This window comes from Lactuca virosa, chromosome 4 (genome assembly GCF_052849685.1).
Source record: "Lactuca virosa cultivar CGN04683 chromosome 4, Lactuca_virosa_CGN04683_v6, whole genome shotgun sequence".
In the NCBI taxonomy this organism is placed as follows: domain Eukaryota; kingdom Viridiplantae; phylum Streptophyta; class Magnoliopsida; order Asterales; family Asteraceae; genus Lactuca; species Lactuca virosa.
The window spans coordinates 224,705,791-224,849,969 of NC_136429.1; the positions used below are offsets into that span (position 1 = coordinate 224,705,791).

Consider the following 144,179-nt stretch of genomic DNA (forward strand, 5'->3'; position numbering starts at 1 on the left):
GCCATGCCACGTCGTGGGCACTGTTTCCACGTTGTGGTCTCTCACAGTTTTGGGGTTTCGCGCCCCAAACTTCAGAAATTCATAACTTTCGCATACGAACTCTGTTTTCGACGTTCTTTATATTGACGCGTAGGTGAGATTATGCTCTACAACTCTCGTTTAGACTCCATTGGCTAATTTCGATTTTATTTTTAATATATTATAAATATATTACTTTTATATTATTTTTAGTAGGCCGGGACAGGAAAACTCCATTAGAAATTCATAACTTCTTCATCCGACGTCCGTTTTCATCTGTCTTTTTACCGTTGGACTACTATCGATGAGATCTTCGATTCTCGTTTAGATTGTTTTGGCTAAAAATCACTCGATCTCATATTCGAGTATTCGGGCTGCATACCGCTAAGTCGAAACTTCGGAAAATCATAACTTCCTCATACGAAGTCAGATTTGGGCGTTCTTTTTATGCACGCTCTCGGTTTAACATAATCTACGACTTTAATTTAGAACACTAACACTAGATATCGCTCTATCGTAAATTCATATTTTACGTCACTCAGCGTCGTGCCGGTTCTGTCGCGAAACTTCGACATGTCATAACTTCTTCGTTATAACTCGGATTTCGGCATTCTTTATATCTCTGGAATCCTTGTTTCAACCACTACATCTTCAAGTAAAGATATCGGGCTTATCTCACACTTTACTTTTGCCGCTTATTTTATTCTTAATCCATTAAATTATAATAATTAAGAAAACAAACACGTAAATCACATAATTCACATAATACTCAAGTATTTCATCATTAATACTTCAAAAAGGGTTACAAGGTTAACCTAGACTATTACATCAACGATAATGTCTAGCCTGGAAACGCGGGCGTTACAGTCGTTTATGGTGTATTGAGACAAACGTAGAGTTAATTCTAGAATCATCTCCCTGATGAAAGCTATAAAGTGTTTGTTGAAAGGATGTACATCATACTTGGCATTTGTGATTGATGCAAAGAAGGAGAAGAAATAGATGCAAAGAATACCAATGGTGTGTGACTATCCGAAAGTCTTTCCCTAAGATCTTCTCGGATTGCCCCCTGATAGACAAGTAGTGTTTCGAATAGACTTTGTTGCCAGGATCGACGCTAATAGCGAAAGCACCATACCGATTAGCACCGACAGAGATGAAGGAGATAATGATGCAACTTTAGGAGTTATTGGACAACGGTTTCATTAGACCTAGTTCTTCACCCTGGGGAGCTCCGGTGTCATTCGTGAAGAAGAAGGATGGGAGCATGAGGATGTGTATAGACTATAGAGAGCTGAACAAGGCAACGGTGAAGAACAAGTATTCATTGCCAAGGATTGACGACCTATTCGATCAGCTGCAAGGTGCGAGATATTTCTTAAAGATTGATCTTAGGTCTGGATATCATCAGTTGAAGGTGAGAGAGAAAGATATCGAGAAAACCACATTCAGAACGAGATACGAACACTCTGAGTTCGTGGTTATGTCATTTGGACTAACCAATGCTCCAGCAACATTTATGGATTTGATGAACAAGGTTTGTAAACCATTCCTCGATAAATCCGTAATAGTGTTCATAGATGACATTCTGATTTACTCAAAGTGCCAGAGGAGCATGGAAAGCACTTGCGAGAAGTATTAGAAGTTTTGAAGAAGGACAAGTTGTACGCAAAGTTCTCCAAATGTGATTTTTGGATTTGAGAAGTCCAATTCTTGGGTCATGTGGTTAACCAGGAAGGAATAATGGTTGATCCAACAAAGATTGAAGCTGTGATGAAATGGGAACGACCAAAAAGTCCCATCGAGATTCGAAGCTTTCTGGGATTAGTTGGATATTACCAAAGGTTTATCCAAGTTTTTTCTTCGATAGCTGCTCCATTACCAACTTTGACCCATAAAGGAGCTACATATACATGGAGTGAGAAACATGGAGAAGCATTCGAGAAATTAGAGAAGAAGTTGTGTGAAGCACCGATTCTTTCTTTACCTGATGGAGTTGAAGACTTCACAATCTATAGCGATGCATCTAGAGTTGGTTTAGGTTGTGTTCTGACCCAAATAGATAAGGTAATCGCATATGCATCTCGGCAATTGAAAGAGCACGAGAAGAATTACCCCACTCATGATCGGGAGTTGGCAGCGGTAGTATTCGCATTAAAGATATGGAGGCATTATCTTTATGGCACAAACTGCAAACTCTTCACTGATCATGAAAGTCTCTAGTATCTCTTTGATCAATAGGAATTAAATATGAGACAACGACGCTGTCTAAAGTTACTCAAGGATCACTACTGCAAGATACTTTACCACCCTGGTAAAGCAAATGTCGTAGTTGATGCTCTAAGTCGAAAAGTAAACATGGAAAGAAAGAGGCCAAGAGCGTTAAGGATAAAAGTTGTCTCAACAATTGTGGAAAGCATAAAAAAGGCTCAGGAAGAAGCTTTGGAGAAAAATGACCGAAAGGAAGAACGTTTAGGTAAAACGTTGGTGTTCGGTACAAACAGTCAAGGATTGAAGGTATTCCAAAATAGGATTTGGGTGCCTAAGATGCGATGAATAAGGGATCTTCTGATGGAAGAAGCTCACAAGACCATGTACTCAATTTATCCTGACAGCACTAAGATGTATAGGGATCTGAAACCTTACTACTGGTGGCCGACGATGAAGCTCGATGTTGCAAAGTATGTGGCAGAATATGTAACATGTGCAAGAGTTAAAGCGCAACATCAGAAACCATATGGGAGTTTAGAACCTTTACCTGTACCCATGGGTAAATGGGAATACATCACCATGGATTTTGTGACTACACTACTCAGAACGAAGAATGGTCACGACATGATTTGCGTAGTCATGGATCGATCACAAAGAGTGCACACTTCATAAAAGCCAATGAGAGATGGTCTATGGATAAGATTGAAAATGCCTATGTGAAGGAGATAGTAAGAATTCATGGTGTTCCCTTAATGATTGTATCAGATCGTGATAGTTGTTTCACATCAAGATTTTGGAAGAGTATAAAAGAGGAAATGGGTACGAAGTTGTATTTAAGTACAACCTACCATCCACAGACTGATGGTCGGAGCGAAAGGACGATTCAAACACTAGAAGATATGTTAAGAGCATGTACTGGGGATGAGCAAAGGAACCGACCCGGCTGGAACCGGCCCGAACTGGAACCGGCCTAGGAACCGAACTTGGTGGAAAATAGGAACCGAACCGGACCGCCGGTTCTACCGGTTCCGGTTCCTACTGGTTCTTACCGTGTCTTCAATGTTGGAACCGGTCCTCGAGAAATAGCAACATACGGTTCCGGTTTTTACCGATTCTACCGGTTCCGGTTCCAAAAATCCACAAGAATATTGACCCGGTCCCAACCCGACCGGTTCCGGCCGATTCCCCGGTCCATATGCTCATCCCTAGCATGTACCCTATAATTTCAAGGTAACCGGGATGAGTATTTACCCTTGGTAGAGTTTTCCTACAACAATAGTTACCATTCAAGCATTAAGATGACACCTTATAAAGCCTTATACAGACAGAAGTTTTGTACACCATCTTGTTGTGTTGAGGCCGGAGAAAATCAGTTTATGGGTCCCGAAATAGTCCATTAGACTGCTAAAAAGCTAAAGGTGATTAGAGAAAGGATGTTAGCAGCTTAAGATCGCCAAAAGAGCTATGCTGACAAGAAGCGACGACCAATGACTTTCGAAGTTGGAGATTCGGTGTTGCTCAAAGTCTCACCGTGGAAGGGACTTATAAGATTTGGAAATAGAGGAAAGTTGAGTCCAAGATTTATTGGGTCATTCAAGGTTCTTCAGAGGATTGGGAACCAAGCTTACAAGTTGGAACTGCCAGAAGAATTGGATGGTATCCATAACACTTTCCATGTGTGTTATTTGAGGAAGTTACGAGAGAAGTTCCTGATATAATTCCACTTTCAGAGTTAAGGATGGATGAAGATAAGAGGTTAATCGCAGAGCCTGAAGCGATTGTTTACCGTAAGACGAAGAAATTACGACGCAAGATGGTCGAATTAGTGCTTGTGCGATGGAAACATTCGAATGGGTCGAACCTCACATGGGAGACAGGGAGTGACATGATGAGTCGCTATCCACATTTGTTTGCTGATGCATGATTCCGGGACGGAACCATATTAAGGAGGAGAGAATTGTAATGCTCGGGTTTCTGGCTAAGCATTATTATAATGATGTAATAGTTAGTGTCAACAATTGTAGCCTATTTTGAAGTAATGAAGAAGAATTATTTGAGTATTATGTGATCTATGTGATTTATGTGCAACATATGTGCTTATAAAGATATAATAAAATAATAATAAAAATATGCATCAAAAATAAAATGAAAATTTGACCCAATATCTTTAAAGAAAGTTGAAGTATTTGTGACAATGATTCTGGAGATATAAAGAACGCTGAAAGCCGACTTATAACGAAAAAGTTATGACCCTTCGAAGTTTCACGACTAAACCTGCATGATACCGCGTATCGTAAAAAGTCATTTTCTGATAAACTACTTTCTAGGCTTAGCAATCTAACGAAAGTCGTAGTATACGTTAAACCAAGAACGTATAGATAGAGAACGTCGAAATCTAACTTCGTTAGAGGAAGTTATGATTTTTCTAAGATTCAACGTAGCAGTACACAACCCGGAAATCGAATTTTAGATTGATCGATTATTAGCCGACAAAAACTAAACGAGAATTGAACATCTCGTTAATAGGAGGTCAACGATATAAAGACAGTAAAAAACGGACATCAGATGACAAAGTTATGAATTTTTAACGGACTTTAAATGTCTAAGCCTGTTAAAATATAACTTTAAAAATAAAATAAAAATTAGTCGGCGGAGTCTAAACGAAAGTTTTAGATCCCGTCGATACCTACGTGTGGATATAAATAACATCAAAACGGAGCTCTCATGTGAAAGTTATGGATTTTAGAAGATAATTAGTTTTAGATTAAAACCTCGAAGTGACACGTGGCAAGATCTGGGCCACTACTTCTTCCCCACGGCTTCGCACGAGATCGTGACACTTGGCACCGGTACGCCCCGCGTAGCACTATGTACGCCCAACGTAGTGTTGAGTACACCCAACGTACGCGCACTCGTCCAACCTATAAATAGAGCCCATTTCTCACTCAAAAACTCACACCTTCTCAACCATTTCTCTCTCAAACACCCCCCCCCCCCCAAACCCTCTATTCTTTCCCCTAGCACCTCCTAGGTGTTAGAAGCGAGTCCCAGAGCGCCAGAAGGCTCCGAGAAGAAGAGCTTTCTGCTCAGAAGTTCTGCCCACGCAGAGCCAACTCCTCGCTAAACCCCCTGTTAGTGAGTTGTGCTTACCATACTTTAAGTGTAACTTATGTTTAAGTTCATTAATGTTATTATGAACCTATAAACAAGATTTATCATTGATTCAAATGTTATACTGATTGATCTACTTACAGGGATGATGTCTAGGCTGTGATTTAGTGAGGTGCTTAAAGTGGGATTTCCAAACAGTATACTCCATATACCAAACGGACCCTACCTCCAATATGATCCTACCTGGTTTTTTCTTACTTGATAGATCATGAAAGTAGACTTTGAGTTAATAATGAATCTAGACTAATAATTAGTCGCAATAAATATTACACTAAAATTTGGTGATAATAATAATAGGTTTCGTCAATGGAAAAGACAATTGTTAGAAGCGAAGTGTTGCCCGAATTTCGAGTCGTCACTTTAACAAGTGAGTGCATAGTTACTTTCAACTTACACATAGATATGAAGTATTTAATATAAATTACATTTTATATGTGTCTATTATCTTTGTTCCTGATAGCTATGTTGGATGAACGATTTATACATGTTTTACTTGATTTAAAGTGTATATTTATTTTATACCTATAATTATGTTGAGTAAAGATAGGTAAATGAAAGATGATATAGATGACGAAAGATGAAAGATAAGAGAAATGATAAGAGGCCTTAAATTGAACGATGATCCAGTCGTCTAGCGGAGTATAGATGACGACCACAGACTATTCTAGACAGTCCAGTGGAATGCTAGTAGGCTCGCAGCATGTAGTGTTTTTGAACTAAGTATTCACCAGGTGTACTTCATCCCCCTTATGGTTGCCTTACTGACATATATTGCTGATGAATCCCCTAAGCATCATTGTCTATCCCGAAGATAATCCTTAGGAAATGTCCCTTAAATTAGATGCTTTAGTGACAGAAAGTGAGGATAACGAGAATGGGTAATCAGGTTGAAGTCATGATGAAAATAAATAATTTAATTATTGTGGGTTGAAAACCCTATGTGCTCACTAGGGTCCCAATCCTGACCCACTCAGTTTCTTGTATTACATGTAGTGGCACAAGAGCACATGTGTGATGATTAGATGAGAGATTTATGGATTATAGGCCAGTAATAGATGTTTGTGAGGCCTATGTTATTTTCGTTTATGCTTATGTATTGTATTAGCGATGTCATCCCAACGTTTAATAAATAAATCTTTATGCTTTAGAGGATGGAGGCTGATGATAAGGTCAACCTCAAGGGAGATAATGATGTTTTATAGGGTCCAAGACCTAAAAATTAGGGTTTTCCTTTGCCACGAGTACGCCCAGTGTAATGACCTTTTATGCAAAAATAATTAAATGCTTAAAACTTAAGGAAATTACCTAGGAACCGGGCGTTACAATTCTCCCCCACTTGAATCTGACTTCGTCCTCGAAGTCCGCCGATGTAACAACTTTAGGTAATGCTCCCTCATATCCTCATCGGGCTCCCACCTGGATATCCTCCAAATTGACCACTACGGAATCATCAACCAAACACTTCCGTAGCTTAGAGATGTGAAAGGTGCTGTGAATCTGATTGAGCTCCTTGGGTAGCTCCAAACGATAAGCAACCATGTCCACCAGGGCAATAGCTGTGACATCCCCAATTTCACGGCCAGAAAATAAATAATTTAATTATTGTGGGTTGAAAACCCTATGTGCTCACTAGGGTCCCAATCCTGACCCACTCAGTTTCTTGTATTACATGTAGTGGCACAAGAGCACATGTGTGATGATCAGATGAGAGATTTATGGATTATAGGCCAGTAATAGATGTTTGTGAGGCCTATGTTATTTTCGTTTATGCTTATGTATTGTATTAGCGATGCCATCCCAACGTTTAATATATAATTAAAAATAAATTTCTTCGGAAATGCTTTGATACTATCTTTATCATATTTTGGGAACAAATTCTGCAATATTATTCTTCAAAAGGATACTCTGATTTTAAGTTAAGCATAAACAAATCGGTCTTTTCTCGCCGTGAAATTGGGGATATCACAGCTATTGCCCTGGTGGACATGGTTGCTTATCGTTTGGAGCTACCCAAGGAGCTCAGTCAGATTCACAGCACCTTTCACGTCTCTAAGCTACGGAAGTGTTTGGTTGATGATTCCGTAGTGGTCAATTTGGAGGATATCCAGGTGGGAGCCCGATGAGGATATGAGGGAGCATTACCTAAAGTTGTTACATCGGCAGACTTCAAGGACGAAGTCAGATTCAAGTGGGGGAGAATTGTAACGCCCGGTTCCTAGGTAATTTCCTTAAGTTTTAAGCATTTAATTATTTTTGCATAAAAGGTCATTACACTGGGCGTACTCGTGGCAAAGGAAAACCCTAATTTTTAGGTCTCGGACCCTATAAAACATCATTATCTCCCTTGAGGTTGACCTTATCATCAACCTCCATCCTCTAAAGCAGTCCCCTCGAAACCCTAGCCCTCATTTGTGAGATTCTTGAGCTTTTGAGTGATTTGGTGTGTTTTTGGTGCTTATTGAAGAAGAAGAAACTCATTGGATGTGTGTTGATTGACTTGGTGCTTTTGAGTGATTTGGTGTGTTTTTGGTGCTTTCCAAGGATTGCAGATGTATCAACAGTATACATAATAGGATTGGTAGATCAAGTTGTTGATCCATGTTTAACCGAACCGTCTTGATGATGTCAAAAGCAGTTAAGATTAACTAAGAGTCCGTAGCGTAAATTGGCAAGAGTTCAATTTTAGGAGTGACTCGGTGTTAAAACTACATAAGCAGTAGTAGTTGTTGGAGATTTAGTTGTAAAGACGACTCGTTAGATATCAATGAAAGATAGACCTGCAAGGAAAAGATCTAAGGATTTCCTATGGGGTTTAGAATTGCAATGAGAAGGTAAAATATTGTCGAGTAACTATTTAAGCTTTTAGGATGCAAGGTTCAGTTGGCGATAGAGGATCGTACGCGATTAGTATAAATTCGTAGACACTTGCTTATTTAAAAGTCACGTTCTAAGAGATCGAAGTGCAACTTCATATGTGACATTGGTCCTCATGGTGAGCTACATGTTTGGTTTAATTATTCCTTTAGATAATAAGCATAAGAATTAATATAAAACTAAGATCAAGGTTCAACATTTGTAGGATAATTTAGGACGACGAATAGACCTTAGTGTTTCGAAAGAAAGATTAAAGACCTCCAATAAGTTGTAGTCTTGAAAGTTTAAATAGCAAAGATATGATATAATAACTAGATATCAAGGAAGGAAAAAGATTGAGTTCCTTTGGGACGGTCGGATAATGGTTGTGAGTTCGTGAGTCGTTGATTGTGAGTCTTTAGGCCCGAAAAGAATGATGACAAGAACGACGTGACATCGTAATTCCAGTAGTTGGATAGTATCACGACGTGTCGTGAGCAGGCATAAGAATTTTTGTATAGAAAACCATAAAGTATGTTTGGAGATACCTTAATGTTAGATTAATCCCAAGGATAAATATTGACTTCGAAGATTGGGGATTTAACACTGATGTTGTGATTGAGAGAAAATTGGGGGCTGGTGACAATACTCACTCCTGGAAGGGCATTTGGTGCGACCGAGTCATTCTCAAGAATATGTTTCCAAAGCTTTATCGTATAGAAGAGTACAAAGACTGCATGGTCAGTGATCAGATTCAAGGTAGGGGCATGGATGAAATTCAATGAAATTGGATGAGGAACCCAAGGAGGGGCAGGGAGGCTGCCTCGCTGACAAATCTATACAAGAAAATCTTGATGATTAATCTCTCTGATACACAATATGCTTGGGTTTGGAAAGGTAATTATTCGACCACTTTTTATGTTCCTTCCCTGAGGTTGCTCATGGCGAACTCAGATGCTAACGGTTCATCCAGTAGCTTTTATCGAGTGAGTTGGGTCCCTATATCAAGATAAACTGTTTTGCTTGGAGGTTGTTCTTGAACAAGATTCTGGTGGCTGATAATCTGCTGTTGAGAGTCTCGAATTTGGTGTTGAATCTGTGTCCTTTCTGCTGCTACAACATGATAGAGAGTGTTGATCATGAATTTTTTTTTTGGTTGCTTCTTTGCTGCAACTGTTTGGAATTGGCTAAAGGGGTGGTCAGGTTTATTTCCTTTCTCGCCTAATTGCAGATTAGAGCTGGTGTCCAGTAAGTATTTCGGAGGGCCTTATGTAAAATCTCACCAAAAAACATAAACAAAAGAGATCAGTTTGAGTTTGTAGTATCTCAACGATTGTCTACACGTCAACACTTTTTAAAACAAGGGACCATTTCTGAAATTGTCTTTTCAAAACGTGAAAAAAACTTGCAAAAGATATACTAAAACATGAGAGAAACATAATTTAAAAACACCAACAACAAATAGATATAAGTTTATAAAGTAGCACCAACACATTACTAACACCACCAAAAATCCAAAAGGTTATGTTTATGAAAAAACATAGTAGACGGAATCACAAAACCTAAGCACCCACTTTGGGTTTCGGTGGTTCCAATGCCATACCAATGGAGACAAACATCAGTACCAATATTACTACTAACATACGTCTTAATTTTGGACGCTGAATCTCAACTGTCTCAACATAAATTTGAGCAGAAAAACTCTCATCTTTCTCTGCAAGAAAGAACATCGAGTCTAAAGTCTCATCGTTCATAATAAGCGAAGACTTTGGTTTTCCACAATCTTCAAACTGAAGGGTGATCTTCAACTTAAATTTAAGTTTTTGAACCCCAACATGTGTGTAAATCAACTCAACAAATTCTTCAAAACTCATTTTTTGTCTTGCTGGAACCGTGAAAGTTGAAGTCGACTTTTCTCGCTTGTTTGATCTGTTCATGAATCCGATGTTACCACCAATGTGAAAACTTATAAGAAATGGACGATCCAAAGCCATACCAATAAATAACTAAATCCTTTCTGCAAAATGAATCACAAAACTTCAGTATATTGCAATAGTACAATGAACAACTCCCTCAAATCCCATTTCAAAAATCAAGAGATAGAAGGATAAACGTACATACCTTGCTTATTTTGCGTTAACGAGAAATGGAACAGAAAGGAATAGGCGGATGTTGGAGAAAAAACAGAAGGCAGTGTATTTGTAGTAAAGTAAGTAGCATCGGGAACACACGTACTCAAGTGTACTAGTAAATAACCTCGGGAATACATTTTACACAGTGGAATGCAATCATAGCAACTTTTCTCAATGGTCGCACAACATCTTAGAAATTAATTTAGTAGTATGTTTTTTTTTTAAAAGGCTGCCAAGATAAATATATGACACAATTTCACAAATGGTCATTTAGTTTTAAGTGTTTTTTATTTTTTTTAATTTTCTAGTTAAAACATTTTTTTTTTTTTTCATGAGATGGTTCTTATGGAGCAAACTTTGCATATAAATGGTCCTTCTCGTGAATATCTGTTAGATAAATCCGTTAATTTAGAAAAATTTTGTATAAGGTTTATTTCTGTCAATTTTATGAAACTTGTTTATGGACCATTAATGAAATTATATAAGGACCATTTCAAATATTACAAGTTACTATCTCACTTTTTTCATTTTAAATTTTAGGCCATTTTTTTTTTACTTTTTTTTAATTCAAATTTCTTTTAAAAATTTTTCGTAAGTTTTTTACAACTTTGTTATTATTAGTATTTTATTAAAGTTAGGATTTTAGAAATAAGTTTTTACAACATTGTTTTATATGAAATCTTATTATGAAATATATTTATTTTTACATTAAATATAATATTTATATAAATAAATATTAAAAGTTATAAATTTTGATCATTACACAAGTATATTTTATTTAATATATAAAGAATTTTTGTTGTCTAGACTTTATTTAAAATATTCAAACTACAATACATAATTAAATATTTTCGTTTTTTGTTTTTAATTTAAAAAAATTGAAGTATAAAAACATCATTTTATTGTTTTTTATTTTTTGAGTTATGTAATTTTTAATATTTATCTTATACAAACATATTTATTTTTATGAAAAAATATGATATATTATTATAAAAAAATTAAAAAAATATATTGTACAAATAATAGTATGTGTTTATTTTAATGATATAAGTATGACATTTAGAGTTAAAGATAAAAGAGTAAATTACACAAATGGTCCTTGTGGTTTGGGGTAAATTTTGTGTTTGGTCCCTAACTTTTTTTTAACTCAAAAGGTCCTCATTGTTTTTTTTATTGCGCGCTTGGTCCCTGTCCGACCTAAAAAGACTATTATGCCCTTATTAGTTTTTTTTAAATTAATTTTAATATTTGCTTTTATTTATTTATCATTTTTAATTAGAAAAAAAAAACTCCACCCACCCTCTCCTTTACGTTCTCAATTTCCCAAACCCTTACATCCTCTTTTCTCTTATGACTGGTGCGATAGAGCCAACAATAAAATAATTCCCGATTCAATTCGATTAAAGGTCGAAAGTTAGAAATTCCAACCTTTGATGGAAAAGATACCAACGGATGGATGTCAAAACTATACTTTCTGCTCAATGGATTGACCATGAAGAACAACTTGATGTAGTAGTGATTTATCAGTGGGAGAACAAAAGATGTCTGATTCTTCAATAGAAAGAGATGAAATTTAAGTTAATTCGACAAGTTCAAATTATCTTCATCTTCATTTGGTTCTCTTTGTAAACAATTCAGGAAGGTACAAGAAGGTGTCCACACTAACAAATTCTCTTAGGAATCAAGTGATTAAAAATTCAATTCAAAATAATAGAAATAAGGAAGAATACAAAGGAAACAACCTCAACTCCTCAAGGCTTATGTTATAAGTGTGATGAAAAATTCTTTTTGGGATATCAATGCAAGATGAAGGAATTAAGTGTTCTAGTCTTCTAGAATTAGAAAGAAAATGATAAAAAAAAAAGATGTTAGCCATGGAAGAAATTAGGACGAACACATAAGTTAGAGGAATCAGACTCTTGTAACAAATTTCTAGAGAGCAAAAGCTCTAGGAGTGCACCACCCTGGTCTCTTGAAAACTAGTCAATCTTCTGATTCTTTGTTTCTTTCTAATACAGTTCATCAATCAACTCTTCTTATTGCAATCGATTGAATGAGTGTACAACGCACAATGTATGTTCCACTGGTCATCAAAGAAGAGAAGGATATAAGGGTTTGGGGAATTAAGAACGTAAATGAGAAGGTGGGTAGGGATAAAAGGGGGAGTGGTGGTTTTTTTTAATTAAATATGATAAGTAAATAAAAGAAAATAATAAAATTAATTAAATTAATTAAAAATTTTAATAATGGAATAGTAGTCTTTTTAGGTCAAACAGGGACCAAACGCGACATAAAAACAAACAATAAAGAACTTCCAAGTTCAAAAGAAAAGTTAGGGACCAAATATGTAATTTACCCCAAACCACAATGACCATTTGTGTAATTTACTCAAGATAAAAATATACTTTGGTTTTGGTTTTATAATATAAGTACCGTAAATTTTAAATTGGTTCGATATAAACTTTTGATATTTAATTTTAAAAAATTATTTAGTTTTATCAAATTTTGAATATATTCTTTAATAAAGACATAAACTTTTCAAAACAAAATTTAAAAACGTTTCACATAACGGAAAAATAGTCATTATCCAAAATTCTTTCAACATAATGGATCTATCTAACGGACATCCATTGTAAGGACCATTTATGTGCAATGTTTACTCCATAGGGATGATCACAGGGAAAAAAAAAAGTTACATAGGGACCATTTCAGGGAAAAAATAGTAAACCTAAAGGAAAAAATAGTAAACCTAAAGGAACATTAGTCAAATTTTGTCTAAATATATTATTATAAAGAAGAAGCCTTGAGAGACGCTCAAGTCAAGTACAACCGAAGACAAACAAATCCGACCAATCTAAATTATAAAATTTGGACATAAGCTTTATCCAATTAAAAGTGTTCACAAATGTAAAATTCATATCAATTTATACGTGGTTTGAGCTTCTTGCTTATTTTATTATTATTATTATTATTATTATTATTTTTTGCTAATATAATTATTTTGCTGGCCCTTCAAAAAATATAAGAAAATATATTTATAGATCTTAATAATTTTATGACAAAATTTCAAAAATGGTCACTATGGTTTGCAAAAAGTAGCAACTTAAGAGTATCTTTCATTAGGGTAATACTGTTGGTCCCTAACGTTTACAAATCCGACACATATGATCCATGGGTTTAATGCCATTAGGTTATATCTGCTAGAGAGGGGGCATTTTCGTCCTTTTGTTTCTTTCAAAAGCATAGGGACCGTTTTTTTAATTTTTTCTTAATCTGAGTATTTGAATCGATCCTGAGATTCTTTAATGTTATCAGGTATTGTTTCAGATTCTTCTGCATCTAATCGTTGTCTATTCAATCTTTTATGGTGTTTCGATGTGTTGGTGTGGCCCAATTTCTCTCAAAAGTGTTGATTAGTTTATTGCAAAAAGTTAAACGTGTTTCGTGCTTAACTATTTATACATCTGTCTCTCAATTTTTTCTACATCTATTCGTTGTTGATTTGAATTCATTTCATAAAGTTTGTTTGTGGGTCTAAGATTAACTATGTCGGGACTTGGATTTTAGTAAAAATTTGTAAATGAAAGGAATAGATTTTAGCACTTTTGGGTTGTTTAACGAGAACACCCATCAACCATTGTCTACTTCTTTAGGGTTTATTTCAATCTCTATTTAAGGTTATTATTGTTTTGTTAGTTGTCTCTAATGGATCCATCTATGGAATTGGATAATGATGGTGGAACTTAGTTTTCCAGCTTCACAAGAACACCAAAACGTTCAAGATCCGTCAGTAGAGGTGGAGAACAGAGAGGATGATTCATCTGCAAACAAATCTAAGGACACAAACGGAGAAGAAAGTAACATTAAGATCGAAACAGTTGAGAAAACCAAGAGCTCAAATGGTAGTAGTTCGAGTTCTAGTGATAATTCAGATGACAGATTCAAATGAGAAGAAAGAAGTTGTTCTAGAACCTGAAGCGGAACAGACAACTGATAAAGTTGAAGAAGTGGAGATTTCCCCTATTATTGATCCAATTGATGAAACCAAGAATGAAGAGACACACAAACCAGTTTCAGTAATTGAACAAACGCCTGAAACAATACCTGATAAAGTTAAATAATATGAGGTTTCCTGTAACGTCCAAAAATTTAAGATCAAAAATTTATTTTTAGATTAATAAATTCATATTTCAAAAACATGTTCATGTAGCCATAGTAGAATCAAGATGTAATCAAAACATCAAGACACATTAGAGTCAACAAAATGCGGAACAATCATGGTGTGTGTGATGCGATCGCCTCGAGCTCTTCCCTTTCGATCCAGAAGTACCTGAAACATAAACTAAAAACCGTAAGCACGAAGCTTAGTGAGCTCCCTAAATACCACGTACCATACATATCAAACACATAGTGGGCCCCGCTCGGAACATATCTGTCAGTCATCAGGCCCCGCTTGGCATCGGGCCCCGCCCGATATACATAAAAACATATAAACACATAAACACATGCAATAACACAAAGATAAATAGCATACAATATAATCATCGAGCCTCGCCCGGCATCGGGCCCTGCCCGACATACATATCATATATAATTCATGCAATAGTCACGAATACAACTAGCATCCTAATCATTATTAACTATGGGTTGACATTGGTGCATTCGACTCTCCAAATACAGTGAGGAAACTCACCTCAAGCTGCTGAATCTCTCAGATAAAATCTCGGCCTGCTGATCCGGAAAATCCATGTGCTAAAACCATCAAATAATATCCAATTAATAATTGGGTCTCCACCTATAACCTAGAATCTAGATTGCTTGTCCAACATCTAGGGTAAAAGACAATTTTATCCTTTTCTTACTTGGCCCAAAACCAAGGCCCAACCCATTTGCTAAAAAAGCCCAAACTCCTAAATAGCATCCCAAAGCCCAATATGGCCATACTTCCTAAATGGGCCTAAAACCCATCATGGGCCTAAATCCATGAAGGCCCATAGCCTAGCAATGGCCCAAAGTCAGAAGTCTAATGACCCAACAAGGCCCAAACCATTAAAGTCCAAAATATGGCCTAAACCGAGAAAGTCAATCCGAAAGTTAAAGTTGATGAGTACGCCCGACGTACTCAGTCTTATGCCCCGCGTTCCACCTCGGTGGCCAGTACGCGCAACATACTGTATGGGTACGCCCAGTTTACAACACAATTGACCAAACTTCAACATTAAGCACATAATCCGTTAAGTCACTAAGCCAAACTCTCAGATCTGGTCCCAAATGGTGACTTAACACGTAAAAGTTGGCAACTTTACTCCCATGCATGACTTAATGGGACCCAAAACTCACAAAGAACCATATTAAGGATCCTAACACATGCATGGACCAATATAACTCATAAAGATTGCATTTTTATGGTCAAGGGACCTCAAAGGTGCTAAGATCTAACATCCATGGCTCCTGGAGTAGACCGTACCCACACATATGGCTTAAGGATCCCAAAATGCACAAATGAAGCCCTAAATTGGATCTAGCATAAGGAATCATTAAGTAGAGCGATTTATACCTCAAATAGCTTGCAAAGATGATGATGAGTCTACAAGCTCAAGCCACTCCAAAGCAACCTCCAAGTTTTCTTCCTTCAAATCACCAAAAATACCACCAAAACTCACTTCCAATCTCAAAAATCACAAAAAGGAAATTAGGGTTTCGATCCTAGGGTTTAAAGAGGTGGAGGCTGTTCATAAGGAACTCCCAAAGCTACTTAAAGTTTAAATAGGTCACAAACCCTTAAAATTAGGGGTTATCCCTAACGGCCGTACACCCCGCATACTCCACGTACGCCCGACGTACGTAGCTTTCCTCCGCGACCAGAATTCGAACTAGTACGCTCAACGTACTCATAGCGTACGCCCAACATACTCGGCCATAGACTAAAACCATCAAACTTCCGAGGCCATAACTTCTTTGTTCTAAGTCCGAGTTCGACGATACTTATATCCACAGAAAGGTAATGAGAAGCTTTACAATTCTATCAACTCTCTTTCGCCAAAAAAACTCCCCGAGCTTAAATCAAAATTTCATAAAAACCCGAACTATCACTTTATGGTTATACCCTTGGGCTCCAAAACACAAACCGAACTCTTGGATTACCTAATCTATATTAACCATATCCAAGGGGGGTCTAAATATCTCCTTCCTCAAGGCCTATAGCCTTATTATAACTGATTTTCGGGTCATGGACCCAAATTAGGAAACGATTCAAAACAGGGTGTTATATTTCCCCCGTTGTTAAATTAGTTAAGAATCATGGTGTACGAATTAAACCACATTAGAAAAGACAAATGAGCACATGGAACCTAATTGCTTAGCTCATCAACAATGTTGGTGAAACTTGACGGAGGCCACCAGAAGTGAGGAAGAAGATGAAGGCTGGAAGAGATACAATATCGTAGGTGAGGCCACCGGGGAAGGAGATATCGCTGGAGGTGAGACCATTATGGTGGGGACGACGATGAAGGCTTAGGGTTAAAAAATAAGTATGAAAATGCCCCCTCTCAAACGGAGATAAATGAACGACATTAAACCCAGGGCCATCCGTGTCGAATTTGGAAAACGTTAGGGACCACCAGTGTTACCCTAATGAAAGATATCCTTAAGTTGCTACTTTTTGCAAACCACATGGACCATTTTTTGTAACGTCCCAAAAAATAATGATAAAAATTTCATTTTTCAAACACCCAAAAGCACAACCAATTTGTTCCAAATCAACCATAGTATAAATATCCTCAACGTCAGAGTAAAATCAAATAACAAGCGGAATAAAATTGAGGGGATGTTGTGTCATCACGTCGGGCCCTTCCCTTTCGAACTGGAAATACCTGAAAATGTTAAACCACAAAACTGCAAGCACACAACTTAGTGAGTTCCCCAAAATACTACATATTGTATAGATCAACGGGCCCAACCCACATATTGGGCCCAACCCTTCATACCAACGTGTCCAACCCCACTTATCAATGGGCCCAACCCATCATACAAATAGGCCCATCCCAACATACAAATGGGCCCAACCCAACATACATACCAATGGGCCCAGCCCAACATACAATGCAAGAGTCACAAAGACAACTAGCATCCTACACAGTATAGTAAGAAGACTCACCTCAACCCTCAAGACAAGATAAACGACCCACTTGAGCTGATGATATCAAGCCTCCCATTGTTGAACTTATCCATAATAAAACTCCAATTAACCATTAAGGAAATGACTGACCCATGAAAGGTATAGGCTCACAATTAACCCCCATTTAGGGAACAATACCATTTCCCTTCCGATACTAAGTTCCAACGTGTTTGACAAAAAAATCAAACTGGTCAAAAATTAACGGTCAACCCTCAACTGACTTATGCCCTACATAATTAATCTACACCCTACGTAGAGCCCCTGATCCCAAAAATTTCTATTAAGCTCTTGATATAGCAAGCCAAACTCTTAAACTCCCAGATCTGATCTAAATGAATGTCTTAATGGATAATGTCTATGACTTTATCCCTTTGCATGGATAAGATGAACACACAATCAAAATCTAAGTCCAAGATGACACCTTTTTTCTCAAGAACTAGTGCATGGATGGATGAGAGTGCCCAAGCTCTCATTTGTATGGCTCTATAACTTCAAATATATCATAAGGAGGCATTCAAATGGTCTGGAGTAACCTATACTCACATGGACCAAGATTATGGGAATAAAAGGATAAAAACCCATGAACTAATTAGATCTAACAAAAGGAACATCAAGATGCAAGACTTGTACCTTCTGGAGATAGGTGATGAAGTGTAAAGTCTAGATCTACAAATCTTGGAGCTCACACTTGCTTCTCCAATGGACTCAGTCTCCAAGAATGCACACAAAAATCACACTAATGCTTCCAAAACTCGCAATTGGTGGCTATGGTTTCAAAATAATGATATGAGGTGATGGAGGCTGGTAATGGGAAGGGTTCCAAGAAGTTAGAGCCCTTAAATAGGGATCAAAACCTTAGGATTAGGGTTTTGGTCAACAACAGGTACGCCCTGCGTAACCTAAGTTACGTCATGCATAAATCATTAAAAATACGATATTATTTCAACATTTATTCCATGCATAGCTCTCTAACGCCCTACGTAGGTCAAAATCCCCAACTTCTAGTTAAACTTTAAACAACCATAACTTCTTCGTTTCAAGTTTGTTTTCGGTGTTCTTTATATGCATGGAAAGGTATTTGCGATCTCCACAGTTTTATCTAGTTACTTTTGTCTTCACACATGTCGAACTAAAAACCAAAATCCATGCAAGAAGCCTAACGTATAAAGTTTCCCATTTTACCCTTTGGTTCCAACATACGAATCAAGGGCATATATCTCATAACCAATATTATCAACCCTCAATAAGGTCAAAACTTTACTTCCTAAAAACCAGAGCATTACATGATCAGATTATTGTCCATGAGCCCTGAATTACGGAATGTCCTAAAACATGGTGTTACAACTCTCCCCCACTTAAATTAGATTTTTTCCTCGAAATCATTCCTTACTACCTCCTCTGCCACGCCACTTGATCCTGCCTGAACTTCTTGAATTCTAATTAAAACTGAGAAGTCATCACACACCTACAACCGCCTATCAACACTGCTATCGAAGCCCCCATCTTAGTAGAAATCACATACCTTAACAAAGAACGAACCTTAATATTCTGCCCTCGGCCAACAAAAGAAGTTCCAACTACTTCTGCCCGAAAATTGAAATCCCTATACTATGTCAGGGTGTGTTTGGTATCATTTGGACTTAATATGAAAGGATTTTGGATGGGTGGGGCAAAAAGGGTAAAATATGTCCTTAAGTTGAAAAGATTTCTTATGGAGAGGGACTAAACGTGTAAAATATACAAATGTTTGACAATGGACACGGGTGAACCCGTCACCCCCGTTAGCCCCATATATATTCATCATAACCCACATGCAAACCCTAACCCTAATCCCTTCACACCAGCCGCCACCCTTCCTAGTCCCTCCTCCATTCTCCAGCCGTCACCTCCTTCACCCTCCTACTTCAACTCTGGCGCCGCACCACCCTTATTCCACCTTTCACCGCCGGAGTTGCCACCATGCTGAAGCTGGAACGCCCATCGTCAACAGCCGACGACGGATACCACCAGAAGTCGCCACTCTTCTCCTTCTCCTTCTTCTTCGCCGCTTTATCTTCTTCTACTTCTAGCTCATACCGTCGGATGTCGTTTGTAACCGGGGAAAACCACACAGACCGATGTTGTGGTCCTGGGAGGACCGGTCGAGTTGCTGCTGATGGGTTTCATCTTTGTCGTCGTCGTCATGCGACTGTTCCACCGTGAAGCTGCTGCCAACGCCATTTGCCTCTGATAGCCGCTGCTGCTACTCGTTTTCCTTGTCGCCTGCCTCCCAAATCGGCTGAGATGGGTGTGTTCTTGGTACTTCATGTCATGTTGTGTTTGTAGATGTGTGCTGATGAAACCGAGACGTCTTGTGCGTGTGCTGCTGGCCGGAGATCGAGGAAAGGAACCACCATGGCCGCCAGCCATAGTGGCCGTCGTCTGCTGTAAAAGCCACCACCACCACCGTGAGGTGGTGGCTGCCACCATGTGCCTGCCACCGTGAGGTGGTGGCTGCCACCATATTGACTTATGTTGCATGTATTGTTTGGTCGGATTCCGCAGGAAAAGCCACCACCACCACCGTGAGGTGGTGGCTGCCACCATGTGCCACTGTCGGCCACCACAAGGGTGGTTGTGTGTGTGTGTTTATCTTAGTGTGTGTATGTGTGTTTATTCGGGATTGTGTATTGTTAATTGTAATCGGTATAGGAATAATAAAAAGAAAACTCATAACCACCACCGTGAGGTGGTGGCTGCCGCCACCATCCGTCGTGTTGGGTGGCGGTGTGCCTTGTTTGGGTTTGATTCGTTTGGGATGCTTGGAAAAAATGGGCTAGGACCATAACCACCACCTTGAACCGCCGTTAACTACCACTACCCGAGGTGGTAGTGGGTGGTGCCCGACTAGGGAAACCCTAATGGGCCTAGTGAAACCCTAGTGGGCTTAATGAAACCCTAATAGGCCCAATGAAGCCCTAATTGACCTAAAAGCCTAACCATTTGACTAATGGGCTAGTACTTGGGTTGGAAACCCTAATTAGGGTTTGGAAAACCCTAATGTCATGAAACACTAATTTTGGGGATTTCATCGGGACCCGCACTGGAGTTATTTATTAAACTTAAAATATTAATTAATAATCAATTGCAATTAACCTAAGTCAATATTGGACTTAATGGATTAAGTCCTTAATGGGTTAAGTAGGAACACTTAACCCTAATCGTCATTTCATGTGAAAACCCTAATTTTACTTAGGCCTTCCTATTGGGATTTGGGGATTGGACTGTTGATGGGCTATCCAAGAACAAGTAAATGGACCAAAATAATTGGATGGGCATTAGGGTAAGGACCATGTGAGAGACTTGGGCCCAATTTGGAAAATTTGGCCATATGTTGGGCTTTGGCCCATTACTTGACTTTTGGGCCTTTAGAGTGTGAGTTGGACCTTGGGCTTGGAACCCAATTATTAACTGGGTATTATTTGATGTTGGCAGTTCGGGAATCTGTCAACCAGCAACTGGAGTTTTATCTGCGGGACCTTAGCAGTGCCAGGTGAGTTGTCCTCACTATATTAACATGGTCAAAGGCACCAATGCCGACCCTTTTCGGATTTGTACCCAAGTTCATTGCACGTTATGCTTTATGATATGTATCCTAGTTATAGGATGGTTGCTATGCTAGTGATTGGTTAGATCAGTATCCTGGTTATAGGATGGTTGCTATGTTAGAGATCGGTTACATCAGTATCCTGGTTATAGGATGGTTGCTATGTTAGTGATCTGTAGATCTGTATGTTATCTGTGCTTGCTAGTTATCATCCATGGAGTGCCCTTAGGGGATGTCGGTGGTTACGTAGGATAGCCCGAGAACTCTTGGTCTAGGCTCTCTTGCTTGTTCCTTGTTTGGTTGTGGCTCTAGAGTAGTACTATCTGTTCGGGTGGCTATCTCACCTCTGGTTACTTATGGTTACACATTCTATGGGGGTTAGCTGGTAGCAGGACTGTATGTGGTTTGAGGATTAGTAGGCAGTAGTGAGTTGTATGATTGTTGTTGCCTGTATTATGTGCCTACTTGATCATGATTGTTTATGTGTCGACATATTGTGTTTGGTTGGGTTGAGGCGGTCCTGCTTTGTGCTGAAGGACAACAGACCCAGGGCGGACCGGATAGACTGTAGAACCTAGGGGCATATCGGTCAGGCCGAAGGCTCGGAGAATGGTCCAGACAGGCTGAAGGCCCGGGTGGGCGGACCAGACATGCTGAAGGTTCTGAGAGTGGGCCAGTCAGACTGCAGGCCCGGTAGGGGCAATTCAGTCTTACTATAGACTCTATATGCATGTTGTTTGGTATTTGGTATATGATATGGTTATATTGGTATGACGTTGGTATTTTGGGGGAAACTCACTAAGCTTCGGGCTTACAGTTGTTGATTATGTTGCGGGTACTTCTGATGATCGCGGGAAGGCAAATGTGTGATCGTGCACCTCCTTATATTTTCTTGATTTGATTCTGGGGATACTCTGATTCTTAAACTATTTTGAAAACAAATTGTAATAACTTAATGGTTTTAAATGTTTTAAAAAGTTTTAAATTGGCTTGAATTTTATGGGTGTTACAAGTTGGTATCAGAGCCCTGGTTTGAGTGAATTGGATAAAAACTTGTGTGAATCCAGTCTCAAACTAGGATCTAAGAGTTTTCGCAAAATTTTTTTGAAAAAGAAATTATAATAAAAGAGTTGGGTTAAGGGAATGGGCTTGATCGATTGTCATGTTCTTGTTTAATTGTTGGCTTGGGATCGGGAACGTGGACCTTGACTTAACTTTGACTTTTAAGGAGGATGCAAGTGTACGATCAGCTGGAGCTCGCGGATAGACCCCAAAATACCTTACGGATTATTTGATTTATGTGATATGTTAGAACAAAATGCTAGTACTAGGCTAGGGATCTTCAATAATTGCATGATAGAATTGCTTGATCATATGATGCCTGATAGCCTAGGGTTTTCCTTATATGAGATTGACATCATTACTGTAGTTGCTTAGTGTATACATAACGACTGTACATAATTAAGATCTTATAGCCTGAGAATGTTTGGTTTGGCCTTATTTCCTGTTCTTGTTTGATGAAGGGATTAGTGTAGGATCATGTATTCGAAAGTCTATAGGGTCCAGCATTATGTATGGCTAGCATACACGAGTGCTGCAGGGTTGGTGGAAGTTTCATGGGTGGGTTGTGATAGGTCGGGAGGCCAGTTATGAGATATTTAGCATTCCTCTAGGAGTGAGGATTGAGCGCTCGCTATGTTTATATATATTGTTAGGGTGTTGTGGTGATACTTGAGATAAATATGGGTAGGTGTGGAAGGTAGTATGGGCCTGTACTACTGAAAGCACAGGACCCATATGCGTAGCAAGGAAGTCACAACCCCTAGGGTTTAGTTAGGAGTTGGTTCCCTGTTATTATATGGATTATCCGAGATCTCTCTGGTGTATTATCAGAATGGTGGTTACGAGACGTCTTGAGACCGATCCGGGCCAGGATCGGGAGCTGGCAGCCAGGATAGGCCAGTATTGTCAGAGGATCGTGTCAGTGAGATCATTCTGAAGGAGGTGATTGGGATTGTCCGAGGTCAGATTCTGGAGATGTATGGGTCTATTAAGACGCCATGGTTGAGTATTTCGATGAGCGCTATGCAGCCTTGCTGAGACGGTTGCCGCAGCAGCTACAACAGCTGTAACGACGACAGGGGGAGGAGCTGGTCGAGCTTTCCAGTACCGAGACTTGTTACTGGGACATATTCTGATGAGCAGAGGGTTGCAGTTACTTGGGATCAGGGAGATGATTTGTACTCGTTACATTCCGCGGGTTGAGCGGGAGAGGCTAGCACAGGAGTTTCTGGATTTTAGGCTTCGGGGGGTTTTGCTCGAGGCCGGAATGTGAGTCGCGGGGACTCCGGAAGGGAGTGATGATTATGTTCAGCTGGGGTTTTGCAGCTGAAAGTAGAATGGTTAATTGACGGATTGGAATGTCGTTTTCTAGGGCAAGGATTGTACCCTTTCAGTTTTTCGAGCACGAAGGAGTGAGTAGACATGTGACCCCAGGATTGTCACACCCCCAAACCAGAATGGTGGAAACGTCCAGGGGCGGATGACGTCATGCTCAGTATCACAAAAAATGTAGAACAGTAAAACAAGCAACAACATCCATTGCATTAATATTATAGTGTTTACATTGTATTCAAATCACATATGATTGACCCCAAAAGTAAATAGCAAAACATAGACATGAAGCTACTATGCTCCATCTTCTGAATCCCTGTGCGTGTACATGTCTACTAGTTTCCTGAGAATACAAGTGATTTTGAAAGTGTATCAACATTTAAGTTGGTGAGTTCATAAGTATTTTGTTTTAGAAAGCATGTTCTATGTCCCTTGAAAACCTTAGTATGTTCCTCCAGAAAATCCAATATTTTCTAGTGTAATCTAATGTAAGAAAAACGTGGCCCTTAAGTTCCTTCTACAATAACCTAGAAGATACAAGTTATATACAATATAGATCGATCAGACAGTCGATTATGTGATTCTGCCCTAAGCCCACAACCAAATAAGGAACAGGAAATGAGGCGGAATCCACACATTCCACTGTTTGTCGGATCTACATTATATGTTACCCTGGTCTATACACTGGGTAATTATAGATTTAACAGTGTTGGTCCTTTTTGAGTGACTTCTACATTGTACTTAGAAAGTAATGTAAAACTGTTGTATTTGTATGAACACCATTGTATATATATGTACTTAGTTAAACATTCCATCCGAAAAGTATGTTTTTGTACTCGGAAAATTGTATGTTGTACTTATATGTTATGACCTGACCCATACCTATTTCCCCCTATGATTACTTAGTGTATACAGACTATATATATATATATATATATATATATATATATATATATATATATATATATATATATATATATATATATATATATATATATATATATATAACCAAGATCAAATAGATAGTAGACTGTGTGAATCTGCTCTAAGCCCACAACCAAACAAGGAACAGGAAATGAAGCGGAAAGCACACATTCTATTGCCTTTCGGATCCTATTAATATACCACTTTGAAGTACAAACCAAGGAATCATAAAGTTAGCATTATAGGCCCCTTTTAAACTGTATGTTCATGTTACTAGAAAAGTTGTGTGGTTCAGTTCTATTGTTTAGTAAAACTACTTGAAGTTATGAAATCCCGTAATCTAAACGTCTTAGTTGATACTATTGTGAGTTTTATATAACCATACTTAATTGGACCGGTAATAAACACGACGTTCTGAAAGCGTCAAAATAGATATGACGTTTGTCACCCGTAGACCTGCAGGTCCCACTGTAGCTAACAACAAGGTGCGGGATTGTCAGTCCCGTATAGATCTATACACAAACTCACGCTCTCCCTCCAGGAGACTCTAGTTATAAATTATAAGACTTAGAAGCTTGTACCCGGATGGGTACAACCAAGTAGTACCTCACAACCCTGTATAACTTGACACGAAGAGAATACTAATGTTCTTTTGTACTTGAAAATGTATGGAATACATTTTACTAGTAGTGTACAATAATTATACTTTAAATAATCGTTTTAGTATGATATTCATGACTTAGTAAAATAGTATTAGTGTTCCCTAAACTATACCTATTATAGTTTACATGTTTGTTCTTTATGAAATGAGAATCTTAGTAATTTAATAGTTTATATAACACAATGAAATAATTTGAGAATGATACCTTTTACTCGACATGTTTACAAAAAGGGGTAAAGATTTATTTAAATAAGTTTCATGTTCCAATGTATTTATAAAACATATATAATTGAGATCAAACAGGCATTCGGACAAATGGTTCAAACCCTAGTCCACAACCAGACAAGGAACAGGAGATAAGGTGGAAACATCAGTCCTAAGCCTGTTGAATCTTAATTATACATCTTTATATATATAAATATGTATTTCTGAATATAAAAGAATAAAACAATTTAAGTAGTTTGAAGACACTTTTAAAATAGTTTAAATTAGTTGAAATAGCTTGAAAGGTTATTAAAACTATTTTGAAATTATTTGAACGTTAACATAAGATTTCCTTGTGTTTTTACTTGTATTCCCCCCCTTAAAACTTTGAAAAATAGTAAAAACGTAGGGGTATGAACTCACCTTATGTGAGTGATTCGATAGAAGGTTCAATGTAGGATGTTATTTCCACTAGTTAGATCCCGAGGAAAAAACGAGTCCTAAAAGCATTTCACGTAATATATATGTATACAATTAGTGAACATAATCACAAGTATGTTAAGGAAATCGACTAATTTGTAAGTTTCACTTACAAATAAGAGTGTTAGAAGTGATTTAGGAAGGTTGCAAGGAGTTTTCGGCCAACCCCTTGGGTTTTCGGCCCAATGTGGATCTTGGTGTTCTTGGTGAAACGAAGGAGATTCAAGGGTTTTCGGCCGAGAATCTTGGTGAAATTAAGAACACTTGATGTTCTTGGCAAGATCCTAAGGAGATTTAAAGGAATTTCGGATGATAGTTGAGAGAGAATGAGGGTTTTCGGTTGATGTTCTTGAGTGTGAAAGGGTGTTTTCGGCTGTAATGTAAGAAGTGATGAAGTGTTTTCGTTTCCCCCATATGTATAGGACCACGTTTTCGGCCGAGAACACCACCTGAGAAGATAAGACCGAGGCAGTTCGTGGCCCGAAGTCATTTACGGCCGAAAGCCGTTTGCGGTTCGAAGTGTCGACATGATTGCGAGGGTTTACTGCCTTAACCGAAAACTTGTTTTCGGTCCGAGGCAAGTGGTGTGCGAGTCTTTCCGGATTTTTAAAGTGGGGCATAAATTGATTTCCTTAACCATTTTACATAATCAAATAATTATAAAAATGATTAAATCAAATGGTTTCTAGTATCTTGACCGCTGTTGACTTTTATAATAACGAAAATAACGGATTGTCACATCATCCCCCGTTAGAGAGAATTTCGTCCCGAAATTAGCTTTCCAAGCAGGTCTTCAGGGGTCATGCTCATCCAAATGGTAGAATGTCCACTCGTAGTCGTGGGCAGCTTTGTCCTGAAGTTCATAGTAGGATTCATACCTGATCCATCTATCATTACCTCGTGTATACAAGTCGTATATAATTAAGATTAATAAGACGGTCGGATGTGCGACTCTGCCCCAGGTCCACAACCAAACAAGGAACAAGAGATAGGGCGGAAACACACATTCTAAGTTCGTAGAATCTTAATTATATACTACTCTCGCGTATACACTTAGTAATGATAGGTTAACCGTATTCGTCCTTAGCCTTTGTGCTTGAACTTGACCTGTTGCACGAGTGGAATTCCCGTAAGTTCTGCTGGGTATACATCGGGAAGGTTTTGGAGGGCAAAGTACTCCTCACATGAGTACTTCGGGGTTTAGAATACGAGGGACGATTCTGAGGTCTCTGCCGGGTTTGTCGTTATAAGTGGCGATGGTTTCGTTAGTCGGTCGGTTAAGGCGATGGGTTTTCGTAGTACATGAACTTGGTATGGTGAGGACCACGCCAATCCACGTCGAAATGACGACGTCGGACTCCTTATAGAAACACGTGTTAAGTCAATTCAAAAGAAACGTCTGTTATAGCGATAGTGTATTCCGTGTGTACTCGATAGTGCATTCTGTGTATAATTTCTAGTGCTTTCAGTTTTCTCCTTGTTATTACCACTGCAACATATCATACCGCAATAAGCGAGTACTAGCAGTAAAAGTGTTCCAATAATTAGTGATGATACTTTATATTATGATCCCTATCAAGTCCCTCTATGATCGCTTGGTGTATACAAGTCATGCATAATTAAGATGAATAAGACGGTCGACTGAGTGACTCTGTCCTAACTCCACAACCAGACAAGGAACAGGAAATGGGGCGGAATCACTCACTCTAAGCCTGCAAAATCTTAGTTATGCATAACCCTGATGTACACACACTAAGCCATCATTGCTCACCTGCACGTATCCTTAGTTCTTATATGAATGTTGCGATTTGTTCGAACGAGTGAGTAATTTAAATTTTATTATTATTTAGAGAACGTACTGCTGTTCATAGTTGGCTCAGGGACAGTCTCTCCTGCGGTGATCATCAGTATTCTCCCCTCCCCGCCAGTGTTCTTCGCTATTGGGCAGTCCCTCTTGTAGTGCACCGTCTCACCAAACCCATAACACGCCTGGTTTACTTCAACTCCGGGGACCTGGGAGCTTGGTTGTGCCGGCGCCCTGCAGAAACGGGCAGTGTGCCCCTTCCTGCGGCAATTCTTGCACTGCATCTCCCGGGAAGCTCCGGTGTGGTGGTAGTTACACTTAGTACACTTCGGGGAGTTCCAACATATCGACTGACAGACGCTGGAGTGGCAGGTGTTGTGGCGGCGTGTATAGCAACTATCTGTTGCTCCTGTGGGGGTTCTTGTGTTGTTTGTCCCTTCCTCATGTTCACCGACTTATGTTTATAGTCCCCTCCCTTTGTTGGATCGGGAACAGGGGCCACCACGCCATGGCGGACTCCATAGTCAATGAGTCGCTGGGCCAGGCGTTTGGCGCTATCGAAGGTAGTTGGGTTGTAAGCCAGTACATTCCCTTGAATCTGGGGAGATAAACCCCAGATGTACTTCTCTATCTTTTTACTCTCCGGGTTAACCATCCCGGGGCACAGAGCTGCCAGATCGCTAAACCTATCAGTGTAGGCTACTATATCTGAGACTGTCATGGTAAGATCCCACAGCTCATGCTCCAACTTTTGTATTTCGCCTCTTGGGCAGTATTCTTCCATCATCATCTCTTTCAGGTTCTCCCAGCCCATTGAGTTAGCACTAGTAGGGTTAGTGACTTAACATGGCCATTCCACCATGTTAGGGCTCTGTCGGAGAAGGTGCAGGCAACAAACTTTACTTTGCTCCCTTCTGGGCACGGACAGATTTCGAAAACTGATTTTGTTTTCTCGAGCCATTGCATTAGAGCAATGACTCCCCCATCTCCATTAAAGGATTTGGGTTTGTAGTTGATGAAGTCCTTGTACGAACACTCCCGTGGGTGTCCGTGGGTAACTCCGGTGTTATTTAGGTGGGCACCGCTACCAGATCCACTGGTACCACTTGCACGGATTTGAGTTATAGCGGCTGTCGTTGCGGCTGTTACTGCCGCCTGGAAAACAGCAGGATCATGTTGTGGTGGTGGAGGCGGTGGTGGATTTTCTGTTGTGTTGTTGAATACATTCCTTATAGGTCTACCGCGATGCATCTTTTGCTATAACGTTTATAAGATGAAATGGTGATAAGTCTATAGTAGTGGCTATAAGTCGGGTGTTGATTAAACTAAGTTATCCTAGTTTTGAGTGTATCATGTTCCGACTTTCATAGTGTTCTGAAAACAATTCATAATGGAAGTCTATATATAAAATAAACTTATGAATTAGTAGTGACTACCCTAGAATGAATTTCTGTGAATTGAATAACAGTTACAAGTTGTTAAGAAAGATGAAATAAACCTAACACATAGTGTGAGTGGTGTACTCACTAACTTACTAGGTTATATTAGTTTATTAGTTATTAGTGTGACGCACAAGATGTTTGGTCTCTTCGGCTGATCCCTTCTCGGAATCGTCCTCATGAATCTCTTCTTGTTCCTCCTTGACTCCTCTGCTGTCTGCTATGGTGGAGTGGTTACATCTATCTAGGTTTGTCGTGCGAGAATAGGAGTGTCTAAAGAATCTATGAGATTAAGTGTAACATTATGGGGTGATCCTTACCGTGTCCTTCTATAATCACGCAGTGTATACAAGTTGTATATAATTTAAGATTAAATAGACCTTCGAATAAGTGACGCTACTCTAAAACCACAACCAAACAAGGAACAGGAAGCAGAGCGTAGATCACTAATTCTAAGTCTATAAAATCTCAATTATATAAAACCCTGGGAGTATACACTCCAGAATTATAGAACTACCAATAAGGGTTTTTTAAATTTTCATATAAGTTATTTATAGTGCCTAAAATACTCCTATAGTATTTCAATGGTATGAACTTGGTAAGTTTTAAACTTGCTATTATCTTATAGTATCATAAAATACTCCTAAAGTATTTTAACTTTATGTTTTGTTCTAGAGATCCTTTGTATATAGAGTTAGGTAAGTATTAAGCCTGCTGCAACACCACATAACTCCCAAACACATGTTGGTCGTATCTCCAATAAATATAGTTTATCAGGCTATACTTATCCTCGATATGATTACATAACTGTCCAGGTTTGACCGTAGTGTCCAACATTTAAATACTTCTGTTTTATTCTTCTTGTGATACTTGTTCTAGTATGTATACTTATATAAGAATACTTATACTTTTAAAAGTATAACTCTTGGTCAGAGTGTTTTTATCCCATTGTATTTATAGTTGTATATCTTTTATGGGTTGATATACTCAGTTCACTATAAACATTGCTCTAATAGCAATCTGTCACACCCCCAAACCAGAACGATAGAAACGTCCGGAGGCGGATGACGTCATGCTCAGTATCACAACAAATGTAGAATAGTTAAACAAGCAAAAACATCCATTGCATTAATATTATAGTGTTTACATTGTATTTAAATTACATATGAATGACTCCAAAAGTAAATAGCAAAACATAGACATGAAGCTACTATGCTCCATCTTCTAAATCCCTGTGCGTGTACCTGTCTACTAGTTTCCTGAGAATACAAGTGATTTTGAAAGTGTATCAACATTTAAGTTGGTGAGTTCATAAGTATTTTGTTTTAGAAAGCATGTTCTTTGTTCCTTGAAAACCTTAGTATGTTTCTCCAGAAAATCCAATATTTTCTAGTGTAATCTAATGTAAGAAAAATATGACCCTTAAGTTCCTTCTACAATCACCTAGTAGATACAAGTTATATACAATATAGATCGATCAGACAGTCGATTGTGTGGTTCTGCCCTAAGCCCGAAACCAAACAAGGAACAGGAAATGAGGCGGAATCCACACATTCCACTGTTTGTCGGATCTACATTTTATGTAACCCTGGTGTATACACTGGGTAATTACAGAGTTAACAGTGTTGGTCCATTTTGAGTGACATCTACATTGTACTTAGAAAGTAATGTAAAACTGTTGTATTTGTATGAACTCCATTGTATATGTATGTACTTAGTTAAACGTTCCATCCGAAAAGTATGTTTTTATACTCGGAAAATAGTATGTTGTACTTGTATGTTATGACCTGACCCATACCTGTTTCCCCCTATGATTACTTAGTATATACAGACTATATATATATATATATATATATATATATATATATATATATATATATATATATATAACCAAGATTTAATAGATAGTAGACTGTGTGAATCTACTCTAAGCCCACAACCAAACAAGGAACAGGAAATGAAGCGGAAAGCACACATTCTATTGCCTATCGGATCCTATTAATATACCATTTTGAAGTATAAACCAAGGAATCATAGAGTTAGCATTATAGGCCCCTTTTAAACTGTATGTTCATGTTACTAGAAAAGTTGTGTGGTTCAGTTCTATTGTTTAGTAAAACTACTTGAAGTTATGAAATCCCGTAATCTAAACGTCTTAGTTGATACTATTGTGAGTTTTATATAACCATACTTAATTGGACCGGTAAAAAACACGACGTTCTGAAGGCATCGAAATAGATATAACGTTTGTCACCCGCAGACCTGCAGGTCCCACTGTAGCTAACAGCAAGGTGCGAGATTGTCAGACCCATATAGATCTATACACAAACTCACGCTCTCCCTCCAGGAGACTCTAGTTATAAATTATAAGACTTAGAAGCCTGTACCCGGATGGGTACAACCAAGTAGTACCTCACAACCCTATATAACTGGACACGAAGAGAATACTAATGTTCTTTTGTACTTGAAAATGTATGGAATACATTGTACTAGTAGTGTACAATCATTATACTTTAAATAATCGTTTTAGTATGATATTCATGACTTAGTAAAATAGTATTAGTGTTCCCTAAACTATACCTATTATAGTTTACATGTTTGTTCTTTATGAAATGAGAATCTTAGTAATTTAACAGTTTATATAACACAATGAAATAATTTGAGAATGATACCTTTTACTCGACATGTTTACAAAAAGGGGTAAAGCTTTATTTAAATAAGTTTCATGTTCCAATATATATATATATATATATATATATATATATATATATATATATATATATATATATATATATATATATATATATATATATATATATATATATATATATAACATATATAATTGAGATCAAACAGGCAGTCGGACAAATGGTTCAAACCCTAGTCCACAACCAGACAAGGAACATGAGATAAGGTGGAAACATCAGTCCTAAGCCTGTTGAATCTTAATTATATATCTTTATATATATAAACATGTATTTATGAATATAAAAGAATAAAACAATTTAAGTCGTTTGAAAACACTTTTTAAAATATCTTAAATCAATTGAAATAGCTTGAAAGGTTTTTAAAATTGTTTCGAAATTATTTGATGGTTAACACAAGATTTCGTTGTGTTTTTACTTGTATTCCCTCCCTTAAAACTTTGAAAAATAGTAAAAACGTAGGGGTATGAATTCACCTTATGTGAGTGATTCGATAGAAGGTTCGATGTAGGATGTTATTTCCACTAGTTAGATCCCGAGGCAAAAACGAGTCCTAAAAGCATTTCACGTAATATATATGTATACAATTAGTGAACATAATCACAAGTATGTTAAGGAAATCGACTAATTTGTAAGTTTCACTTACAAATAAGAGTGTTAGAAGAGATTTATGAAGGCTGCAAGGAGTTTTCGATCAGCCCCTTAGGTTTCGGCCCAATGTGGATCTTGGCGTTCTTGGTGAAACCAAGGAGATTCAAGGGTTTTCGGCCGAGAATCTCGGTGAAATGAAGAACACTTGATGTTCTTGGCAAGATCCTAAGGAGATTCAAAGGAATTTTGGATGATAGTTGAGAGAGAATGAGGGTTTTCGGTTGGTGTTCTTGAGTGTGAAAAGGGTGTTTTCGGCTGGAATGTAAGAAGTGATGAAGTGTTTTCGTTTCCCCCATATGTATAGGACCACGTTTTCGGCCGAGAACACCACCCGAGAAGATAAGGCCGAGGCAGTTCGCGGCCCAAATTCGTTTTCGGCCAAAAGCCGTTTGCGGTCCGAAGTGTCGACATGATTGCGAGGGTTTACTGCCTTGACCGAAAACGAGTTTTCGGTCCGAGGCAAGTGGTGTGCGAGTCTTTCCGATTTTCAAAGAGGGGCGTAAATTGATTTCCTTAACCATTTTACATAATCAAATAATTATAAAAATGATTAAATCAAACGGTTTCTAGTATCTTGACCGCTGTTGACTTTTATAATAACGAAAATAACGGATTGTTTCAAGGATTAGGTTGTATTACAGCTCGGGGTCAGTTAGTCGCCGGGGTTGGCGACATTATTTCAGCGCTGGTGAGCGCAGGTGGGTCGATATGGCATGAGTGTCTTGTGAGGCATACGCGATTACCGTCCAGACCCATAGGAGCTAAGATTCGATTCGCCTTGGATCTCTTGTATCGGGCGGTAAGGATTGATTGTGCGATCTATTGCACTTTTGGATTTGTAGACTATGTCGTGGGAGTAGTTGTAGCCCAGTTTAGGGCAGAGGTTGCTTCATCTACTGCAGTTCATCTAGTTCTTAGAAGTGTGTGATCATTTGGATTTGGCTGGTAATGGGGAACTAGTTGGAAAGAGTTGGTTATCATCGGATCGATCATTGGAAAGTGAGAACGATTGGGAATTCTCCAACTTTCATGTATTATGAAGACTTAGTCGAATCTAAGTGGGGGAGAATTATCCCGGGATTCGGAAGTGGGAGTGGTTTTGAAACTGGGATAAGTTTCGCATCCTTGTTAGGAAGAAAGGCGGCCCAAGTGGCTGTTTGGTTTGAGGGTTGTGTGAGTTGGGAGTTCGGTAAAACTCCCCAGCATGTGTATCGCGTCTTCTCGGTGCTTGATAACAAAATTTGGGGAATCAGTTTGGTGTTCCAGTCATGAATTGAGTTCAGTTCGGGTGTTCGGTCGAGGGTGTGATAGACTCTGAGGGTAATTGGATTGATAGATTGAGGGTAAGTCATCGGGCTGCGGTTGTGTTAGAGAAAAAGTGTTATAAGACTGCGGGGGTAGCCATTGTTGGATTAGATGTCTAAGCCCATAACTATTATTGATATGTACTCGACCGGAGAGTAGCATGGTCCATTTGGGTTGCATGGCATCAGAACAATTGGATAGACAAATGAGAAAAGGTTATTTATGATTTATATTAATGTATTATATGTTCTAATATATTAATATGAAATCATATTATTTAATTAGTATTGATCAAGAATTAATGTGGAATTAATTTTGTGATCAAAAGAGACTAATTAAATATATGGGGATTGATTATGTAAATCATTCATTCTTATATATGTGGGCTTGTGATCCACAGTCCTTCATGTTGGGTTTAACCCATGTGGTAATCCATGGATACTCCATGAAGGTTAAAACCCATGGATCATGAAGGAAATGGAAAGTCATGCACATTAGGGTTTACATGGTGTAACCCTAAATGAGCCACACTATATAAAGGACTCCATGGTTCATGAAATGGGCACTAGTGGATACACAAAGAGGGCAAAGTCGATCTCATAGAGTGAACCAAGTAACCTCTTCTCAAGTTATTCTAATTGTTGGTGGTGTTGTATGATTCCATTTGAGGTGCAACACTTAGGGCACTAAGCTCTTAAAACTTCAAGACTACAAACTCCATCAAAAGGTATGTCATCTAACTAGACTTTTGTAGTATAGATACTCCATTGTATGCTAGTTAGGATGATGCTTTGTAATTTTGAATGTATGCGTGTATAATAGAGAAAACACAGATCCAAAGCAAATAGGGTTGCATGTAGACCATAGGAGTGTTAGAATGATCAAAACCCAACAGTGGTATCAGAGTCTAGGCTTGGTTTTCAATTATACATGATGCAATAGCTTGAAAATCGAATTTTTGGCTTCCTGTACCGTGGACTCGCCGAGTCCACTGGGGGACTCCCGAGTCCTAGAGTAAATTCATCCAACTCGCCAAGTTTGTTCCTGCACTCGACGAGTTGGGGCTTCAGAGGGAAGATTTTCGACTTTTAAGGCTGGAATTGGACTAGAATCATTACACTAAACTGTTTTTGAACTTATAAACCTGTTTTTGATGTGGTAATGATCATTCTAATCCAATTCACAAGATAATTATCAAAAGTTTCATGTTTTGTATTAGTTTAATGGTTAGGCTAATTACATGAAAATTGTTTGATTTGAATTGTCTTGTTCATATGAGTTTAACCTAGATCATAATTTTTCTTGACATGTTTGTTAGTTTTATTGGTGATCTTAATGATTTTTAATGGAATCCATAACTTGTGCTCAAGTTGTGGAAAACCAAAAGTTTTTCTGTTAAAAGAATCATTAAAGCCATAGGTTATAAACTTGAAAATTCTTTTTCCCATAAATTGTTTTATGACCTCCATAACTTGTCCTCAAGTTATGGATTTTCAAGAGTCTCCTCATTTAAACCTACATTAAACTCATATGTTATGAATTCCAAAAGTTTTTTGAATTGTTCAAAACTTGCCCTCAAGTTTTGGAATTTGTAAAGTTACACTTTTGAATACTTTAGTTCCAAACCCTAGAATTTTAAAAGTTTAAAATTCTACCCTTATACTATTATAATATTATAGGTTTAATATTTATATATATATATATATATATATATATATATATATATATATATATATATATATATATATATATATATATATATATATATATATATGTATAAGAGTAAAAGTCAGTCTTACCGTTAGTAGGCCTCATTCACGAAGCCAGTCTATAAGGGGGGTATAAGGTTACTGCCTATAAAATGGCAGTTTAACGGGTGTCCACTCTCACCCACCGCTTCCTTGACTGGTGGAGGGTCGTTAGCCGAAGGAGTAGGATAGGACTCTAATTCTCCATTCATTAAAAGTATAATGATAAATACTAAGTAACTAAACACTTATAAATTCCCAATCTTAGTTACTTAGGAAAATGTGAATATGGTGCTAACCCATGAAATTGCACTTTGCACCTTGTTAAGCCGTGAGTGGAGCGTGTGTGGTTAACCGACACACTAATCGGGACTGACAGTGCGTGGCAAAGGGTAGCTTGATGTTAATCATAGATCAACTGACAGTGCGTGGCAAAGGGTAGCTTGATGTTAATCATAGATCAATGGAGCGTGTGTGGTTAACCGGCACATTGATTAAGTGGTTGTAACATTAGGTGTACCGAGCTAATTTGCATGGTTATTCACACCTTGTTTGTCACACCCCCGAACCAGACGGCGGAAACGTCTGAGGGCCCGCGTGACTTAAATTGAAATATCATCACAATGAATATACATGAAACATAACACATTCATCACCAAACATTACATAGTACAACCGGCATTGTTTACATCAAGTACATGGTTTACATTACATGATCCCAAAATATAAAGTGTTTGGTGATTAGCTACTACAAAAGAAACTTTCAACACACTGGATGCTTCCTCGTTCTAACGATTACCTGAGAATACAAGTTATTTTGAAAACGGTCAACATATATAATGTTGGTGAGTTCATAAGTGTGTTTGATGTAAAATAGTTTATATCGTTCGTAAAACCCAGAAAATCCGATATTTTCTGTAATAAAACTTGTCATGAAAATGTTGTGATGATCCTGTAAGTATATGCGTGAATGATTTCAAAACGTGTACAAATGAGAAGTTTTGCATTAGAGTTTTTGAAAGTACAAATGAGTAAGATTGGTTTCCCCGGAAAACCCGATGTTTTCCGATAACAAGTTATGATTGTTTTGTATTATTGTATCGTCACATCGAATGAATATGATTTCCCTTGATTTCTTAAATGATATCGGATTTCTATGTGAGTCGTTATAACCATGCATGATAATCACTAGTTCGTCTGTCTTGGCATTCTAATGAACACCGAAATTGATCTTAAGATTTTGTCACCCTAGATTGGCCGAGTCTAACTGTAGCGAACAACTTAGGTGTGGGGGAGTCACCCCCGTATAGATCTATACACAAACTCTCACTCTCCCTCCAGGAGACTTTGATTACAACTACAGACTACGACCGACACTTATTGGTGTCACCCGTTATTACTCACTTAATCCACATGAATTTGATTAACCGTGATTAATGACCTGATTTCAGTTTACTTGAAGAGAAGGTAAGCCTAACAAACGAGGAGAAGAGAACTACTACGCCTTACTAATTTTGTATGTTATTTAAGGCTGTCGAGTATACGAAAGGCGCGTTGGCCCATTTCGCATATGATTTATTTGGACCTTACTAGTAATGTTAATGGGCCACTGAGGCCCAATAGCATGTAAAAAACCATTGAGGGTCCCTTAAGCATGTAATTGGGTCACACGAGGCCCAATAACATGTATTATTTATGTTGGGCCCAAAAGTCATGTTAATGGGTCACGAAGGCCCAATAAGCATGATTGGAATCTCTCAAGCCCAATCATTAGGATGTTTACTTGTTTTGCATAGTATTTGGTTGCGAAATTGTTTAATCGATATGTCGTAATAATCACGAATTTGTTTTATAACGATTCATAGATTTATAAAAATAGTTATTTTTCTATTTAAAACCCATAAGTTATAAAGTTTTGTATATTTTGACCCAATTATTTTATTATTAACATAATTGACCAAAAATATTAGTTTGACCTATTCAGCCCTTATTTTGGTAAAGTTGGCGCTTTTTAGCCCTTTTTATGAAAAATGACATATTAGGTCCTTGAACTCTTTTTCTTGACATTTTTGGCCTAAACACTTAATTAAATAATGTTTTAAGCCCAAAGTTTTATTTTTGACAGTTTCAGCCCGTTAGTTAAAAGATTTGCATTTAAATCCACACTTTTCGTAATTTTTACACTTTTTACCCAAAATCTAAAATCTTTGCATTTTTAGTCCCTTTTGATAAATAAGACCATTTTAACCCCTGAAATAAGTTTATTTACGTTTATAGCCCCTGTTTTGAGAAAACTTTCCATTTTAGCCCCTTAAATTTGATTTTTCGCATTTTTGGGCCTAAATAGCCGAAAAGCCCAAATTTTAGCCCATTAGGCTAAAATTTACATTTTTAGTCCTTTAAAAAGCCTAATATTTATACAAACTCTTATTTTGGCTGTTTTTCCCTTTTAATCCTTGTAGAAACTGTGAATGACATCTTTTTCCCCATCTTTTGTTTATTTTTCAAAAATAGTCCAATAACAAATTTTTATGTTGTAGTGTGTTATTTTAAAGCTTGTATAGTAGTTTATCTTGACATGTTAAGTGGAGTATGACCTAGATCACATATTTTTCCTTCTTGAACTATAGATCTCGAAATATCTTTCATTTTCAGTACACATATTGGACTTAAACCGGGATTTCTAGGGTTTCCAACCTTTTGTTTGACTATTTGGGTGTTTGTATAGAGTGTTTGATGGAATTCTGTTGTCATTGAATAAGCATCATACATGCTTTCAAGTTTTAGTTACAATGTTATCCTTGTTAAATGTTTACAAAGCATTAGAATTCCTAGTTGTGACATTGTTTGTGATCCTCGACATCCCAGTCACAAACTTGAAGGGTACAATCGAGATTTAAACATGCCATTGAATAGTTCAATGAATCTCAAAGGATATAGGAGTTTCAATTCATTTAAAACCTAATGTTAAATTTTGTTTTTCGTGTTGGAAATTGGTAAATCGTCATTTACCTACCTTCAAATATTTTGCAGTTTGGATTACGGCATCCCTCTTCCAAAATTGTAAAATATTGTGTTGGATCCTAGCCTTAATATTTCATTTGGGTGTTATATTAAGGACTAAATCAACTAACTTGAATTTCTCCCTTGTAGATGTCTGCCTCAGACAACTATCGTCTTCCCAAATCTTCTAGAACAAGCTTTAATTTCGAAGATGATGTTCCACGATTGGATCGTGGAAGTGAAAATCATATTTCACTTCCTCCACCTCCTCCAATTATTCTCCCTGACCCACAAGCTCGAAGACTTGAAAAGTTCAGGATCACTGAATCCATATTGAATAGTAAACACAAAGATGGAAGGCATGTATGTACTCATGTCTTGGACATGAAGTTGCATATTGATAGGCTGAGGATGTTGGGTGTCGTCTTCCCAAGGAAGTTGGCTATTGACTGGGTTCTTCATTCACTTCCTGAGTCATATAGTGAGTTCGTTAAAGACTACTATGTGACAGATCACGACATGACCCTAATTGATCTCACATATTTTCTCATTGCTGTTGAATCAGAAATGATTTGGCGCAATGGTCAAGCAAATCTGACTGGAAGATCAACATCCCAAGCTAACATGGACATCCCAGAAAAGATTCCTTCTCCTAGAGGAAAGGAATTGTCCATGGTCAAAAGTTTTGATCATAAGAGAAAGGTCAATTCTGAGTCTGTTCCATGTGAGTCTGTGTGTTTCGTTTGTGGTAGTGTCATAATTTACCAAATAAGGAAAGATTCTCACCACCCAAGTTTCAAATTGGACAGAAACTTGGAATCATGCAAGTTGTATTGTATGATGAATGAGAATTTTCATCTTTGATAAATTAAGACTAATTCTTTGTTCACATGTACATGTGAGTCAAGTGAAGGACTGAAGGATTGGGTACACTTGGTTGTGCACAGGTCAGGTCCACCACAAAGATCAATAAGACTGTTCGTCATGATTTACTAAAAGTTAGTAAATATGGTTATGCTTACAAGTTTAAGTATAATTCTGAAACATTGGAAAAGTTTCAATGTATGGCAGGATGAATGAGAAGAATCAAATTAAGCAGAAAGATAAAAGTTTCTCCATTATGAAAAGATGGGATAGTACTTTAGTATCATGTTTTGTGATCATCTTTATGATTATGAAATCATATCATAATTGATCCTCTAAGGATATCTTAGTGCATTTGTATGGCTAAGAAGAGGAATCGTGAATTGTTGAAATGGTTAAATCAAGAAGATGAGTCATACTTCGTTCCAAAACACGTCTTAGAGTCATACTCTAAGATTGTAACCATGAGTAACATAAAGAAAGGTTTAAAACACTTATCAAATGTAGAGTAAAAGTTTTCTACTCTTGTACATTTGAAATTGGTAAGTTGTGATGTTTTGGATAAAACAAAGACCAATTAAAACCAAATGTGTGAAGTGTTTTTCTTGATAAAAATCCGCACTAACTCTTGAATATTTGTTTGTCAAGTAATGTTCTTTGACAAAGTGTATCTTATATGTCAAGAGGTCAGTGGGAGTCTTAAAGATCTTGAAAAGTTTCAAGAACTAATCAAGAATAAAACCTGTTGTTTAACACTAGCACATGACTTGAGGTTTGTAACCTATCGTGTTGACATATTCTTGTTTCTGTGCCCATTCTAGCTAAAATTGACTATGAATATGAGTTCTATGAGTTCTTAATTGATTGCATAACAACTTGGAAGACATGGCGGGCCCTTGGGCTGCCGGGTGGCAAGAAAATAAGGTTGAGCAAGTTCAGTCCATATGAGTTAGGATTTGTCACTAACCTTGTCTTGTGATTATGGTTTTGACAAATTCACATGGATAGGAACACATACACCATGAAATCTAAGTGTCATAAGGTTTCTCTCCGATTCATGAAAATGATGGTGAGGAAACGCTTTCACTAAGTAGATTTTAAGTAGATAGCAATTGTGATATTTGCATTCTCAAAGTCGTTAGTGGAGCATGTGTGGTTAACCGGCACACTAACATGGACTAGTGAGAATGGCAAAAGGTCTAACATTATGATTACGGCATCCCTCTTCATAATTGCTTAGACACATATATGAGTTATCTAAGGAAAGGTGTATGATTTTGATAAAGTCTTATAAAAGAATCTCGTATCAGAAATCTGAACTTTGGAAAGAAAAGTCAATAAAGTATTAATTTCTAGAAGTCCAGCTGATTTCCGGGTACATGTCAAAGCTAGTGGGATCATAAGTGTTATGCTAATAAGGATATAATTATCATGTTAGTGGGAGCATGATTATTATGTTAAGTATTGCAAGTTAGCAATGTTAATTATAGAAAACAAAAGTTTCAATTCGCTTTGAAAAGTTGTTTTGCTATAATTAAAGGAGAGGATTTCATACTTCATTTCAAATCTAAAAGCTTAGATTGAGATTTTAATCAATTTTAGTCAAAATATATATGAATGTTATGTTGGAATGGTTCAACATAAGGAAATTCTATATATGGAAAGGTTAATTGCGTTCTCAAAATTTGGTTATGATTACGACATCCCTTTTCATAATCTAAATTTTGAGAACATGGCAAAATAAAAAAAATATTGTAGAAAAAGACTGATCAAGTATCATGTGTTTATGTTAGACATTATGAATCGCGTCCCATATGCTTCGGGTATAGGATCGATTGCATATGCTATGATATTCTCATGTTCTAAATTTTCCAAACGCCTAGGGCATTAAGAGGGAAAAAGGAATAGAACCGGATATGACTAAAGTGGTTAAACAACTATTAAGGACAATCTAAGGTTCGCCAAAGATTGGTCGCTTAAGGACAGTGGAAGTATAACAATGGAAGGACCATATTAACAATATTATGAATAGACAGGAGCCTATTAATAATGAGTTGTCATATGGCAAATATGGAATGTTTCCATATTGGGAGTTGAAGAATAGATAAGAAAGCTAGAAACTTTTATGCAAGAAGGATGTTCAAAGGAATGTACTTTGAATCTGAGACTTCGTTTCCATGGAATTGCTCTCCATTGGAATACCTTGTAATGTCTGTTGCCAAGTCTTTGTGGCTTTTATGCATAGTCATTACGAGAGGATCACTGCATATAGGTTTAGAATCTAACAGATTTCAGCTAATGGAAAAGAATCTTGTATTTTTATATTTATCATAAGGATTTGGAATTGTGAAATGAGCATCATTGAAATGTTTTCAATCGATCTATTCCACAAAGAAAGGACCATAGGTAAACATAGTGTGCATGCTTGGAGCATGGCATAACTATTGTTTCAATTCAAGTATTAAGTTGATTATTTGAAACATTAAACAATGAATAATGAGTAATCAATATGGCTCAAAAGGTTCGAGGCCATATAGGATTAGTATTATTCTTGTGTTTCACTTTGCATGTTTTGACTTCCCGAATAACTAGGTTATTCAAACCGTCGACAGTCGATCATACTTTGGAAGTAAGTATTGAGGCAAGACTGTCATGAATGGGTCTGTAGTTTGTCTAGGTGTTCTTAGACATAACTGCAGTATTCATGAGTGCTCCTGGAATGAGATTCGAGTATTGGATTCAACCCACGCTCATTTGAATCACTTCGTGGATTTTATCACGAGTGAATCATGAGACGATAATATCTTATATTCTTCAAACCAAGACATGTGAGTTGTAATTTGCAAATCGGTTGCACATTGACATATGTAAACGCACCAGTAACTTGGTGTTATAAAACATATCGTTGTGTGTGATTTGATGAGTAAGTACAAGCGAGAATTTGAGTCGAAGTTTATCCATTCCTTTTACCCTTAGAGGGATAAAAGTGATATCTGTGGGCCCCTCGATGATTTAGTGATGACACCCCTAAGTGCTTGGCCAAGCCTGGACTGATTTGATTTGTTTAATTAGTCGGTCGTCATAAATTGGAAATCGGGAAAAAACAGATGGACAGAGAGAATGATTATAATCCATGTCTCAGTCCAGATGGTATCTACAATGGAGGAATATATTATCCCTTATCTAATGGACACGTCATTTGACTAGGTCAGAGTTTGACAACGGCTTTTAGAGCTACGATTGCTAGTCGGGATCTTAGAGTCATATTTGAATAATAGTTTTAGACTTATCCAAGTGGGAGACTGTTGGATTAGATGTCTAAGCCCATAACTATTATTGGTATGTACTCGACCGGAGAGTAGCATGGTCCATATAGGTTGCATGGCATCGGAACAATGGGATAGAAAAATGAGAAAAGGTTATTTATGATTTATATTAATGCATTATAAGTTCCAATATATTAATATGAAATCATATTATTTAATCAGTATTGATCAAGAATTAATTTGGAATTAATTTTGTGATCAAAAGAGACTAATTAAATATATGGAGATTGATTATGTAAATCATTCATTCTTATATATGTGGGCTTGTGATCCATAGTCCTTCATGTTGGGCTTAACCCATGTGGTAATCCATGGATACTCCATGGAGGTTAAAACCCATGGATCATGAAGGAAATGGAAAGTCATGCACATTAGGGTTTACATGGTGTAACCCTAAATGAGCCACACTATATAAAGGACCCCATGGTTCGTGAAATGGGCACTAGTGGATACTCAAAGAGGGCAAAGTCGATCTCATAGAGTGAACCAAGTAACCTCTTCTCAAGTTATTCCAATTGTTGGTGGTGTTGTGTGATTCCATTTGAGGTGCAACACTTGGGGCACTAAGCTCTTAAAGGTTCAAGACTACAAACTCCATCAAAAGGTATGTCATCTAACTAGACTTTTGTAGTATAGATAGTCCATTATATGCTAGTTAGGATGATGCTTTGGAATTTTGAATGTATGCATGTATAATAGAGAAAACATAGATCCAAAGCAAATAGGGTTGCATGTACACCATAGGAGTGTTAGAATGCTCAAAACCCAACATCCGTAGAATTCACAAGCGGTCAGATAGTATGGAAAGTGTTTTAAGACTGCGGGGGTGGCCGTAGCGTTCACTAGCGGGAAGATAGTGAGGGAAGTGTTGTGAGACTGTCGGAGGACCCGTAGCATTCACTAATTGTTTCAGACGATTAGGTCGGGGTGGGCCAGTTCGCAAGATTGTGGGTAGACCACAGCATAATCAGAATAAGGGTACGGTAGGTCGTGGAGACCGAACATGATGTAAGACTACAATATTCTGGTAGCGTTCAGTTTTCGTATTTGGTTCGATGGTGACAGATTGTCAGGTCATTATGGTTGGATGGACCGAAAGGATTGATGGAGTCATGAGTGGCGATATATCTAGGGCAGTTATTGCTAGTCGAGTTTCCTTCGGGAATCGCGTGGAGCGACTCTATGTAAGATCGCTCGTTGGTTCAGCAACCGGGCAAGAATCTGGTATTCCAGATGGGTTTCTGTTAAGTATAAGTGTACTGCAAGGGAAATTTGGTCTGTGACTCTGTCTTCAAGTAGGAACCCCATATTATCAGGAGTTGAGTAACCAGTTGGGAGATAAGTGAAAGGAATTCGTTTATCATCAGGTTTCAGGACCCTGCGAGGGTTGGGTACGGTTTCCTTGGAAGGGCTGGGGTATGTTTGTAGTTGTGGACATGTAGCTCAAGTTGGCTGGCGTGTAAGGAAGGATAAGAAACGATTTCGAGGATGAAATCAAATTTAAGCGGGGGAGAGTTGTAACATCCCGTTTAAAATAGAATAATTAAATAATAAATCCGGAACCCCGAGATGTAGTTTTATTATTATTTTATATTATTATAATCCAAAACCAAATAATAATTAGTTGGGGTGTTGGTTTCGGGAAACCAAATGACAAGATTTGAATCTCCGGGGGTTAAAGTGTAATTTCGGGATTTATTTTGAAAAGGATTTTGGAAGTCAGGGTGTATTTGGCATCTTTTGGACTTAATATGAAAGGATTTTGGATGGGTGGGGCAAAAAGGTTAATTATGTACTTAAGTTGAAAAGATTTCTTATGGAGAGGGACTAAACGTGTAAAATATACAAATGTTTGAGGATGGACACGGGTGAACCCGTCACCCCCGTTAGCCCCATATATATTCATCATAACCGACATGCAAACCCTAACCCTAATCCCTTCACACCAGTCGCCACCCTCCCTAGTCCCTCCTCCATTCTCTAGCCGTCACCTCCTTCACCCTCCTACATCAACTCCGGCACCGCACCACCCAAATGGCACCTTTCACCGCCGGCGTTGCCACCATGCTGAAGCTGGAACGCCCATCGTCAACAGCCGACGACGGAGACCACCAGAAGCCGCCGCTCTTCTCCTTCTCCTTCTTCTCCACCGCCTTATCTTCTTCTACTTCTAGCTCCTTCCGCCGGACGTCGTTTGTAACTAGGGGAAACCACAGAGACCGACGATGTGGTCGTGGGAGGACCGATCGAGTTGCTGCTGATGGGTTTCGTCTTTGTCGTCACCGTCATGCGACTGTTCCACCGTGAAGCAGCTGCCAACGCCATTTGCCGCCGATAGCCGATGCTGCTGCCCGTTTTCCTTGCCGCCTGCCTCCCAAAGCGGCTGAGATGGGTGTGTTCTCGGTACTTCATCTCGTGTTGTGTTTTTAGATGTGTGCTGATGAAACCGATACGTCTTGTGCGTGTGTTGCTGGCCGTAGATCGAGGAAAGGAACCACCATGGCCGCCAGCCATGGTAGCCGCCGTCTGTTGCCACTTACCTTCGCCACCAGCCACCATGGAAGGTGGGTGTGTGCGTGTTTTACCATGTGTTTAGGTGTGTTGATGTATTATGTTGTATGTATTGTTTGGCCATATTCCGCAGGAAAACCCACCACCACCACCGTGAGGTGGTGGCTGCCACCATGTGCCACCGCCGGCCACCACAAGGGTGGCTGTGTGTGTATTTATCTTAGTGTGTGTGTGTGTTTATTCGGGATTGTGTGTTGGAAATTGTAATCCGTATAGGAATAATAAAAAGAAAACTCATAACCACCACCGTGAGGTGGTGGCTGCCGCCTCCTGCCGCCACCAGCCGCCGTGTTGGGTGGCGGTGTGCCTTGTTTGTGTTTGATTCGTTTGGGATGCTTGGACAAAATGGGCTAGGACCATAACCACCACCGTGAGCCGCCGTTGACCACCACTACCCGAGGTGGTAGTGGGTGGTGCCCGACTAGCGAAACCCTAATGGGCCTAGTGAAACCTTAGTGGGCTTAATGAAAACCTAATGTAACGACGTAAATTTTCAAACCCAATTTTTCATTTTAAAACACAATAAATCACATGTCACATTTTTTCAAAAATCACAAGTATCAATTTATCAACACATTTCAAAATTGTTTGTCACAACTCCAGGATCCTCCAAAGACATATCTCCAACTCAGATGTGTGTACAATCAAGCCGGCGCCTTCCCGCGATTCTGATAAGAACCTAAAACACATAACACATAACACGGTAAGCACGAAGCTTAGTGAGTTCCCCAAAATACCACATACAGCACATACGCCACTCGAGTCTATAACTCGGTACGACCCTCCGGTCGATGTGTCTCAGCGGGACCCTCCAGTCCCGTAGCTAGTTGGACCCTTCGGTCCGGTCTAGCTCGTTGGACCCTCTGGTCCGATCTAAATCGTTGGACCCTTTGGTTCGGTCTAATTCGTTGGACCCTCCGGTCCGGTCTAATCGAGGACCCTCTGGACTCATAAGTCGTTGGACCCTCCGGTCCGGTCTATACAACACATAGCATACATATATCACATGCACATAATCTCAAACATACACATAACGCATAAGACCCTCCGGTCTGCACATAGATACCACTCTAGGTAATGTATAGTGACAAGACTCACCTCGCGCGCAGGTGAGCGAATAACCTCGCACTCGGATCTCGAACTAGCCTCCACCTAACACAAAGGATGAATATCTCTAAGTAATACTCTTTTCACCACTCAAATAATCGAAGGCTATTATTTCTCTCTCTAACTCTTTGAAGTGGATAAAAGACCATTTTACCCCTCCATGGTCTCTATTACTCATGTTGACCAAAGCCCCAAAGTCAACAGAAGTCAAACTCGAGTCAACAGTCCATGTCTGACCCGACTCTTCGAGTGCACTCTTGCGACTCGTCGAGTCCCCTCATATCCTCATAAGTCTCAAAAAGTCCAGCTCAACTCGTCGAGTTGACCCCCAACTCGCCGAGTTATCACTCAATCAACCCATCGGGACAAACCCTCACCGACTCGTCGTGTCAGGACATGGACTCGGCGAGTCCCTTCGATCAGATTCCTCATTCAAACGATTTAAGGTAGATCCATCACCCCAAACACTAGATATACCATACTAAGGGTCGATTGTCACGTAAAGCTGCAAGCTTTACATTTTATCATGGCATATAAGGCTCATAATGCCAATATAACTCTAACAAGGATGATTAACCATAATAACTCTTATATGGCTAAATAAAGCTATAATATTTGGACTCTCTGGACCTCACAAAGTCCAGATCTGAAATCTAGACCTCAAAAGGGACCTTATGCATTCAAAGTCCCAACAATGGTGGAAGAAACCCTAATCTTCCATAGCAACAAGATCTAAGCAAAATAACAAGAAAGGTGCAAGCTTTTACCTCTTACTCAAGCCCTTGCACGAAGTTACACCAGATCCACTGATTCTCTAGCTTCCTTGTTGGATGATCTCCTCTTCTCCTCAAGAGATGCACTAGTGTTCTCCAAGTTTTAGCTTCCAAGACTCTCATGGCTCTCTATGCACATTTAGGGTTTTCTCTCAAGGAAGGGTAGCCTCAAATGAGGCTATAAGTGCCTTTAAATAGATCCCAAACCCCAGAAATTAGGGTTTCTCTGCTCAGCATCTACTCGCCGAGTCAGCTCTCTGACTCGTCGAGTCCACTCATTAATGACACGCAGACAACTCGACTCTACTCGACGAGTTGGACTCACAACTCGCCGAGTCACTCCATGAATCTCAAGGTTAAACCCATATTAATGCACCTAAAAGTCTGGATGTTACAATTCTCCCCCACTTGAATTAGATTTCGCCCTCGAAATCGCTTCTCACAACACATAGATTGAACCCAATAACCGAAAAGCACCACCGAAAGGATCTCATAACACACAACTATCTCCCTCCATGGACACGTGTATCCAAACAGGAACTCCCACTTGGAAAATGGACAGACCCTTCTGCCGCTACGATAACCCTTATGACTCCCCAAAATCTAGAAACTGTAGTGGCCTGTCTCACTGCTAGACCGCCTTCTCAAGATATCACCATGTTATTCGCTCCTCGAATAACAAAACCCGATAACTCACTGCCCCTCTGGTTCTCCAGTTGGGACCGATAAAAACAAGTCCATGCCCAAAACTGGCTACCGATCACTCATCCCAGACATGATAAACAATCCAGATCATATACCAAGGAATGAAAGGATCTCATCACACCAGGGACCCATCCACTGTACTACAATCAACCCATCTGAACAATGAACTCTCAACACCCTTTCCTCAGACACAAGACAATGATCCTGTTTGTTCAGAAGTATTCTTTGACATTTAACAATCATAAACCCCAGCTCCCTTCTCAATTATCCCTTTCAACACTAAGCACCAGGTCATCTCCCGACCTAGCAGTCGAACCTCCAAAGGTTACCCATTGCATGTACCAAAACGTCTCACTGACTTCCTTATCAATACAACTATCTTGGCCCAGTGTGACACACAAGTCATGAAGTTCGCTTTACCTCAAGCGAATACGGAATTCGTCTCATCCTCGACCTCTGTCGTCTACTACTCATTAGTTCCATGTGTTTCGCGGTTTTCCCATACCAACGAGTTGACCCACTCAGGTCTAAGACACCAGATGACAACCAATACCCTTCAACATGGAACTCATCTCTGAATCCGGAATCTCATTTCGCCTACTCAATACATCACTAGAGCCAAACTCTAACTCGAGAGTCTGGTCTGACTCAGAATTTGAGCCACTCGACCCAATGAACCACTCAACTCATGACTCATGACCCGCAACCCATGCGTTCTTCACTGATCCACTTCCCTTTGGTCACGACAACCACTACTCAATTCAGAATATAACGACTCCCGACAAATATGGAGACCCCAGTCCCACCCCTGGTTCGACCAGCAGGCTCCCACAAACTCAAATATTAGGGCTACCCAAGCCTAAAACTCTTCTGCGTCATGCTCTGATCAGAGAGTACTTCATCACAACATTCTCTCGCTGACCAGTGGGTACTACGACTCCCCGCAGTATCACAACGACCTCTCACTGAATAGTGAGTACTACGGCTCCCCGCAGCATCAGAACAACCTATCACTGAATAGTGAGTACTACGGCTCCCCGTAGCATCACCACAACCTCTCACTGAATAATAAGTACTACAGATCCCCGTAGCATCACCACACCCCTCACTGAGTAGTGAGTACTACGGCTCCCCGTAGAATCACCACAACCTCTCACTGAATAGTGAGTACTACGGCTCCCCGTAGCATCCCCACAACCTCTCACTGAATAGTGAGTACTACGGCTCCCCGTAGCATCACCACACCCCTCACTGAATAGTGAGTACTACGGCTCCCCGTAGCATCACCACAAAATCTCACTGAATAGTGAGTACTACGGCTCCCCGTAGTCTTACCGCACTTGATCTTACCACTTCACAATCTCATCCTCAGGTAGACGCCACACTGCGATCATTAACTTATGCCCTGTGGACCAACCATAGATAGGTGTACACACTTACCCAAATTATGCATTGCTATTTCTGAAGACATCCGCCATGACAAAACACCTTTCCCTGCTGCAATCCACATTCTCGAATAATCTCGCTTGATGTCAATTGGCCGAAGGGCTCCCACTAGAACCGTAGATACTTGATACTGTTGGATAAGGTGTCTAAGTCCATAACTATTTCTGGTATGTACTTGACCCGACCCGGCATGGTCCATTTGGGTTGCATGGCATCATGCATTTGGATAGACTAAATGAGAGAAATAACACTTGTGGTTTATTAATATATTATAAGTTCTAATATATTAATAGTATTATTTAATTAGTATTGATCAAGAATTAATCTAGGATTAATTAAGTGATCAAAATATGACTAATTAAATATATGGGTTGATCATGTAAATCATCCATAACTTGTATAGTGGGCTAAAAGGCTCCATGGATAATCAAGTTGGGTTAAACCCATTGAATGCTCCATGGAGGCTCCATGGGAGTTACAAACCCATGGGTCATGGAAATGAAGAGTCATGCCACATTAGGGTTTACATGGTGTAACCCTAGATGTGACACACTATATAAGCAACTTGTTCTCCACCAAAATCGGCGACACTAAGAAACAAGAGGGCTAGAGCCGATTTTTCAAGTGTAAGATTCTCTCAAAGTTTACTCCTTTGCATTTGGTGTTGTGTGAAGCATTTGAGGCATCACACTTGGGGTGCTAGGCTCACAAGGTTTCAAGGATCATAATCAACAACAAGGTAAGTTATTCTATCTTTCATTCAAGTTAAAAATGTTCCCCATGTATGCTAGATAGGAATATAACCTTGGAATTCAACTTTGCATGATAATTAGATAAACATAGATCCAAGGTTATTAGGGTTGCATGTACACTTAGGAAGTGTTAGAATGCTCAAAACCCATCAGTGGTATCAGAGCCTAGGTTTGTTTGTTGTTTTTTTTTGTGCAAGTTACTCGTCGAGTCTGTTCTTGCACTCGACGAGTAGAGGCTGCAGTTTTCAGAATTTCGACATTTGTTGCTGGAAATGGACTAGAAACATTACCCTAAACTGTTTTGGTGTTTTAAAACTTGTTTTAGATGGTGTAATGTTTATGCTAATCCATTTACAATGGCAATTATCAAAATTACAAGTTTTTTTTAAGTGTAATTTTTTATTCTTGAAAGTGTTCATATTCATGTTCTTGAACTTATGAAGATTAGATGATCATAGGAATTGTTTGTAACCTTCATGGTAGTTTAATTCATGATCATAATGTGTTTTAATGGAGTCCATAACTTGTTCTCAAGTTATGGAAAACCAAAAGTCTCACTTTTATTAAAGCCATTAAAAGAACACAAGAGTTATAAAAATGAAGAGTCTTCATTTTTATTACTCAATTAATTCATAAGTTATAAGAAATGAAAAGTTTTGGAAGTTTACAAAACTTGCCATCAAGTTTTGGAACAAGTAAAGTCTTGATTAAAACTTTAGTTCCAAACCTTAGAATTTTAAAAGTTAAAATTCAACCCTTAGAACAAGTAAAGTCTCATACCATCCCATTACCGGACATCTCAACTGTCCAGTAGTAACTCTGACTCTTAACCTGAAAATAATGAACTATCATACTCCTCATTTTCGACTCCTCAACCAACGTTCCATCACGTGGATTGTAATAAGAGCGTAGACCTCATTACCACATTCGATACTCATCATAGACAATAAGAGCCACCGCCCCAATATCCTCTTCTTGATCGTCCGCCACTGCAGCTAATACATGCCCTACTATGCTCAAATAGGGTGTATCCTTGTCCTTAACCATCTCAGTCCCCACTGACAACCTGCTCATGCTCTATCATTACCTCTCGGCAGACATACTGCCCAAATACTCTGATGGAAGGTCGCCATCAATGCTAACCCGCATGGTTTTACCCCCAAGCTCAGAAACCGACATCTCAACACCTCTTATGTTCCCCGCAGGTTTCGGAAATAACACCACTCAGGTCACAGAAGGTGACATCTCCACTATCGGCTGATTGCTCAACTCAGGCCGCAATCCCCCATAAACGCCATCTCTACTTATCTTTGAGTCTTGCGACTCCATCTGACATCTCACCCAAAAATACCTTGGAATCATCTCGACTTCCCTCACAAGGGATGCTTCGTTGGAACTTGTTCCACATGGCCTTTTGACCTCATACTCTATCACATCCGATCTCGGTCTAACCAATGACAACGGAATAACTGGTAGAATCAGTAACACTAACCGCCCCGGGTCATGGTACTCAAACCATGTGGCCACTTCTCGATCTGCTATAAACCATGGTACTCGATCCATGTTATCTCCTCTTAATCTGCTACGGATCATGGTACTCGAACCATGTTCTCTCTTCTCAGTCCGCTACAAAGCATGGTACTCGAACCACTGCATCACCAAGCAATCTGTCACTTAGCATGGTACTCGAACCATGACCTCACCTCTCAATCTGCTACTTAGAATCTCCAGAATGCTCCCTGCACCAAGTATGGGTCCTCTATTTTCAGTAGTACGGGCCCATACTACCTGCCACATCTACCCATACTTTCCACACGGACCATCCCAGATTTCCTAAATAGCTGGGAAGCCTTCTCGTTCGTCCATCTCGTTACACGTGTTCGCTCCCCAGCGAAATGCTCTACTCTGTCCGCGCGCTCATCTGACCACGGTCACCCCTAGGCTCTTCCTAGGTGCTCACACTTCTTTGCCATCAGCTGCTGAAGAACTCCTAATGATGCCAACCATCTACCTCCTGAATATCGTCACATTCACTTGGTAGCTGACTCCCATCATCGGGAGTTCCACAAAGCACGAAGCAAGCAGCATTCGGGCATCGAACTCAAGCAACTTTACCCGACGCGGGCAACTAACTACTCTCTCAGTAGGCTCCTCTAATGCTCATCTAGGTGTCTCTCCTAGATTACTTCTCTACTCGAAACTCTATCTCTGTAATATTCCTGTTGGATACTCTTACTCAGCATATACTCGATAGCACATCACAGATAACACCAACTCCTAGGCTAAGGCATCACAAATCAGGCCACTCTAGTCCTAAAATATGAAATACCTAGTCTATCCTCTAGCATGTATAATATCTCATAACATCTCATAAATATCTCATAAAACAAAATAAGGGTATTTTGGGAAATCACCGTTCGGGCTCCGGCTGATTGTACACAATGCTCCAACTCGTTTTCCCTTAAACTCTTTCTCATTTAGAAAAATTTATCTCTTTTGAAAATATTTTCTCGAATCCTCAGTTTGAGTCCAGACATACCCGAAGGTGCATCCGAATCCCTCAAACCAAAGCTCTGATACCAACTTGTAACGATGTAAATTTTCAAACCCAATTTTTCATTGTAAAACACAATAAATCACATGTCACATTTTTTCAAAAATCACAAGTATCAATTTATCAACACATTTCAAAATTGTTTGTCACAACTCCAGGATCCTCCAAAGACATATCTCCAACTCAGATGTGTGTACAATCAAGCCGGCGCCTTCCCGCGATTCTGATAAGAACCTAAAACACATAACACATAACACGGTAAGCACGAAGCTTAGTGAGTTCCCAAAAATACCACATACAACACATACACCACTCGAGGCTATAACTCGGTACGACCCTCCGGTCGATGTGTCTCAGCGGGACCCTCCAGTCTCGTAGTTAGTTGGACCCTTCGGTCCGGTCTAGCTCGTTGGACCCTCTGGTCCGGTCTAAATCGTTGGACCCTCCGGTCCGGTCTAAATCGTTGGACCCTCCGGTCCGGTCTAATCGGGGACCCTCTGGCCTCATAAGTCGTTGGACCCTCCGGTCCGGTCTATACAACACATATCATACATATATCACATGCACATAATCTCAAACATACACATAACGCATAAGACCCTCCGGTCTGCACATAGATACCACTCTAGGTAATGTATAGTGACCAGACTCACCTCGCGAGCAGGTGAGCGGATAACCTCGCACTTGGATCCTGAACTAGCCTCCGCCTAACACAAAGGATGAATATCTCTAAGTAATACTCTTTTCACCACTCAAATAATCGAAGGCTATTATTTCTCTCACTAAGTCTTTGAAGTGGATAAAAGACCATTTTACCCCTCCATGGTCTCTATTACTCATGTTGACCAAAGCCCCAAAGTCAACAGAAGTCAAACTCGAGTCAATAGTCCATGTCTGACCCGACTCCTCGAGTTCACTCTTGCGACTCGTTGAGTCCCCTCGTATCCTCAGAAGTCTCAAAAAGTCCAGCTCAACTCGTCGAGTTGACCCCCAACTCGCCGAGTTATCACTCAATCAATCCATCGGGACAAACCCTCACCGACTCGTCGAGTCAGGACATGGACTCGGTGAGTCCCTTCGATCAGATTCCTCATTCAAACGATTTAAGGCAGATCCATCACCCCAAACACTAGATCTACCATCCTAAGGGCCGATTGTCATGTAAAGCTGCAAGCTTTACGTTTAATCATGGCATATAAGGCTCATAATGCCAATATAACTCTAACAAGGATTATTAACCATAATAACTCTTATATGGCTAAATAAAGCTATAATCTTTGGACTCTCTTACTCAAGCCCTTGCACGAAGTTACACCAGATCCACTGATTCTCTAGCTTCCTTGTTGGATGATCTCCTCTTCTCCTCAAGAGATGCACTAGACTTCTCCAAGTTTTAGCTTCCAAGACTCTCATGGCTCTCTATGCACATTTAGGGTTTTCTCTCAAGGAAGGGTAGCCGAAAATCAGGCTATAAGTGCCTTTAAATAGATCCCAAACCCCGGAAATTAGGGTTCCTCTGCCCATCACCTACTCAGCGAGTCAGCTCTCTGACTCGTCGAGTCCACTCATTAATGACATGCGGACAAGTCGACTCTACTCGACGAGTTGGACTTACAACTCGCTGAGTCACTCCATGAATCTCAAGGTTAAACCCATATTAATGCACCTGAAAGTCTGCATGTTACACCTAATGGGCCCAATGAAGCCCTAATTGACCTAAAAGCCCAACCATTTGATTAATAGGCTAGTACTTGGGTTGGAAACCCTAATTAGGGTTTGGAAAACCCTAATGTCATGAAACCCTAATTTTGGGGATTTGATCGGGACCCGCACTAGAATTATTTATTAAACTTAAAATATTAATTAATAATCATTTGCAATTATCCTAAGTCAATATTGGACTTAATGGATTAAGTCCTTAATGGGTTAAGTAGGAACACTTAACCCTAATCGTCATTTCATGTGAAAACCCTAATTTCACTTGGGCCTTGAGTTTGGCCTTCCTATTGGGCTTTAGTAATTGGAATGTTGATGGGATATCCAAGAACAAGTAAATGGACCAAAATAATTGGATGGGCTTTAGGGTAAGGCCCATGTGAGAGACTTGGGCCCAATTTGGGAGATTGTTTGATCTATATGCCCAAGAATCATTATGGAGTGATATTGCTAATAATATATGATCCTATAGGGTCACACTTATATCAAGTTGGCACATTTTGTATATTTATTATTAATATGATTATTAATAAATAATATCGATTCTTGTATTTTAATTAGGGAATAATTATTGTTTTGTGAAAATAATAATTATAAGAGAGTATTACTAGTTATTATTTCATATGGTATGAATTAATAAGTCATACACAACATTTTGGACTAGTTGGATTCTTTTGTCTTTTACCTAAAGACAAAGTTTATATTTTATAAACTTGGAGTTTATAAAAAATAAATAATCTTACTTTTTAAAAGGCATAATGATGGTGTAGGAGGTTGCTTTTTCAACCTTCCACCTTTTGTCTCGCATGCTTCTAAAGGCTACTATTACTTTAGATTATTTTAATGGTTAGGCCTTACTTTTCATGGGCTATATAAGAGATGCATGAGGCTTTCATTTTGCAAGAGTGAAACACTTCTTTCTTCCCTTCTTTCTCTCTAAATCTGTGAGCATGAAGAAACTCTTTTCTTTTGAAGTTTGGTGATTTGCTTTGGTGATTAGAAGACCTCTTGAGTTGTTCCCTTCAGTGCTTAATTGAGTTAAGCCCTTAAATGCTTTAGACACTCAAGAATACAAGAAGGAACTAGCATTCCAAGTGCCTTACTCTTAATGTTGGATACTTGTAGAGAAGATCATACACTTTGATCTTTTGTTATCTTCATCAACACCCCAAAACCAAGTGGGTTCAAAGGCATCAAAGGTTATCTCTAAAACATCCTATGGTTGGTTTTATTTCATTCTAACCTCTATAAATAGATCCATGATGGTTCGGTTTTGTTATGAACTAAAAATAAACTTGTTATTTTTAAAGTCTTCCGTTGCCGGTTTTTGTGAAAAACAAACTTTTATTTCGTATCAAAACCCAACAGTGGTATCAGAGCCATCTTTTATATGTTAGAATGATTTTTTATGTTTGATAATCTTTGGTTTTTGGAAAACAAGCATGCATTTCCTTTTGTTAAGAAAAATCCATATTTGCCTTCTTTGGCAACTTCTTGGTTAAAAATGTTTATTTTTATATATAACCATTTTTCATGTATTTCGGTTATATAAAAGTTTCCTTAGAAAAAACAAAGAGTTGTTTGTTAGTATATTTGATACGTTGTTGTGTGTAAACAAGTCATTTGGACCTTCGTGTTGTGTTTGGTTGATATTTATTTATTCATAAGATGTAATAGATAAATATGTATTTTTCATTTGTTGATTTGATGTAATAAATTAGTTAGACTAGTTGTATTTACTTTAAATGTAATAAGATAAAGAAATTACCACCTTGAAGACCTTTTGAAGTGTCCCTTAAGTCCTTTAGGAAAGACTTAATAATTTTTGTGATGGCTCACAAAAGTTATTACTAGACATGACTTGGTTTATACACATTATAATACATGCTTGTGATGTTTATTTTATGTTAAATGTATGTTATGTTTTATGTATAAAAATGGTTTTTACATGTCAAATAACATTTTTTCAAAAGATAATACCACTTCGAGTTTGAGTAAAAAATATTTAAAAGATAATAAAAGATGTTTATAAATGAATATTTATAAAAATGTTTTACCGGTTACCGGTTATCGGTTTACCGGTTAAAACTCAATTTTTTGTTGAAAATAGTTTTATTGTAAAACTTATAAATACTCAACTTTAAAATATTTGAAATGGTTTAAAAGATGTTTAAACTTTATATAAACTCTATGCCTTTATAATTAATAAGAAGTTTTTATAAAAAAGACTAAAATCGGTTTATAGCGTTATAACGGCAAATAATAAAACTAGTGATTATTTTTTGCGTCGAAACTTAATATATGCTATTGGTGTTTTAAACATAATGCAACATGTTGATATTATGTTTTATGCATGCTAAATGAGATTTAAAACATAAGTATCATCACCCAAGTTTTGGTTGATCAAAATGTGACTTTTATCATAAGATGCATAAAATTGAGTTTATAAAATAAAATGAGTTTATTCTATAAATTCATGGAGTCATAAGTTTTTGATTGTTAAAAGGAGATTTAAAATAGTGATTTTATAACTCATCCAAAACTCCAAGTCTTAAGTATAAAATATAGTTTTATTAAGACTGTTACCGGTTCTTAAAACCGATCTACGACTAAACTTTAAAATACCGGATTTTAGTTTATAATTGATCGCGGTTAATGGAAAATAAAATGAAGTTTTATTTGGCACCTTAAGAACCTCATAACAAGTGATATGAATTTTACAAAAGGGTACATGAATTGTTGGATGCATGCAATATTTATGAGACCATGTTTTTATAAACTATAATTGTAAAACATATATAAACCCTTATTTACAAAACTTCAAATCTATGCAATTCATTTAGAATTCACTTAGGATTTTGTGCAGTTCATATGGATTTTTGGGTCACCATATTTATATGAGTTGTCAAAAATAGTCAAGGTGTTTTTGTATTTGCTTATGGGAAAAAGGTCACCTAACCATTTGTGGAATAGAACTCACATGTTTTTTAAATGGATGATTTGATCAATTTCTTATGTGATAAAGGTCGCCAAAGCATAAGAGTTTTGAGGCATAGATGGGATAAACATGTCAAACTAAACAAGAGTTGTTTAGGATCCTATAATCTAGGAGTTACATTTCATATGCAATTGGTAATCGCTACCTACCGAGCTTGATTAAGTTTATGGGATAAAGGTCTCCTAACCATTTACTTGTTTCGTTACTTGGATCCTAGACTTTAATAAATTAATGTTTTAAGAAATAATATAAGGTATTAATTTTTAAAGAGTAAATACTGAAAATACTAAATGAAACTTTGTTAAATTATGTAGATAACTGTTAATAATTTTACGCCCTGCAAAACCTCTCTCTTGTTGAGTTTCAAGAGATAGTAACATTTGATGGTTATAATTTCTATAATTGGTATAATATCTTGAGGTTCTATCTTTAAGATAAATAGAAATTATATATACTAAAAGATCTCATACCTGAGTAACCTCTGCAACCAGTTAGTCTGATCATGATACTTTGATGGAAGTATTATTGTGATGATATTGATGTGTCTCACATCATACTGAAGAAATTAACCATGACTTGTAGAAAGTCTTGGATAATTATGAAACATATCAGATGTCTCATCAAGTAAAGCAGATATTCAATCAGAACACTAGAAATAGTTTCAAGTCTGTTCAAGCATTGAATAAAAGGAAGTCTAAGAGATTGTGCACTCATATAGACTTATAGTTCAGTTAAGGGAAATATAGCATAAACCCAGAAATCAAGAAAGGACCGAATGATTAGTGTTGTTTCTATTGTGGAAGAAACTAGACACTAAAAGAGGAATTGCTCCTCTAATCTCATCGAGCTGAAGAAGTCTGACTTGGACAAGACTTCATACATCTATATGATAAAACTATTTATTTTTCCATCATTCACTTGAGTATGTTATACTTCAGATGACACTAATAATTGATATTATGTGCTGATGATTGGAAGAAATAATCAACTGATTACAAACGAAGGATATTTCGTGTTGAAGATATAACAAGTGTTGTTATAGTCTTTATTTAAACAATAGATGTTTTGTACCTATTTTTAAAGGGACATGTAACAGTTGTAACTTTATTAATAAATCTAGATTTACTTATCGTTTAATGGATGTTCACATTCATGTTCTGAAACGATATATTATGTGCTAAAGAATATTTTCTCATAATGTTATTTATGAAGTAAATCTATAATCTTTCATTAAATTAATAGTTCTGATCATAACACCTATATAATCAAATGATATTTGTGGAACTTATCTATGTCATAATCATCATGACAATATAAAGAAGAAATACATATACCAACTTCAAATGGATGGAATTTTTGAAGGCAAATGAGCTTGATTCATTTGATATATGTGAATCCTATTTATATGGGAAGACGATTCATAAGTGTCTTTATCTATTAGTAGTTAAAGGACAAAAGGATTGACAAAGAGTTATACATAAGTGACGTATGTAATCTTTTTCAATCCATGAATAAATTTTGTAATAGATACTTAATCAATTTCACTGACGACTTTTATTCGTTATTGATGAAACCTTTTGATTTGATCAAATTTTTCATAGTGAAGATTGAAATACACATTAATGATATCATCATTAACCTTTCGTTGTGATAAAGAAAATGAGTTTTGTAAACCAAGTCTTCTTGGAACATCTTAGGAGTTGTGGAATTGATTCACAACTCATTCCGACAAAAACACTCACTTGTCATTAGTATGTTTCTTGTGGTACAGGATCACCTGGTCACTTGAATCTATCTTTTGATATTCGAGGTAGTCTTCGAATTCTCTAGTGGGATAGGGTCACCTAGCCACTAGCTGAATGTCGATAGTACAAGTTTTGAAGAGGATAAAAAAAATAGACCTTGCAGTCTATTATATGATGTTTTAAAAGAACTATTTACTTTATAAAAATTTTAGAATTATGCTCACTGCAACAAATATATATTGAATATATATTTCAAACTAAACAAGTGTATTAGATACTTATACTAGACTAAGGATGAAATGGTTTATCCTTATCAAAAAGGTATAGAGTTATAGAGCTTATGTTAGACAATAAGTTTAACCACTCTAGTATCTCCTAACTGCATTTATGTAGAATATCCTAAATGATTGTTTAGGATGAAGTTTCTACTAATCCCACTACTTGTCATTTCATAAGACAAGTGATTAGAAATTGCTTTTTCTAAGTGGGAGCAATTTGGAGATTTAAGAGCTAAATAACCATAAACTAAATGCATCATAGTTTGGAACTAGCAAGTTTTCAACTGTTGTTGAGTCTGCTCAATGGTTGATCAGAAAATAATAAAACATATAGAGATGCATTCATGTATGATTATCAAGTATGGGCTTGATTAATCTTCCTCGATATAGTTTGACTATAAAGAGTAAGTGATTTTTCAAGGGAGAAAACATACATGATTGAAAATCTTCCAAGATTTAAGCTAACATCTCAAAGTAAGAATCTTCTTTCTTATAGGATAATTACATAATGTGATTTAATTATAAATAAGGATGACTCTTGTGTTTTTCCACAAAGCTAGTGGGAGCGTAGTAACATTCCTAATGTTATATGTAGTCGACATATTAATTCATGGAATAAGGATCTATATAGATGGATCATGACAACTTAAAGGATTAAGTAAAATTGCATTAATTGTCAAGGATCTTAAAGGAGCTTAAGATAAAGGACTCTGAGAGAGTCATCTTGTCAAATACCATATGACATGATTTTGAGCAAAATCCTAGTGAAAATGTTTTTGAACTAGATAATATGATTGTATTCCATACGCTGATGCAATTAGATTAATCATATATGTCATGATTATGCGTAAAGGCTAAATAAGTCGTATGCTTAGAGCATGACGAATAATACCAGTATAATCCAAGAACAAGTCATTGTGTGACTTATAGGAATATTCCAAAGTACTTGCGAGAACTAGAGAAATATTCCTAGTCTACGGAGTATTTGAAAGAAAGCTATGTTTAAAGTTGTTACACATGTGCTAAATTTTCAAATAGATTTAGATGACTCTCAGTAAAAATCGGACGTGTCCTCATTATGAATGAAGATACAGTTACATGGATAGTGGTTCCATGTGGATTTCAATTACAGTTACACATCAGAGTTAGAGTACCTCGTGGTTTAGAGAACCACGTACAAAGATGCTTAATGCATAGTTCATTATGACTATGAGTAATCCCATCACCCAGGTATTGGTATCCAAGTCATATTCAAGCATCTAATTCATTCTCAATAGTTTTTCTTTATATATGAGTTATATATAAAACTGCAAATGATTGTATTCGTAAAGTTTACACAAATCAAGTTTGTCAAATCTCCTTAACAAAGCTGCTTCATTAGCTAAAGCATGAAAGTCAAACTGGTGCTATAGAGCATTGTTGATACAAGTAGATGTATTTGATTGAAATTTAGTATTTAGATATTGGAACAATAAGGCAACATATATTGTAATGAATGATATATTGGATATGAGTCTTTCATTAAACAATTGTTGTGTTCTATATTAGCATGTTTAAATCCTTGAATAACTAGGTTATTCTAAATGTCCATAGTCGTTCAGAGTTGTGGGAGCATCTATAAGGTAAGACTAATATGAGTGGATTGGTGGATTATCATGGAGATGAGAATGGAAAAGAGCTGCTACCAACTTCATAGGTACTTGATTGGGAGAATAAGTATTGGACTTGACCCGCATCAAAACCAATTTATGGATCATAGTCAAGAGTGATGTTTTGATCAAGGTTGTATCTTTTAATCTTAGACCTGAGATACATATTTGGGACTTGAGGTGTAGGGATTGTTGTGCTTAGACATGGTTCAACGCTGTTTCATAAAGGGGCAGTCATAAAGTCCATCGTTGGGTATGACATGAACTGCATTGATAGGCGTACGTAGTCAAGATGATCTTTGTATTCTTAGACCTGAGATGCATATTTGGGACTTGAAGTGTAGGGATTGTTGTGCTTAGACATGGTTCAACACTGTTTCGTAAAAGGCAGTCATAAAGGCCATCGTTGGGTATGACATGAACTGCATTGATAGGCGTATGTAGTCAAGATGGGATTTGTCCCTCTTATTCCTTGAGAGCATGACATCTAAGGCCTTAGTTAAAGTTGAACACTAAATGAGATTAATCGCAATCCATATCTCATGTTCAACATGATGTCTGAGACAAAAGAATAATTGATACCACACCTTTATTAACAATTGTAGCTTAGAGCTCCTGGAATTGGCTGTTGATGAAATGGCACCCTTCATATGTTGTTAGGGGCAATAGCCCCTTGCTAGACGTCAGCTACAGTTTATGTCAGTCTATAATAAATCTTGTGCAAGTGGGAGATTGTTGGATCTATATGCCCAAGAATCATTATGGAGTGACATTTCTAATAATATATGATCATATAGGGTCACACCTTTATCAAGTTGGCACATTTTGTATATTTATTATTAATATGATTATTAATAAATAATATCGATTCTTGTATTTTAATTAGGGAATAATTATTGTTTTGTGAAAATAATAATTATAAGAGAGTATTACTAGTTATTATTTCATATGGTATGAATTAATAAGTCATACACAACATTTTGGACTAGTTGGATTCTTTTATCTTTTACCTAAAGACAAAGTTTATATTTTATAAACTTGGAGTTTATAAAAAAATAAAGAATCTTAATTTTTAAAAGGCATAATGATGGTGTAGGAGGTTGCTTTTTCAACCTTCCACCTTTTGTATCGCATGCTTCTAAAGGCTACCATTACTTTAGATTATTTTAATGGTTAGGCCTTACTTTTCATGGGCTATATAAGAGATGCATGAGGCTTGCATTTTTGCAAGAGTGAAACACTTCTTTCTCTCTAAATCTGTGAGCATGAAGAAGCTCTTTTCTTTTGAAGTTTGGTGATTTGCTTTGGTGATTAGAAGACCTCTTGAGTTGTTCCCTTCAGTGCTTAATTGAGTTAAGCCCTTAAAGGCTTTAGACACTCAAGAATACAAGAAGGAACTAGCATTCCAAGTGCCTTACTCTTAATGTTGGATACTTGTAGAGAAGATCATACACTTTGATCTTTTGTTATCTTCATCAACACCCCAAAACCAAGTGGGTTCAAAGGCATCAAAGGTTATCTCTAAAACATCATATGGTTGGTTTTATTTCATTCTAACCTCTAAAATGGATCCATGATGGTTCGGTTTTGTTATGAACTAAAAATAAATTTGTTATTTTTAAAGTCTTCCGTTGCCGGTTTTTGTGAAAAACAAACTTTTATTTCGTATCAAAACCCAATAAAAACTTCCCTCCTGGTGCATCATTTTTTAGGTATAAAGTTTTTACCTTGGCAAGTCTTTCATTAGATCTCTATGTTTTAAGTTTTATGAGTTTTGTCCCCGAAGATTCGACCTTTATGAGTTTGGGGCATTCCAGGGGTTTATAGCTATCCTTTCATGTAGTATGGGACTTGTGGATTCATAAAAGTGGTTCTTTGGTCATTCCCTTTGGTTCATGCATGAGTAATGTAGCTTAGAGTGCATTAGAAGCTAAAGATTGTTCCATTGGGTCGTTTTTAGCCATACAAAGGCATAAAACCATCGACTTTATGGATTAAGACATCTTATATTAGTGAGATCTGTGGTTGGGTTAATTATCTTAAAGGATTAAGACACTAACTTGGTGGAAGTAGAGGCAGGCAGAGTACATCGAGCATACTCCTGGCTACACGTAACATAGCCTAATCCTTCCCCGATGAAAGTTGGCTTCGTTGTACGCCCCACGTAAAGATTGGTACGCTCAACGTACTTGTTGAGCGTTGACTTTTGTTGACTTTGACCTTGGTCAAGATTTAGGGTTTCGGACCATGAGAAGGGCAAAATGGTCATTTTGCCCTTAGAAGGTTTAGCCGTGGGATTTGGACTCGCAACTGAGTTTTTGGACCATAATTATTTATTAGGGTTAATTATTTTGTTGACTAGGCGAAGTCTAGATCCAACAGTTCGGGTGCTAGGTTTTTCGTGTCATCAGTATCAGGTGAGTCTCCTCGCTTACTCTTATCTGTATGGTAGGATAGCTGTATTTATGATGACCAGCTGGGTCTAGCTATTATGATTATGTTATGCTAATTATATGTGACTGAGGCTGCTGATAGCCATCCAGGGTTGCTGATAACCCACCGGGTGTGCTGTTAGCTCGGTGGGACTGCTGATAGTCCCAAGGTTTCTGATAACCGATAGTTGTTTATTTATGTTGTGTTGTATGTGGTATCTTGGGGAAATTACTAAGCTTCGTGCTTACACTTATTGCTTTATATGTTGCAGGTACTTCGCAAGACCGCGGGAAGGAGAAGGGATGATTGTACACACGCGCTGGGAATTTAATACTGGGACATGTTATGAACTCTGATAATTCTAATACTAGTTGTTTTGGGATAATTATGTATTTGATAACTTGGTTATGAAACTCTGATTTTGGTAATTTAAAAATGAGAAATTTGATCTAAAATTTGAGGTGTTACAAGTCGTGTGAAGGGAACCATACGATAGCCTAAGAAGAATGTTAGAATGTGTTTGTGTGAGCATTCCCAGAAGTGGGATCCTAGAAGGAAAAACTAGGAGTAGTAGTAGTGTGTACTCGTTTGAGGACATGTATTTATGGTTGGATCGGACGGTAGTGGACATGAGTAGTTACTTAGAGGATACGATTCTTGAGGAAATTATGAATAGGTGTAGAAGGTAGTATTGGGCCCGTACTACTGAAAGCACCAGATCTATACTCGAATCGAAGAAAATTTCTGGAATTCTAAGGAGCTAGTTGGGGGTAGATAGCATGGTTTGTCACCATGATTCATTTCAGTCTGTTCCCGTCTTTATTGACCTTTCAGTTTTGCTTATTCGGAAGGAGGAATGGGTCCGGTGATTGTTTGGGCCTTAGTGTCCGTGTCAGTATGGGTTTGAATGATGCATACCTTGGTGAGTTAGTTGATTTTCTAGGTCTCGAGGGCCTTGCTCAAGGTAATGACACTTGAATCGCGAGACTCAAGAAGGAGGCGATTGTAACGATTGGCTCGAGGATTGCAGTCGGAGGCTGAGTGATTAGTAGATAGATTGGGATGTCACCATCTTCAATGGGGGTTATGTTCTTCCATATTTCTGTGTTCGGAGGAAAGAGAGAGGGAACATGTGATTTTCAGAGTTGGGATGTAGATCCAATCATGGGGCTATATGGTTGTGGTTTTTGGCGGCAAGTATGGAAGTGTGGGAATGCACAAAAAGATTCTTGTGGTATGATTACCTTGAGATGATATCAAGGGTCTGTTTTCTTTGAATATAGTTAGGTCAAGTGCTAGTTGATTGCTTCAGGTGATCAAGGGAGGTGAATTGGGAACGATAACATTTGTTGTCTTTGATGTACCCTGACTAAGAAAATGATGATTCGTGTTTTTATGAGTGATGCACACGATGAATTATTTGTTGGGGATTTATAGGCAAGGTGTGTGGTAGTCTATTTGTTTCTAGATAAAGAATCGGTGCTATGAGTAGACTGTCTGAATTATTGCTTGTGCATCTACAAGTGATTTATGATGTTAGAGGCGATTATGATTGAGGAGTTTCTGTCACACCCCCGGCCGAGGCGGAACATGCCGGGCTGTGCGACTAAGTTCATGGATCACAGATAAACTGAATATACAGCACAAGTACAATGATAAACAAAACAGCATTCATATAACATTATAAAATTTCGAATACAGGGTTATTACCAGATAATATAGTAGTTGCCTTAAACAGATAGGCGAACATAGTAAAAATTAGTAAACTAAATCGTCTGAGATTCCTGAATATCCGTCGACCGAATTCGCTTGAGCTCTGAGAATACATGTATTTTGAAAGTCAACATGAGGTTGGTGAGAGTCAGAGGTTTTTTGCTAGCCGCAGTAATAATACTTTTAGTTAGCCCAAAAGTATTTTCTTTGTATGTATAACAATAGTTAAAATAGCATTTGCAATGAAAATTTAAAAGTCGTAATGCATCTTAAAATCCAAATCTTAAAAACTGTGTAGGTAATGAATCTTTGAAAGCCAAATCGTTATGTTCCATAAGTAAATCTATACTTAGACCATGTTTATAGTGAATATCCTTGAAAGTGAAAATGTACCCATTGTATAAGTACATCTATACTTTAAAATGTACTTGTAATAATCCCTTGAAAGTCAAAATGTATGCTTTGTATAAGAAATTTCCATACTTAAAAATGTACTTGTAATGACTTCTTGAAAGTCAAAATGAATGCTTGTATAAGTAATTTCCATACTTAAAATGTACTTGTAATAACTTCTTGAAAGTCAAAATGATTGCTTTGTATAAGTAGTTTCCATACTTAAAAATGTACTTGTAATGACTTCTTGAAAGCCAAAATGAATGCTTTGTATAAGTAATTTCCATACTAAAAAAAGATGTACTTGTAATGACTTCTTGAAAGCCAAAATGAATGCTTTGTATAAGTAATTTCCATACTTAAAAATGTACTTGAAGGCAACCAAACCTATGGTTGTAGTAAGAGAGAGAGAGAGCGAGAGAGATCCGTGTTAATGTTTTTAGTGAGTTCTATAATCGAGCTATGGACGAAAAAGTACCCCTCCTTACCAAGCTTTATTGGACATCGTAGTAACGATCATAGACACATATCACCTGCTACGATTGATCAGTCGATGGTTGTAGTTAGCAACCGCAGGTGGGGTTGTCGACCCCATATAGATCTATACATATGTACCTCGCTCCGAAGATTAACGATCATAGCAGTGTGGGGCATGCTAAGTAATTAAAGTCAGCTAATGAATAGTAGCGTCTCACTCAAAAATCATTAACGAGAAGTTGTGAATAACTCTCAGCCCTAACTTAATTAAGATTAAGTACCAAGCATAATGAATTTTGTGGTATAGCATTCGTAAAAGTCGAGTATGGTTGTCGTGTTTGTAAAAGTATAAACTACTCGCTTCTATAGAGAAATGTAGTTTCAACATAACGATCTTGTATAAGTTTGTAAAGCCCTATGCATAAAAGTATTCATATAATGAATTTCATAGTATGGTGTTCATAAAAGTCGAGTATCGTTAACGTATTTTTAAAGGTATAAATTACTCGCTTTTATAGAAAAATGTATTTCAACGTAACGAACTTGTATATGTATGTAAAGTCTTATCCATAAAAGTATTCAAGGGTAGTAGTCTGTGAAACTATGAAATACTTTAAACTTGTATAGGTGTGTAAAGTCTTATGTATAAAAGTATGCATGGGTAGTAGTCATTGAAACTATGAAATACTTTAAACTTGTATATGTGTCTAAAGTCTAATGCATAAAAGTATTCATGGGTAGTAGTCTTTGCAACTATGAAATACTTTAAACTTGTATATGTGTGTTAAGTCTTTTGCATAAAAGTATTCATGGGTAGTAGTCTTTGAAACTATGAAATACTTTAAACTTATAGCATGCATATCATATAATACTTTTGTATTTGTATCATAAATACTATATAGCACATGTATTCTCCCCCACAACGAATAAATATAAAAGAGGGGCCGTAAATCTCACCTCGATATGCGGTTAACGAATTCGAGGGTTGGATGCGAGAACCGGGATGTGTTGTTGCAAATTTGAACTTCCGAGATTTGCTTAGTCTTGATGATTGAAGAGACTATATAAATCTCTAATGATGGTGGGAGGCATCTAAAGTGGCAAAAATTCAGAGATGCAGAAGTTCCGAGGTGAAAAAGTGTCGAGATATGTTGAAACTCCGAGACTAGAAAAGTCTGAAACAGTAAAAGTTTCGAGATGGGCATAAAATATGAGGTTAGAAGGTCCGAGATGAGAAAAATCCAAACCTGATGGAAATTCCGAAGTCAAAAACTTCGAAACTGAGAAAGGGTGCGAAATGCCAAAAATACGAAGTGCATCTCCGAAATGGAGGGTGGTCTGAAGTCAAAAGGAGGATCCGAAGTGGCCGACTTCCAAAGCGAGCAGGTTCCCATGCGAGCAAGCTTCAGAGATGGGTATGGTTCGAAGCACCAAATGATCCGAGACACGAGAAGGTCCGAGACTGCTGAGTCCGAGACTCAGAGTAGTCTGAGACAGCAGTCACTCCGAGGCTGCTGAGTCCGAAATGAGAGGGTCCGAAGTCAGCATGTCTGGAATGGCTAAAACTCTGAAATTGGCTTGTTGGTTTCGATTTTCTTCCCCCATTTCGAGTGGTTTTCAACAAAATAAAGGGTTGGGATGATATAGGTGTTTAAGGAAGAGGTTCTAAGTGTGGTGAGGAGTGATTTAGGACAGTGGGATCATCTTGTGTGTTGGTTAATGAGAGAGATTTAGGAGAGATTTACAAGAAACTTGGGAGAGATTTGAGAGATCTGCAAGACTTGGTATTTTTAGAGAGAGAAAGAAGAGAGAGAGTTCTGGGAGAAGAAGAAGTGAGAGAGATTTTAGAGAGCAAAAGAGAGAACTGAAAACTTGAGGAGGTGATCTTTATTTATAGTGGGGTGGAGTACTCACTTGGCCAAGGAGGCCATACTCCTCCAATCCCATCAGGTACAATCTTTGTGCCTTTGGATGGAGTGTAAGTCAAAGGAAAAGTGGGATGAGGGATAAGCATGTGGGAAAAATCTCAGGGAAGGGCTGATGATTTTTGGCCTTCCCAAATCTAGTGGGAACCATCCAAGGGTTGTACCCTCATTAATGACTTAAAAGTACACATAGTCGGGTACGTCGGGATCCGGATATCGATAATATTTTTCGAATATATCGATGGATTGGATTAAATTAAAGGATTTCAAAAACCTGAACGAATTAATTTTTGGATTTACAGAACTCCAGGAAATCGCGTTCGAAGTTTTGCGTCTAAACGACTCACGGTGTCCGTTTTCGCGACTTTTGTAAATAGTTTTACTAAAAATATTTCGAGTATGAAATTAAATAATAGGCTATAGCCTGATTCCAAAAACGCTCTCAGAAATCTTGTCAGCAATGCGTAAGTACCTAAACGGTGTGAAATAGTTTACCTAAAACAGGTAAAACTAGTGTTATGCCAGTTTGTTTTCTTAAAATTGTCGTATCTTTTGCATACGAACTCCGTTTTGGACGTTCTTTATATTTTTGGAAACAGGGGAACACGTACTATGAGTCTAGAATAATTTCTTCGCTCAAAACCGCTTATTACGAATTTTTCAGTTTTTAGTTGCCCTAATTAGGGTTGCAATTTGATCTGTTTGATTCGCTCGTTAGTTACATATTTGGAAGTAAGTTTTCATCGGATATCTTGAAATGGACCCATTTATTGTATAAAGGACGTACTAAAACTCAATGAGTAGAATTACAACGAGATTGTTTGTTATAAAATTTTAGCCATAAATTATGGGATGTCACAGTTTCTGAGGTCTACATCTGAGATTCAGAATCTCTTTAGGTCTGCCTGGTCTTTGTCTGGAAGATTATCTTGCGTTGTGGTATACATCCCAAGGGTCAGGGATACTATGTATCTATTTGAGCCGGTTTGAGATTTGGTCTGTTTGCAATGCTGGTTGGTGGTAGTTCGAACCCTAGTGGGGGAGAAATGTGTATCGTGCTTGGAGGATCGTCGATTTGTTTGGGTTTATGGTTTCAGCATAATAGGTCACATGTATCTGCGGTTCGGGTGTGCGAGGTTTTGATTCAAGATTTGGTGGAAACAGGGAGCATGGCAAGTTGTCATCAGATGTATCTGCTTAAAAATGTGTGATTTGTCTTTGTAGTAGGAAGTTGTTGGACAACGAGCTCGTTGTATCCAGTGGGTTCTTTCAGGATCGTCGATGTTTAGGTAGGTCATGGAGCGTTGGGTTGCTCAGGTTGAGTATCAGTTGTTGAGGTATTTATTAGCTTGTTGTATAAATTACTATTTATAGTCTAGGATTAGCAGGTGATGAGTTGTCAATCAACTTCAGAGTTTGCTATGTGTAGTTCCACATGGGCTTTGTTTAGTAGCGTATAGGATCAGTGGATTAGTTGTCAATGCATTCTCGATTGCGGGCCATTTCATTCATCATCAAGGGATGAGGTTTTTCAAAAATTTTGAGTTGTCTCAGTGGAAGTTCAAGGGATGCGTCAACCTATCGTCAAAATCTGTACACTGTACCTTTTTTATGGGAGTGGTACCCTTAATTATTGGTTATGGTAGTGTTGGTCATAGTACGCTCGGATTTGGCAGTTGTCCTTGGTTATTTGAAGTTAGGACATCGAAGCGGTATTGTTTACTTTTTCAGGTGTGGCTTTAGATCTGCGCGAAATCCAATTTTAGCATGTTGTGTCAATAGGGTTGGTATTTGAATTGATCTGAATAGGGTTTTAGTAGCATTTCAGGATAACTTTGGAAGTTTTATCGAGCTAGTTATGTGTTGGTGGAATCTGTTTAGTTCCAGTCAAGGGGTAGGACCTTGTTTCAGACATTTATAAAGATGTTTATGTTAACGATTGAGGTTCGTCATTTCGTTAGATCTACTGGTACTTCACCCTTTGGGTAAGGTTGTGAGGAAAAAGAAATGCAGTAGATCTAGGGTTGGTTTTGGGTGGGGTTCTCTTGAGGGTGTGTATTGTAGTAAGTTCATTAGATATTGTCGGGAGGGTGTATGTGGACTGAACAAGATAAAAAAGGAAAACTTGCTTCGAATTATAGGCATGGTTCTTTTGGGTTGTAGTAAGTTCATTAGATATTGTCGGGAGGGTGTATGAGTACAACAACCTATCTCATTCTCTGATTGTGTGTAACCATGTTTTCGTCTGGTTTTGTGTTGGTAGAAGCTTGTTCTGTGAATCAAAGAATCAAGTGTTTGAATAGGATTCCAAGGTCAATTAAGGAGGACGACGTCTTAAAATTTTCAGTCTAAATAATGACCAATTTAACCTTTTCCTGTTCATGAGTTTATTGTACCCACTTTTTTGGTTGTTATTTACAAATAAAATTGATGGTCATGAATTCATGATCCTTAGTGTATGTAATCATAATGAGGCAGCTCAAGACTATTGTCATGAAACTCTATATGCAATCAATACTTTACTTCCATGCTTGAATTTATGTACTGGTTCTCCTACATTTAAATGTAAATCATTTAGGCTTTGTCACTTTTTTTCTTCATTATATGTTGTCTAGATAAAGTTTTTGTATGATATCTAATTGGAGGAAGTGTTGTATGAACGGATACTATTTCTTTTTTGGGCTGAATGACAATAAACGACCATTTTACCCTTCTATTTAGAATTACTGTTGAACTGTCTGTTTGATAATTGCTCAGCATGTAATTCTAAATGATAAAAAAACTATACATTTATGAAATACTTACGTGAACTTGATATTCAATGGATGATAAAGGCATAGGGACAACAAACTAGAAACAACTTGAAGCACTTGGCTCTAGGTCATTCATTTGAGTTGCTGTTATTTTTAACTTGTGGGTGTTTTTTGTGTTTCCATGTATGTACTTAGCATACTTCTGGATTGGCTTTTTTGATGTTGATTCGTTGTGTTATTCTCTCACACAACATTTTGGTTAACCAACAGAAACAATTTCTTATGTTTAATCTATGTAATAATTGGTTTGATGCTCCGTTTCTCATTTGTATAAGTTTATCATTTAGAACTTGATATTCAATGGATGATAAAGGCATAGGGGCAACAGACTAGAAACAACTTGAAGCACTTGGATTTGAGATCAAAAAACTAATGTTTAAAACAAAAGGGTAAAATAGTAGAATCTATTGTCCGATCATTCAAAAGTATCACTTGTTAAATTTGCCACACTAATAGTTGTTTAAATATTTATGAAATGAAATAGAAAAAACGTACTTCAAAGGAGAGGCAGCATAAGATTTGTTACTTAAAAGGAAAGCTTTATAACATGTGATGAATGTTGCAAACATCTAAACAGATAAATTTACACCTCAACATTTGGTTGTCGAACATCTGATGCAATTTGAACTTGTTTAGTCTAGCCTCATTTGATAAAGATATATGCCCCTAAAAATCGAATTCAGTCTCTAAAATCCTGCAGTAAGAAAATTACAAACATAAGTTCAATATTTCTGAAGCAATGACAATCAAATACTGTTTCAAAACAACTTTATATGAAACTTTTATCTTTCCCTATTTGAATTTCAAAATCTCAATAAGTTAAATATTTTATTTTGGCTTGTGATTATTTACCTCTATGCATAATTTAATCCAGCAACATTTTCACCCACAAAACAAAGCAAAACAACTCTTTAACTTGATTAAGACATTTCATCAAACACCTAAAGTGCACAGAAAAACAATTAATAAGTAAACATTTTCTAATGTAGTTCAAGTAGATGCTTCGGTATTGCGTTTGATACTTCAGTATAGCGTTTGATTCTTCGGTATGGTGTAGATTTGAATATTCATTACTTAGATAAGAAATCGGAAAAGAGAAAGTGAAAACGTACACTTAGAAAGAGAAACAGCAGATCCCAAGAACCCTATTATCGTTGCCATAACAATTCTCCAAATAACCTCCAATTTCTGAATGAAAACATCAAAGATGAAAAACCCATTCGGTTATAGAATCTAAATCGTCAACGATCATAATTACAGGACTTACAGGTAAGATTCTGTCGTCCGAGGAAGAACACATAATAGTGGGGAAGAAGACTAATCTTTGATCAATTTGATGTATGAAATGATGGGGTGACCCTTTCTGATGTCGATTGAAGGAAGCGATTGGGTTTAGAGCAAAAGGGAGGGAGAAAAGTAAGAAGATCATGGCGATTCTGGCATGATTGAAGTTAAAAGGTTTGATTAGGTTATAATTGAGAGAGAGAGAGAGAGAGAGAGAATGAGGGTAGATGACGAAGGAAAGAAAAGATAAGCGTGTAACGGTTTATGAGTAATAAGGATGATGTCAGCAAACAATCCAAGGATGAAAAATTAAGGATCAAAATGTAATAAAGGGCCCTGATTTCTTAAGATTAGAATTTAAGGTTCTGTTTTAATAATATTTAAAGATTAGCATACATATTCGATTACATAAAAAAAGTTTTTTTCCCCTTTGTCATTTTCCTGCTAAAAAAATAAATTCTATTTTTAGATTTGAATTTATTTTATCATTTGAATGTCAGATTTTTCATTTAATTCAGGAGAGTGTAAATGAAGATTATTAGTGTAACCGAATATTATTAGTAACAATAGCTTACCTGCTAATGTAAGTTATAAAGTTTATTCCTCATTCTCCGGCACAAATTTTATTGTTTTAGATAAATTATTTATGATATTAACAGGTTGAAGTGGAAAATTATTAGTGTAACCGAATATTATTAGTAACAATAGCTTACCTGCTAATGTAAGTTATGAAGTTTATTCCTCATTCTCCGGCACAAATTTTATTGTTTTAGATAAATTATTTATGATATTAACAGGTTGAAGTGGAAAATTTTGTACCAAAAGGTTAACATAACCAAAACTAGCCGAACATGGTAGGGAATCAATTAGAAATTGGAAAACCCAAACAAATATTATGTAGAATTGCATATTTTGGTATGTAATTTCCATTTTATTACCCAATTTATGTCTCACACGTTGATCATAAAACTTGCAGAATTGAAGTGATACCATATTAGACACTCCAAGAGTTATCAACACTCCAAGAGTTATCAATTCACTTGTAGAAGTGATGCCATCAGGTAGCTTTTTTGTTCAAATATGTTTTATCAACTTCTTCATATTACTTGATAATATGCATATTGCATCTTTATCGTTTTTAAATCTTAACTTAAAAGTGTCATATGGAAATTCACAGTCATGTTATGTGCATTTGATCCCCAAGCTTGCAAAACATATTATTTTTTATTATGACTTTTATTGAATTTACACCACTTTGTCCCGCCATAGTATTTGGGTAATTGCTTAAGTTATTCACCAAGTGTAACATTAGACTTATGTGCTGTAAGTACCAAGATAAAAAATCAATATGGACAAGACCAAAATTCGATATATTATACCAACATACTTTCATTTATATTTCTATTGTATGAATTTACTTTCCATTCTTTCAGTTACATCAGTGCTTTAATGGATGCAATTCTATCTTTTTCTCCATATTTAATTAATGGATCAATACAACTCATGATATGTGATAGAGTGTTATTGGCTTGCACTTTGGCTAAATATTATTCTTTTATGAAGAACAAAATATTACTTAGGAAATGCATGTAAAAATTTACTGCAACAATATCCTATTTTAGGATAAAAAAGGGTGGCATAATTATCCTAAATTTAGTTTTTGATAGGTGATTTTTGACCATTTTAATAACTATTTTGAATACCTGCATGAAAGTATCCATTTTGTTTTGATATTTACGTATAATGTTTTTTGGAACCGGAAAAAGACATTTAAACCTACAATACTTTTTTATACTAAGAAAATTCTTTTACAAAACACTAGAGGTGACAATTTTCATGTTTAACGGATAAATATTAGTTACTTTTTATCTTCAGCTAATCATGAGAGTTTTATAAAAACTTAGAAGAAAATAAATAAGTTAAATAAATCAAAAGTTGTTCAAATTATATTTAATTGGTTGTAGTTTTGAAATATTTCTATAAAATGTTATAGATATAATTGTAATTATCTGTGGTAATTAATTTTTTTGTTGCAACAATGTCTTTTCACATTGTTTGTATTAAGATATTCATACTCTATTCATTGTAAAAGTAGCTAAAAAAATGGGTTTGTTACCGTTTGTGTAATATAATTTGTTATTTAATTTAGAGAATGGTGATGGTTTCTTTGTAATTCAAATTAAATATGTAGGTATAAACATAAAAATTCTTAAAAGCTTTGAAATATCTTTAAATTTGATTCAGGTTGTAGACAAAACATCTAACTTTATATAAACAAGTATTTACAAACCTATGATTAATGAGCATGCTTTTTAAGTTTTAATATAGTTTTATTTTGTCAGCAGTGTATTACACGAGTTATAACCTAATGTTAAATAATTTAAATTCCGCATAACTAATAAATTAAACTTAAACGTAAACCATCTTCATTTTATGTAGTGTGGATCAATTTTTTTTCGTGTTTGATGGATACAAAAAGCAAACCATTGTTTTTCAACTTAAATTTTTCGCTTTTCTCAGTTTTACTTTTTGGTTTAAATTTAATTTCTTTGCACACCCCTTTAATACGTAGTATAATATGGAAGTTAGAGAAAAAAATGCAATAGAGTAATAAAGAAAACCAAAAATACTAGTAATAACACACTACAAGGATATCGATCTTGAATGCTCCATTGATCGCCGCTATTGCCTTCTGTCATCGCTAAAGGTGCGTCACCACTAATACTCTCTGTCGCCACCAAAGGTGTCGCCGCTATTTATATGTATTTTTATACATACAAATACACATACATACATAATACACATACAAAATACATATATACATACAAAAACACATATACATACATAATACACATACAAAATACACATACAAAATACACATATACATACAAATGAACATACAAAAACACATATACATACATAAAATACACTCAAGATACACATATACATACAAATGCACATACAAATACATATCCACGTCTACAAACACTAAATACACATACAAATACACATCTAAAAAATCAAAATTTCATAGAGAACAGTGTTGGTCGCGGTATACTCCGGCGAGAACGGTGGGGGATCTCAAAATTCCGACAATCAACACAAATTTAGTAGGGAGAAGAGAGAATGAAAAGAAAATGAGAAAAAATTGAGAGGAAGAGGTGTGAAGTATCGAAGATTTCGGTGAAATTCCGATGAGGACGGCGGTGGTGAGCAGAGAGAAGAAGAGAAAACATAGAAGATCGGGAAAGAAAGTGAGGACGAAGAGGATTTTATTATCAACGCTCTTTAGCGGCGACACATAGGAGGGAAAACAATGCGGGGTTTCCTACATCGTTGGATCATCACTTAAATCGACGGATGGGGTTGAAATGACGCGGATCGCCATAATAAACCTTTGGCGGAGACGGGTAGCTTTTAGCGGCGACACACCAGAGGGAAAACAACGTTGGGTTTTCAACGTCCTCCTAGTCGTTGGATCATCGCTTAAATCGACGGATATGGTTGAAATGAACGGATCGCCAACATAAGCCTTTAGCGGCGACTGTAACACCCATAAAAATCATGCCAAGTTAAAACTTTTTAAATCATTCAAAAACCAATAACTATTACAAATTTTTTTTCAAAATGGTTTCATGTGAGAGTATCCCAGAATCAAATCATAAAAACATAAGGACGTGCACGATCACGCATTCGCCTTCCCGCGATCATCAGAAGTACCTGAAACATAATCAACAACTATAAGCCTGAAGCTTAGTGAGTTCCCCCAAAATACCAACGCCATACAATCATAATCATATCGTATAAACAAACAGCATGCATAATGAGCCATCAGCCTGACTGGACCGCCTCGCAGGGCCATCAGTCTATTTGGACCGCTCTCTGAGCCATCTGCACGTCTGGACCGCCTCTCAGGGTCTTCAGCCTATCCAGACCGCTCGTCGGGCCTTCGTCCTGACTAGTATTCCCTACCGGGCTTGCAGTCTATCCGGTCCGCCCTAGGTATGTTGGCCTTCATCACAAAGCAGGTCCGACTCAACCCAACCCCCAAATAAAACAATCATGTGCACATAAATATCATACGCTAGTTAGCATGTATAGGTAGTCATACAGATCTAACAGATCACTAACATAGTAATATCCTATAACCAGGATACCGACCTAACCGGTCACTAACATATCATTATCCTATATACCAGGATAACGACCTACCAGGTCACCAAACATATCATCATGCAATAAACCAGGATACAAATCCGAAAAGGGCCGACATTGGTGCCTTCGACCCTGTTAGTATAGTGAGGACAACTCACCTCACAAGTAGCTCGGGATGATAAATGTCAAATTCCCCAAATACAGCTCCAAACTCAATCACCTACATCCACCAATGATCCACTTTCATAAATTCCCAAATTACTAAAATACCCCCAAAAGTCAAACTGGTCAACCCTTGGTCAAAGTCAAAGTTAACGGTCAAGGTCAACAGTTCATGTTGACCCAACTCGTGGAGTGTAGCCCACTGACTCATCGAGTTCTTCCAGAACTCGAGAAATCATGAAAACCCTAGTTGACTCGCCGAGTTTCCAGACAACTCGTTGAGTCCATACGGTGTCCAAATGTCGGGAAAAACCCTAACTAACTCGTCGAGTCATCTCACTGACTCGCTGAGTCCATGCAGAACCAATACAGGCAATCTTCATCCGACTCGTCGAGTTGACCAAGCAACTCGTCGAGTCTCTTCAGTCTTTTTCTTATTCATATGCTTTTAAGGAAGACCAAGGCTCCAAATTGCATATCTAGCCTCCTAGGGCATGGTTTCCACGTAAAGTTGCAAACTTTACGTGCATGCAAGGTCTTAAATGCCAAAACCAAGCTAGGGGAGAGGTTTAAGCCAAAGATGTCACACCCCGCTAAAGCGGAAACACGAGGCGTGGCAATATAAAGGGTTTCATAGCAAAAGTTAAAAGACAGCACCAACCATAGTATTAAAAATCATTACAATTTTACAATGGGTTTGAACAACTTTTAAAAGAAATTACAATGTAAATTGAAATACAACACATGCGAATGCTCCTAAAAGTGAAGTGTCCCTAAGTGCCACTTACTCGATGATTCCTGAAAAAGCATGTAAAACGAGCGTCAACTATAAAAATAGTTGGTGAGTACTCACAGATAAACAAAATAATATTGGTTCCATGAATTGAAATCAAAGTTTTGATAAAAGTTTCCAATAATAAAAGTATATTGTTAAAATAAGTAAATAAGTTTGTAAAAACAAAGTTCTTTGTCATCATGAGAGATAAAGTATGTTGCCCAAATAAGATGCAACATTCATATTCTCATGGAAGATAAAGTTCGTTACTCAAACGGGTAAACAAGTTTCATTGCTAAAATGAGCAATCAATTTCGTTGCTACAAGGAGCAAACAATTTCATTGCTAAAACATGTATATAAGTTTTCAGTAATAAAAGTTCGTTGTTGTAATGAGAAACAAAGTTCATTGCTATAATTAATAACAAGTTTATTGCTATAACGAGAAACGAGTTTGTATGTGTATGAGCAAACAATGAGTCTCAACCAAACCTATGACTGAAGCCCTATCAAGATCTATGCTTATCGTTCCATAGATGAATATGGTATCATGCACTCCAGCAATAGGGCGAGTGAGGAGTTGTCAATTCCTAATAGCGCTATCTATAATGACCATTGGCTCAAAGAGTTAATGGTTAGAGATAAGGGAAGGGCCTTAGTACGATAAGTTCTCATGTTCCGTGTTGCATAGACATACATAGAGAGACATAACAGTAAAATAGCAATCATGTTTGATACAAATCAATTTAAATACAACATTCAAATAATAGTTTTTCGGGACATGCTTTTCCACCCCAAAACATAAAAACTGAAAATAGGGGAGTGCGTGAATACTCACAATATGCAAAATATAGCAACCAAGTTTATACGAGTCAAATAAATACAACGAATATAAATAGTTTAGGACATGCTTTTCCACCCCAAAACATTTAAAAACCGAAAATAGCGGAGTGGTGAATACTCACAATGCATTGAGATGATGCAAATGGTGCCTTGATCTACGCTCCACTCGTACCACTATCGTTTTTCCTACAACGACGTTACACACTAATGAGTCCCTAATTGAAATCTAATACTAGTATACTTACTACTACAATAGAATTATGCCAATAATGTGTCAAAATTTAATATTGATAAGTTACAAACATTTTTCTGTGGAAATTAAGTTTCAAAGAATCAATTGTTATATAACAATTTAAGTGGAAAATTTCCATTATTGAAATGTTAATATTTAACATTTTAGAGGTGTTCCAATGATTAAATATTCAAAACGAAATCAATTTACTTCTAAACTTTCCCAAACTTTGTATTTCATTTTTAATTGAAGTCAAACACCTTAAGATAAATTTTCTTGAATTTTTGATTTGTCTAACTATTTTTCACCATTTAATTCCATGAATAATCATAAAATCATGGAAAAATAGTAAATTATCATGAAAAATTCTTGTAATTTTTGTGTAACTATTTTACAGTGTACATAATCTAGGAAAAATATTAATATGTGTTTTCAAAAAGTTTAACACAATTTTTCTGATTTTTGTACATTTAAGTGTATTAAATCTTGGGAAAATAGAAGAAAAATAGCATACAGAAGATAAAAATCATCAAAATTTTTATGTATCATCCTAACATATTATAAGAGTTTCTGGTAATTTTCATGAATTTTGGATGAGTAAAACTATTTTTCCTGTTTTTAGTCCATTATTAACACAAAAATTCAAGAAAAATAGATATACATTTTCAAAAATTCTCAAAATATTTTTCGGAGTCTTAAATATAAGGTACAAGCTGCGAAAAATAAGAAATAATATTTTCACATTCTCTAAAGTGGTTTTATGATTTATTAGAGCTAAATAAAAAGAAAATTAAAAACCATACTAAACAGTAACAAAAATCGATGAAACTTCATGAGAGATGTTTATTAACTTAAAGGGTCATCCACAAATATTTCCAGAATTTAGTTACAAGTTTAAGTATTTTATATGCTTTAACACTCTATTTTATTATTATTTTCATGTAAAAATAAAGAAAATATATATTGAGCTGAAAATTTCCAGAATGCAACTTCAAACAATTTAATAACAATGAAAAATTGTTTTCGTATTTTTGATGTCGAAAAACATGCCTAAAGGCTCAAACAATTATAGAGAAAACTTGATTCTTGTGATTTTGGTAAAAATTATTGATGTTACTTTGAGAATTTTTGCAACATGTTCCAAAGGCTTTTGAATCAAGATATTTTTATACCTCTTAATACATGATGTTAAGTGCTCAAATTAATTTTTCCTTGATTTTTAGTGATGAATAAGATCTTTGAACATGCAATACAAAACTAGTATTCACAAAAAGGTGCTCATTGAGCAACAGTTTTGTAAAAATTGCTAAAAATCGAAATATTTGAGTTTTCCAGTGAGGTCAGATGGGTTTGAAAGCTAACTCAAAATATTATATTTCAGAAAACGAATCCTGAATTTTGGTTAAGAAATGAGTGAGATATGACAGTTTAAAGTCAAGTAAAGAAATCTGGCAGATTGCATGCATGGTGATTGGTTAGAAAAATGAGTTTTCATCATTTTTTTGAGTAAATCTTTTGAAATATTTTAAAAGATATCATGATAAACTTATATTATAGTCATGTTTCCAGAGATCAAAAGATTAAAACTTATCAAAATGTATACATTCATTTATGAACAAAACTTATCAAAACTTATATTAACTTGAGTTTGATGTTTTAATCCTTAAAATCGATTTTTGCACTAAGACCATGAACATGCAACCTTGTTTATCATACATGCATGGTGTTAAAACACATCCATGATGTTCCAAAAACCATTTTAACAAAAAGAAAACAAGTTTGAAGAAGATGAAGAAGTAGAAGTCGGTTTTTGAAGTAAAATGCACATGCATGGCTTAAATCATTGTTGTGGATCTTCAAGAGATGTATGTTCTTTACCTTAAATTTATTTGTGGCTTGAAAAACCCTTATGAATCTCCATAATTTCGTGGTTAAGAGGCTGTGGTTGTGGTGTTTGGAGAAAAAAAAATTAGAGAGAAGGTAGAGAGAGTTTTCTAGAGAGAGAAAGAAGAGAGATGTATGTGTGTTGGAGAATGAGAGTGTGAGAGAGAGATATGGGAAGAGAGGGGTCCGAAATTTTGAGTATAATAACCCTTTCTCATTCATTTTGTTTTATAAAATTTAAGTTATTTTATAAAATATCTAAATTTTATATAAAATGTGCACTAAAATCAAGTTTTTATTCATGAAACCTTGATTTTTGACTTATAATTAAGGATGAATGTTAATGACTTAAATTTTTATTTTCCTTGATTATATTTCCCTGAATTTAATTGTTTTAAGATAATATTATAAGTTTCATAACTATTTTTATAGAATTCTTGATGTTAAACTTTATAAAATTTAAGTTTTAGGGTTTTTAGGGCTTTTGAGAGTTTGTAAAAATTTGGATATCAAAATAAATAGAATATTTGAGACTTTAAATTATCTTATGGTATTATAACTCTTTTATAGTTATAAATAATGTTTGTAATTTATTTTTATCGGTTTATTGCCATTCTATGTAGTGATTCCAAGATTCAAGCGAAATTGAGGAATCAAGTATACTAGTCCTAGTCTTCAACTTTGACTTAAGTTTCTATGAGACTTTGACCTAATTTCTACTTCTAGGTCAAGTGCATGATGTGTGTATATGATTCATGAAAAGGTGTTCGAGTCAAAGAGTGACCCGAATATGGATAGCCTCTACAGTTAAGTAGTTGTAGAATTCACATATCAATGTGAAATCTAAGTACATTATCCATTGTTTCTAGTTGCTTCCAAGTTTCTAGTAGGTTATAACTGAGCTTCTAGTCACTAAGTCCAGTATGTGTCGTGCCTATATGTGCAACTAAGTTTATTCAAATCTAGAACCGACTCGAATTTTGACGGTTGTCACATTCTCCCTCGGTTGAAAGAATTTCGCCCCGAAATTCAATTCGTGACGTATTCTATTAGAACTCAGTCGAATACAATTATATAGTTGGAGAGGTGGTGACTTGCAATGTTCTTTGATTATTTCGGGTTTATTTCCTCAAGGGAAAAGCTCAATTCTTTAGCTATAGTCAAATTAATGTTTCCTTAATTCGAGTTCTACAATTTAGATTGCGAGAAATTAGGATCATGGAAATCATGATCCAAACATGGCGACCTAGTCGAAAAAGATCATCTAGTTAGATATTATCTGAATTAAGAGAGCTATAAGTTTTGCTGAAGCACTAACTGCACTGAGCGTTAAATCCGCATTGATCCTTAAGTCGCGTTCTAAATTAGCACTAAGTGTAAATTCGCCGCCTAATAAAGAAGAGATTAGGAACAATTTGTTCACTTCCGTGTTGGCTACTACATCTGGAAAGGATATATTTTGAAATAAGAAGGGGTAGCACGAATGAAAGAGAAGCGATTGAGGGTAAGTTCCTAAAAATACGTACTAAGGGTAGGCAACGAAGTTTTGGTACATCTCAAATGTAAAGGCTAATTAAGTGTCGTCGACAAAATAAATTACGAATGATTGAGCATCTCCGAGGCTATAATTACTACTACGGTTACTCTTACAATAATAAAACCTTATTCGAAGAATAAATATATTTAGAGAGTCATTGGTGCAAATGGAGGCGATGAAAATTTATGATAAATTAAATCACATTGTGTATATAGCATTTAAAGTGTTTAGAAGTGATTAAAAATCTCATTGTTATCAAAACGTCTGTTTAGAAATGATAATTAATCTCACTATTATCAAAATGTGTAATAATTCCAAGATAATGAAGATACATGTGTGGCGATCCAACAAAGTAGTAAAATAATATAAAGATTAATTAAAGTTAAAGGTTTAAGTCGTCATTAAGGGAAATTTTTTTTTATTGAAATTATTGATATTACGCTATTTGAAAAATTGACTAATTGTCTAAGTCAGGACAAATCTAAGTTTACGAGGAGTCAAAATACTTATGAAAACAAGCTTGAGAGTTTAGGAACTCACTGAAAATTGCAAAGTAAATTACTATTTTAAGAAAGGTGTAAAAATGTCAATCTTCAAAATAGGGCATTCATAGTTTAGTGTTTCTACAAAAACAATCATTTAGAGAATAGATAATCGTAAAATTCAAAATTCTTGATGTATTTAAAGAAAAGAAGAAACATAAGGATACATATCCTTCACGAAAAATTATAAGCATAAGAGTATTCATCTTGTGTATTAATTATAAGGAAAAATACAATGAAAATTGCATTTTATATCAAGTTTCTGAATTTAGAATGAAAGAGCAAATGTAAATAAGGATCACTTGTTTATAGAGATTTCAAAATAAAAACAAGATGTATATGATAAAAAGGCGTAATTGAATATATATCAAAGTTGACTAAATAAAAATTATTCCTCACGGCTATACATGTATTAATCGCTCAAAACGAAAGGATAGACTTGTAGTATGTATGTGTACAAACATGATACCAGGAGAAGCAAAATAGACAGAAACAAAGTTAGACAATGTATTATGTTAATATTATGGCGTGCGAGATCTAAAATCAGAATGAGAGCGAGAAATCAAGTTCGGGGGGAAAGAAAAAGGAAGATAGCGGCGGCAATGATTGCTATTGTTAAAATTATAAGAACAATACCTATAGGTAGATTTAAAACCAGGTTGAGATATATTTCAAACTTCAATATTTGATGTATATTGATGATTAAATAGACATGTGGGAGTTCTAAAGTGTTTGCTAAGGATTGCTAAAAATTCATAAGTTACATATTAAGTTAAACTCCATTTGTGAAAAAAGAAGAAGCCCTACAAATGGCAATTGAAAATCTGACAATTTTGATTTTTTTTTTGACTGGGGTCCAACAATGGTTAAAACGGATAAGGTAAATACTTAACATATTTAAAAGAATAATTACTTTTTTTATTTGAAAGTGCCTCACTGGAAATTTAAAAGTGAACACTAAGTTTTTAATTCTTTAAATTTTAGAAACTTTACAAATTATAAAACTAATTTGAAAAAAAAATAAAAAAATGAGGTATGTTGGAAATGTAGGAATTAGAGATTTCTTATAAATATGTTTAAATTAGAAAGTTGTAAAAATACCGTGTTGGGTTTCAAGAAAACACATTTAAGTAAAGTACAATGCCTAAATGAGAAGGTAGTCAAAAGTCTTAAAACAAAAGTGGTTTGAAGATCCGATGAAGCTTTTACACATAATATGAACTTTAACGTCATATGTTTAAGTTTTATAGCATAAAGTTTAAACACTTTTATAAAAGAAAATGTTTCTAAGTTTTTCGAAAACGTGCCAAAATGGTAAGCAAGGTTTAAAATGGTGTATATGCCCTTAAAAGCACATCTATCCATTGAAATGAATTTGAAATGAAATTGAAATAGCAAGGTTAAAACCAATATTGGTTAAATTGAGTTTTGAAGAAAAGTGTTAAGTTAAAGCAAGTTGTCAAAAGATTTTTAGCGAGAATATGGCTTACATTGTTAGGAAATGTCTAGTAAGTTGTATAAAGTGGTTATAAAGTATTTTATCGATGATAAATAAAACCGATGAAACGAAATAATTTTTCGATGGAAGATTAAGAAGTAAGGAATAAGTATATTAGTGTAGCTGATCGTACCTAAATACTAAGGCGAGTACAAGGCGAGTATAAGACGAGTACCGATGTCTTTTTCCCTAAGATAAAGGGCAAGAAAAATTGTTTGAAAAACGTTTTATGGTGTCAATGCAGTTTCGTGGCCTTTTATAGAGGTCAAAGGGATATCCTATGTTAAGTTTTAACCTGAAGGTGGAAACAACCTAAAGCTAAATCGTAGCGTAGTAATAAGGTCTCACGTATTAGTAGCAATAGGTTAAACCTTTGTGTCTCCTTGTGAGTCGAATCCGGAATGCCCGCCAATGGTATCCAAGTGATTACTTAGTGGTGACTCATCTACATCCTTACGCGATGCTCCAATTATCATTCGTGTCGGTATCGAAACGCTTTTTCCTAGTTGTAACTCTAGTACGAAGACGATGAAGAGGTATTGAGGGATAATTGGTATTGGTTTCGACTTAAGATTATTACTAGTGTATATCTAACTACTAACCTTATATCTAAAGTCAATAGCTACCGATGAATACCCATTATCAGTGCTATGTGCATTGCTCTTAGAGTGGCTAGTGATATAACCTAAGTGGTTAACCTAGCACTTGATAAGGGATAAGAATATTTCTAAATAAGGGCATTGATATAACAGTGAACTTAGTTTCTAAGTGTATCTAGATGAATGCCTATAATATGCAATGCCCGTACGCACACCAAAAATTTTGTTTTTCAAAAGTTTAAGTTGAAAATTGTTTTGAACATAATTCTACTATAACCGTTTCAAGCCTCGCATTAAGTTTCCTTAATTAAGCATAGTTGGCCAGGCTATACTTAATTAAAGTCCAATAATGCGTACTCGAATCAGTTATACCAGTAGTATGTTCTATATTTTAAAAACGTTTAGAAAATTTTTGGCTATAGTTGTGGTTTTCCAAAGGAAAACCGGTATTCTCTATAACCTTCGGCTCTGATACCATTTCCTGTCACACCCCGCTAAAGCGGAAACACGAGGCGTGGCAGTATAAAGGGTTTCATAGCAAAAGTTAAAAGACAACACCAACCATAGTATTAAAAATCATTACAATTTTACAATGGGTTTGAACAACTTTTAAAAGAAATTACAATGTAAATTGAAATACAACACATGCGAATGCTCCTAAAAGTGAAGTATCCCTAAGTGCCACTTACTCGATGATTCCTGAAAAAGCATGTAAAACGAGCATCAACTATAAAAATAGTTGGTGAGTACTCACAGATAAACAAAATAATATTGGTTCCATGAATTGAAATCAAAGTTTTGATAAAAGTTTCCAATAATAAAAGTATATTGTTAAAATAAGTAAATAAGTTTGTAAAAACAAAGTTCTTTGTCATCATGAGAGATAAAGTATGTTGCCCAAATAAGATGCAACATTCATATTCTCATGGAAGATAAAGTTCGTTACTCAAACGAGTAAACAAGTTTCATTGCTAAAATGAGCAATCAATTTCGTTGCTACAAGGAGCAAACAATTTCATTGCTAAAACATGTATATAAGTTTTCAGTAATAAAAGTTCGTTGTTGTAATGAGAAACAAAGTTCATTGCTATAATTAATAACAAGTTTATTGCTATAACGAGAAACGAGTTTGTATGTGTATGAGCAAACAATGAGTCTCAACCAAACCTATGACTGAAGCCCTATCAAGATCTATGCTTATCGTTCCATAGATGAATATGGTATCATGCACTCCAGCAATAGGGCGAGTGAGGAGTTGTCAATTCCTAATAGCGCTATCTATAATGACCATTGGCTCAAAGAGTTAATGGTTAGAGATAAGGGAAGGGCCTTAGTACGATAAGTTCTCATGTTCCGTGTTGCATAGACATACATAGAGAGACATAACAGTAAAATAGCAATCATGTTTGATACAAATCAATTTAAATACAACATTCAAATAATAGTTTTTCGGGACATGCTTTTCCACCCCAAAACATAAAAACTGAAAATAGGGGAGTGCGTGAATACTCACAATATGCAAAATATAGCAACCAAGTTTATACGAGTCAAATAAATACAACGAATATAAATAGTTTAGGACATGCTTTTCCACCCCAAAACATTTAAAAACCGAAAATAGCGGAGTGGTGAATACTCACAATGCATTGAGATGATGCAAATGGTGCCTTGATCTACGCTCCACTCGTACCACTATCGTTTTTCCTACAACGACGTTACACACTAATGAGTCCCTAATTGAAATCTAATACTAGTATACTTACTACTACAATAGAATTATGCCAATAATGTGTCAAAATTTAATATTGATAAGTTACAAACATTTTTCTGTGGAAATTAAGTTTCAAAGAATCAATTGTTATATAACAATTTAAGTGGAAAATTTCCATTATTGAAATGTTAATATTTAACATTTTAGAGGTGTTCCAATGATTAAATATTCAAAACGAAATCAATTTACTTCTAAACTTTCCCAAACTTTGTATTTCATTTTTAATTGAAGTCAAACACCTTAAGATAAATTTTCTTGAATTTTTGATTTGTCTAACTATTTTTCACCATTTAATTCCATGAATAATCATAAAATCATGGAAAAATAGTAAATTATCATGAAAAATTCTTGTAATTTTTGTGTAACTATTTTACAGTGTACATAATCTAGGAAAAATATTAATATGTGTTTTCAAAAAGTTTAACACAATTTTTCTGATTTTTGTACATTTAAGTGTATTAAATCTTGGGAAAATAGAAGAAAAATAGCATACAGAAGATAAAAATCATCAAAATTTTTATGTATCATCCTAACATATTATAAGAGTTTCTGGTAATTTTCATGAATTTTGGATGAGTAAAACTATTTTTCCTGTTTTTAGTCCATTATTAACACAAAAATTCAAGAAAAATAGATATACATTTTCAAAAATTCTCAAAATATTTTTCGGAGTCTTAAATATAAGGTACAAGCTGCGAAAAATAAGAAATAATATTTTCACATTCCCTAAAGTGGTTTTATGATTTATTAGAGCTAAATAAAAAGAAAATTAAAAACCATACTAAACAGTAACAAAAATCGATGAAACTTCATGAGAGATGTTTATTAACTTAAAGGGTCATCCACAAATATTTCCAGAATTTATTTACAAGTTTAAGTATTTTATATGCTTTAACACTCTATTTTATTATTATTTTCATGTAAAAATAAAGAAAATATATATTGAGCTGAAAATTTCCAGAATGCAACTTCAAACAATTTAATAACAATGAAAAATTGTTTTCGTATTTTTGATGTCGAAAAACATGCCTAAAGGCTCAAACAATTATAGAGAAAACTTGATTCTTGTGATTTTGGTAAAAATTATTGATGTTACTTTGAGAATTTTTGCAACATGTTCCAAAGGCTTTTGAATCAAGATATTTTTATACCTCTTAATACATGATGTTAAGTGCTCAAATTAATTTTTCCTTGATTTTTAGTGATGAATAAGATCTTTGAACATGCAATACAAAACTAGTATTCACAAAAAGGTGCTGATTGAGCAACAGTTTTGTAAAAATTGCTAAAAATCGAAATATTTGAATTTTCCAGTGAGGTCAGATGGGTTTGAAAGCTAACTCAAAATATTATATTTCATAAAAAGAATCCCGAATTTTGGTTAAGAAATGAGTGAGATATGACAGTTTAAAGTCAGGTAAAGAAATCTGGCAGATTGCATGCATGGTGATTGGTTAGAAAAATGAGTTTTCATCATTTCTTTGAGTAAATCTTTTGAAATATTTTAAAAGATATCATGATAAACTTATATTATAGTCATGTTTCCAGAGATCAAAAGATTAAAACTTATCAAAATGTATACATTCATTTATGAACAAAATTTTGTTTCTCAAAAACTCTTAACTTGAGTTTGATGTTTTAATCCTTAAAATCGATTTTTGCACTAAGACCATGAACATGCAACCTTGTTTATCATACATGCATGGTGTTAAAACACATCCATGATGTTCCAAAAACCATTTTAACAAAAAGAAAACAAGTTTGAAGAAGATGAAGAAGTAGAAGTCGGTTTTTGAAGTAAAATGCACATGCATGGCTTAAATCATTGTTGTGGATCTTCAAGAGATGTATGTTCTTTACCTTAAATTTATTTGTGGCTTGAAAAACCCTTATGAATCTCCATAATTTCGTGGTTAAGAGGCTGTGGTTGTGGTGTTTGGAGAAAAAAAAATTAGAGAGAAGGTAGAGAGAGTTTTCTAGAGAGAGAAAGAAGAGAGATGTATGTGTGTTGGAGAATGAGAGTGTGAGAGAGAGATATGGGAAGAGAGGGGTCCGAAATTTTGAGTATAATAACCCTTTCTCATTCATTTTGTTTTATAAAATTTAAGTTATTTTATAAAATATCTAAATTTTATATAAAATGTGCACTAAAATCAAGTTTTTATTCATGAAACCTTGATTTTTGACTTATAAATTAAGGATGAATGTTAATGACTTAAATTTTTATTTTCCTTGATTATATTTCCCTGAATTTAATTGTTTTAAGATAATATTATAAGTTTCATAACTATTTTTATAGAATTCTTGATGTTAAACTTTATAAAATTTAAGTTTTAGGGTTTTTAGGGCTTTTGAGAGTTTGTAAAAATTTGGATATCAAAATAAATAGAATATTTGAGACTTTAAATTATCTTATGGTATTATAACTCTTTTATAGTTATAAATAATGTTTGTAATTTATTTTTATCGGTTTATTGCCATTCTATGTAGTGATTCCGAGATTTAAGCGAAATTGAGGAATCAAGTATACTAGTCCTAGTCTTCAACTTTGACTTAAGTTTCTATGAGACTTTGACCTAATTTCTACTTCTAGGTCAAGTGCATGATGTGTGTATATGATTCATGAAAAGGTGTTCGAGTCAAAGAGTGACCCGAATATGGATAGCCTCTACAGTTAAGTAGTTGTAGAATTCACATATCAATGTGAAATCTAAGTACATTATCCATTGTTTCTAGTTGCTTCCAAGTTTCTAGTAGGTTATAACTGAGCTTCTAGTCACTAAGTCCAGTATGTGTCGTGCCTATATGTGCAACTAAGTTTATTCAAATCTAGAACCGACTCGAATTTTGACGGTTGTCACAAAAGAGAAGGGCCAAAGCTTGATAAATTCAATAACTTTATGACTATAAGGACTTAGAGGAGTCCAGATCTGAAGTTACAACTTCAGATCATTCCTAATACCCGAAATGATCGACAAATATGCTAAAAATGCCCTTAAACCCAAGAATAAGGAGATCTATCACTAGAATGATCAAGGTAACAGCTTGTTACCTTCAAATGGAAGCCCAAACGATGTAGATGTTGGATCTACAAGCTCCTTCCCGTTCCAAGCTTTTCAACCTTCAAACTTCTTCAACAAATGCACCAAAAACACTTTCTTAGCCTCACAAGCACAAAGGATTAGTAAAGAACGGCTAGGGTTTCCTTCTCTGGGTAAAGAGGTGATAAGGGAGGCTAAAGGATGCGGGTTAAGTCCTTTAAATTGGGTGCAAACCCTGAAAATTAGGGTTTTCCCATTCAGCTCGTATTCGTCGAGTTGGGGTCCCCCAACTCGTCGAGTAGACCTCATAAATCACGCGGCCTGATCCGCTTCTACACGACGAGTTGGGGCATCCAACTCGTCGAGTACGTCTAAGAATGTGACTATAAGCTCTAAATTTTATACCTGGGAGTCGGATTGTTACAATTCTCCCCCTCTTGAACTGTAACAGCCCAATTTTTAAAGCCAAAAATTTCATTTTATATAAGTAGCTCATAAATTAGTTTACCAAAAACATTGCCAACGTCATATTAATTTATAAAACTGTAACATCGTGTCTCAAAACCATATCATCAATAGTAATAAAAATCAGAGTACAATCCCAGAAACTCGATGCGGAAATCATGTGTGAGTGTGATGTGCCGCTACCGCGCCGGCTCCTTCCCCTTCGCTGAAGAGGTACCTGAAACAAAACTAAAAACTGTAAGCACGAAGCCTAGTGAGTTCCCCCATCATACCACATACCATACAACACATGACATACATACTGTCAGGCATATCTGGGTGCCCGACCTACCCCTTCGGTCCTCTCGACCGGTGACCTTGCCTAGCATATCTGGGTGCTGGCCTACCCCTTCGGTCCTCTCGACCGGTGACCTTGCCTAGCATATCCGGGTGCTGGCCTACCCCTTCGGTCCTCTCGACCGGTCTAACACATACTATCACATAATCATAATCTGTCTAGCATAGCTGGGTACTAAACTACCCCTTCGGCCCTATCGACCGGTAACTTGGGGACTATCTCCCCCTACTACTACCACTATCACATAACATCATATCATGCTAGCACATAAAACATAACAGGTAGCAGCAAACCTAGATGAATATCACAAAGACAAGCATCTCACATACAACTCATAATAGTGGGCCGACATTGTGGCCGTAGACCCACTGCTACTAGAAGGTAACTCACCTCTCAACTGACTGCTGAATAACTCGTGCAAAGGTGACACCGTCGACTGCTCCAACTACTCCCCGGCTATAATGACCAAATAAACATTTAGTCAAAAATTGATGGCTCTTCTATGGGTAAAATGACTATTTTACCCCTTTGATCTAATTTGGGCCATGACCTAGGCCCACCCCTTTCAAAAGTCCTCACTAGGGCCCATTAAGTCCCCAAATGGCCCAATTTTCTAAATTGGGCCCAACTCTTCAAATGGGCTTTCCTTCCAAGCCCAAACCAATTCTTGGGCCCTTAACTGGCTTCTGAAGGCCCATCACGGCCCAACTACTGTTATGTCCAAAGCTAGGCCCAAACCGAGGCCCAATAACTTAAAACCCAGTGATTGAGCGTATGCTGAGCGTACCCATCTGTACGCTGCGCGTACTGCTTGAATGGCTTGTACGCTACGCGTACTGGCGTGTACACCCAGCGTACTCTCCTGTTAAGCCATCTTTTCCAAAACGACTTAATCCCTTAAGACAGAACGTCCAACTTACAGATCTGAGTCTCATCCTTCGTCCTAGTCCTTAAAGTTGGTCACTTGGTGGCTTGCAATCCACCAAATGAGCCCAACACTAAAAATGACAATGAACTTCCAAAGAAAAGGCTAGATCTCTTGCATGGCTTCATAAAAGCCTCAAAGCTTGCAACTTTACTGCTAAAGGGACCCATTGAGCTTCAAAGGTGGCAACCCTAAGCTCAAAATCGAAGTTGCATGATTAAGATCCAATCTTTGGACCTAAAAAGGTCCAAATCTTCCAAAACCCTAGATCTAGACTTTGAGGAGGAAAGTTAGGAGCTTTATACCTCCTCTTGATGACAAATGATGAGCTTAATCCAGATCCCTGAGCTCAAGGTACTCAAAGGCTTCTTCTCCACCCTCTCCTTCTCTTTTTCAAAGCTTTTCTTCACCAAGATGAGCTCAAAAAGGTCAAACACACACAACAATGGAGTATGAGGCGTATTAGGGTTTTCTGAGGGTGAAGGGGCTGGTAGGAAGGCCAGGGGGTGGCTATAATGGGGTATTTATATGTATTAAACCCTAAAAAATAGGGTTTGGTATCTGCTCACGTAAGCTGTGTGTACTCCTGGTACGCTGCGTGTACGTCCCCCCCCCCCCCCCCCCCCCGTATCAGATGCATGCCTCTACGCCCCGCGTACGCCAAGGCTACGCCCATCGTACGTCTTATGGGCGGCCCAATTCCTTGGCCCGTTTGCTTAAGTCCAATCCAATAGTCCTTTTATCTATATTTGACCCAACTATAATTTTAGGAAATAATTAATAGTTAATACCTCAAAAGTCGGTCGTTACAATTCACCCCCACTTGAATTAGACTTCGTCCTCGAAGTCTGCTCTTGCTGCTTCCGGGAATAACTCCGGGTAGTGCTCCCTCATCTCCTCCTCCGACTCCCATGTCCACTCTGAACCCTTTCTGTGCTGCCACTGTACTTTCACTAGTTCGACTTTCTTGTTCCTTAGCTCCTTCGTCTTGCGATCCAGAATCGCCACTGGCTACTCGATGTAATTCAGGCTGTCATCCACCTGAATGTCCTCCAAAGGTACTACCGCTGACTCATCTACTAAGCACTTCTGAAGCTGAGAAACACGGAATGTGCTATGGATCTGGCTGAGCTCTGCTGGAAGATCTAATCGATAAGCAACTCGACCCATCCGGGCCAAAACCCTAAATGGAGCAATGCACCTGGGGCCCAGCTTGCCCCGCTTCGGAAACCCAATAACACCCTTCCAGGGTGACACCTTCAGGAGGACCATATCGCCCACCTGGAATTCCAAGTCCGAATGCCGCTTGTCGGCGTAGCTCTTCTGCCGGCTCTGAGCAGTCTGAAGCCTGCTCCAGACTTGCTGAATCTGCTCCGTGGTCTTGAGTACTACCTCCGTACTCCCCATGACCCTCCGACCGACCTCACCCCAACAGATTGGGGTCCTACACTTCCTCCCGTAGAGCATCTCGAAGGGAGGCCGGTCTATACTGGAGTGATAACTGTTGTTATACGAAAATTCTGCTAACGGAAGATACGTATCCCAACTGCCACCGAAATCTAACACGCATGCGCGTAACATGTCCTCGAGAGTCTGAATCGTCCTCTTGCTCTGGCCGTTCATCTGAGGGTGCAAAGCGGTGCTGAAATGGAGACGAGTACCCATCTCGTCGTGAAACCGCTTCCAAAACCTGGAAGTAAAACGGACATCTCGGTCTAACACCACTGAGACAGGCACTCCATGACGTGCCACTATCTCTCGCACATAAATCTCGGCCAGCTTCTCGGTTGATATGCTCTCCTGGATCAGTATGAAGTGAGCACTCTTGGTCAACCGATCCACGATGACACATATCGAATCGACCCCATGTGCGGTCCTGGGAAGCTTAGTAATGAAATCCATGGTGATATCCTCCCATTTCCACACGGGAATGTCTAACGGCTGCATCTTGCCGTGAGGCCTCTGGTGCTCCGCCTTGACCTTCCTGCAGGTCAGGCATCTCTCCACGTACCAAGCTACATCCCGCTTCATGCAGGGCCACCAGTAATCAGGTCGAAGATCTCTGTACATCTTCGTCGCCCTTGGATGGATGGAGAACCGAGACTTGTGGGCCTCATCCATCAATACCTTCAGTACTCCTCCCCAGCACGGTACCCAGACCCTCCCATGCAGGGTCAACAATCCTTGGCTATCGAAATCAAACGAAGCTACTAGGCCCACAATCCTCTCGCACTTCTGACGCTCCTCCTTCAGGCCCTTGACCTGCGCCTCTCTAATCTGCTCCAGCAGTGGAGTCATCACTGTCATCCTCAAACAGATGTCTCTGATCGGAGCCGCTACCGCCTTGCGGCTCAGGGCGTCTGCCACCACATTGGCCTTGCCCGGGTGGTAAAGGATCTCACAGTCGTAATCCTTTACCACATCTGACCACCGACGCTGCCTCATGTTTAGATTCGGCTGGTCCATGAGGTACCTCAAACTCTTGTGATCCGTGTAAATGGTACAACGGACCCCATAGAGGTAGTGTCGCCAAATCTTGAGGGTGAAGACGATCGCCCCCAACTCCAAATCATGCGTCGGGTAGTTCGACTCGTGAGGCTTCAGCTTCCTCGAGGCGTAGGCGATGACATGCCCTCTCTGCATCAGCACTGCGCCCAAACCCGAAATGGACGCATCACAATACACCACGAATTCCTCCATGCCCTCGGGCAGGGCGAGGATCGGCGCCTCGCACAGTCTCTGTCTCAACGTCTCAAACGTTTCCTGTTGCTCAGGCCCCCAGCCAAAAACAACGGCTTTCTTCGTCAGTTGGGTCAAGGGTACGACTATCTTGGAGAAGTCCTGAATGAATCTTCGGTAATAGCCCGTCAATCCGAGGAAACTCCGAATCTCAGATGGAGACTTCGGAACCTCCCATCTCATCACGGCCTCCACTTTGGCCGGGTCAACCAATATCCTGTTCTGGTTGACAAGGTGCCCAAGAAACTGCACCTCGCGCAACCAGAACTCGCACTTGGAGAACTTTGCATACAAGCTCTCCCTCCTCAAGGTATCCAAAACCTCTCGCAGATGCTCCTCATGTTGCTCCTGCGTCTTGGAGTAAACCAGGATGTCATCAATGAAAACTATCACAGACCGATCCAGCATTGGTCTGCACACACTGTTCATGAGGTCCATGAGCACGGCAGGAGCATTGGTGAGCCCGGAGGGCATCACCACGAACTCGTAGTGGCCATAGCGAGTCCGGAAAGCAGTCTTGTGTATATCCTCATCCCTGGCCCTCATCTGATGGTAGCCTGACCGCAAGTCTATCTTGGAAAACCAAGATGCTCCCTGAAGCTGGTCGAACAAGTCATCTATCCTCAGGAGTGGGTAACAATTCTTCACCGTTACTTTGTTCAGCTCCTGGTAATCTTTGCACATGCGGTGCGACCCGTCCTTCTTCTTGACAAACAGGATCGGGGCTCCCCTAGGTAATCCATGGACTACCATATTGGTTTAGCCCATCCTAAATAACCATAAGCCCAAACATAAGAATGATTGATTTACCAAATCAATCCCCTTACATTTAATTAGTCTCTTTTGATCACTAAATTAATTCCAAATTAATTCTTGATCAATACTAATTAAATAATATGATTTCATGTTAATATATTAGAACTTATAATATATTAACAAATCATAAATAACCTCTTCTCAATAGTCCATCCTATCAAATTGTCCTGGTGATATGCAACCCAAATGGACCATGCTACTCTACGGTCAAGTACATACCAATTATAGTTATAGGCTTAGACACCTAATCCAACAGTAACATCCTATAACCAGGATACCGACCTAACCGGTCACTAACATAGCATTATCCTATATACCAGGATACCGACCTACCAGGTCACTAAACATATCATCATGCAATATACCTGGATACAAATCCGAAAAGGGTCGGCATTGGTGCCTTCGACCCTGTTAGTATAGTGAGGACAACTCACCTCACAAGTAGCTCGGGATGATAAATGTCAAACTCCCCAAATACAGCTCCAAACTCAATCACCTACATCCACCAATGATCCACTTTCATAAATTACCAAATTACTAAAATACCCCCATAAGTCAAACTGGTCAACCCTTGGTCAAAGTCAAAGTCAATGGTCAAGGTCAACAGTCCATGTTGACCAAACTCGTCAGTGTAGCCTACTGACTCGTCGAGTTCTTCCAGAACTCCAAAAATGGTGAAAACCTTGGTTGACTCGCCGAGTTTCCAGACAACTCGTCGAGTCCATGCGGTGTCCAAATGTCGGGAAAAACCCTAACTAACTCATCGAGTCATCTCACTGGCTCGCCGAGTCCATGCAGAACTAATACATGCAATCTTCATCCGACTCGTCGATTTGACCAAGCAACTCGTCGAGTCTCTTCAGTCTTTTTCTTATTCATACGCTTTTAAGCAAGACCAAGGATCGAAATTGCAGATCTAGCCTCCTAGGGCATGGTTTCCACGTAAAGTTGCAAACTTTACGTGCATGCAAGGTCTTAAATGCCAAAACCAAGCTAAGGGAGAGGTTTAAGCCAAAGAGAAGGGCCAAAGCTTGATAAATTCAATAACTTTATGACTATAAGGACTTAGAGGTGTCCAGATCTGAAGTTACAACTTCAGATCATGCCCAATACCCGAAATGATCCATAAATATGCTAAAATGGCCTTAAACTCAAGAATAAGGAGATCTAACACTAGAATGATCAAGGTAACAACTTGTTAACTTCAAATGGAAGCCCAAACGATGTAGATGCTGGATCTACAAGCTCCTTCCCGTTACAAGCTTCTCAACCTCAAACTTCTTCAACAAATGCACCAAAAACACTCTCTTAGCCTCACAAGCACAAAGGAGTAGTAAAGAACGACTATGGTTTCCTTCTCTGGGTAAAGAGGTGATAAATGAGACCAAATGATGCGGGTTAAGTCATTTAAATAGGGTGCAAACCCTAAAAAATAGTGTTTTCCCATTCAGCTCCTACTCGTCGAGTTGGGGTCCTCCAACTCGTCGAGTAGACCTCATAAATCACGCGGCCTGATCCGCTTCTACACGACGAGTTAGGGCATCCAACTCGTCGAGTAGGTCTAAGAATGTGACTATAAGCTTTAAATTTTATACCTGGGGGTCGGGGTGTTACAGCGACAAACACTTTTAACAGCGACAAAAAAATGTGTTTGTTTGTTGTCGCCGCTAAAAGTGTCCATCTCTGCTAAACGTGTTGTCTCTATTGCCTGTCATTCTTGTAGTGACATAAAACCGTTGAGTTTGATGGTATTAACAATGATAAGTTAATAGGATTGTTTTCAAAATTAAATATGAAAACTTGTGATGAACTGTTATAAGACATTGATTAAGATTTTTAAAATACGTTTGATTTTGGTATTAAAGTTTAATATTATATTTGTTTTATATGATACTGAGTGTTAGACCCGTGTATTACACAGATTAATTAAAAAAATTAAATATAAATGTATAAACGTTAAATATTTTTATAGTAAATTACGAAATAAATACGACCAAAATGATTAATAAGTAGACACTTCAATATATAATTCTATAGTAATAAAAAACTATTGAAATATACATAAATATAAAATATACATAAAAATCATACACACATAAAAAATAAGATAAAAAATAATATATTTGACAAAAAAAAATGAAAATATAATATTGATTATAATTCTTCTAAATGATATGAATGGCCCCTATGGTTTAAATTATATGAATGGCCCCTATGGTTTAAATTTCTTTCGTAATTGGTCGTTATCAGCCATGTTTTAAATCACACGACTAAAACTACCACAATTCTGAAACTCTAGGGACTAAAGTGCAACATTGTCATCGTCTTCCCTAAATTCTTTTGTATCCCAACTTTACCTGACGCTCCTTCAAAATCGATCAAATATGTTGAATCTGATAAATTCATTGTTATTCATAATTTGTTGGTATTAAATTATTTTTGATACTTAAAAGCCTAATCAAATGTCAGTCAAATTGCTAGAGAAATCGTGACGGCTGTTAAAACGAAAGCCAAAAAGATTACCACCAGGGCCGACAGCGATCCGAAAACTCCGGTGACTGATTCCAGACGAAATTAGTGGTTAAACCCAGAAACCACCGAGCTCCGGTCACAGAGAAAGATGTGACATCCCCATTTTTCACGACCAGAAAAGACCGATTTTGTTTATGCTTTATAAAATCAGAGTACCTCTTTTTAATAAAAATTGTTGCAGAATTTGTTCCCAGAAAAACATGATAAATACGTTATCAAAGCATTTCCGAAGAAATGTATTTTTATTCATTTTGAAAATATTTGGGATGTCATCGTCAATACAGAAACATAAGCATAAACAGAACTTACATTCATTTACACTAGTGATCTACATCTCTTTTAAATCTCTCAGTGTAAAGTAGCTTCATATGGACACCTGTGATAGAAATAAGTTGGAGTGGGTCAGGTTGGGAAACCTGGTGAGTACATAGGGTTTTCAACCCACAATAATATAATTATTATGTTTAAACATCAAACAATCAACCCAATTACCCATCCCCATTATCTTCTTCATTCTTAAGGATCTACCCTAAGAATCAACTATTCCTCATTCATTCATTCCTAAGGATCATCCTAAGGAATCGGCACGAAGTCCATCGTCACCGGGGTTTAGGCACTAAGTCTGCATAGTCACCAGGATTTATAAAACAGGCACTAAGTCCGCATAGTCGCCAGGGTTTAGGCACTAAGTCTGCATAGTCGCCAGGGTTTATACAACAGGCACTAAGTCCGCATAGTCGCCAGGGTTTTGGCACCAAGTCTGCATGATCGCCAAGGTTTAGGCACCAAGTCTGCATGATCGCCAGGGTTTAGAGTACACCGGGTGAACACATCGTTCACAACACCTACAGGTTGCGAGCCTGCTAGTGTTCCACTGGACTGTCTAGAATATTCCGTGGTTGTCATCCATACTCTGCTAGATGACCGGGCCAGCATTTGGGAACAACGCTTCTCACATCGTCCACCTCTCACCCTTACCTCATGGTCTATATCACCTCTCAACTCATCATCCAACTCATATTTCATCTACCCATGTTTTACCCAACATATTATGTAGATATAAATACATATACAGTTTAAATCATATAAAACTTGTATAAAATCGTTCATCCAGCATAGATAGCAAGTATACAGATAATATGCACACATAACACGTAATTTATATAAAATACTTCATATCTACGTGTAAGATGAAAGTAACTATGCACTCACCTGATAAGTTGGTGACTCGGTACTCGGACAGCACTTCGTTACTCTCAACACAATTTTCCTCGGACAAAACCTAGTATCATTGCCACTAGAGTTTAGTCTAATATTCACCGAGACTAATTAATAGTTTGGCTATTATTACTATTATATAAGCGTTAAAGAATACTTATATAACCCATAATAATAGCCCAAGTACTTATTATAAGTTCCTAATAACGTTACTATAATTAAATAAAAGCTATGTTAAAAATAGCGTAGGCGTAGCTCACTTACAGCGGGTTTTATAGAAAACCGGACTTCGCTTGGAGCAGCGTTTCCGAACCGAAAGACCCTTTTTCTCGGGACTCCGGGAGCCTCGGGGATTCCTTCGGGTGCTAGGGGGTTTACCTAGGCTTTAGGGGGGTTAGGGAGGCTTAGAGAGAGGTTCTAGAGAGAGAAAGAGAAGTTGGAAGGTGTGACAAATGAGGGTACCTCGGCACTCTATTTATAGGCTGGAAATCACCAAAACTCGTCGAGTTGGCCTCCAAATCGTCGAGTTCCAAGCCAGGTATCACCATCTGGTTGCTAGCCTTGGGGAGGAAGCAACGGCCAGGATTGCGCCACGTCATCCGATTTCGCACAGCACCTTCCCGTCTTAGAAAAATCATAACTCTCGCATACGAGCTCCGTTTTCGACGTTCTTTATATCCACGCGTAGGTAAAAACAAGATATACAACTTTCATTTAGACTCCGTCGGCTAATTCTCGACTGATCTTAAAGTTAACAGTAGGAGGAGATTATACTGTTAAATGTTCGCGTAAAATTCATAACTTCTACATACGGACTCCGTTTTCATCTGTATTTTTATCGTTGAGTTCCTATTAATGAGATCTTCAACTCTCATTTAGGTCGCGTAGGCCAAAAACCGCTCGAACTAAAATTCGAGTTTCGGGCCGTGCACTGCTTTGCCAAATCTTAGAAAATTCATAACTTCCTCATACGAAGTTAGATTTGGGTGTTCTTTTTTTGTATGTTCTCGGATTAATGTATACTACAAATTGTGTTTAGATAACTAAGGCTAAAAGGTGATCCATCATAAATTCACTATTTACGTCTCCCGGTGTCGTGCCGGTTTTGCCGAAAAACTTCGACGGGCCATAACTTCTTCGTTATAACTCGGATTTTGGCGTTCTTTATATGTACGGAACCCTTGAGACATATTCTACAACTTGGTTAATATTATTTATTCTAAATAATATTTTGTCGAAAAGTCGTTTTCGACCCCTATTATCTCTAAATTGACTAGCCCGGATCTACGGGTGTTACAAAAGAGAGAGAAACGGATAATCCGATCAGATCTACATTCTCCTTTACTTGAAAGAGGAAAATCACGGATTAATTTCAAAGTCTTCGATTCATCACCCAAAAAAGAAATCGAGAATGAAAAGGGTCAGTTTCCAGCGAATAGGGTGTCACCGAAGAACAGACCTTGGGCTAGAAAAACTGTGATCTTCCTGAACTCCCTTTTCCATTCAACAACTGCTTCACAAAACAAACTATTTTGTAGAACAAGGTCTTCGATGATTAAAAGAACCCGTCAGACCACCCCTTACAAGTTTCTAATCAAGACGCCGCCGTCGTGGCTAAGTTTCAAGTAAAGATTCGCAGTCCACCACTTTTTGTATCTCCGACCAGACCCAAAATGGCCAGCACGAAGAAGAAGGTGATGTCACCGCCTAAGAAGGCGATGTCACCGCCTAAGAACGTCACCATGTCAACAAAGCTGCAAAGGTCGTTTTCGCCGTCGAGGTTGGCGACTAGATTGGCTTCGCCGTTGAAGCTTAGGAACCCACCGATTTGCGTATCTCCAACCAGATCCGGGGTGGATACCATGAAAAAGAAGTCAATCTCATTGCCCAGGACGGTCACCAAAAAGAAGAAGTTGACGTCACCTCCAAGGACGGCCTCCGTGAAGAAGTCGATTTCACCTCCTAAGAAGGTATCGACGGCGGCAAAGCTGCGGAGGTCTTTTTCACCGTCTCGATTGGCGAGTAGATTGGTTTCTCTATTGAAGCGTAGGAAATCATCCATAAAGAAGAGCATGGATAGTAGCGAGATGATGATGAGCATGATGGGTGGATTGAAATACAGGCCAATGTCAACAACTACCCAGAGAATTTAAGATTTCATTCTTTTATTTGATATTTCGTTAATGTCAATATGATTTCTGTTTGGTGTTCACATTTTTATAATCATAAAATAACAATAATCTGTAACTTTTTCCCATAATGACAATGTTACACTTTGGTCCCTAGAGTTTCAGAATTCTGGTAGTTTTAGTCGTGCAGGTTTTGTCTGTTGGGAATTCTCAGATGGAGCATCAGCCATTGTAGGTTTTGTCTGTTGTTGTCTGGATAATGGTTTCCATAGAGGTTGGGCAAACAACATGAGGTCAAGGGTTTCCCAAGTACACGCATGGAGGCGTTTTTCGAGTGTATCTGTAGGTGTTCAAGGTAGCATTGGGGTTTGGCTCGACTTACGTGTATGGTAAGGTCGGGGTGATAGTCTGCGAATTGGATTAAGAGTTCGAACCCCGAGTGGGGGAGAACTGGTTATCTATGAACAAGGCACCAGGATGGGTTCAGGGTTTTGCTCAATAGACCTAGGGCGTCCCGGATAGACTGAATGCCAACGGGGCGTACTAGTCAGGACGAAGGCCTGGAGAACGGTCCATACATGCTGAAGGCCCGGAGAGGCGGTCTAGACATGCTGAAGGTTCTGAGAATGGTCCAGATAGGCTGAAGGCCCAGTGAGGCGGTCCAGTAATGCTGAAGACTATGTATGTATTTTGTTAGATCTACATTTTGGTATTGAGCGTGCTGTTTTGTGATAATAACCTGTGGAATTGTACGTTCCGTACTTGCTGGTTATCACTTATAGGTAATGCCCTTAGGGACTGTCGGTGGTCATGAGGGAGAACTACTTGTGCAAAAACTTGTTCTATAAGGGAATCGTGCATGGTAGAGTTTCAGATTCCGATTTAGATCAAGAGTTCGAGCATTATCCTTTTGAGGATTGTATGTGACTTTGGTTTTTGTAAGAATTGCTTGGGTAGAAACTATGCGGGGCTCAGTGGTGCTGGAGAATGACGTTAAGGTCTGTGTGATACCGGAAGCATTCCAGTCATGGGATGTGGGCCAAGTGATCGTAAAGATCCATTCCTTATGCTCGTGGTGTTCTCGGGATTGACGCGTCGATGTGGGGTGGGGGTGGGGGGCTGGAGAGTCGTAAATCCGCTGGTTGGATAAAGGAAGTAGTAAGGACTGAGGGAAGTATCCGTCAGGTATCAGATTGAATCTGTGAAATGTTTTCCCCGTATTCCTGTATGTTCGTAAGCTATTTTAGGGATTGAATAAAATGCGGAAGTTCTTGGTTGATCATCTTCTTTCGTCGCTTCGAAGATTGGAAATGGCATGGTAGAGAGTCAAAGGTTATAGTAAGGTTTTGGTGTATCATATGAATTTAAATTATGAAAGGTCCGCTATCGACCTGTTTGAGGATCCTTGCTGCATGATTTGTGGTAGTTTCAGTCGGAAACTTAGGGGTGGATTCATGGACGGCCATTTCAGGATGGCTTATAGTGGAAACTTGTGTTGGAAATCGCAAGTGTATCCGTGTGAGGCATGCACTCTGAAGTTCAGTGATGTAAACAGGGGAAACTTTTGCTTGTAGGGTGAATCGCGAGTTGCAGGCAAAAGGTATTGATGCGACATCGACCTCCAGCGAGTCTTCTGGTCTTTAGATGTGGCGGAGATCTAGACATCACAGTGCAAACTCGTTAGAGCCGTCCCAGGGACTGTGCCCCGGGAGCGGACTCCGACGGTCAATTTAGATCAGCTAGAAGATATGAGATGGTCCTCCATAGCTGGAGAGAACCATCTTGGTGCTAGTGGTGGTGTATGGCGGCGGGTGGCGGCTGAGCCACCCTGCCGGAGTATAGTGGCGGCTGAGCCATGGGGAAGGATCTAATGGCGGCTGAGCCACCTGGGAGAGAGTCCTCCTCCAAGGAGGAGGCACTATTCTATTTATAGTGGACAATTAGGTCAAGGGGAATTGGGGCAGGCCTTGGGCCAGCCCAATTCAGGCCCAACTAGCAAGGAGCTGGGCAAGGCCGCCCGGAGGCGCTGGGCGGGGCTGGCGGGCGCGCACCAGGAAGGGATGGCAAGGGAGTGCTAGGCGAGGGAGCGCCTGGCTGGGCAGGAAGGAGAGTCCCCAGCAGGGCTGGCAAGGGAGTCCCCAGCAAGGCTCGCAAGGGAACGCCAGGCAGGGCTGGCAGGAGCGCGCCAGGCCAGGATGGCGCGCTGGAGCAGTCTAGGCCATGCCAATGGACCATATATCATCAAGTCCCCCCCAGTCTGGTGTTATTCGTACGCGGCCAATGACATCGGACTGGAACTAGTCATATAAACCAACAGGAGAGTCCCCAGCGAGGCTGACAAGGGAGTCCCCAGCAAGGTTGGCAGGAGAACGCCAGGCAAGGCTGGCAGGAGCGCGCCAGGCTAGGCTGGCACGCTAGAGCAGTCTGGGTCATGCTAGTGGACAATATATCATCAAGTCCCCCCAGTTTGGTGTTATTGGTACGCATCCAATGACATCAGACTGGAACTAGTCATATAAAATGTGCGTCATCAAGTCCCCCTAGTCTGATGCGATTTGGTTGCTGACAATCGGATCGGACTAGATAAAGCACCAAAGCATTTAAATAATAGAGAGAATGACCGAACCTCGCCCACGAGAGCCGTGGGGTTGTGCGATGAGCCAAGTACTGCTTGAGCTGACTTGATACTCCTTCATTGAGAGGAGTACAAGCTGATCAGTACGATGCAACGTAACTGTTGTTGCGATCATGCGGATCGAGGCCGCTAAAGAGTGTTACGTCGCACTGATGTCGATGGAATGTCAGGCCGGGGTAGCTAAGAACCGTAAGCTTGCCCTTCAGTCCCTAAGACTGTTATGCGACGTGATTGTTGTGGTAGCCATGCGCAGATGGGATGTCACTAGTAACCATCTACATAGTCTGCATTAATAACCGTCTTGAGGGTATTTCTTGCTCGGGCTACACCTAGTTGGATTCCCCCAGTCTGATGTGGGTAGCATAGGTAGTCGTGTCAGACTATGTTGTCAAACCAATAAACCGTAAGGTTGTTGACCATAATATAAGTGGAAGAGATTCCAAGAGCTGTGCGATTAGGTTGCTAGCGAGGGTCACATAGCGAGACTATTGTCGATAGCCAGCCAATGATCATGGAGATGTTACGCGGGAGAGCATCGCGTGGAATGGATTGGGCTTGGCTTCGAGCGGTCATAGATAAGTCACGTGGAAGAGCGTCGCGTGGAATGGTCGGAGCATGTTGCTATAATGGAGTCGGGCTAAGAAGCCAGGAGACTCGAGGCAAAGGTACTGAACCTCGCATGCGGAGCTTGCCGCTATAACGGAGTCAGGCTTAGAAGCCAGGCGACTCGAGGCGAGGGTACGGAACCTCGCATGCGGAGCTTTCCTCTATAATGGAGTCGGACTGAGAAGCCAGGCGACTCGAGGCGAGGGTACTGAACCTCGCATGCGGAGCTTTCCGCTATAATGGAGTCGGGCTGAGAAGCCAGGCGACTCGAGGCGAGGGTACTGAACCTCGCATGCGTAGCTTGCCGCTATAATGGAGTCAAGCTGAGAAGCCAGGCGACTCGAGGCGAGGGTACTGAACCTCGCATGCGGAGCTTTCCTCTATAATGGAGTCGGGCTGAGAAGCCAGGCGACTCGAGGCGAGGGTACTGAACCTCGCATGCGGAGCTTGCCGCTATAATGGAGTCGGGCTGAGAAGCCAGTCGACTCGAGGCGAGGGTACTGAACCTCGCATGCGGAGCTTGCCGCTATAATGGAGTCGGGCTGAGAAGCCAGGCGACTCGAGGCGAGGGTGCTGAACCTCGCATGCGGAGCTTGCCGCTATAATGGAGTCGGGCAAAGAAACCTGGCGACTCAAAGCAAGGGTGCTGAACCTTGCAAGATTGGGCGCAAAGGCCGACAATCTCTGTGTGTGCCCCGTGTGATCATTTTGGGGTAAAGTGTGACAACCGTCAAAATTCGAGTCGGTTCTAGATTTGAATAAACTTAGTTGCACATATACGCACGACACATACTGGACTTAGTGACTAGAAGCTCAGTTATAACCTACTATAAACTTGGAAGCAATGGATAATGTACTTAGATTTCACATTGATATGTGAATTCTACAACTACTTAACTGTAGAGGCTATCCATATTCGGGTCACTCTTTGACTCGAACACCTTTTCATGAATCATATACACACATCATGCACTTGACCTAGAAGTAGAAATTAGGTCAAAGTCTCATAGAAACTTAAGTCAAAGTTGAAGACTAGGACTAGTATACTTGATTCCTCAATTTCGCTTGAATCTCGGAATCACTACATAGAATGCCAATAAACCGATAAAAATAAATTACAAACATTATTTATAACTATAAAAGAGTTATAATACCATAAGATAATTTAAAGTCTCAAATATTCTATTTATTTTGATATCCAAATTTTTACAAACTCTCAAAAACCCTAAAAACCCTAAAACTTAAATTTTATAAAGTTTAACATCAATAATTCTATAAAAATAGTTATGAAACTTATAATATTATCTTAAAACAATTAAATTCAGGGAAATATAATCAAGGAAAATAAAAATTTAAGTCATTAACATTCATCCTTAATTTATAAGTCAAAAATCAAGGTTTCATGAATAAAAACTTGATTTTAGTGCACATTTTATATAAAATTTAGATATTTTATAAAATAACTTAAATTTTATAAAACAAAATGAATGAGAAAAGGTTATTATACTCAAAATTTCGGACCCCTCTCTCCCCATATCTCTCTCTCACACTCTCATTCTCCAACACACACATCTCTCTTCTTTCTCTCTCTAGAAAACTCTCTCTACCTTCTCTCTACTTTTTCTCTCCAAACACCACTCCATTCTCTCTTCCTCCCTCTAAAGAACCAAGAAATATTCCAGAAAACAAACCCAATAACACTCCTCAAACTCGAAATCTTCATCATCTTGTGGTATTCTTGAAGGTAAAATCGATTTCTACTTCACTTTTCCTTCAAGTTTTGCTCTTTTCTTACACTTTCTCCTTCTTCATCTTCTTCAAACTTGTTTTCTTTTTGTTAAAATGGTTTTTAGAACATGATGGATGTGTTTTAACACCATGCATGTATGATAAACAAGGTTGCATGTTCATGATCTTAGTGCAAAAATCGATTTTAAGGATTAAAACATCAAACTCAAGTTAAGAGTTTTTGTGAAACAAAATTTTCTTCATAAATGCATGTATACATTTTGATAAGTTTTAATCTTTTGATCTCTGGAAACATGACCAAAATATGAGGTTATCATCATATATTTAAAATACTTCAAAAGGTTTACTCAAGGAAATGATGAAAACCCACTTTTCTAACCAATCATCATGCATGCAATCTGCCAGATTTCTTTACCTGACTTTAAACTGTCATATCTCACTCATTTCGTAGCCAAAATTCGTGATTACTTTTCTGAAATATAATATTTTGAGTTAGCTTTCAAACCCATCTGACCTCACTGAAAAATTCCAAAATTTCGATTTTTACCAATTTTTACAAAACTGTTGCTCAAACAGCACTTTCCTTATGAACATTTGTTTTGTGTTGCATGTTCAAAGGACTTATTCATCACTAAAAATCATTCAAAAATTATTTTGAACTCTTAATATCATGTATTAATAGGTACAAAAAGATCTTGATTCAAAAGTCTTTGTAACATGTTGCAAAAATTGTCAAAGTAACATCACTAATCTTTACATAAATCACAAGAATCAAGTTTTCTCTATAATTTATTGAGCCTTTAGGCATGGTGTTCAACATCAAAAATAAGAACACAAATTGTCATTGTTATCAAATTGTATGAAGATGCATTCTGGAAATTTTCAGCTCAATATATATTTTCTTTATTTTTATATGAAAATAATAAGAAAATAAAGTGTTAAATCATATAAAATACTTAAGCTAGTAAATAAATTATGGAAAAATTCTTGGATGATCCTTTAAGTTAATAAACATGTCCCATTAAGTTTCATCCATTTTTGTTACTGTTTAATATGGTTTTGAATTTTCTTTTTGTTTAGCTCTAATAAATCATAAAACCACATTAGGGAATATAAAAATGATATCTGATAATTTTCACACCTTATACTCTCTATGGAACACTTAGAAAAATATTTTCAGAATTTTTCATAGTGTATTCCTATTTTTCTCCGATTTTTGTATTTATAATGGACTAAAAACAGGAAAAATAGTTTTACTCATCCAAACATTATGAAAATTTACCAGAACACCTTTTGGTACATTAGGATGCTACATAAAAATTTTGATGATTTTTCTCTTCTGTATACTATTTTTCTTCTATTTTCCCAAGATTAAATACACTTAAACCCAATTTTTATTAGAATACATACACAAAAATCATAAAATTGGGATAAACAGTTTAGAAATTCATTTTTATATTTTTCCTAGCTTAATAATGACTAATAACAGCGTTACAAAAATTTTGGACAATTTTGGAAACTATTTTCTATTTATTTCAATTTTTATTAGAATAAATGCCCAAAAATCATAAAATTGGGTTAAATTGTCTGGAAATCTATTTTTATATTTTTCCCAGGTTAAGTACGTGTAATGACATTACTATAAAAAGTTTGGGGCATTTTCTTAACCGATTTCTATTTTTCATGAATTTTTATATATTTAGAGAAATAAATATATGAAAAATGGTTATGCATATCTATAATCCATGAAAATTTATCTAGAAGTCTTTTAACATATTTAGAACCAAAATCTGAAGTTTGGTAATTTTTATTAATTGTTTAGTATTTTTCATGATTTTATGGTTATTCAAGAAACTAAAATGGTGAAAAATAGTTAGACAAATAAAAAATTCAAGAAAATTTATCTTGAGGTCTTTGACTTCAACTAAAACTGAAATGCAAAGTTTGAAAACTTTTAGAACTAAATTGATTTAGTTTTGAATATTTAATCATTGGAACACCTCTAAAATGTTAAATATTAACATTTCAATAATGGAAATTTTCCACTTAAATTGTTATATAACAATTGATTCTTTGAAACTTAATTTCCACAGAAAAATGTTTGTAACTTATCAATATTAAATTTTGACACATTATTGGCATAATTCTATTGTAGTAGTAAGTATACTAGTGTTAGATTTCGATTAGAGACTCACTAGCGAATACCATTATTGTAGGAATCGGTAGTGGTACACGTGGAACGTAGTTCAAGGCACCATTTGCATCATCTAAATGCATTGTGAGTATTCACGCACTCCCCTATTTTCAGTTTTTATGTTTTGGGGTGGAAAAGCATGTCCCGAAAAACTATTATTTGAATGTTGTATTTAAATTGATTTGTATCAAACATGATTGCTATTTTATTGCTATGTCTCTCTATGTATGTCTATGCAACACGGAACATGAGAACTTATTGTACTAAGGCCCTTCCCTTATCTCAAACCATTAACTCTTTGAGCCAATGGTCATTATGGATAGCGCTATTAGGAATTGACAACTCCTCACTCGCCTTATTGCTGGAGTGCATGATACCATATTCATCTATGGAACGATAAGCATAGATCTTGATAGGGCTTCAGTCATAGGTTTGGTTGAGACTCATTGTTTGCTCATACACATACAAACTCGTTACTTATTATAGCAATAAACTTGTTTATTAATTATAGCAATGAACTTTGTTTCTCATTACAACAACGAACTGTTATTACTGAAAACTTATATACATGTTTTAGCAATGAAATTGTTTGCTCCTTGTAGCAACGAAATTGATTGCTCATTTTAGCAATGAAACTTGTTTACTCGTTTGAGTAACGAACTTTATCTTCCATGAGAATATGAATGTTGCATCTTATTTGGGCAACATACCTTATCTCTCATGATGACAAAGAACTTTGTTTTTACAAACTTATTTACTCATCTTAACAATATACTTTTATTATTGGAAACTTTTATCAAAACTTTGATTTCAATTCATGGAACCAGTATTATTTTGTTTATCTGTGAGTACTCACCAACTATTTTTATAGTTGACGCTCGTTTTACATGCTTTTTCAGGAATCATCGAGTAAGTGGCACTTAGGGACACTTCACTTTTAGGAGCATTCGCATGTGTTGTATTTCAATTTACATTGTAATTTCTTTTAAAAGTTGTTCAAACCCATTGTGAATTTGTAATGATTTTTAATACTATGGTTGGTGTTGTCTTTTAACTTTTGCGATGAAACCCTTTGTACTGCCACGCCCTGTGTTTCCGCTTTAGCGGGGTGTGACAGGAAATGGTATCAGAGCCGAAGGTTATAGAGAATACCGGTTTTCCTTTGGAGAACCACAACTATAGCCAAAAAAAAAAAATTCAAAATGTTTTTAAAATACCGAACATACTACTAGTATAACTAATTTGAGTACGCATTATTGGACTTTAACTAAGTATAGCCTGCCCAACTATGCTTAATTAAGGAAGGTTAATGTGAGGCTGGAAACAGTTATACTAGAATTATGTTCCAAACAATTTTCAACTTAAACTTTTGAAAAACAAAATTTTTCGGTGAGCGTACGGGCATTGCATATTATAGGCATTCATCTAGATACACTTAGAAACTAAGTGCACTTTTATAACAATGTTTTTATTTAGAAATATTCTTATCCCTTATCAAGTGCTAGGTTAACCACTTAGGTTATATCACTAGCCACTCTAGGAGCAATGCACTTAGTACTGAGAATGAGTATTCCTTGGTAGCTATTGACTTTAGATGTAAGGTTAGTAGCTAGATATACACTAGTAATAATCATAAGTCGAAACCTATACCAATTATTCCTCAATACCTCTTCATCGTCTCCGTACTAGAGTTACAACTATGAAAAAGCGTTTCGATACCGACACGAATGATAATTGGAGCATCGCGTAAGGATGTAGATGAGTCACCACTAAGTAATCACTTGGATACCATTGGCGGGCATTCCGGATTCGACTCACAAGGAGACACGGAGGTTTAACGCATACGTGAGACCTTATTACTACGCTACGATTTAGCTTTAGGTTGTTTCCACGTTCAGGTTAAAACTTAACATAAGATATCCCTTTGACCTCTATAAAAGGCCACGAAGTTGCATTGACACCATAAAACGTTTTTCAAACAATTTTCTTGCCCTTTATCTTAGGGAAAAAGACATCGGTACTCGTCTTATACTCGCCTTAGTATTTAGGTACGATCAGCTACACTAATATACTTATTCCTTACTTCTTAATCTTCAATCGAAAAATTATTTCGCTTCATCGGTTTTATTTATCATCAATAAAATATTTTATAACCACTACAATCAACTTAGTAGACATTTCTTAACAATGTAAGCAATATTCTCGCTAAAATAAAAAAAAATCTTTTGACAACTTGCTTTAACTTAACACTTTTCTTCAAAACTCAATTTAACCATTATTGGTTTTAACCTTGCAATTTCAATTTTATTTCAAATCCATTTCAATGGATAGATGTGTTTTTAAGGGCATATAAACCATTTTAAACCTTGATTACCATTTTGGCACGTTTTCGAAAAACTTAGAAACATTTTCTTTTATAATCGTGTTTAAACTCTTTACTATAAAACTTAAACATATGACGTTAAAGTTCATATTATGTGTAAAAGCTTCATCGGATCTTCAAACCACTTTTGTTTTAAGACTTTTGACTACTTCCCCATTTAGGCATCGTACTTTACTAAAATGTGTTTTCTTGAAACCCAACATGGTATTTTTACAACTTTCTAATCCAAATGTGTTTACAAGACATCACTGATGCCTACATTTCAAAACACACCTTATTTGTTTATTTTATTTCAAATTAGTTTTATAATCTGTGTTTATAAAACTTACAACATTGCAAAACTTAGTGTTCACTTTTAAATTTCCAGTGACACCTTCAACAATGTATAATTACTCTTCTAAATCTATTGAGTCTTTACCTTATATGTTTTAACTATTATTGAACTCCATTCTAAAAAGTCAAATTGTCAGATTTTCAACTACCGTTTGTAGTGCTTCTTCTTTTTCACAAATGGAGTTTAACTTAATAAGGTAACTCGTGATTATTAGCAAACATTCTAAGACTCTCACATGTCTATTTAATCATCAATATACATCAAATATTAAAGTTTGAAATCTATCTCAACCTGGTTTTAATCTACCTATAGGTATTGTTCTTATAATTTTAACAATAACAATCATTGCCGCCGCTACCTTCCTTTTTCTTTCCCCCGCACTTGATTTCTTGCTCTCCTTATGATTTTAGATCTCGCACACCCATAATAGTAACATAATACATTGTCTAACTTTGTTTATGTCTATTTTGCTTCTCCTGGTATCATGTTTGTACACATACATACTAGAATTCTATCCTTTCGTTTTGAGCGATTAATACATGTATAGCCGTGAGGAATAATTTTTATTTAGTCAACTTTGATATATTCAATTACGCATTTTTATCATATACATCTTGTTTTTATTTTGAAATCTCTATAAACAAGTGATCCTTATTTACATTTGCTCTTTCGTTCTAAATTTAGAAACTTGATATAAAATGCAATTTTCATTGTATTTTTCCTTATAATTAATACACAAGATGAATACTCTTATGCTTATAATTTTTCTATATCCGGAAAATATATGTGAAGGATATGTATCCTTATGTTTCTTCTTTTCTTTAAATACATCAAGAATTTTGAATTTTACGATTATCTATTCTCTAAATGATTGTTTTTGTAGAAACACTAAACTATGAATGCCCTATTTTGAAGATTGACATTTTTACACCTTTCTTAAAATAGTAATTTACTTTGCAATTTACAGTGAGTTCCTAAACTCTCAAGCTTGTTTTCATAAGTATTTTGACTCCTCGTAAACTTAGATTTGTCCCGACTTAGACAATTAGTCAATTTTTCAAATAGCGTAATATCAATAATATCAATAAAAAAAATTTCCCTTAATGACGACTTAAACCTTTAACTTTAATTAATCTTTATATTATTTTACTACTTTGTTGGATCGCCACACATGTATCTTTATTATCTTGGAATTATTACACATTTTGATAATAGTGAGATTAATTATCATTTCTAAACAGACATTTTGATAACAATGAGATTTTTAATCACTTCTAAACACTTTAAATGCTATATACACAATGTGATTTAATTTATCATAAATTTTCATCGCCTCCATTTGCACCAATGACTCTCTAAATATATTTATTCTTTGAATAAGGTTTTATTATTGTAAGAGTAACCGTAGTAGTAATTATAGCCTCGGAGATGCTCAATCATTCGTAATTTATTTTGTCGACGACACTTAATTAGCCTTTACATTTGAGATGTACCAAAACTTCGTTGCCTACCCTTAGTACGTATTTTTAGGAACTTACCCTCAATCGCTTCTCTTTCATTCGTGCTACCCCTTCTTATTTCAAAATATATCCTTTCCAGATGTAGTAGCCAACACGGAAGTGAACAAATTGTTCCTAATCTCTTCTTTATTAGGCGGCGAATTTACACTTAGTGCTAATTTAGAACGCAACTTAAGGATCAATGCGGATTTAACGCTCAGTGCAGTTAGTGCTTCAGCAAAACTTATAGCTCTCTTAATTCAGATAATATCTAACTAGATGATCTTTTTCGACTAGGTCGCCATGTTTGGATCATGATTTCCATGATCCTAATTTCTCGCAATCTAAATTGTAGAACTCGAACTAAGGAAACATTAATTTGACTATAGCTAAAGAATTGGGCTTTTCCCTTGAGGAAATAAACCCGAAATAATCAAAAAACATTGCAAGTCACCACCTCTCCAACTATATAATTGTATTCGACTGAGTTCTAATAGAATACGTCACGAATTGAATTTCGGGGCGAAATTCTTTCAACCGGGGGAGAATGTGACAACCGTCAAAATTCGAGTCGGTTCTAGATTTGAATAAACTTAGTTGCACATATACGCACGACACATACTGGACTTAGTGACTAGAAGCTCAGTTATAACCTACTATAAACTTGGAAGCAACTGGAAGCAATGGATAATGTACTTAGATTTCACATTGATATGTGAATTCTACAACTACTTAACTGTAGAGGCTATCCATATTCGGGTCACTCTTTGACTCGAACACCTTTTCATGAATCATATACACACATCATGCACTTGACCTAGAAGTAGAAATTAGGTCAAAGTCTCATAGAAACTTAAGTCAAAGTTGAAGACTAGGACTAGTATACTTGATTCCTTAATTTCGCTTGAATCTCGGAATCACTACATAGAATGCCAATAAACCGATAAAAATAAATTACAAACATTATTTATAACTATAAAAGAGTTATAATACCATAAGATAATTTAAAGTCTCAAATATTCTATTTATTTTGATATCCAAATTTTTACAAACTCTCAAAAACCCTAAAAACCCTAAAACTTAAATTTTATAAAGTTTAACATCAATAATTCTATAAAAATAGTTATGAAACTTATAATATTATCTTAAAACAATTAAATTCAGAGAAATATAATCAAGGAAAATAAAAATTTAAGTCATTAACATTCATCCTTAATTTATAAGTCAAAAATCAAGGTTTCATGAATAAAAACTTGATTTTAGTGCACATTTTATATAAAATTTAGATATTTTATAAAATAACTTAAATTTTATAAAACAAAATGAATGAGAAAGGGTTATTATACTCAAAATTTCGGACCCCTCTCTCCCCATATCTCTCTCTCACACTCTCATTCTCCAACACACACATCTCTCTTCTTTCTCTCTCTAGAAAACTCTCTCTACCTTCTCTCTACTTTTTCTCTCCAAACACCACTCCATTCTCTCTTCCTCCCTCTAAAGAACCAAGAAATATTCTAGAAAACAAACCCAAGAACACTCCTCAAACTCGAAATCTTCATCATCTTGTGGTATTCTTGAAGGTAAAATCGATTTCTACTTTACTTTTCCTTCAAGTTTTGCTCTTTTCTTACACTTTCTCCTTCTTCATCTTCTTCAAACTTGTTTTCTTTTTGTTAAAATGGTTTTTAGAACATGATGGATGTGTTTTAACACCATGCATGTATGATAAACAAGGTTGCATGTTCATGATCTTAGTGCAAAAATCGATTTTAAGGATTAAAACATCAAACTCAAGTTAAGAGTTTTTGTGAAACAAAAATTTCTTCATAAATGCATGTATACATTTTGATAAATTTTAATCTTTTGATCTCTGGAAACATGACCAAAATATGAGGTTATCATGATATATTTAAAATACTTCAAAAGGTTTACTCAAGGAAATGATGAAAACCCACTTTTCTAACCAATCATCATGCATGCAATCTGCCAGATTTCTTTACCTGACTTTAAACTGTCATATCTCACTCATTTCTTAGCCAAAATTCGTGATTCCTTTTCTGAAATATAATATTTTGAGTTAGCTTTCAAACCCATCTGACCTCACTGAAAAATTCCAAAATTTCGATTTTTACCAATTTTTACAAAACTGTTGCTCAAACAGCACTTTCCTTATTAACATTTGTTTTGTGTTGCATCTTCAAAGGACTTATTCATCACTAAAAATCATTCAAAAATTATTTTGAACTCTTAATATCATGTATTAATAGGTACAAAAAGATCTTGATTCAAAAGTCTTTGTAACATGTTGCAAAAATTGTCAAAGTAACATCACTAATCTTTACATAAATCACAAGAACCAAGTTTTCTCTATAATTTATTGAGCCTTTAGGCATGGTGTTCAACATCAAAAATAAGAACACAAATTGTCATTGTTATCAAATTGTATGAAGATGCATTCTGGAAATTTTCAGCTCAATATATATTTTCTTTATTTTTATATGAAAATAATAAGAAAATAAAGTGTTAAATCATATAAAATACTTAAGCTAGTAAATAAATTATGGAAAAATTCTTGGATGATCCTTTAAGTTAATAAACATGTCCCATTAAGTTTCATCCATTTTTGTTACTGTTTAATATGGTTTTGAATTTTCTTTTTGTTTAGCTCTAATAAATCATAAAACCACATTAGGGAATATAAAAATGGTATCTGATAATTTTCGCAGCTTATACTCTCTATGGAACACTTAGAAAAATATTTTCAGAATTTTTCATAGTGTATTCCTATTTTTCTCCGATTTTTGTATTTATAATGGACTAAAAACAGGAAAAATAGTTTTACTCATCCAAACATTATGAAAATTTACCAGAACACCTTTTGGTACATTAGGATGCTACATAAAAATTTTGATGATTTTTCTCTTCTGTATACTATTTTTCTTCTATTTTCCCAAGATTAAATACACTTAAACCCAATTTTTATTAGAATACATACACAAAAATCATAAAATTGGGATAAACAGTTTAGAAATTCATTTTTATATTTTTCCTAGCTTAATAATGACTAATAACAGCGTTACAAAAATTTTGGACAATTTTGGAAACTATTTTCTATTTATTTCAATTTTTATTAGAATAAATGCCCAAAAATCATAAAATTTGGTTAAATTGTCTGGAAATCTATTTTTATATTTTTCCCAGGTTAAGTACGTGTAATGACATTACTATAAAAAGTTTGGGGCATTTTCTTAACCGATTTCTATTTTTCATGAATTTTTATATATTTAGAGAATTAAATATATGAAAAATGGTTATGCATATCCATAATCCATGAAAATTTATCTAGAAGTCTTTTAACATATTTAGAACCAAAATCTGAAGTTTGGTAATTTTTATTAATTGTTTAGTATTTTTCATGATTTTATGGTTATTCAAGAAACTAAAATGGTGAAAAATAGTTAGACAAATAAAAAATTCAAGAAAATTTATCTTGAGGTCTTTGACTTCAACTAAAACTGAAATGCAAAGTTTGAAAACTTTTAGAACTAAATTGATTTAGTTTTGAATATTTAATCATTGGAACACCTCTAAAATGTTAAATATTAACATTTCAATAATGGAAATTTTCCATTTAAATTGTTATATAACAATTGATTCTTTGAAACTTAATTTCCACAGAAAAATGTTTGTAACTTATCAATATTAAATTTTGACACATTATTGGCATAATTCTATTGTAGTAGTAAGTATACTAGTGTTAGATTTCGATTAGAGACTCACTAGCGAATACCATTATTGTAGGAATCGGTAGTGGTACACGTGGAACGTAGTTCAAGGCACCATTTGCATCATCTAAATGCATTTTGAGTATTCACGCACTCCCCTATTTTCAGTTTTTATGTTTTGGGGTGGAAAAGCATGTCCCGAAAAACTATTATTTGAATGTTGTATTTAAATTGATTTGTATCAAACATGATTGCTATTTTATTGCTATGTCTCTCTATGTATGTCTATGCAACACGGAACATGAGAACTTATCGTACTAAGGCCCTTCCCTTATCTCAAACCATTAACTCTTTGAGCCAATGGTCATTATGGATAGCGCTATTAGGAATTGACAACTCCTCACTCGCCTTATTGCTGGAGTGCATGATACCATATTCATCTATGGAACGATAAGCATAGATCTTGATAGGGCTTCAGTCATAGGTTTGGTTGAGACTCATTGTTTGCTCATACACATACAAACTCGTTACTTATTATAGCAATAAACTTGTTTATTAATTATAGCAATGAACTTTGTTTCTCATTACAACAACGAACTGTTATTACTGAAAACTTATATACATGTTTTAGCAATGAAATTGTTTGCTCCTTGTAGCAACGAAATTGATTGCTCATTTTAGCAATGAAACTTGTTTACTCGTTTGAGTAACGAACTTTATCTTCCATGAGAATATGAATGTTGCATCTTATTTGGGCAACATACCTTATCTCTCATGATGACAAAGAACTTTGTTTTTACAAACTTATTTACTCATCTTAACAATATACTTTTATTATTGGAAACTTTTATCAAAACTTTGATTTCAATTCATGGAACCAGTATTATTTTGTTTATCTGTGAGTACTCACCAACTATTTTTATAGTTGACGCTCGTTTTACATGCTTTTTCAGGAATCATCGAGTAAGTGGCACTTAGGGACACTTCACTTTTAGGAGCATTCGCATGTGTTGTATTTCAATTTACATTGTAATTTCTTTTAAAAGTTGTTCAAACCCATTGTGAATTTGTAATGATTTTTAATACTATGGTTGGTGTTGTCTTTTAACTTTTGCGATGAAACCCTTTGTACTGCCACGCCCTGTGTTTCCGCTTTAGCGGGGTGTGACAGGAAATGGTATCAGAGCCGAAGGTTATAGAGAATACCGGTTTTCCTTTGGAGAACCACAACTATAGCCAAAAAAAAAATTCAAAATGTTTTTAAAATACCGAACATACTACTAGTATAACTAATTCGAGTACGCATTATTGGACTTTAACTAAGTATAGCCTGCCCAACTATGCTTAATTAAGGAAGGTTAATGTGAGGCTGGAAACAGTTATACTAGAATTATGTTCCAAACAATTTTCAACTTAAACTTTTGAAAAACAAAATTTTTCGGTGAGCGTACGGGCATTGCATATTATAGGCATTCATCTAGATACACTTAGAAACTAAGTGCACTTTTATAACAATGTCTTTATTTAGAAATATTCTTATCCCTTATCAAGTGCTAGGTTAACCACTTAGGTTATATCACTAGCCACTCTAGGAGCAATGCACTTAGTACTGAGAATGAGTATTCCTTGGTAGCTATTGCCGACGGCTATGCAGCGAGGCTATTAAGAGTTGGACTGTGGAGCTGTTATCAAGAGCTGATCAGCGGGGCCGTTGAGAACTGAGCATCGGGCTACCTGCGATAGATGATCAGCTCGACCATTGAGATCTGGGCAACGAGGCTACCGAGGATTGAACCACGGGGTTGCTCTTTCGATCCGGGATATTAGTGCCACCTCGGGGATGCACTATCACAAAGTATTAGCTCTTTGTGTATTTCAACTATGCCCTTTTGGAATGCAAATCACTCCTGTATAGTGTTGTACCGACTCTTCCCCCCCCCCTTTTCTCGGAGGTGAAGGAAGGGAATAATGAATGCATAGATGTTGGGCAACACGGCTGCCGAGAGCTGGGCATCGCAGCTACTAGGAGCCGGTCAATTGAGTTGTTGTCAGGAGGTGTGTAGTGGGAGTATTGTCGAGAGTAGAGCATAGAGCAATAGGGCCACTAAAGGCCAAGCAGCGAGCTACTAGCGATGGATGAGTAATATGACTATTGAGGGCTGGGCAACGAGACCCCCAAGGGTTAAACTACGAGACTGCCTTTTCGATCTAATGTCACCTCGGGAATGCACTATCACGTACGGTATCGGCTCTTCATATACTTTAACTCTACCCCTTCGGAATAAAAATCGTTTCTGCATAGTGTTGTGCTAACCCTTCTCCCCCCTCTTTTTCTTAGAGGAGGCGAAGAAAGGGGGTGACAGATATATAGCCTCTGAAAACTAAGGTATACAGCTGCTGCAAGGAGCTAAGCGATGCAAACGCTGAAAGGAGCTGGGTAGCGCGGCTGTCGAGGACTGGGCAGCACGACTGCTGGGAGTCCGACAACGTAACTGTTGATGATTGGGCTTTGCGACTGCTGAGCTAGGTCGCACGGCTGCCGATAGTCGGGCGGCACAGTTGCCGATAGTCGGGCGGCACAGTTGCTGAGGGTTATTTCGAAATGCTTCACGAGTACTAGTAATGTACGACTCTTCTCCCTCTTTTTTTTTTTTTTTTGAAATCGCCAAACGTATTTTGAAACGTATTTTGTTGGGTGGAATCACAGCACGGGAAAGCTGAGCATCTGATTCTTGCTTTACACCGTGGACCATTTGTTAAGGTAGCCCAATAGCAAGGGGCCCATATTTATTATGGGAAAAAGGCCACGATAAATTAGAAAAAAGCCCACACGTGAACCATGGCCCAATTTGTATTTCTTTTGCTATCTCCATTCAACGTTTCTTGTTTTCATTCTTTTTTTTTAAATATTCCTAAGCAAACTTTCTCTGTTTGCCTTTTATATATATATATATATATATATATATATATATATATATATATATATATATATATATATATATATATATATATATATATATATATATATATATATATATTGACTGTGCAGGGCCCATGATGCTTTTATTGATTTCGGAATTCTTCAATTGTTCTCATTGTACGATATTCAAGGAAATGCCAGGAAACAAGCCTTCAATGACCGATGGCCTAGAACTCTCGCAGATGATTTATTTATTATTTTTTTGTTGAAACGGATGCACAGGCCATCTCTTTTTTTTTCTTTATCTCCATTTTTTTATCGGATGAAGACATAAAATACCATGTGGGGTCCAACCTACTTATCCGTTTTATGAAAGCAGCATTTTCCAAGCTGTTTGGCAATATCACGTCTTGTGGTGAGGAGATGTCCCTAAAGGAAAGTCCGGCGACTCGAGGTTTGGTACTTCATAGAGAAATTTTTTTCTCTTTTCCTTAAATTGAATGTGTGCCAAGGGTTACCGGCTAATGGCAACGCTCCTCTTTTCTTTTCCCTTTTTTTGCTGAAGATTCCTCAACCCTAGAAGAAATCGGGGATGTGTTCACAGGCGGTGGTGCTGCCCTTGTTGGAAATCACCGATGGCCAACGACCGAGAGGAAGACGGAGCTGTCAACAATGGGGAAAGGTGGGTGGTCGATCGAAAATGGCCGGCGGTAACGGTGGTCGCGACTGGGGGTTTTCAGTTGGTGGTGCTCACGTTCCGGCGGGAGAAGCTTGGGTTTCAGGAAGTCTTTGGCTGCCCAGGAAGATGTATTGACCGGTGGGTTGAGTGGCGATGGTCTACAGGAGGTGGCACGATGGTGACTGATGCTGGAGCTGATCTGCTAGGTCGATCACCAGTGATGGAGTAGCAAGTGGTAGTGGGTTGGGTTCCGACCGGTAGAGACCCGAGCAGTCAACTGAGAAGAGAGAGAGAGAGAGAGAGATGGCCTGGTGGGGCCCGCCTTTTCTTTTTGACTTTTGTGCCATGTGGGGTTTTTCAAGAGACGTACTGACACTGATGTGTCTTTAAAGGCATGACGTTGATGTGTTATAGACAGTATAAAGATGGTATTGACCATCTCTTCCCCTTTTTTTCGTTTTGTTGAAACAAGAATATATTCCTTATTTAGTGTAATACCCGTTGTATCTTTTATTTTTTATTTTTCTTTGTCTTTTTAAAAAGGAACAGTAAACTGTAATAGTGGTTATGGAAAATTTTAAGGTTATAAATAAATTACTTTGATGGGTTATGGTAAAAACGTATACGGTTTCTTTTTCGAGTACAGACGATGGTTTTTAAAGGATGGGTTTGTGCAATGCCACCAAACATATTGGTGTACAAGTAATATAGCATTGCTTACAACAGAATGCTTCAATAAATGATATTTCATATAAAACCTCAACTAGAACTGGTTTTCTAAAAATATATGAATTCGAAGTGGAGTAAAAACCTATCAAAGCTTCTCCTCCCTTCTTCTCTTTTTTTTTTGAAGGTTTTGTAAAATGTACAAGCCCTACAACTATGTGTACAAATGGGTGTTACACCAAGTAAAAATATGCACGAAAATGCACAACTTGGGAAGGGTTTTCTGATAATTTATGAAGAAAAGATGAGGTAAAACTCATAAAAAGCTTCTTTTCTTCTCATCTTGCTGAAAAAACCCAAAAATAAAAACAAAAATGGATCTAATAAATTATTTTTCTTATAAAACTTTTGTTTCTCTTCAGCTTGCTTAACAAGCTATCAAAGCATGAACAAAGAAACAGGACAAATTTTCGTTTTCTTTTTCTAAACTTCTGAAGAGAAAATATCATAAATACAAACAATGGTGGGTTATAAACTCAAACACTTGTAAAATTTTCTTTCCTCCCCAACTTGCTAAATGGGTCACTGAAAAGAAAACGAAGCTAATCTGAAATGTCTTTACGAACTTGAAAAGTGTTTGAATGAACAAAAACTAGGGTAGATCCAAAGATCTTGTCTTAAAACGAAACAAATCCATAGATCTGAACAAAAACACTAAGCAGATCAGGAGATCTGAATGATAGAACACATCAGATCAAGATATCTGAACAAAAGACACTACAGATCTTGAGATCTGAGCTTAAAGATAAAACAGATCTACAGATCTGAACTGAAAATGGAGTAGATCTTGGCAAGAGCCAAACGGATCTGAACAAATGGTGTTAAATATGGACGGATCTGGTCAAACCTGAGTTGAAGCACAATAGATCTGAACAGATCTAGGCAAGAACGAGATGATGGCTGCTCGTTCAAGTCCGGGATGGCGCCAAATGATGCGACATCAACCTCCGGCGGCTCTTCTGGTCTTCAGCTGCGGCGGAGATCTGGACATCACAGTGCAAACTCGTTAGAGCCGTCCCAGGGACTGTGCCCCGGGAGCGGACTCCGACGGTCAAGTTAGATCAGCTAGAAGATCTGAGATGGTCCTCCATAGCTAGAGAGAACCATCTTGGTGCTAGTGGTGGTGTATGGCGGCGGGTGGCGGCTTAGCCACCCTGCCGGAGTATAGTGGCGGCTGAGCCATGGGGAAGGATCTAATGGCGGCTGAGCCACCTGGGAGAGAGTCCTCCTCCAAGGAGGAGGCGCTATTCTATTTATAGTGGACAATTAGGTCAAGGGGAATTGGGGCAGGCCTTGGGCCAGCCAAATTCAGGCCCAACTAGCAAGGAGCTGGGCAAGGCCGCCCGGAGGCGTCGGGCGGGGCTGGCGGGCGCGCACCAGGAATGGATGGCAAGGGAGTGCCAGGCGAGGAAGCGCCTGGCTGGGCAGGAAGGAGAGTCCCCAGCAGGGCTGGCAAGGGAGTCCCCAGCAAGGCTCGCAAGGGAACGCCAGGCAGGGCTGGCAGGAGCACGCCAGGCCAGGCTGGCGCGCTGGAGCAGTCTAGGCCATGCCAATGGACCATATATCATCAGGTATGATATAATCTATGGGAAATCGAGGGTTGTTGGGTTAGAGTGTCCCTGTCTTTCAGGTTCTGAGAACCAGGTTAGATCTTTCTCCTGATTATCTATGGCAACACATCGTGTTGGGAGGGTTGAGGCGGTCCTGCTCTATGCATTAGGCCAAGATACCTGGTGCGGGCCGACTGTAATTCGTAGGCACGGAGACTCAGGAGGAGCAGTAGAGTTGAGGCAGTAGGCCAAGATACCCAGTTCGGGCCGACTGTAAGTCGTAGGTACAGAAACTCAAGAGGAGCAATAGGGTTGAGGTAGTAGGCCAAGATACCCGGTGCGGATCGACTGTAAGTCGTAGGCACGGAGGCCAGGAGGAGCGGTAGGGTTGAGGCGGTAGGCCAACAAACCCTGAGAATTTCAATCCGGTGGTTGATTGGATTTGACATATTGATATTCCAGCCCGAGGCGGATCGGGCCAGTCATAGGTGTTTGTGGTTATGCGTTAGCAGTTGACTGTTACTGTATGTTGATTCGGGAGCTGAAAAAAACATTATCATGTCAACACAAAAATGGTTCTTCTCGTAGTTTGCCTCCCGTCGTCCGTGTTACCTTTGAAAATTCAGTCATTGAATGAGTTCCCTTGAAAAAATATATAATCTCTTCTCCAGCAAAGAATTATTGGCAGCTGCGTATGATCCATGATTGTGTTCTGGGAAGGACTCCAGGTTTTTAGGGTGTGATCCGCTTCAGGAAGAAGGGAATTTGGGTTCCCGATATATCGGTCCATTTCGGGTTTTGCCAAGGTTGGCAAGGCAGCGTATTGACTGGGTCTCCCGAAGGAGCTCAGTCAGATTCATAACACTTCCCATGTCTTGCAGTTGTGAAAGTGCGTGTCGGGAAAGGATGTCGTGGCATCATTGGGTGATCTTCAGGATGATGAGCTCCTGAACTACATCGAGGGGTCGATGGTTGTCTTGGAACGAAAGGTAAAGGTTTTGCGTAGCAAGGAGATACCTTTGGTAAAGGTACAAGTGGCAGGATCGGAGGGGATCCAAGTAGATATGGGAACCGGAGGTTGGAATGCAAAGCATTATCCGGATTTGTCCACTACAGCAGGCTTCGAGGACGAAGCCTAGTTCAAGTGGGGGAGAGTTGTAGCATCCCGATTTCCAGGAATGAGATTTTAGGGATTTGCTTGCAATTAAGGAAGCCTACTCGACGAGTTGGATGCCCCAACTCGTCGTGTAGAAGCGGATCAGGCCGCGTGATTTATGAGGTCTATACGACGAGTTGGAGGACCCCAACTCGACGAGTAGGAGCTGAATGGGAAAAACCCTAATTTCCAGGGTTTTACACCCTATTTAAATGGTCATTAGCCTCCCTCTGCCTCCCTTACCGTCCCCCTTGAGCTCAAAAAACCCTAATCGCGTCTACTCTCCACTTTTGTGTGTTAAGAAGCTTGGAAGGTGGATTTTGTGAAGAGAGCTTGAAGTCTAAGGAGCTTGGAGCAAGGAGAAGTTTGTGGATCTGATTTCTACTTCATCTTAGCATCATCTTGAAGGTAACAAGTCGTTACCTTGGCTTCTCTCTAGCTAGATCTCTTCATGCAAAGGTTTAGGGCTATTTCTAGTTTGTTGTGGAGTTATTTCTGGTTTTGGGCATGATCTGAAGTTGTAACTTCATATCTGGACTCCTCTAGCCCCTTATAGTCATAAAGTTCTAGTCTTTAGCAAGTTATGGCCTTCTCCTTACCTAAAACTCCTTCTTTAGCTTGGTTTTGGCCTTTAAGACCTTGCATGCGCGTAAAGTTTGCAACTTTATGTGGTAACTATGCATTATGAAGCTATATCTACAATTTGGAGCTTTAGGATAGCTTAAAAACGTCTGAATGAGAAATGGACTGAAGGGACTCGACGAGTTGCATGGTCAACTCGACGAGTCGGATAAAGATTTCCTGTATTGGTTCTGGATGGACTCGGCGAGTCAGTAAGATGACTCGACGAGTTAGTTAGGGTTTTTCCCGACATTTGGACACCGCATGGACTCGACGAGTTGTCTGGAAACTTGGCGAGTCAACTAGGGTTTTCACGATTTATCGAGTTCTGGAAGAACTCAACGAGTCATTGGGCTACACTCGACGATTTGGGTCAACATGGACTGTTGACCTTGACCGTTGACTCTGATTTTGACCAAGGGTTGACCAGTTTGACTTCTGGGGGTATTTTAGTAATTTGGGAATTTATGAAAGTGGATCATTGGTGGATGTAGGTGATTGAGTTGGAGCTGTAATTGGGGAGTTTGACATTTATCATCCCGAGCTACTTGTGAGGCAAGTTGTCCTCACTATACTAACAGGGTCGAAGGCACCAATGTCGGCCCTTTTCAGATTTGTTTCCGGGTTTATTGCATGTTGATATGCTAGTGACCTGTTACTTCGGTATCCTGGTATATAGGATGATGTTATGCTAGTGACCTGTTAGGTCGGTATCCTGGTATATAGGATGATGTTATGTTAGTGACCTGTTAGGTCGGTATCCTGGTATATAGGATGATGTTATGATTAGTGATCTGTTAGATCGGTTTGACTGTTATATATGCTAGCGTATGATATTTATATGCACATGATTGTTTGATTTGGGGGTTGGGTTGAGGCGGACCTGCTTTGTGTTGAAGGCCAACATACCCAGGGCGGACCGGATAGAGTGCAGGGCCGGGACGGCATACTAGTCAGGTCGAAGGCCCGGCGAGCGGTCCGGATAGGCTGAAGGGCCTGAGAGGCGGTCCAGACGTGTCGATGGCTCAGAGAGCGGTCCAAATAGACTGATGGCCCTGCGAGGCGGTCCAGTCAGGCTGATGGCTCATTATGCATGTTGTTTGTTTGTATGATATTGATATGGTTTGTATGGCATTGGTATTTTGGGGGAACTCACTAAGCTTTGGGCTTACAGTTGTTGATTATGTTTCAAGTACTTCTGTTGATCTAGGGAAAGTGAAGGCGTGATCGTGCACCTCCTTATGTTTTTTTATGATTTGATTTTGGGATACTCTGACATGAAACCATTTTGAAAACAAATTTGTAATAATTATTGGTTTTTAAATGATTTAAAAAGTTTTAAATTTTTGTGAATTTTTATGGATGTTACATAACGATAATGACCTAATTGACTTGTATAGTAAAAGTTAGATGATCTAATGCGCAAAAAAAACATAATTGATCAAGTCGGATAAATCACAAAAGTTCATTGTGCTACATTGACTTTATCCCAAAAAATGTAAAGTACGTCGTTATTAATAGACCACGATATATTAAGTTTGAGCCCGACTTTTAGGAATACTAACAAAATAGAATCAAAACTGAAATATATTTGTGTCTCGGGTAGAACATTTGCATCGGGACATGGTTGCCTATTTGCCTACTGTTTTGGATCATCCATGAATCCCTCAAAGTAATAATATCCAAGTGGGATATGATCTAATCCATCTATCTTCAACACCATAGCATAGTAATCTATAGTCTCCATTTTAATAAATAATTTATTCACAAAAATCACTTATACCAATAACCCCATTCATAAGCAAAACAACTAATCAAAGGAACCTTACTCAGTTAGAACCGGTATAAATTGGCAAGCAAACCTGTTTTCTTGAAGGCAACTTGTAGGTCTTTCCACCGTGTAATGAAAACGAACCAGAGATAATTAGTGTATCAAACTCCATTTCTAGCTTTTCACCATTCAAAAATTTGGCTTCGGTTCTAATGGGGTTACCATTATGTTTGACTTCTTATACTTGCGTATTGCAATGAAATTGTGCCAGGAACTGTTAGCGTATTTTATCCTAAATGCTCGTATAACCCCGTTTGAATCGCCAAAATTTTCCAGCCATTGAAGTCATTCTGAATTCTATGAATGGAAGTGCAAGGCGTATCCTGTCTTAATTATCTCCATTGCCACACATAAATGGTGAAATAATATCTATTAAACCCCAAACATGAGAGATACAGGGGAGATTAGGAAACGAAGGTGAGATTCTTGTAATTCCAGAATACAAATCAACGCTTCATGATGGGTTCAAACCTTTTTGTAATTTAGTTTAAATTTAGGAATATTAACATTATAATTAAGCTTAAATTTAGGAATATTGAAATTAAATGGAAAATCTTCATTAATTAATCATTATTGAAATTGATACTTTACACAAATTGTGGAATTTAAATTTTCGAAAATGGAAAACGCAAGAATATGCCAAGTGGAAAAAGAAAAAAATCTAAAAATACAAGAAAATGACATTTCTCAAATTCAACGAGGACATGCATTACAAGAAATCAAGGCTTTAACGGCGACATAATTAGCGGCGACAAAGTGTTGTGTCGCTGCTAAAAGCCATTGTCGCCGTTAAAGCCTTGTTGCCCAAATCCGCGTTATCCCCTTCCGGTAAACCTCAGCCGTCCGATCATGTATCTAATCCAACGGCTAGGGCCTCTTTTTCGCACTAAACCAATACCGGCGACAACTTGTCGCCGCTAAAGGTCGAAATTGTCGCCGCTAATTGTAGAATAAAAAAAGATGTGGTACCCTCCCCTCTAGAATGTCGCCGCTGTTGCTAGTTGTCGCCGCTAAATCCTTAGGTGTCGCCGCTAAAGGCTTGCGTAGATAAAAAGAAAAAACGATGCAGACTTCACTTTCTGCTTCCTTCGTGTGTTCATCGTTGTCTCGTTCTTCCCTCATTTTCTGTGCGTTATCATCGATTCAGACAAAGATACTCCCCAGCATTGTGAGATTACCGATTAAAACGGTTTAAGGCTTCAATTTACTCCGGCGAAAACGGGTTCAACTCGGGTAAAAGGTAACTTCAACTTCTAATTTCTCTTTGTCTCTCTTATAACATCAATTTCTAGCTCCATTTGATGATTAATTGCAAAATACTTTTCAATTTCAGTATTTTTGGTCATTTTGTCTTGGTCACCTTGTGGGTTTACTGTGAATACCGGCGGGTGAGAGTACCATTTTCGTTGATTTCCGCCACCACAGGTTCTATTTACTTTTATTTATTGTGAAATTTGAGTTTAATTGCAAAATATGTGTAGCTGTATAAATTATGTGAAAATTGGCATATATTTGATATATTATGTAATGCGTATTTGTAATATAAACTTTATTTCGATTCCTAGTTTAAATAGAAATGTTTATTCCTATGTAATGTGTATTTGTAATAAAAATTGTATCTGTATATCTTATAATTTTTCAGGAAATGATGTCGATATGGATTTTGTTTGTCTACACCATGGCTGCTGTTATGGGCCGTGGACACAGGAGTGATAGAGTTGAGGACCCACATTTCCCAGGTGGTAGAGGTGTTGGACATCATGAGCAGGATCGTAAGTCTTATTATGAATTTTTATTTGCTATTTTTATTCAATTATATAAACTAAATATCGTTTCTAATAATTGTAAAACTCACTTTGCTACTTGTTAGAATTGTAAAACTTTTGGTTGTTTTATTTTGGTATGAAATTAATTATAACAGTAATTAGTACTTAATCGGATGTTGTTATGTAATTTTTTTTTCTTTTTTTTAACGTTGTTATGTATCAGCTTTTTATACCCAAAATCGTTGATTAAAAAAATTAAATATGAAAAATGTTATTACCTGTGACACTATTATCGGCGACGACAGTATTAGCGGCGACTACATTAGCGGCGACACCAAATATTACCGGCGACTATATCATTAGCGGTGAAAAATGTCTTTAGCGGCGACAATCTGATCAATAGCGACAGAACAGTAGCGGCGACTTTTCACAGGCGACGTGTCGCCGCTATTGCCTTTACCGGCGACAGTAGCGGAGCCTCTTAGGGGCTAGGGGGCCAATGCCTCCCTCGTTTTGAGATTTCTATATATATATATATATATATATATATATATATATATATATATATATATATATATATATATATATATTTGTGTTGATATAGTTACTAAATCGACTAATTAGCCCCCCCCCCCCCCCCCCCCCGGTTTTAAGTTGACTGTGTGTATAACAAATAATAAAATGAAATGAATTTCCAAAATATCCTTCAGATATCAAATAACAAACAACTCAAAATATCTGTGAAAATAATCGAAACCACATTTGTTTCATTAGGAATCTGTGTAAAACAGAAACTGTAAACCTTTGGAACTCTATAAAAAAAAGATCTGATCAAATTTACGAGTTTTTTAAGTCAAGGCTTTGAGTTTAAGAAACAGTAAACCCCAAAAGTTTACTCCCGCCGCCGTAAAAACACGACTTCAAACTAACCGGAAAAATAGCGTCGCCACGGACTACACGCCTTCTCTGTGCACATTCTCTCTCCTCTCCGCCGGTCTTCGGATTGCTCGCTACCTCTGTTCGCTCTCTCTCCATCTCCGATCTCCTCTCTGTCAGAGTAAGAGGTAAATTTCTTCTCTCTTTCTTTCCTTTTTGATTTTCTCGATAGTGATAAATAAGAATATGGTCATTGTAAAGTTTATCATTATGAAAGAGACCATGCTAAACTTTTATTTTATTAGATATGTCCTTCACCTCTCTCTCCCTTTCATTTTCTTTCTTATTATCTATTAATCTATTGCTTATTATTATTAGTATGAATTAGTATGAATTACGAATGATTTAATACTTATTTCTTTGAAGTATTTATACTTATTATTTGTGTGTAAACAAAAATCTGGAAACACTAAACTAATCCCGAGAATGTAATTATGCATTTTATTATTAGTTACAATTAAACAATAGTAAAACATTAATCAAATCAAGACAAAACTGTATCTATTAATTGTTAATTTATTCATGTTATTATTGCACCTTATATTTTTGTCAAAAATTAGCTATTATAATATATTGTTTTTTTGTTAAAATTTTGATCTGGTATAGTTTTAGATAAATTAAACTTCTTTATATTGTTTTTATTGAATTTTATATTCGGGCCCCTAGTAATAATGTTTGTGTTCCGCCCCTGATAGGCAATTAGCTTACCATTTACCGGCGACTATTGTCGCCGCTATAGCCGGAATTCTTGTAGTGATAGACATTTGTCAAAAATGGTTTTCATTCATTAGGTAGATTATTAACATCTCGATTTGATAATCAAAACTTTTTGGCCAATTAATTTTTAACCTCAATTAAACTGGACACACAACAAAAAACGTAATCTTTAGCGGCGACACAAATCGTCGCAATTGATGTCCCTTGTCGTCGCTAAAGGTATTAGCAACGACATGTCGTTGCTAAAGGGTCACCGCTATTACCTCGTAGCTAATACTCGTTTGTCGTCGCAAATAGCGTCGTCTCTAATACCTGCCGTCTCTAATACTTATACGTCGTCGCTATTGACGTCGTCCCTATTAATCGTTGCAATTGGTCCTTGTCGTCCCTAAATGTGTTGCTGCTAATGCTTTTTTTTAGAAGAAACATATTTTTTATGGTATTAGTTTATATATATTATAAAATGCATATTTGATAGAAATAAATAAATACATAAATAAATACCACGTTAAATAAAACATCAAACATACCATATTACATAAACTATCTAATAAATCTCAAATAAACATCTAATATATCATCCATCAATATCTAATAAAGTCAAATAACGTCATCCATAACATAAAAAGAAGAAATACTATGTGTATTCGTCTTCCTCATCGTTGTTTTCCTCATTGTTGACTTTGTTTTTAAACAAGCGAATAATGTCTCCAATGGCCGTCACAAATGTCGGATTTTGAAGAAAAACATTCACATCAACATCCTACAATTAAGTTACAAGCACCAGTAAGTCATTAACAATTCAACAAACTATCAAACCATCAAAGCACCAAATGAATTAAGTCGTTAACAATTTAACAAGTACCTGTGTTGGTTGCGGTGCTTGTGACTATGACTGCTATTAGGATGGAGCATTTGTACCTGCAGTTGAAGAAGGTTTAGGCCCAATGGCTCTCACATGCCCCCTTCGGGTACCCAACACCTTCTCAAATATTGAGATCCAATCAATGGTGTCTGGATCACCACCAGAGTCGGCTATCTGATGAGTCTGTAGAACAACCTCAGCAACTAAGGCATTCTGTATTTCACAAAGATTGTTAATATACGTTAAAACTAACACAAAAAAACCCAACAATTTACTTCATTTTTAAGTAATAATAACTTACATATTGGTGTTTAACCAAAGGATCAACAAATTCGCCTTTTTTATTCACATGCGCACGATGAAATGCTTCAAGTCTATTCAAATTACGTTAAACATTACAAAATATGTTATACTTGAATAAACATTAAAAATATGTTATAACTGAATAAACATTATCGTAACTTACTTTCTTAAAACAAGCACTACCGTAGCTGCTCGTCCCTCCATGATTCGTAACTACTTGCTTCTTCCAACATTCTTTGTTTCCAGCGGATCGTTTTTTAATGCTTTTCTATTAAGAAGTGGTCAATAGCAGCATTCCAACGCTGCAGATCCATACACGTAGGGGCTTGAGCCCTTGCTGCCTCCACATCCACTGCAAAACCATTCAAACGATTTTTTGCAACATTTTTGTGGCCTCTATACCGCGCACATATCCGATTGTTCAATGACGCCCAATAAGTTGTAGCAATGGGATCATTTTTAATCGCTCCAAAATAAAACCATGTCTACAAAAAAAATAGAGAAATTAAAAATAAATCAAATTAAACAATATTAAATATATAACTTTATAAATAATTACCGAAAGATATTGGAACATGCCAACAATTTCGTCTTCAGAAACATCATTCCATGTGTCCTTATCAAAACCGATGTCCTGCCACATATAGCTCCCAACCTCCCGAATGAAACATTCGTACACCTCCCCAATCGGCATGTTAGTATTTATGTCGAATATTATCTTCAGAAGCCGTTCACCGTTAGCTTTAAATAGTTTGTGCATTTTTTTATTTACCGCCATGCCTCTTCGTCTCGGAGGCACCACTGCATAAAAAAATATTAGTCGAAATAATTTTTTATATACATACAATATGAAATACAATGAATTAGAATAAATCTTAATTACCATCGTTCTGGTGATCACAAAACCTCCACCGAACGGATGTGGTGGCTCGTCACCACCGTCGCCTCCGTGGCCCATCACAACAACCATGAGATGGAGCAATGCAATCCAAAAAAATGACATCCTGAAAAATTATAACACGATATGAATATATATACATATAATATGATATGATTACAACAAATACAAACCTTATTTTACTAGTCAAATGTAAAGATTTTTTTAATCATTCTCACCCTCAGACACTTCACTGTCTGCTGACACATCACTATCATAATCAGAATCTTCCTCATCATAATCAGTGTCACACCCCAAAACCAGAACGGCGGAAACGTTCAGGGGCAGAGGACGTCATGTACAGTATCACAACAATGCATAATAGTAAACAAACAACAACATCATCCATTGCATTAATAGTAATAATTTTAATACAAATGTGTTCTGAAGTTTATAAGACACCAAAATGAATAATCAAAATAAGAGATGAGTCTTGATCGTGCTCCATCTTCTCAAAACCTGGTCATCGGTACCTGTCTACTGGTGACCTGAGAATACAAATTATTTTAAAAGCGTAGATCAGCATTAAAGTTGGTGAGTTCATAAGTATTTTAGTGTCATTGTTTGTATCAGTTGGAAGAAAATACTTGTAAATGTTGGATGTAAAAAGTTTGTAAGTGATTGATGTAAATGTTTGTAATCTTCCTAGAAAATCCTATATTTTCTACTAAAGTAGTCTTCTACCAAGACCCAACTGTTATCTATGTTTGTTCTTTTGTAAAAGTATGAGTTTTCCCAAAGTATGACTATCATTACCAAAATATAGTTTCTCATTACCGTTTATGTGAGAAGATCACAATGTGAATGAATTGGGAAAACTAAAGATATACTGCAGTTTTATCTAGGTAACTACTAATGTACTAACTGCCTTTAAACTTGTTAGTTAATTAAGGTAAAATGTGATATGATTGTAACCATACTCGATTGACCAGTATAACACGACGTTCTAGACGTCGAAAAGATATGACATTCGTCACCCGTAGACCTGCAGGTACCACTGTACCTAGCAACAAGGTGTAGGAGGGTCAGTCCCGTATAGATCTATACATAAATTCACGCTCTCCCTCCAGGAGACTCTGGGTACAAAACGTGACACAGCAGTATATTTCGAGCCATGAAGTAGTATCTCACATTAATGTTATAGTATTCTTGTATTTGTATTGTATGTACTAGTGTAGTGTATGTTCTCTCTGTCTAGTATGTAGTATGTTCTCTAGTGTATAGTGTGTAGTATGTATTGTTTCTCGTTATAGTGTGCTCTGTTTGTTTCTCTTTATAGTGAGTATTGTTTCTCGTTATAGTATTCTCTATCTGTTTCTCTTTATAGTGAGTATTGTTTCTCGTTATAGTATTCTCTGACTCATGTATGAACTGACTCTTTAGTATGTTTCGTTGTTCTAGTAATAGTATTAGTGACTTCCTAAACTATACCTATTATAGTTTACTAGCAATGTTGTTTGTATGAATGAACATGTTTGCATACCTTTGCTACCCAAAGGTATTGAACTGACTGAAGGACTTTTATATCTATATACATACACATAATATATAACTAAGATTCAAACGACCTTCGGACAAACAACCGATACCCTAAGTCCACAACCAAACAAGGAACAGGAAGTAAGGCGAGCTATCAGTCCTAAGTCCTTTCAATCCTACTTATATAACTATATCTATATAGATATGCTTTTGACAAAATATATGTTTAAAAGAGTTTAATAGAAAGAATTTAACATGTAAAAGAGTTTATAAAACGATTTATAGCAGTTTGTTTGATAAAACAGTTTGAAATGTAACAAAATTCATATGTTTGATAGTTATTAATCACATGTGATTGATATAATAACTATAATAGTTCAACTTGTATTCCCCCCCCCCCCATAAAAGCATTTAAAATCATTTAAAAGATAAGTTAAGGGGTATGAACTCACCTGTAGTGAGTGGTTTGGATGAAAGAGTGGTATAGGATGCTAGGTATAAAGTTAATACTTGAGCACACACACAGATCCTATTTAGCATATAATGACACATATATGAATATAATTAGTGTTTATACAACTAATCATGTAAGGAAAACACCCTATAACTTAGTAAACACTTATATAGAAGTGTTATAATCACAAGGGATTGCATCTAAGGAGTTTAAGGCCACACTATGGTGTTTAAGGCCACACTATGGTGTTTACGGCCATGTGTTCACGGCCACAAGAGTTTACGGCCATGTGTTCACGGCCTCATGAGTTTACGGTCGTAAACTCATGATGATTTGTGCCCAAAAGGTGTTTTAAGGTCTTACAAACCACAAGGAAGTGTTCTAACCTTAAGTCCAAGCCTTATGAAGAGTTATGACCACATTTGCACCATTAATAAGGGTTTACGGCCAAGGAAGATGCTCTTGGCCGTAAACTCTCTTTGATCTTGGATATTGGATGATTTCAAGGTGCTAAGCAAGAGTTCTTACTAGATATCAAGTATAGGGAAGTAATACTTACAATAAAGAAGCTAAAAAGGTTGATTTTGGACCAAAACACTAGTGTGTGTTCTTGGTGCTCTTGGTATTCTTGAAGATCTAACCCAAAAGATGATGTTAATGGATGGAATCAATGGGTTATGCTAGATAAGAAGATGTATCAACAAATCAAGGGATGTAACACTTACATTTTTGAAGAACAAAATGAAGATCCAATGATACTTGAGAGAGAAATCGGTTTTCTAGACTTGAAATGGTGAAGAATGAGGAAGTAATGGAGGAATATCATACTTATGACATGAGTTTACGGCCACCATGAGTTTACGGCCGTAAACTCACATGGTGTGGTCGTAAACTCCACATTATGAAGTTTAAGGCTTGTTTGGTAGGTTATAACTTCAACAGACACTTCCTATCACTCATTCCTTTGATGTACTAGGCTCAGAATGCTCAAACAGACTCTAAACAGTGCTAAAAGTTAGCAGAAACAAGTCTGACTTTGATTGAGTTGAATAGTTGTACAAAATAGAAATTTCGGGTTGTCACAATCATTCTCGCAATCAGACACATTATTGATGATACTCGTTGGTGGATCAACTTCAATATCATCTTCAACCGATTGAGAATTTTGAAAGTACTGGCTAAAGTCGATTGAGAGAGTGAAATTAGAAGAAGCATTACTAAGAACGACATCGGTTGAATCATTGTCGACATTTTCAATGGGATCATGGTCGACATCATTCATCGGTAGATCCCAAATTCTTCTATGATTAACATTTTCAACAGCCCACCTTTGGTCGTCATTTTCGTCACTTCGAGAAGGTTATTGGATGTAAAATACTTGCTTGCCCTGCATAGCAAATATGAGTTGATTTTCGCTGCTCAATTCGCGTTGTGGGTCGATACTGGTGAAATTATTATTGGATTTAACTCCTGCAGTATCGAACCACTTGCAACAAAAAAGTACGGTCGAATATTTATGAGGATAATGCAACTCGATAATCTCTTCTATCTGACCATAATATTTCTCCTTATTCTCTCCCTCAGTTAGAACCCCCGAGTTTTGTGTTGATCGTTGAGCGTCACGCATAAGTACCATAAACCTAACACCATTCACTATGCAAGCGGTGTAAGTAAAGGCATTCACATGCACACCGATTGAAAGAGCCGATAACTCCTTGTTAAACTCTATAGATTTTTGTTTTTGCATATCATAGACCTTATGAAGGAACCATTTAGGGAAATCGGTTTTTTCATCACTTTTAGGATGTAATGATTTGAATTCACTACATTGATGAATATATATATATATATATATATATATATATATATATATATATATATATATATATATATATATAGTAAAAAAGGAGAAATTAAAAATAGACAATGAATTAAAAGATACGAACACTTACACAATATACTTTCTGACTTCCTCACAACTATCAAGCACAAACCAATGTAGACGTTTTTCTCCTCTAGACTAAGATTTTTCATTTTCTTTGCTCTAGCCGGTCGACACTTAGACTGAAACACCCATAACTTTGTTTCTTCTATGACAACATCCTCATTTCTTTCGAGGCGATTGAATCGAGTCTCAACATCTTCAAGGTACATCGAACAAAATGATAATGCCTCTTCAGCGACATAACCCTCAACTATAGAACCTTCCGGCCTCGCCTTGTTTCTAACATAGTTTTTTAGTTTTTTCATATACCTTTCGAAGGGATACATCCATCTCATACATACTGGGCCTCCATAAATAGCTTCATCAGGTAAATGCAAAACTAAATGAACCATAATGTCAAAAAATGCAGGAGGATAGATCACTTCTAATTTGCACAATATTTTAATAATGGTTGGTTTCGCTTCTTTCATATCCTTCACCGATAGTGTTCTTGAGCAAAGTTGCTTAAAAACATACAAAGCTCTATTATTGGTGTATAAACACCTTTTCCCAAAAGACCTTTAACTCCAATGGGTAACAAATGTTGCATAAGAATGTGATAATCATGAGATTTCAACCCAATAATGTTAGTATTGGTTTCATTCACTTTCTTGCCGATGTTAGATCCAAACCCATCTGGCAGTTTCACATGTCTTATAAACTTACAAAAACAAATGCGGTCAGGTTTCGTGAACGAGTAAGGTGGATGAGGTTTAAGGAACTTGTTGCCACTCTTTTTTAACCATTGACTTTTCTGAATGTTTAGTTTTTTCAAGTCCGCCCGAGCATTTGATGTGTCTTTAGACTTATCATTCATCAGAGAAGGACCCACAAGACTCTCACCCACATTTTGTTCAATATGCATAAGATCGAATTTGTGCTTCAGATCCAGAGAAGACCAATACTCAAGTTCAAAGGATATGCTCTTTTTAGACCAATTCAACTCGAAATCCTCACGATCTCTCTTAATATCAGCTCGTTGAGCAGCTACTTTACCCGGTGGACGAAACAATAGACGAGGATTTTGCGCTTGTATTTCTTCCTCACTAAACTGTCTTGGAGGGCCTCTTGTCTTATGTTCGCCATTATAGTCCAAACTTTTTCTCCATGGATGGTCAGCATCTAAGAAACAGCGATGACCAACATATACGAATTTATTTGATACTCGGTATGACGGGGTGTCTTCGTTGCAAGTCAGACAAACTTTGTACCCTTGTCCGCCCCAACCGGATAAACTACTACAAGCGGGAAAGTCGTTTATTGTCCATAACAACATCGCTTTCATATTGAAGAATGTATCTGTCGCTGCATCTTTAGTACGTACTCCAAAACTCTATAACTGCTTCAACTCATCCACCAATGACCTAAGGAACACATCCAAGTCCTTCCCGGATGCTTTGGGGCCGTGAATCAACAAGGTCAACATGAAAGATGACTCTTTCATGCATAGCCATGGTGGAAGATTGTAAGTGGTGAGTATGACGGGCCACATGCTATGAGGATTACACATGTTACCAAATGGATTAAAACCATCAGCAACAAGCCCTAAGCGTACGTTTCGGGGTTCCCTCGAGAAGTCAGGATACTTCATATCGAATTTTTTCCATGAAGTACCATCAACGGGATGAAGCATTGTACCATCTTTGGATCGTCCGGTACTGTGCTAAATCATATCTTTAGCTGTGTGTCTAGAACAGTACAAACGTTGTAGTCTGGGGGTCACGGGAAAGTATCGAAAAACCTTATGAACCACCTTCTTACCCTTTGTATTTTCATCAACCCACCGACTCTCATTACAAAATGGACATTTTTGCAACAACTTGTGTTCTTTCCAGAAAAGAAAGCAATCGTTTTTACATACGTGTATCGACTCATAATCCAAGCCGATCTTTTTAAGTGTCTTTTTTGCTTCGTAATGTGACGGGGGGGACCCTGTTTCCTTGAGGAAATGCAGTTTGCAACAACTCAAGAAGCTGATCGAATGAACTATCAGTCCATTTGTTGATCACCTTGATATGCATCAGCTTTGCTAAAAGGTCAAGGGACGAAAACGAACATCCACGATATAATTTTAATTGGACTTCCTCTAACAGCTTTTGAAATCCATCATCGACACCGCTACCGTCTGTATCTGGGTTGCCTTCGTCGCGATTGGTATCGTTTTCAATCACACCCCCATAACATCATCAATAACATCGGCCATCTCGTTACTACGCGGTATGTCTTCGACAACCGGGCGAGTTATATTTTTGCCGTGATACTTCCATATAATATAATGTGGACTAAAACCATGTTGAAGTATATGGAATTTCATTATGATTAGTAGTATAAATTTATTGACATTACATTTGTTACACGGGCATCTGATTTGACCTTTGTTATCGACATGTGGTTTGGACCTCTCGAGAAAAGATTCGAGTCCTTGTTGGAACAAGGTAGAGTTACGGTTTTCAATAGTAGTCCACGTTTTATCAATAGACATGTTGCAACTGAAACACAAGTTAGGTTTTAGTGTTTACTCTACAAGAACTAGAATTAGGATTGAATATTTATAAGGATAGAGTAACCGCTCAATCAGATGGAATAGAAAATCGGACAACGGGAGAGTATTCACAAAGGTAGGCTTCTAAACCCACTTTTTGAATACCTTACCTCATATGCAAATGTGTATTACATGATTGACCCTTTAAGAAAAATTCGACAGCATTTTCCCTTAGCTCCTAAGTATATATAAAATTATATACCGAGGAACAAAGAGAAAATAACAACCGAATTTCTTAAACAATCAATCATGTAATACACATATACATCGTAAATGAGATAAGGTATTCAAAAAGCAGTCCCAAAATAGGGACAATCCGAAATTAATTTTGTCACACCCCCGAACCAGACGGCGGACACGTCCGAGGGCTCGCGTGACTTAAATTGAAATATCATCACAATGAATATACATGAAACATAACACATTCATCACCAAACATTACATAGTACAACTGGCATTGTTTACATCAAGTACATGTTTTACATTACATGATCCCAAAATATAAAGTGTTTGGTGATTAGCAACTACAAAAGAAACTTTCAACACATTGCATGCTTCCTCGTTCTAACGATTACCTGAGAATACAAGTTATTTTGAAAACGGTCAACATATATAATGTTGGTGAGTTCATAAGTGTGTTTGATATAAAATAGTTTATATCGTCCGTAAAACCCAGAAAATACGATAATTTTTGTAATAAAACTTGTCATGAAAATGTGTGTGATGATCCTGTAAGTATATGCGTGAATGATTTCTAAACGTGTACAAATGAGAAGTTTTGCATTAGAGTTTTTGAAAGTACGAATGAGTAAGATTGGTTTCCCTGGAAAACCCGATGTTTTCCGATAAAAGTTATGATTGCTTTGTATTATTGTATCGTCACATCGAATGAATATGATTTCCCTTGATTTCTTAAATGATATCGGATTTCTACGTGAGTCGTTATAACCATGCATGATAATGACTAGTTCGTCTGTCTAGTAATGCTAATGGGCCACTGAGGCCCAATACCATGTAAAACCATTGAGGGTCCCTTAAGCATGTAATTGGGTCACAGGCGGCCCAATAACATGTATTATTTACGTGGGCCCAAAAGTCATGTTAATGGGTCACGAAGGCCCAATAAGCATGTTTAGAATCTCTCAAGCCCAACCATTAGAATGTTTACTTGTATTGTGTAGTATTTGGTTGCGAAGTTGTTTAATCGATATGTCGTAAAAATCACGAATTTGTTTTATAACGATTCATAGATTTATAAAAATAGTTATTTTTCTATTTAAAACCCATAAGTTATAAAGTTTTGTATATTTTGACCCAATTATTTTATTATTAACATAATTGACCAAAAATATTAGTTTGACCTATTCAACCCTTATTTGGTAAACTTGGCGCTTTTTAGCCCTTTTTATGAAAAATGACATATTAGGTCCTTGAACTCTTTTTCTTGACATTTTTGGCCTAAATACTTAATTAAATAATGTTTTAAGCCCAAAGTTTTATTTTGGACAGTTTCAGCCCCTTAGTTAAAAGATTTGCATTTAAATCCACATTTTTCACAATTTTTACACTTTTTACCCAAAATCCAAAAACTTTACATTTTTTATCCTTTTTGGCAAATAAGGTCATTTTAACCCCTGAAATAGATTTATTTACTTTTCTACCCACTGTTTTGAAAAATTCACCATTTCAGCCCCTTAAAACCATATTTTTCGCAAATTTGGGCCTATGGGTCGAAAAGCCCAACATTTTAGCCCAATAGGCTACAATTTACGTTTTAGTCCTTTGAAAAGCATAATGTTCATAAAAACTTCTATTTTAACTGTTTTGACCTTTTGAGCCTTGTAAAAACCGTAAATGACAACTTTTTCCCCAACTTTTGTTTATTTGACAAAAATAGTCCAATAATGAGTTCTATGTTCTAACATGCTTATTTTAAACCTTATATGGTAGTTTTTCTTAACTTGTTAAGTGTAATACATCCTAGATCACATATTTTTCCTTCTTGAATTATAGATCTCGAAATATCTTTCATTTTTGGCACATATTTACCACATAAACACAAGAAATCATACATAACATATAAATACACATAGATCTACACATTTTACTTGTATTCTCCCCCATAAAACATGTGAAAACCGAAAATAGAGGGGTATGAACTCACCTTTGCTTGTTGTTGTCGGTTTTGAAGGAAGAAATGGAAGAGTTTTGGTCCTAGTAAGCCTTCTTGGGTGGATCTCGAACTTAGTATGTTTCTAGGAGTATGATCATGAATTTAAGGTGGTAAGAAGAGTGAATGAGTGTAGAAAGGAAATATGTTTGCAAGATCTTACCACTAGAGTGTAGCTTGAAGTGATTTTTGGATGGAATCTCCTTGAAATGCTTCTAATTCTCGAAAAGTCTTGATGAGAGGGAAGGGATGTTCTTGAATGTTTTACTTAGAGAGAGTATGAAATGTTTTTTGTGTGTGTGTTGATTCTCGGCCGCAAGTATTAAGAAGAAGGAGAAGAGAGAGATGAATGCATGGGAACATGAGATTTGTCTTGGATATATGTTGGATAATCCCATAATTAACCCCTAAACAACAATGAGGTGTCATGGGCATTTATTCATTTCTTTGCTCTTTTTTTTTTATTTCCGACTTGGGCCGAGAGAGAGAGAAGGAAGAGAATGGCTTGGCCCTTTTATGCTTGAGTCCATAATATGAGGCCCAATTTGATGGTTTTCGGCCCATTAGGCCTTTAGAGTAGATCACGGCCCAATTTTTGTATAAGAGAATGGTTTTGTGTCCATTTAAGCTAATTGGATTAGTTATGGCCCAATAAGGCCCATTATAGATAAACTAGTCCATTTTAGACTTATAAAGCCCAAAAAGGTTAAGTCTCATGAAAGTGGGTCCAATGAGAGCCCATTTAAGAGTTCTGAGCCCAAAATAGTCAAATTGGAAGTTTATTGTCCCATTAGGCCCAATAAGGAAATCCTAGTCCATGTTGGACTTAAACCGGGATTTCTAGGGTTTCCAACATTTGGTTGACTATTTGAGTGTTTGTATAGAGTGTTTGATGGAATTTTGTTGTCATTGAATAAGCATCATACATGCTTTCTAGTTTTAGTTACAATGTTATCCTTGTTTAATGTTTACAAATCATTAAAATTCCTAGTTGTGACAAATTTTTAAATCAATTTTGGACGGGTATTTCTAGGCTTTTGATGATTTAAAAAGAAGAGACTTAAACTAAAAAAAAATATACTTTTTTATTATAGCATTGTAATTTAAATAATTCAGTTATTAAATTATAACTTAGTAGATTTAGCATTTTAATTTAAATCATTCAACTTATTTTTGTTTTTATTTTTCTATTTTGAGTAAATTATAACTTAGTAGATTTAGCGTTTTAATTTTTATTATGACATTGTACTTTAAACAATATTATATATTTGTTATTTATTTCATCTTTTTTTTTTTCCAGATTTTGATTTTTAATATCAACTTATTTTTGTTTTTATTTTTCTATTATGACACTATACATTTTCGTATTTATTTTTATTTATATTATCTTAGTTATTTTGTTTTTTTTTGTTATATTATAATACTTTAAAAAGACATTCTAAATTACAACATCCTTTTTTTTTCAATTATAACATCCTATCATAACATACATATACATCCAATATACACATATTTTATCATAACATACAATAAACACACATACAAATGCACTTATACATATTTTTTCACATATATTTTTTCATACATACAAATACATTTCATATAGAAATACATATATACATTTCAATACAAACACCTACATTTTCACATAAAAATGCCTACATTTCATATACATATATTTTTTCACATACATTTTTTCATATATGCTCATATACATATATTTCACATAGAAATACACTTATACATATTTTCACACACTTTTTTATACATACACATACACATACATTTTTTCATACAAATTCACATATACATATTTGCATATACATTTTTACATACATATTCATACATGTAGATTTCACATATATACCAAAATACACACATTTCACATACCAAAATATAAATTTCACATACCAAAATATATACAATTCACATATACTTCATATACATTAAGAACAAAAAAAAAAGGAAAAAGAAAGAGGAACCTGCTGGTCGCCGGAAAAATAACCGGTCGTCGGAAAATGGTGACACCGGTGGTGCTGGGGTGGTGATCACCACCGGAGACTAGTTAAAAACACCAAAAATACATGAAACTAGAGCTAAATATGGTAAGAAAACAAGAGAAAGGGAAAAGGGAAAGAAAACGTATGTTACAGGAGGTTTAGGGTCGCCGGAAAACTCGGAATTCGCAGGAAATCGCCGGAAAACGCCTGAAATCGGTGGTAATCGCCGGAAATCGGTGGAAATCAACGGAAATTGAAGCCCTAGAAGCAATCTACGGTTAGTGGTGGTATGGGTTGGTATATTACGCCAGAAAAACGTAGTTCGCTGTAGTTTTTGCGAGAAAGAAAAACAGATGCACAAAATGAGTCGTCTGGGATGAAGTGGGAGTCAAAAGGGCGTCACCTTTAGCGGCGACAAATAGGCAATAGCGGCGACACGTTGGAGGGAAAAACACGCGCCATTCTGTAGCCACTATTAACCGTCCGATCCAAAATCAATCGAACGTCAGGATGACATTGACGCGGATCGCCATCAATAGCGGCGATGTGTCGTCGCAAATGGTGACGCCGCTATTACTTCCCACGATATGAAACCCTAGTCGATGGATCAGTTTAGCATCGTACAGTCACGATCAAATGACGTGTGGCAAAAGATGATCGTCGGTGGCAGACCTTTAGCGACGACGTATATAGAGACGACAGGACTCTTTAGCGGCGACATGAACTAGTGTCGTCGCTAAAGGTTGGCATCGTCGCTATTGATGTCGTCGCTAAAGGGCTGATTTCTTGTTGTGACATTAATAAATTTGAATCATGAATTCGCCATTGGTGATGGTAGCAACGGTGACAGAGAGGATGTAGTAGATGTGAAAGAAAATCGCTAAATAAGAAAGCGTAATAAAATAAGATTGTTTTTTCAGGTTTAAGGTCTATTGGATTTAGACGTCCGTTTTAATGTCTTTTACTGTAGAAGAATAGGACGCATAAACTTTTTTTTAATAGAAAACATATTGTGTTTAGTAAAAAAGATTTGTCCAGTATTTAGTAAAAAGATTTGTCCATCAAGAAGAGCTCAAAAAAATTTCCAATATAAAACAGAACACCTTCTATATTTTTCTATCTTGTCGTCTTTTAATAGGCATATATGTGTTTTTTATACTTTTTACTTTTTAGAAAGGCTTTTTTTTTTCTTAATAATATATTTTGTTATACTTTTTTATTAATTTTTATTAGTGTATAACTGTATATCATTATTTATTTTAAATAATAAAATAAAACTCATTATTTTTTAGTTTAATGTAAAATAGATTATGAAAATTATAACTTTTGTGACAACAAAATATAAAATGTAACCTTTTCCTTTTATTAAAAAATAGAAATTTAAAAACATTTAGGAAGCTATATTTAATAAAAATTAAAATCTTTAAACAAAATAATATTAGGTAAGTCTTATCAATTTAATTTTATTTTTTTTAGTAAGAAAATTATATATATTATTTAATTATTTTAATTGAATTATAAAAATAAGTTGACTTATTGTAAAAATAAATAAATAAATAAAACTTGAAAGATTTTTTATCATATAGAAGAATAGGGGTGTTATTCAGTTTGGTTTTCGGTTTTATCGGATTTTTTACATTTTAAATCTAACCATAAGCAAACCGAATAAGGTTCGGTTTAATCGGTTTCGGTTTATTCGGTTATGGATTATTCGGTGCGGTTTAACGGTTAAACCGAATAAAATTCAAAATGTAAAAATAAATATTAAACTAAAAGAAAAAAAAAACTTACTAGACTATTACCAAACAAAGAAACTACATTAATATATAAAATATTATTTCAAGTTGTAGAGATATGTTAATATAATTTTAATTGTATATGAAAACAAAAGAAACGACTAAATGTTATTTGGTTAATTTGTCTTTGTTTTTTAATACAAAATATAAAACAATTATAACTTTATAATGGTTAATACCTAAAAAAGTCATGAAAATCCTAGTAACTAATCAATAAATTTATATATAAAATGTTGATATATATATATATATATATATATATATATATATATATATATATATTAAATAGCTTATTCGGTTTTTTCGGTTTAACCAAAACAATGAAAATTTAATCAAAAAACCAAACCGAATAAGATATCCTTATTCGGTTAACCAAACCAAATAACCCGAACCAAATAAACCAAACGTCATTTGGTTCGGTTTGGTTATTCGGTTTTGATTTTTTTATGACACCCCTATGAAAGAAGACACATTAATACATTGTGGAGTTGCAATCTCGCTGACGTGAAAAAACTTAATGGAAAGGTTTTATTATTGCAGATGTTCTATTATTTGAAGTTTGTTAAATTCGGATACTAAAAAATAAAACTAATACTCCTGTATATTAAAAGGTAAATACAAGAATAATTTAAGTTAATCAATAAAATGATGATGATTCTATAATCTTCCTCCTATCAATCAAAAATATCCAACTACACCAAGACAAAATCCAAATGGCCACCGGAAGATTCTTCAAAGAAGTAGAATTACCCGAGCAAAAATCTCACGACGACGGCGTTCTCTTCCCGGCGGTGTTATCTCCAATCTCCAACACTGATCTTACAGGCTTTGAAGACGCGATCAGAGCTCATAAACCATGGCTGGATTCTCTTCTCCAAAAAAGAGGCGTTATTCTCTTTCGAGGCTTCCCTGTTACCTCTCCTTCCGACTTCAACGACGTCGTCGAAGCTTTTGGGTTCCCTGAAGCCTTCTACGTCGGCGGCAGAGCCTCCCGAACTCAAGTCGTCGGCCGGATTTACACCGCAAATGAAAGCCCGCCGGAAATGCAAATTCCTTTCCATCATGAGATGGCTTATGTAAATTCCTTTTATTTTTTCAATCTAACTATTACCTTAGAAGTACCAATCCATTAAAGTAATCTTGATCTGTATGATTCTGTCAAACAGCTTCCAGACTTCCCCTCGAAGTTATTTTTCTTTTGTGAAGAAGCACCAGAAGCCGGAGGAGAAACTCCGGTAGTTTTAAGTCATATCATATATGAAAAGATGAAAGAGAAACACCCAGAGTCCGTAGCAAAACTGGAGGAGCATGGAGTAAAATATACAAAAATAATGAGCGAAGATAATCAAGAATCATTTTTCACTGGTAGTGGTTGGAAGTCAGCATACATGACCAATGACAAGAATGTTGCAGAAGAAAGGTTTGTGTATAT

The 144,179-nt window shown here is 37.0% G+C and overlaps 2 protein-coding genes and 1 pseudogene across 2 annotated transcripts in view; 2 read left to right on the plus strand and 1 right to left on the minus strand.

Annotated features, from left to right (window-relative positions):
- Positions 1-45,086: 45,086 nt before the first annotated feature.
- LOC145105663 (putative microtubule-binding protein TANGLED) lies at positions 45,087-100,211 on the plus strand (annotated as a pseudogene).
- A 33,404-nt stretch (positions 100,212-133,615) lies between these two features.
- LOC145105664 (uncharacterized) lies at positions 133,616-135,515 on the minus strand. The gene is made up of 3 exons (XM_079042746.1): positions 134,717-135,515; positions 134,250-134,579; positions 133,616-133,980 (listed from the first exon to the last, which is right to left on the minus strand). Exons 1-3 carry the CDS (start codon positions 135,513-135,515, stop codon positions 133,616-133,618), a joined length of 1,494 nt encoding a protein of 497 aa, XP_078898872.1.
- A 7,890-nt stretch (positions 135,516-143,405) lies between these two features.
- The window catches only part of LOC145168747 (clavaminate synthase-like protein At3g21360), a 1,322-nt gene continuing 548 nt past the window's right edge, over positions 143,406-144,179 (plus strand). Inside the window, exons 1-2 of the mRNA XM_079087461.1 lie at positions 143,406-143,823; positions 143,914-144,167. Of these exons, the coding sequence (XP_078943587.1) occupies positions 143,461-143,823; positions 143,914-144,167 (617 nt within the window). The 5' untranslated portion in view covers positions 143,406-143,460. The remainder of the gene's footprint in view (positions 143,824-143,913; positions 144,168-144,179) is intronic.

What these genes read in the sequence shown, in the direction of transcription:
- LOC145105664 (XM_079042746.1), bottom strand. Translation starts at nt 135,515, where the DNA reads ATGTTGTTATGGACAATAAACGACTTTCCCGCTTGTAGTAGTTTATCC. An exon ending in TACACCAATAATAGAGCTTT is followed by an intron (nt 134,580 to 134,716) that starts GTATGTTTTTAA and finishes TGGTTCATTTAG; the next exon opens with TTTTGCATTTACCTGATGAA. An exon ending in GGAGAAAAACGTCTACATTG is followed by an intron (nt 133,981 to 134,249) that starts GTTTGTGCTTGA and finishes AAAAATCTATAG; the next exon opens with AGTTTAACAAGGAGTTATCG.